This window comes from Nyctibius grandis, chromosome 4 (genome assembly GCF_013368605.1).
Source record: "Nyctibius grandis isolate bNycGra1 chromosome 4, bNycGra1.pri, whole genome shotgun sequence".
Lineage (NCBI taxonomy): Eukaryota > Metazoa > Chordata > Aves > Nyctibiiformes > Nyctibiidae > Nyctibius > Nyctibius grandis.
This window is the reverse complement of record NC_090661.1, coordinates 33,499,084-33,641,573: the sequence shown is the minus strand read 5'-3', so window position 1 is coordinate 33,641,573 and position 142,490 is coordinate 33,499,084. Positions and strand designations below refer to the sequence as shown.

The 142,490-nt window shown below is 45.8% G+C and overlaps 2 protein-coding genes across 3 annotated transcripts; one reads left to right on the top strand and one right to left on the bottom strand.

Annotated features, from left to right (window-relative positions):
- Positions 1-23,274: 23,274 nt before the first annotated feature.
- CCDC177 (coiled-coil domain containing 177) lies at positions 23,275-25,191 on the bottom strand. The gene has a single exon (XM_068400079.1). It carries the CDS (start codon positions 25,189-25,191, stop codon positions 23,275-23,277), a length of 1,917 nt encoding a protein of 638 aa, XP_068256180.1.
- Positions 25,192-54,873: 29,682 nt separating this feature from the next.
- On the top strand, positions 54,874-142,224 carry SUSD6 (sushi domain containing 6). 2 transcript variants are annotated; one of them, XM_068398570.1, is made up of 8 exons: positions 54,874-54,939; positions 62,665-62,751; positions 92,860-93,047; positions 97,562-97,591; positions 129,625-129,822; positions 132,762-132,900; positions 134,073-134,494; positions 136,316-142,224. In XM_068398570.1, the coding sequence occupies exons 3-8, from the start codon at positions 92,927-92,929 to the stop codon at positions 136,339-136,341; spliced, it is 936 nt and encodes a 311-aa protein (XP_068254671.1). In that variant the 5' UTR covers positions 54,874-54,939; positions 62,665-62,751; positions 92,860-92,926; the 3' UTR covers positions 136,342-142,224. The 2 variants fall into 2 exon arrangements, with proteins under 2 accessions (XP_068254671.1, XP_068254673.1); XM_068398572.1 differs by lacking the exon at positions 54,874-54,939 and adding an exon at positions 55,481-55,861.
- Positions 142,225-142,490: the final 266 nt, after the last annotated feature.

Genomic DNA, 142,490 nt, shown 5'->3' with positions numbered 1-142,490 from the left:
ACCTGGACAGGCTGGAGAATTGGGCGGGGAGAAATTTAATGAAATATAACAAGGGCAAGTGTAGAGTCCTGCATCTGGGCAAGAACAACCCCATGTATGAGTACAAGTTGGGGACAGACCTGTTGGAGAACAGCGTAGGGGAAGGGGACCTGGGGGTCCTAGTGGACAGCAGGATGACCATGAGCCAGCAATGTGCCCTTGTGGCCAAGAAGGCCAATGGCATCCTGGGGTGGATTAGAAGGGGTGTGGTTAGTAGGTCAAGAGAGGTTCTCCTCCCCCTCTACTCTGCCCTGGTGAGGCTGCATCTGGAATATTGTGTCCAGTTCTGGGCCCCTGAGTTCAAGAAGGACAGGGAACTGCTAGAGAGAGTCCAGCGCAGAGCCACGAAGATAATTAAGGGAGTGGAACATCTCCCTTATGAGGAGAGGCTGAGGGAGCTGGGTCTCTTTAGCTTAGAGAAGAGGAGACTGAGGGGTGACCTCATTAGTGTTTATAAATGTGTAAAGGGCAAGTGTCATGAGGATGGAGCCAGGCTCTTCTCAGTGACATCCCTTGACAGGACAAGGGGCAATGGGTGCAAGCTGGAACACAGGAGGTTCCACATAAATAAGAGGAAAAACTTCTTTACGGTGAGGGTGACCGAACACTGGAACAGGCTGCCCAGAGAGGTTGTGGAGTCTCCTTCTCTGGAGACATTCAAAACCCACCTGGACGCGTTCCTGTGTGACATGATCTAGGTAATCCTGCTCCGGCAGGGGGATTGGACTAGATGATCTTTCGAGGTCCCTTCCAATCCCTAACATTCTGTGATTCTGTGAAAACCCAGTGACACCGGGGTAGCTGCTTAGCTGTCCCACACAGGCCGTGACACTGTCCAGTCCCAGGCTTTGGCTTCTGGCCATCTAAGTCATTCACAGAATCACACAGAATCAACCAGGTTGGAAGAGACCTCTGGGATCATCGAGTCCAACCGTTGCCCTGACACCACCCTGTCAACTAGACCATGGCACTAAGTGCCATGTCTAGTCTTTTCTTAAACACATCCAGAGATGGTGACTCCACCATCTCCCTGGGCAGCCCATTCCAATGTCTAATGACCCTTTCTGAGACGAAATTCTTCCTAATGCCCAACCTGAACCTCCCCTGGCGAAGCTTGAGGCTATGTCCTCTTGTCCTATCGCTAGTTGCCCGGGAGAAGAGGCCGACTCCCACTTCACTACAAACCTCCCTTCAGGTAGTTGTGGACTGCAATAAGGTCACCTCTGAGCCTCCTCTTCTCCAGGCTAAACAACCCCAGCTCCCTCAGCCGTTCCTCGTAGGTCAGACCCTCCAGACCCTTCATCATCTTGGTTGCCCTCCTCTGGACTCGCTCCAACACTTCAACATCTTTCTTGAAGTGCGGGGCCCAGAACTGGACACATTCCCTACCAATTCAGTGCTGTTTCTAGGGAGAAGTCAGGGATGAGGCTGGGAAGGGAGCCCTGGCTTGCCGGCCAGAGGAGAGGCGTTGATGCTGGGTGGAGGAGTGTACTGGGAGGGTGTGATGCTCCTGGAGGGAGTCATGCCAGTGTGACCAGAGGAAAAGCATTGAAGCACAGCCTGTACTTTCCATTTCAGGCAGTTACTGACCAGTACGCTTCTGCCAGGCAATGGTAGGTTTTGTACTATCAGAGGGTCCAGCACTGAAGGCTGACATGTTTGTGATGACAGATGATGCGACAGGAAAAAAGAATTTGCATCCCTCCTTAGCGTACCTGATCCTTCTGTCTTTTTTCCACTTGTGCTTGCATGCCAGAAAGCCACAAATGAATTCTTACTCCTATAAGGCTGAAGGGCTGTGAGAAAGCAATACAGAGCTGGTTTTCCCCTTTACACTCGTCCTCACATCATCTCTGGCTATTTTCCAGTTACAAGGTCTATATTCTGTGATGCTGGAAGGGACAGAAAAAAGGACAGCCAGGGAGCGTATCTGTAGTTCAGGCAGTTAGGAAAATCACCCTGTGGCTTGTGAATGCAGCACCTCTGATCTATTACCATCAAAAGCCACAATATCAGACTTTACAGAAGTATTGTATCAGGATGTAGCCGCATCAGGTCTTCCTTTACTGTGCATATTGACAGCAATAAATAAACAAAAGTTATGCTGACACTAGAGTGAATTCCTGTCTGTTCTTGATACACTGTCACTGAAATGATGTTAAATTGCCTCTGCAGGAGTTGAGACAAAACATTGTGACATGCCCATTTACTGCCAGTGCACTTTCTCTGCTTCACTGAGTTGTTGTGTTATGTGCTGAACATCACCTCTCAAGAGGACTGGCTGTATGTAAAATGCTTTCACCCTTGCTACCCACTTCCACTTTCAAAATGTGTATAAAGTTAAAGCCAGGATGTATCAAATCTAAAGAAGAAATCTCCCACTTGCTTCCCTGAAGCTGGTGAGTAGCTCTCTGTGTAACCAGCAAGGCATACCCAAAGCCATCTGTGGTGAGGGGCTAGCTATCAGTCATTCCTTGCTGCAGACTCTAGTCCTGTAGAGGAATCTACTACCCTGTAAGCTCCCTGGCAGAGTCAGCACAGAGCTGGGTCTATTCACCATAGCATCTTAATTAAGTGACTGTCTCCTTGTTCCATTTGAAAGAACCTAGAATTACTGATTTAAATCTTACCTGTGTATTTTTAATGCAACGCAGTGACAGGAAGATGGCTTAGGGAGCAACCCACCTCTGTTCAAATAACCTCCACTAGTAGTCCTGGGTCAGATTGCTTTCTCCTACTGGGAAAACTGGGAATGAGATGAGAACTCCCTCCAATGAGGTGAGTTCCCTAAATTGTTCTCTCTTGTCTGAGGATAGGACAAGATATAGGATGGTTTGCACCTCTAAGATTTCTTTTCAGAAGTTGCAAAACAGCTAGACTGGCTCTGAAAACTTGTGGCCATTCTTCCACCACCTCCACCTTCTGGCTATCATCTGGGAACTTCTCTTCCCTCTGAAGACTTTCTCTGTTGTCCCCTTCAGGGACACTTTAAAATATGTTTTCATTTGCAGACACTGCCAAATGTGAAGCCTGCTGATCCTCCTCTGCGTTGTTTTGCCTACTTTTCACAGTGTGAACGGTGGCTCCTGCTAAGGTTAATTCAAGGGTTAATTTCTTCCTCCACATAAGATGCACGGAGCCTCCAGGCTCTTTCAGTCCCTGGTGTAGAAGAGTGGTTCCTGCTGAAGGACAGGGCTTTGGCAGCTCCCCTGGTGCTTGCTGCCCCAAGGCTTTGCTCTTGCCCAGAAGTAAATGACAGAAAGGAAGGCAGCGCCAGCCCCCCTGCCTCCAGTGCGGGCTGCTTCTAAAGCAGAGAAAGTGGACAAGAAATGAAAACTGCCCTTGGGGTCAGAAGTCAATAATAAAGGATAAACGGTTGCTGGTGCGTGTTATGCACTGCAGTGCACAGCACACAAGTGACACAAGCTGGTAGCAATTTTCAGCTACAGAGTATGTTTTGTTTTTTTTTTTTTTAGCTCAAGATGGTAGGCAGGCTTTCTGCTTAGGACATTAGTGTAACATCAGCTTATCTCTGGAAATAAGACAATAGTTTTTCCCAGAAATAGTCTGTTTTGAATGCTTTTCAATGCAATCACTTTTTATGGTTACTAGAGAGACAGAAGATGGCTCACGTTATGTCTAATAAGGAGAATTTTGCTCCCAGGAAGGTGGCCATGCTCTAAAAGTTTTGTCCAAGGCTTAGCTTCAGGCAGGTCCTGGGGCTTGCCTGGACGCTCAGTGCTCCTTTGTGCTGGTGTGACTGCGAAAAATGCTGTTATTTTTAGCGTCTTCCACCTGATGCACTTGGCACAAGGACAATTCTGCAGTTTTTCACCTAGTCCATACACAATTTGTTATCCCCCTAGTTTGAGCATGGCCCTGAATGGGAGAAATGACCAAGCCAGAGGAATTGGCTGTAGTCAGTCACCTGAGAGCTGGCTCTGAGGTGGCTCTTCGGGGTGACAGTCACCATGAGTGGGGCCAGGTGGGACCATAAGCTCAGCAACCACGCAGCATTTGTTGAACAACCTGCAGTGCCTTTCTGCCCACTGAGATAACATCCCTTCTTCTAGATTAAGTAACATTTCCTTCTTACTGCAGGCTTAACTCCAAAGCCAAAATGGAGAAAGATCCAACCAAGTACTCAGTCAGATCTGTGAGTCCTTTCTGCTCCTTTTTGCCACCAGTACTAAGTGCAGGATACACCGTAGTGCTGGAACCAACTACTATTTTTTTTCCCCCCCAATGTTGCAGATCTGGCACTTCAGAGGAAGAAAAATTATAAAGACCATTTTGTGGGGTAGCAAAGGCACCTTTTGCTAACTCAGAGGTGTTGCAATAAATAACCTGGCAGGGTCATGTGTTCTTATTTTGCTGTATGATGAAAAGTGCAAACTTTGCATTGCTTAAAATAATAAGTGAACTCTGCTTACCCTTGAGTTCTTCTTTACTGCACCCCTGCCTCAAACCTGTCTGTGGAAACCATCCAAGAGCAGAGGAACAGATCCTCTCCTAGAGCTGCTGCTCCCATCGGTTTCTTCGTCGTTAATTCTGGGGGCAGGAGAGAGCTCCTGTTTTCCTCCATACATCAGCAGATGCCTGCAGAAGATGCCAGCCCCTGCTCCTCCGGTATCAGGAAAACAAGTTCTGATTTTTGTCGTTTTTTTTTTTTTGTTCTAAGCTCTGCAAAATAGAGGTAAACATTTTTAGCATCTTCATTTTAATAAGGGGTTTTGAAAATGAGCTGTTTATGGTGGGTGTGAGAAAACCAACTCACTGCAACGTGATTAGGCCCTGTTCAAAAAAGGTGCTGGCTCTCTCAACCCTGATGGAAGTATGGCTGGAGGCTTGTGTTAGTTGCTGCTGAAAGCACAGCCACGAACAGGGCAATAGCATGCACAGCAGAGCTCTGTCTTTGTGGGGGGTTCACAAGCACTTAAGGATCCTGGGTGACAGAGGTAGGCTGTGCTCTCAGTTAGGTGCACTCATCTCAGTGGCATGTGAGGCAGTAAGAAGAATTAAAACCACGTAGCAAGAAGATGGGAGTGCTGTGGCCCTTGTAGCAACATAGAGGAGCAGGCTTACTGCAAAGGTTATCAGAGAGAATGGATTGTAACTCATTTGGGAATAGTCACTGCTTTCATTTCTCCTTTCCTTTCCTGATTCTGCCAGAGGCACAACACTCACGCTTGCTGCAGGCGAGAAGAAGGTGAGAAGGCTTCACCAGGAATGAGACTGAAAGGTAGGAGTGCAGCAGATGTGACTAAAAGCTAGAGTACTGCTGATAGCGGGTTGGTGTGTTTAAAAAACAAACAAAAGCATGTGCTATGGCAAGTGCATCTCAACAAGCGAAAGAAGCTGTCCTATTTCTCAGTAAGCAAAAACCACCTCAAGTCCCAACTGCAGTCCAGTCCCAGGTTCTCAGACAAAAGAGGTCTGCAGCTAAAGCCCTGTTTTTCTCTCCCCAACTTACTGCTGCTGAGCAAGATGTGGCGAGAAAACACAGCTGAGCTTGCACTGGCATGGCCCAGCTGGGTTGCGGGGATGTGGATTATGGTTGTTCTCCTTTGCAGGTAGCTGTGTGTATGCAGTGGCTGCTCAGGGGGGCAGAAGTCAGTCTTTTGGTGCTGGAAAGGTTTTGAGTATCTAAACATTGACTGAAAGAGGCTGGAAATCCCTGCAACTCTCAATGGATTTGGGTGTTTAGAAACTCCTCTAGCCTGGAGCAGCAGCCCTCTTGATCCCTCTCTGATCAAGTGTGCAATAGTTCAGACAGGTGCTTCGACCCTTGAAGAGATGTAGGGAACATCAGTGAAGCCAGGCACTCTTTTGCTCCTAAATTTCTCTTGTAGCTTCTCCCTGAACACAAATACAGAGCAGGTATGGTTTAACGTGGAACTTATTTTAGATTAAGATAAACAACATAGGCTCCCTGTGCAGGCAGAGCTGTCTTTCCTCCCTATGTAGGGGGAACGTGGGCTCCAAAATGAGGACAGAAAATTCTCAGCCATTCAAACTACCGTGGATGGGCAAAATAAGTGTGCTTATCCCATGTGCCAAGCTTAGATGAGGAGGAGTAGCAGGACACACCGTATTCAGAGTTTGAAGCCAGCATGCAGTAAGGGCAAAATGAGTTTGGAGAGGGAGATGTTTTTGCCCCTTGCTTTGGATGATGCTGAAGGAGCTAGAAGAAGACGTGTCCACTAAGCCCATATACTCCTTTTAGCTTGTGGCTGGCTCCTGGTGCTGGCAAGGGGTCACGTTTGGTGGCTGCACACTACACAGAAAATCCCTCTAGCTGTGACCACTGCTTGAGCTGCTGCTGCAGCCCAGCCTCACCACTGCCACCGGCCTCTTGGATGCCAGCACGCCAGGGCAGACCTTTGCCACCCAGCTTTCACCCAGCAGCAGCAGCGCGGAAGGAGGGGATTTAATGGACCAGCCTTAGGAAAGGCCATTGGGAGCAGCTGTGGGAGCTATCCCATGCACCCCCCTGAGGGGAGAAGGGCATCTCCATGTCCCTGCCCCTGCCCCTACAGTGCTCTGCTGCACCCTGTTCATCTCCTGCTTGCCGCGCAGGGAGGATCCAGAGGCTGGCTGTCACAGGAGCTGCACCTGGGCTCTGCTCCGGGCCCGGACCAGAGCAGGAGAGATGGGGAAGGGAGAACCATTGCTTTCCAGGTGAATTGAAAGGAAAGAGCATACCTAGAAGGGAAGCAAAGAATAGCTGTTGTGGATAGTGCCCTGCAAAGGAATAAAACGTCCCGATAATCTTTTCCTTGTCCAGATGGGAGGGAGGATGCTTGAAAGATGGCTCTGGGCCTTGGTTCTGGTATGCTCCCTGTAGCAGGAGTTTTGGTCCTGTATGTACTTGAAGAGGGTCCTAAAGTTAGCAAACAAATACTGCTTTACAGGAGGAACATCCTCTCCCTCCCTGCCCACCCAGCTCTGAGGGGGACTGTGAAGGGCAAGCTGGCTTCTCCCCACCTTTCCCTCCAGCCCTCTCCCTCAGCTTTCCATTTGTTCTTCTTTGGCTAATTGTGGCTATCTCCCCAAGGTAGAAATTAGCAACACCCCGGCAGGCTCTGCAGTGCCCAGGAGCTGTGGGAGGATGGTGCTGCCCAGGGGGAGGGGAAGCCCACCCCACCACGGTGGAACTGCGGACCTGCTCCCCTTGGAAAGTGCAAAGGAGGTGAGACATGTCCTGCAGATGATGGTAGCTGCTCATGCCTTTTCCTAATGCTGGCTTTCTGTCTAGAAAATATTATTCATCCTACCCACAAAGTCTTTCAGACTTGAGTGTTTCATGCAAAAAATGTGTGGTCATGGGCAGCAAACACCCCGGGGTGTTAACCGGGCACCTTCCTTCCCTGTTTCACAGCCCCCCTCATGCACGGCTTTGGGCCAAGCCCTGCGGGTGCAGAGGTGGGCAGGGAGGTGCCTGGTCACCCCTCACCTCACACCCCACAGCGTGGGCCCTTTCGGGGTCTGCGTGCCAGGTCCCATCCCGGTATGTTTCACGGGGGGTGAGGGGCAGGCTGAGGAACCGGTGCCTCCACCAAACCAGTCTGAGCCTTTGCTGGGAGCTCGGACGGCCTGTGCTTTAGCGAGTTGGCTGGTGTTGTGTGTCCTTTGCAAGCTGCTGATGAGCACTGAATCCGACCCACCTCTCCCCCATGTATTCACACACATATACTATATGTGCACACGTGTGTGCATATATATATATACACATACACATATATATAAAAAAATGATGTGTATCAAATGCATATCATCTCAAATATCTGTAATCTATCAATAGGAATACTTCAGATTGCAGTTTTAAAATTTGTTTTGTTTTGTTTTGCCTGAAAATAATTTCCCGGAAAATAATTTCTGATTTTTCCTCTGATTTTCTTTCCTCCCGGGAGAGAGCAGACTGGAAAGTTTTACCTTTAGGTGAAACACGGTGTGCTTTATAACTGAACGTCACCCAGGAGGCTGGGTCTCAACCGTAGCTGCCATTGCCAGACCCACAGAGAAAGCCGCATGTGGACAAACAGCCTGTTAATCCTGTATGTAGGGACACTTCTGCTCCTCCACTCTGCAGCAGCAGTGGCCTTGTTTTTTCTTAGTTTTTTAGTGCCCTGCTGAAGACACGCAGCCAAGCATCTTTCCAGCTCCCCTGGATGAGGGTCAGTGGTGGCAGCTCCCTGCCAGTGTGGCTGGGTGTGTGGCTCCCGTGTGCGAAGTGGTGTCAGTGAAGGGGGGCAAGCAGCCTGTCCCAGGGCAGGGGCTGGGGCATGAGGCTCGGGCTAATGCAGGTTTCGAGGTTAGTGTGTGGGAAGCCTGATGTGCCCTTTTTCCTGCTGCTGCCTTTCTCTACATAAATAGACTCAAATAATGAGGGCTATAAAACTAGCACAATTCCTAGAGCTAGCATCATGTAAATACATCGGGTCAGACAGCTGGCATGCTAGAATTTTCCTCAACATTTTCCTATCCGCACGTTTTAGAAAAATACAACTATATTCTAAGAGCCCTGGAAACGCATCCCTCTTACATGTATCGGGGATGTTTTAAGAATCTCTGAGTGTCACGGAAAAGAAGACAAGTAACTTTTTCCCCTTGGAGGAGGTGGTGTGTGTGTCCCAGACAGGGGGCTCGTGGGGAAGATGAAGGGAGGGAGCTGCTGAGTTTCTGTAGCTGCAGCGCAACAAGGAAGAGGAGGTGTTACAAAGCAAAAATTCCTGATTTAAGGCACTGAATACATTTGAATTGTTTTGCAGAATAATTGGCTTGCACTTGTTAGTGCTGTAATGGGATAGCCAGAGAAGCAGAAGCTGTGGCTGCTTCTGCAGCAGGAGACATCAATTATGGAGGAAGGAGGACGTGCTGTATAAAGTCAGGAGACAGTAGGACAGACAGGACTATATTCTGCTTTTTCTCTGCCTGTCCAGGTGGTGTTTGCTGTGGTAGGGTGTGAGCTCCCAAGGTAACATGAAATGAATCCTGTCTCCTTTCTAAGGAGAAATGGGTTGGTATTTGTCATCCCTACAGCCCCAATACCACAGCCTGCCATGCTATGGATGCTAATTACAGGAGCAAGGTCATGACTTCAGCTTGCTTTCTTGAGGCTGTGTGTGAAGAAACATGAATTATACAGAAGCGGGATGTGGGTACTCCTCTTTGGATGGACAGCTGTGCCAAAGACAAATCAGATTTTATTTTATGGAATCTCTTCTCTCCTTAATCTTCAGAGATTTATTGAAAATCTTAAGGTTAGAAAGACCACTTAAGCCTCTAATCTTTTCTCCTGTCTGCCACAGACAAGTACGTTTCAACTACTTATCACTGGGTGAATTTTAGTGTTATTCTAATCTGTGGCAAGAAACGCTTGGGATGAGATCTGTGGCATGTTGTCTCTGGCACTTACTGGGGATTTCCCCACCTGCATTAATGTTGCCTGGACCAACACACACCTAAACGTGCCCCAGCATGGACCCTCCAGGAGGTGTTTGGGAGCAGCAGCTGGCTGGGGAGTGCGTGGGCTGGCAGGCTTCCGCGGCTTGGCTGTGCACAGAGAGGTGGAAGGCAGAGCAGATCCTGGGGCTGCAGGGACAGCAGTCATGGGAGGGATGCTGAGGAGACAGGGGCCCTGGCAGGCTGCAAGCCAGACAGCTCTCAAAACACAATTGCCCCCTGTCTCTGCTCTTGAGAGACACTTAATGGAGAGAGGGATCTTTTTTTTTCCTAATTAAGAACAATATAGAAATACAGGTAATGTCAGATTTTCCCAAAGCCACAGAGAAATGCAGGTGGGAGAGGGACGGGAGCCGAGGAGCAGCAGCCAAGTAGAAAATCTGAAGCTTTATTAGAGCTCAATTTTCCACATGGAGCACTGTGGGGTTTTCTCATCTTTGCCTGACATAAGAGGTGGGAAAAAGGACCTTTATTTGCAGCTAGCTCATCCAGGCCCCTTCCAGGGCAGGCAGGTTACTTATTCCACCTGCCAGTCTTGTCTGTAGTTTGTTTAAATATTTCTGTGTCTCTGCTGTGCTGCTGAAGGTGTGTGTGTGGAAAGGGCACCGACACCTGTGCCCTGCCTCAGGAGGATGAACAGCATGCCTGTAATAACCTCAGTGAGCTCCTCCTTGGGGGACATGTGCTCTTTGGATGCAATGCATTAAGCTCAAAAAGCTTCAGCTTATGAACCTGCCCATCTAGCTTGCTTTCCTAAGAACATGAAGTGTCAGCAGTTGCTCTGTCTTTCTCACCTCCCCATAGTTATGACCTTGGTCCACCAAGCTTAACAGAGACACAGAGATCTCACAGATGATCTGACCCTTCATGTTTCAGAGCTTAAAGTAATAAAAACATTTTTATTTTGATTTATAGCTGAAGAACAGTGGAATTTGCCAAGCAGGCCTTGGGCTAATCTTGTGCCTTGAGGTGGGAGCTGCTTCTCTTGTGTCCCATGCCAGTGCTGCGGGAAGCATCTCTTGGTGGGAAGACGGAGGAGAGCAGTGCCTCTGGCTGCAGGGTGGCCCTTCCTGTTCACAGGTGAGGCACAGGGTGTGGGTATGTCACAGACAAATGATAACTGTGGTCTTTAGGGAGCAGATGGACTGCAAAAGGCGAAACGTATTGAGAGAGGTGGGAAGATGCCCTTTGATTGCTCAGCTGCTTTAGAAAGGTGCAACAGCAAAGATTTAGCACATGTGTAATTTCAACCAAGAGTCCAAGGGGCCTGGGCTCTTGGCTAAAGTGGAGAGATAGGGGTTCCTCTTCTGCAGTTGCTGTCATATACATGACCTCGAAGGAGTCACCTGGGGAGCTATTCATATCACCCAGCTTTGGGTAGAGAGCCTTATCTTCTCAGCCTTTTTCTGCAATCTCAGTTTACACCTTCCCCATCAATGAAACAAGGCCAATCTCAGGCAGCCAGCAGGCAGGGGACTGTGGCTCATCCTGCCTGGATGTGTGCAAAAGGTCCTGAGGTGCTCACAGCAAAGCTGCAGGGGCTGATGCTCTGTGTTACTCCCTAGTAAGAACCTGGTTTTGTAGCTCTCTGTGTCAGGAGTTCTCCTTGCTCTGTTCTGGTGGCGGCAGATCTGGATTCTTTATATTTAAATCTTGATGAAGAGCTTTATCACTGATGCCTTCAGTCGCCCTCTCGCAGCCCAGTGCAGCTGCCCCTGCACGTGCTGAGCTGTGGGGCTGGCAGGCCCCGCAGCTCTGCCCTGACAGGCTGGCTTACATGGGAACGGGACTTCCCGCCTTCCGCAGAAACTAATGCATAGGACCTACACCCTCTGAAACCATATTTCTAGATATATGTGTTTCCCCCAAGGTCGCTTCTTTTCTGACCCAGACTTAGTGCTCAGTTAGTTCTTCACAGTCTATTAAAATCTCTTCCTGCATCATGTTCTCCCTTTAGTACACGGTGCCAAATACATCCAACCATCAAAACCTTTTGCTCTCGGAGGGACAGGTTTTGCATAGGGGGTGTTTATGGGAGGGGACATGTGTGCACAAAGCTGAGTACCATTTTTCCTGTGTTTATCTTCCCCTGCCACCACGAGGCATCCAGGGCAGGTGGGAAAAGTCACACTGCACTTTTGTAGCATCTTAGTGGTGTTACTCTCCCAGAAACGGTAATAAAGCCATGGGCTGTGGGCTTGCAATCACAGTTCAGCTCCTCATTTCGTTCCAAGCCTTGGCTATGTTATCTGTCAGGAAGATAATTCCTTGACCTTGTGGTCAGGGGATGAGCGCTTCGCTTAGTGATTAAGCCACTGCAGTAGATAACACGCCATGTTTAATCCCTTTGGTAGCTGGTCCCGGGGAGGGGGGGCAGGAAGGGCTGCAAAAATGCTTTGGCTTGCAATAGGTCTGGAGACCTCAGAAACAGCAGCAACAGCACAGAAACTGTGGCTGTATATGCCCATCCTCCTAAGTTAATTTGGTGGCAGACTGGAAAACAACCAGCGTATCTAGGGCACTATTTTATCAAGTGATACAGCCATATGGTGCAAAAACCCACAGTCGTCTGAGGGCTTAGGCATGTCAGAAATCAGGGAGTCCCTTTGTGTATTGATCCTGTCTGCTAGCTAGTATATATAAAAAGAAAGTTTATAATTATTTTTCCTCTGCTCTGTCGATGGGGGAAGGGAGTCCTGAATAACCAATTAATCCTGCTGACTCGTGCTGGGGAAGGATGAGATACAGCCTTTTCTGCTGCTTCAAAGTTGTGGCTGGGATATGGCTGTGAAGCACCTGGCTGGCATGCTGGAAAGCCCCACAAGCCTGCCTTAATGTCTGAGCAAGCACAGCAAATGCATCAGAGTGTGGATGCATGACCAGCTTTCAGGGTTGTACAAGTCAGCGAGGGTTGAAGCTGGTGATATCTAGGGTCCTGCCTGCAAGTGAAATCAGAGTGAGAGCTTTGACTGACAAGGTCTGACCTAGGAGGTTTCATCCTCCCAGCCAGCTGTCTGTCCCCCCTTTTCTGCTGAGAGCCTGCTTCTTGCCCCTGACAGAGAAGGAGAAGATGGGGACATGAGCTCACATTCAGCCTGCCAGCAGTGAGACACTGTCTTTCTTGACGGAAACCCATTTTTTTGAGCAAACCTCTCTTCCCACGCTGTCACTGCATATTTGAGGATTATGATTCCCCTTTAATTTGGCTTTTCCCTTTCAGAAGGTCTCTGCCCTCTTTGGAAACAACCCCAGCCTCAGGTTTCCTTTGGCTGTGGTGTCACCTCCACTGGGCACAGGAATGTGCTAGTTGTCACCACGTGCTTGCCTTTGGGCAATTGACCTTACCAGGCATGAACTCAGTCCTGTGGTCTGGTGACTGAATCGAAATGGTTGTTTACAAACAAAGCCATGCATGGATCCAGCCTTTGTGCGAAACTGCCAACCAGCTCTCCACTTTCCTAATGAGAACTGGACTATGGGCATCTTGTGGGTCTCCACCAACCCCTGGCAGTTTGATATTCAGTTTGGTCTTTAAGGAAAAAAAAATAATGAAAAAGCAGAATTAAAACAAGCTTCAGCAGAAATGTGCTTTCTCACCCTGTGCTCTTGAGCTAGATACCTCTCCTGCAGCTCATCCTCCTGATCCTAGCGCTGACATAGGGTAAAATCCTTTTAGTGCCAGCTCACATTCAAACACTAAGAGATATGCTCCTCATCACCCCCTGCTTTGCAGGACCCCACCCAGAAGGGTGTCAGGTTAGCTCAGGCTCCCTCCTAACAGCATGGGGTGCTCCCTGCCAGGCCCCTGGGGCAGTACCTGCATGAGCCTGGGGTGGAGGAAGCCACCGGGCTGGGGTGATCCAGAAGGCATTTCTCTGCTACTGCAAGTGAGAAGCCTTCAACAGGGAGGACACCTTAAGAAAGAAAAAAATTAATCATGACTCCCATGTAGGGTCCCAGTCCTATTTTCATTTTATCATCCACTCGTTTAAGTCCTCCATGCGTTTATCCCAGCCAGCTCCATGGAGCTGGCTTCTCTTTCCCCTCCTTACTCCCACCACGCATTCAGGACATGTTTCTTTGCTGTACTGGTGTGAGAGCCATCATTGTTGGAGGTGCCTAGAACAGCTTTTCTATATTTCTCCACTCCCTCAGCTTTCCAACCACCCCCAACCCTTGTGGAAAAACACCTCTCCTTTCTTACCTGTTGTCCTAAGTATGTTCCACCATTCTTCATTCCCTGAGGGTATCCAAAATGTTGTGTGAAAGGACCTGTTTGGCCATGCACATCTGTTGAATGAGACCTATAAACTGTGTCTCCTATGATTTGAAGGTTATTTAAATCTCCCATCTTGCCATTTCTTTCTTCTCTCTCATGTTCAGCAATTCTTTCCTTTCCTCTGGGGAGACAATTTGTCCCTTTGCATTTGTGCCTCCAACTTCTCCATAGAAAATACTTAGGCTAAAATTATGCTCTATACATCTGATATATTGACTCCCTGGCCAGCCTTGCCTGCTTGCAGGATGCCTCCCTGTACCTGAGGATGTTGCAGTGTGTTGTCATGGAGAGGATTCAGACAGCATTGCTAGGTCAGTGGGTACCATTCAGCATGCGAGTTTATAGAGCGCTGGCATCAGGAGGAACAGAAAGGGCCCCTGTGGATTCCAGGACACTTTGCAGAAATCCCCCTGGTAGCTTACAGTAAATTTTCTGTGCATTTGGGGACTCGCAGGCTGTGACTGAATCACGTGGCATCTGCATTATAATACAGTATCTTTGCAGGGAGGGATCTGCAGGATCCCAGAGACTGCAGGAGCTGCAAGAAATCTATAGAGTAGCACAGTGTAGTCTGATCAGAGACACTTAGAGAGGACAGTAGCTCTGGGTGTGAACATCACTGCTTTCAGGAATCTCTTCTTCCACAATTTTTTGATGGAACCGTAAATAAAATGCATTGAAATACCTGACTGTGCAAAGAGGTGTGTGCAGGTTCTTAGAAACATTGTAGGAATCACAGAAAACTTCTGTTATAAGACAGAGTGCCTTCTGCCTGGAAAATATTAGGACTTGCAGCACCTAAGAGATGTGAGTTGGAGTGACAGCTACCATGCAAAGTGATATGGCGTGTATCCACAGCAAACCTAAGATGTCAGGTGCTCTAACCAGTGTTGCATAAAGCCCTGAAGGATCCCGTGGCCTGCCTAGCATTTTCTGGGAGCAGGTAGGTCAGCTCTGGTTTACTGAAACAATCCTCCCTGGCTTTACTTCCTCCTGCGCAGCAGTAGGTGAAACTGCTGGCAGGAAAAGCAATGCCATGACTCAGAGCTGTTAAGATATGTCTAAAATTCCTGTCATGACAGGTCATGCAGGCCTATATAAGCTAATTAGGAATTTACTGGTAGAGCTCAGGATGGGTTGAAAGCCCATAAGGAGAAACTGGAGAATACTGGACCAGTTAGCCCATCCTACGCACCGCACTGTTAAACTGCTAGTGGTGACTGAGCTAGTCTGTTTAACACTGACTTGGTTATACCCACAGCTCACTGTCAGTCACTGCAGTGGTGATAGGGTGGACAAGACAGGCTGCCAACCCCACCCCAAAGCACAGGCGATGATGACTACAGAAAGGAAAGCTTCCCTCTCATGCAAGAAGGGGCACCACTACCCATGCCAAGCACTGGTCTAAGCATGGGGAGCAAAGACCTAATAATTTCTTCTGGTGCTGCTAGTGCTCACCCCATTCATGTTACACTGTCTGGGAAAGCAATGCAAGGGAAGCAAATTAGCAGTGGTGCTGCTATTTAAAAATCAAACAGTAGCATCCCTTTGCTACACCACAACATCCTAGTTCTTCTGTAGGTTTTCAATCTATACCACCCAAAGGCCCAAAGCTTGGATTCAGACAGTTCTGTAGTTGCTCATGCACAGACATGCCTCAGTTTAAGGAAGAGCAGGGCAAATTAGTTGGCTTGAAGCCTCTACAGACAAGTGGAGACTTGGCTGCATCCTGTGGCCGGCTCCCCAGCTACCAAGCTGCGGGTGTAGGCAAGGGGAACAGGAGCCTCAGGGCCAAACTGGCTAGGAAATAAGGACTACTTGAATCTGGTGGGAGCGGAAAATGGTGTAGAGGCTCTTAGGCAGTGCCTGGGTGAGGGCTGCAGAAATCCCCTAGTAAGAGCGAAGTGTCAGTCCTCCATTGGGTTTCATGTCAGATGTGGGCTGAGTCCACCCAGGACGGCTGTGTAGTAGTCCCTCTATGGTGAAAATACTGCCTTTCTGTTCATGGATCTCCCCTTGTGTTTCTTTGATCTCACTTTTTTCCTTCAAGTCTGACAAAATAGCTGTCACTGGGAGGTAAATGTGAAGCCTGTCTCATTCAGTGTGGACAGGAGACAGGCGCACAAGTAGCAAAGCTTGAGAACAGAGTGGGCCCCCTCCTAGGGTCTAACAAAATGCACGCAGCTTGACACTTAACAAAACCCTCAACTGCTGGCATAATGCTCGGGGCTTTTTTCAGTAGGGAAAGGAAAATGTCTTTCTGCTTTACCTACACATCTGTGTTTTGAGCTCCCTTCCCCATTTGTTTTCCCATCTCTTATAAATCATTAAATAATTGTCAAAAATAGCACAGCTTACTTTGGAGGTGATTAAAAATGAGAAGAAATTATCCCACCACTCTCTTACAAATCAAAACATTCCCAATAGCATCCAACAGACACGGAGCCAAATCTCTTACTCCCTAGTGTTTACCTTGCTGTCTGACAAGGTGCCTCTGTGCCAGCTGCTCTTCCCCTCAGCTGTGCTCTGCCGTTTAAGCAGACATTGCTTTGCAAACACCCAGGAATGCAGCACGGGGTATTGACAAACTCATCGCCATGCCTAAAAACACCAACTGATATGTGACCCTCCCACCCTGTTGCCCAGGTACAGGGCAGACAGGGGGAAATTTCCACCAGGCTCTTGGAAGCATAACCTATCCCAAGGCATTGTGATTTACATAAATAATAAAAAGGTTAATGTCTATGCTGTATTCATTCCTGGAGTAACTCTGCTGGCTCTAGGGAGGTAACTAATGGGATGAACCGGGCCCTGTAACTTTAATGTGCTGAAAGAGTTATTGTATACTGTCATACATATAGATATAAGCAATTTTAGCCAGCCAGGATGGTATAAGGATTCTCAGTCCATGCCTGCTCTTTCATTTAACGTTTCCATCTGTAGCTTTTGCACATTTCTGCTAATGCACCTTCTTCCTGCCCTGCCTCTGTCCCAGGCTCCCAGAGCAGCCTTATCTGTGACGCTCACCTTCAGGCTCTCCATTTAAAAGCCTAAAGAGAAATTTTATGGACCCTTCAAGTGCTTCAAGGTTTGGGGGCAATGCCCAGAAGTGGAGCTCGGCACCTGAAAACCTTCATCCTTCACGAAGCACCAGCTGCAGAGCAAAGCCAGAGGCGCTGCCACAGCAGAGGCACAGAGAGATCCTTCCCTTGCAGCCAGGAGCTGTTAATTAGAGGGCTGCTTGGGAAACAGGGAGGACGTGAGTGAGAGCTCCAGATAGATCATGGAGTGCCAGCACGAACCGGGGCAAGTCACATCAGTTCTTTCTGCTTGAGTTTTCCGTACTTAGGCTGGGGGCGATAACTAGTTTACCTCACAGCTGGGTCCCAAGATTGGATGCAGAGAGCCGTGTAAAGCACGTAAGAACAAAATAGCACTGGCAGTTTGGTTTTGTAATACAGGATAATTCTTACTGCCAGAGTGGTTTTGTAATGCGGGGGATTTCTTGCTAAATGGCAGGGATGTAGGAGATGAGTGCAAACTTGCCAGAGAATTCTTTGGGTCCTTTCAGACTAGAATCTTACAATAACAAGGCTGTGTTTCACAGAGAAGAGCCACGCTCAAAGAATGGGCTAAGGACAAAGAAGTCAGACCTAGAACCGAATTTTTTATGCCCTAGCATTGATAGGCATACAGGCCGTGGGGCATATCCCATTATGAAGGCTCTGAACACTGGCCTTCCCCAGAGTGCTGGTTGCTCTGCATAAACAGAAAATGTGTTTCCAGGTATAATGTACGGAAGAGTTTTGCATTTTCTCCTCTTCCCAGTATTTTCCCTTCAAAACACCATCTAGTAACATCTTACCAAAAAGAAGGGCAGAGCTGCCTTGTGCCTAGAAGCAGAAGCATTGTGATTTTCTTACCATGTCTCAGCACTGGCCCTTCATAGCAGGTGCTACTTGCTTGCCAAGGCCTTGTGGGGCTGCACTCCCACAAGGAGTTGCATTGGGGCCCCATTGGCTCACACTAGAAGGTGCCTGTACTGTGCTGCAAAGTAAATGTCACAGGGCTCATTTCCAGAGGGACTGGGCTAAGCCACTGTCTTCCTTTTCTTTGCCTATCACAGCTTTCTTTTACAACTATGATAGCTAAGTCCAACTCTAAAACCTTAATTCTCTAGGACCTTGACTCAGCAAAGCATTAAACGAGCTTAAACTTGGACACTTCGAAGGGAGCCTGTGTGATCTGAGAGCAGGCAGATCCCTCCCAGAGCACCTCCACTCTCCTGGATGTGGCGGCTGCTCAACTAGACAACAGCACAGTCTCAGGTCTGCAAAGAACTGCGTGTGAAGAGAGCCACAGTCATCACCCATAGTGTGCTGCATCTAAGTTTTGTGTCTCATCCTTATACCTCCCTGCACCTGCTTTAAGAAGAAAACCAAAACAAACAAACAAACAGATTTATGAAATGGCATTCTAACTACCACATTTTTGTCTTCACCACCAGAGGAGGACCACCCCCAACTGAAAGTAAATCTCCAGTTTTGGTGTAACAACTGGTGGCGATGAGAAGCCATCCTCAGGTAGGATGTGTTCAGTCTGGCTCTCTCTGAGGTCAGTAAGGAAGCAGAAAATGTGACTTCCCTGATGACAGCTAGCAGAGGTGGCTCTGGGGCTGTTCTTAGCAGAACTTCTGGAAAACTAGTGGTTGATGGACTTTGTATTGCAAATTCTATGTTTCCCATATCTCCCTGTCCAGGCTTGGCTTAGTAAAGACATGCACACTGAAATAAGTCCCCTCTCAGACCTGTGTGTGCTGCATATTCAGCATTTGTTTAGCAAACAGAATTCCCCTGGCATCAGGAAAAATTTTAGCACAGAATAAGCCTGGAGCTCCATAAGCACATAAAGAGAAACACAGTAGGTAACCAAGGGAAGAAATCCAATCCTCACATCTCTCTTACCCATGCAGTAAAAGAATTTATGATAAACTGGGTTAAAAAATACCTTGTAAAATATTAACTAGTGGTGGTGCAGCTGCTCCTCCTAATAGTTTTTGAATGTGTCTGCCAAATTCAACCTTGACAGAGAGATCGTGTTTTAGTGATGAATTTTGTGTGAAGAGGCAACACGCAGAAGAGATTGCTGGCACTGTCACTGAAGGGCTCCAGCTTTAGCCCAGATAATTTAAAAAATAGACACTCCACATAAACAAGATAGTCTGTAAACACTCAAATTGTGTGAAACATTCATCCAGAGCTCAGGCAAAAGAAACTGCTCTTTAGTCAATGGTTCACCCCCACGTGTGAGTTCTCTGATGTCTAATACAAGATGAACTCATCCTGCATCCTTGTTTTTACTGAAGTGAGAATCACAGGGCACCTGCCCAAGGAAACCAGGCTGTACAGTTCTCGGGCCTCTGAAATTACTTGTCTTATTCTGCCATAGCCAGCAGTGTGACAGACTCTTCCAATACTGTGTGCTTGATCATGTTGTCTCACTGTGCAAAACATTAGTATATGATGATGGGAGTTTTACATGAAAATTAATCCTAGAACTTGGTCCTGTAATTCTTTTTAGAACATTTAAATGATATTGGAGTCTTTCTCCCTAATGTTTCAATACCTCAGCTTCAGAAACCCTGTAAACATTGAGAGAGGTTTCTAGCAGGTCAACTTCTAGCAGTAATCCTAGTCAATGGGCAGTAGTAAGCACTGCAGTGGATTTCAAGTGGGGTTAGAGGTGTGTCCACATGTCAGCATTTGGCATTTCAATATTTAGTGGCATTGGATCTAGATTTTGGGTTGTCCTGTTATATCTATGGGATCCTACGTGAAACCTGGAGCTAGACTCCCAAGTGTTTAGGAACTGAAACCTGTGAATTTGATGCTAGCTGCATCTAAGATGTGTTATCAGTCACAGAAGTTTCCTGGTAATTGTCCTTTTGTTGCTGTAGCTTTTAAAGTGCAGGTATTTCAAGGTCTAGTGGTCATTCTGCAGCATGCATGCAAATGGCCTAGAAGCAAAGTCTTTATAATAAACTTATAATACGGCAACAGCACAAAATGTGTTTTCTAATTCCAGGAGAGGAACAACCTAAGTTATCTTTCTGCAGGACCTAACCAAATGTCATCAGCTGCTCCTCTGCTCTAAATAAGCTATGATCTACTGCTGAGATGTGAGGTTACATGTTGCTTGCTTTGATTTTTAGTTCTCCCTGGCCTGCAGCTCAGTATCAAAACCACCAAATAAGCCTCATCTAAAAGTGCCATACTTTTTACATGTGTCCCAGGGTTTAATTTGTGTTCCCACAGAAATCCAGCAGTAAAACTCAAATAAACAGAAGCATCAGCAGACCCAAGAAATACCTCTCATGCCTCCACTCAAATTTCTGACTTAATTTTCCATGTCACAATTTTAAACAACTTATAAACTCCATTGACTTTCACAGACTTTGGACTGGAACCACTACAGAAATAAAAAATATCCATACACAGATAAATGTCTTTTGAAAAAAAATATTTTTTTCTTAGATTGCACATTCAAAACTTGACTGCACACTGCACGGTGTAGGAACAGTAGTTTGCCAGTCCAATTACCACCATGTAGGTATGTTTTGATTAGTTCGGCTGTAGCCCCAAGGTATCAAACTCCACCAGCAGCAGGAGACGGATGCCAGGTGTAATTACAGTCAGTGGCCAAGACATGTCTCCTGGTCTGTAAAGCATTCTCAGTCTACACTAGAAATGCCCCGTCAGAGGGAGGTTTGGACAAAGCCTTCAGGTAGATAGCAGTAGACCTTTAGGGAAAAACTGCTGTTCCAGTTAGAGACTGTGTCTGCTCATTTGCCAACCATGTTTTGCCTTCTTTCTGCTGTTTCCCAGCTCTCCCCAATTGCCCTCTGTTAAATGGATCAAGCAGTGAACTTCAACCACTTTGCGATGCCGCGGGGAGAAAAAGCCCTCACATCCATGCTGGCAGGCTTTCTCTGCAGCCCCAAAGGCTACAAACAAGATGAAATGTTGGCTATGCTGGAGTCACTGCAGGTTTCATCCCAACTCTAGTGCTGCCAGGGAGCAAGAGAAGTTTTGTGCAGGCTGGATTTCGGCCACTGGGCATCTCTTTTAGTCTTTGCAGCTACAAGGACATATATGGACCAGTGCAGTACGAACAACATGTGAAGACGACTGTTTTTTATCAAGGACCTTGTCTGGTGTTACAGCAGGACTGGTTTCACTGTTCAAACTGATTGCTGTTTTGACAACAAGGGTAAGGGGACAGACTCCTAGCTGGAAATGGTAACACAGCTACTGGTATTTCTAGATTTTGGTGTTAGTGCTTTTCACCAACGGATATGTTTTACTTCAATAACCACTTAAATAAATAAATAAATAATAAAATAGTACTTTGTGCTTTGTTAGCATCATTTGTCCAAAATCTTTGGACCATTTTGCCAAGCCAAGTGTTACTATTTCCTGCAAGTCCCAGCAATCCCAAGAGCCTGACTCTGCTTCCATTTATATCAATAGGAGCAAGCCCAGCCCCTGAGGACTTGCCTGGCGTTACACAGCGAACCAATGACTGATGGAGCAAACATTGCTCAGGTGCCCTAATTCCTACTTTCACGCTGCCTGCCCTCAGCAGCACCAATTGTTCTGTGATTCAAAGAAGAGCAAGTTCCACCAAAATCAAAGAAAATCCCTACTTGCTTCATTTTCAACACTGTTGGTATGTCTCCAGCCTTGGCAGGGCACCAGGGTGTGCTTGGTCTACTGTTGCTGTTGCTGTTCATTTAACACCTTCCTTAAAGCCTTCTAAGAGGTTTTTGACCTGCTGTCACCTCCTGGGAAATTCTGGTAAGCAATCTATGCATGCAGGACTGCATGTCTGTGCCATATGTCAAACTTCTTCTGGTCTTCTACTGTGTTGTATGTCAGAGACACCCGCAAGGAAACAAGATCCTGGCTGTTCTTGCTGTTTCTCCCCCATGCTCCAGGTCTGATGCCATCACCACAGCAACCTAGCACGGTGTCACGGATGGTGGAACAGAGAGCTGGCGCTGCCCAGAGCCATTAAAAAACAGCAGGAAGTGCCTGGTTTGGATGAGTGCTCATAACTGCAACCCAGCAGACAGTAAATGTGGAGACCTGGAGCAGAACACTGTCTTACTTGAATGCTGTGCACAGGGCGCAGGTAGGCTTCTCACATTTCGAGTATGTTAACGACAAAAGGACTCAGTTCCCTCTAAACGGTATTGCATTAGTTATAAAAAAGCCATGATCCTCATCTAAGACAATCTGTAACGTACCTTATTTTGTGCATCTACTCTTTCTTGTGCTCTAATAAGAATACAACTTTTAGCACCAATGGACAGATAAATGCTGCCCTGCTCAGTAGATGATGGTAAGAGCTGGGTGAATGTCTCATTGTGTGCAGCTCATAGAACCATTAGGTTGGAAGGGGCCTCTGGAGGACACCTGGTCCGGCCTCCTGCTCAAGGCAGGCCAAGTTGGATAAAGTTGCTGAGGGTGTCCTCGAGTTTTGAGAACTCCCAAGGGTGGCAATTTCTCTATGCAATCTGTTCACAGATTTCCATTTACACATGATCCATGTTTGCCACAAAGGCCAACTTCCACAGGTTCACTCATTTTAAATCTTTGTGAACAAATGGGTTGTGCGGGTGCCCGTCAGTTTGTGGATTGCCCACAAACTTCTCTCCTTCTCCCCCTCCTCCAAAAGAAAAGAAGAAATTGTACAGACATTTGTAAGAGAAACTTTGAAAGGAGAGGTGAGGATACCTGGGAGGGGCAACAGTTGCAAACAGCAGAAGTGAAGTTGTGTTTGTGAGCACTTCTAATGGCTTCTGCCCAGCTCTGATCATAACATCTACTTACATGGTGTTCCAAAGTCTTGATCTGTGCTTTCTTTTGCTCAGTACCAGCAGTGGGCGAGGGGCACCCAGGGGCATATGGCATTCTGTACTCCAGCCCTCCTCACCTTCGGTGTGGGAGTGCAGCGGCTTTGAAAATGCAGTCCCGTAACTTACACCAAGCTGCCTGTCACTCAAGCCAGAATCAGCTGAGGCGGTTTTGGTTCTTAGTCAGTAGGCTCTAGTAGTCAGTAGTCTCTGTGGTCTGCATTTCCAACTGAAAAGAGTGCAGCTGCAGTCAGCTCCAGTGTAGACAATCAATCCATAACTCACAGGCTTCAAGCAGACGACTTCTGCAGCCCTGAGAAAATGCTTGTGCTTGTGGGGTGGAGGACCAAAAACTCGCTGACTGAGGTCAGTCCTTAAAACACACCCAGAACAAAAACATATTTTAAAATATGTGAAATAGCTGCCATGTTTTTGTGCGGTACCCTGCTCCCCCAAAACAAGAAATTAGGGTGGTTGTTGGTTTTTAAATGTTAAACATTAACGAGGAGGAGCTTTCTGATGCATTATGATGGACAACTGGTGTTGTATCTCCACTCATCCATGACAAGATCTTTCACTTCTTATTCAGGTGGGCGTGCAGTTCTGCTTCCAAGGCCATCTTGTCAAAGGTACGCATGTTTGTCTCCTCCCGCACCTTTTCCCGGACGTGGAAGGATGCCCGAGCAACAGACCTGGCATTTTCTAAGACAGTCTTCTTCTCCTTGAAGATCTGCTCACTCCTCTCCAGCTTCCTCTCTATAGAGAGGAGGATCTCCCTGCGCCGTAAGTCCTCGTACTGTTCCACCTTTTGCTTGTTCATCTTCTGCACTTTCTCCTTCTCCAGACGGCTCAAGACCACTTTACGGGCTTTTTCTTGGACAACCTCTTCGGCTACCTGGGCAGCATGCTGGAGCTTTCTCTCCGTCTCTCTAGCCAGAGCCTCCAAGTGCTCCTTCTGCTCTCTTTCCTTCTTCTCTGCTGCCAGCTTGGCTCTCTGGATCTGCATGTCCTCCCGCCTGGCCTTCTCCCTCAGCTCCCGGTTTCTCTTCTCTACTAGCTGCTCATAGTTCTCCTGAGCTTTGGTCAAACTCATCTCCAGGGAGGCCTTCAGCATTTCCTTCTCTTCTGCTTCTTGCTTGGCCAGTTCCTTGAGCAAGGCTTCATGCTTTAGCTTCTCTGCTTGGCTGAGCAGTTTCTTCTCCTTCTGCAGCTGCAACTCCTTCTTCACCTTCTTCTGTGTGGCTGAGGACAGCTTCTCTTGCAGGAGCTGCTCCTCTCGCTCCCGGTGCTCCTTCTTGCCCTCCTCCTTTGCCTTCAGGTTGTACTCTTGATGGAGCTTCTTCTGCTTGTCCTCCTGGACGGCCCTCTCCAATTTCTCCCTCCGCAGCCGCTCCTGCTTCTCCGCTTGCTCCCGCCACCGCTCCTCGCACACCAGGCGCTGCCTCTGCTTCAGCAGAGCGGTCTCCTCCTGCTCCTGGCTCAGCCTCCCCCGCCGCTTCTCCACCTGGCTCTCCCACATCCGCTGGCCCTGCAGGAGGGCCCTCTGCTTCTCCTTCTCCTCCTGCTCCTTCTGCTGCTCTGCCAGGCGCCGTTGGCTGTCCCACTGCAGGTGGGCCGCCTGCCGCTGCTCCCGCAGGAGGCTGGCCTCTTGGTGCTTGGCAATCATCAGCGCCGCAATCTTCTTGTCCCTCTCCGACACCTCTGACAGGCCCTTCCTCCTCTTCACCTCCCTGACGATCCTCTCCACCCTCTGGGCAGTCTGTGGCGAGTGGCTGAGGTCACCCAGGCTGAAGCTGCGCCCCAGCAGGGAGACATTGGCGACAGCTGTGGCTCCCCTCCGGCCCCGGCCACCTCCCCTGCCCCCGCGCTCCCGCAGGCTCTCCCCACTGTAGGAGGACGAGGCCCCCGACTCGGAGGAGGTCTTGCCCCAGCTGCCCTCACGGCGCTTCTGCAGCGAGTCCAGGGAGTGGCTCTTGGCCTTGGTGCCCCCTGATGCCCCGGCCTTCGCCCTGCCATGGGGCCGGGGCCCGCCGGCGGTGGCGGCGGTGGCCCGGGGTGCGGCGCGGCCGGCAGGTGAGGGTGGCAGGCTGCCGAGGGGCGCGAGGATCCGCCTCTTCTCCTCCCGGATAATCCTCTCCCGCTCCTCCCGGCACTGCTGCAGCTTGCGGCGGCGCTCCCGCTCGTAGGCCTCGTAGAGGCCGGCGGCCACCCGCATGGAGCGCCCGGGCGCCTCCCGCAGCAGCTCCCCCAGCGCCCGCGGCAGCAGCTCCACCGGCCGCACGGCGCAGCGGGCGCAGGCCTCCAGCGACCGCGGGCTGGTCAGCACGTACCGGCTGCCCTCGGCCGCCGCGCAGTCGAAGTTGTAGAGGTCCAGGTGCAGCAGCGGCGACTGCTCCCCGGGCCGGGCAGGCTCTCCCCCCGCTGCTGCCGCCGCTGCGCCCCCGGGCCCCGGGCAGGGCTGCGGGGGAGGCTCAGCCGGCGGCTCCACCATGGCTCAGCCTGCAAGGGAGAGAGCGGAGGAGGGTGAGCGGGGCGGCGGGCGAGCAGGGAGCACGGACCCCTTTTGTCTCCCCGGGAAGGCGCAAAGGCAGGGCGGGCAGGAGGAGCTGGAGAGGGGTCCGCACCGGAGGGGCGCCTGGGCTGGGGGAGTGCGGCTGGGGTGTGTTTGCAGAGGGAGGGGGACAGGTTGCATGGGGTGTTTGTGGGGGACCAGTGTTTGATGTCGGGGTGCCTGGGGTGTTTTTGGGGCAGGGGGATGTGTTTGGGCGGTCAGTGGGGGTGTTGGGAGTATGCGCTTGGGCACTGGGGGTGACGGGGGAGTCTTTAGGGTGCGTGGGTTGTGCATGGGGGTGTGCGTGGGGGCGTTTGGGGCTATGGGGGTGTTTGGGGTGACGTGGGGTGCGTTCAGAGTCCCTGCGGCATGTTTGGGCAGTGGGCGCAGTCTTGTTTGGCGATGAATGGGGGTGCTGGGGGTGCACGGCGTGTGTCTGGGCCAGAGATGGGGGAGTTTGGGGCGGGGGGCAGTCGGGCTATGAACGAGGATGCTCGCAGTACACCGGGCTTGGCAGAGCGGCGGAGGGGGGTGTTCGGGGTGGGTGGCGCCTGAGCTGCGGCCGGGGGTGTCCGGGCTGTGAATGAGAATAGGGGTGCACGGGGTTGTCAGGTAGGGCTGGGCGCAGGACCGGGACCTCCCCCCTGGGCCGGTACCCACGGCGCAGAACGGGGCCCACGGCCCCCCGCGGCACTCACCGGGCGGGCGCGGCGGCAGCCCCGCGCTTTGTCTCGGTGTCGGCAGCCTCGGCGATCAGGCGGGCGGCGGCGGCTCCTCCATGGCACCCCGGGCCCCGCGCGGCGCCCCCACCTCCGGGGCAGCGGGCACGGCGGCCGCCCGCAGGCTGCGGCGGTGCCCGCTGCGGGGGGCGGGCGGAGGCGGGCGCGGGGGGAAAACCCGCCCCGCAGCCCCGCGGCGGGGCCGGGCCGGGGGCAGCGCCGCTGCCGGGCGGGAGTCCCTCCCCCTGTCCCCCCACCGCGAGGGGCCGGGCCTGGCGCCGCTGCGGCGGGAGCAGCGCCGGGGGTGGCTCGGACGGTGGGCAAACGCCCGGCCCGCCGGGTGTGTCCGGTGTCCTTCCCTGCAGGCATCCTCCACCCCGGTGCGCGCATCCCTCCACGCCGGTGCGCGCATCCCTCCACCCCGGTGCGCGCATCCCTCCATCCCGGTGTCCTTTCCTGCACCTGCTCCTCCGTGCACTCATCCCTCCATGCGCTTGCTCCTCTATGCACTCATCCTTCCCTGCAGACCCTCCCCATATGAGCAGCACTTCCAGGGTTGTGTCCCCTGTTTTGCGCTGTGCCTGCACACAAACAAGCCCATCCGTACTTAGAGTTAATATAGGCAAGGATAAAAGGGGTGTAAGAAGGAGGAGGGGATGCCAACCCAGTTTTATAGATGGCAAAGTGAGCCGCAGGGAGATGAATGTGCCTGCCCTGGGCCACCTAGGGAATTCGTGCCAGAGATGGAAAGGAAAGGCACGGCTCTCAAATTTCAGTGCAAAGCAGTTGCCAGCCATGAAACCCTATTCCTTTTAGTGGTGATGCTTGCTGCAGGGACACGTCAGGACTGACAACAGGGGAACTAGAGCGATGTTACAGGCAAAACAGTGCACCTTTGGAGGTACTGACTTTAAACATGCTGGTTGCAGTTACTTAGATAGATCCCCCATTTCTACAGGGATCCTGGGCTCAACAGCCCCAGTGTGGTTGAGGAATGCCCTGCTCTAGAAACACTGTTCAGCAAAAAGGGGATCATCACTGGTTGTGGAGCTGCAGAGCATCTGTGCCACATAGTGGAGCAACTCTGATTTTGTCAGGCAGAGGACAGTAGCAGCAAATGCCACTGTGTTATGACTTCAGTGCTTTTCAGCAATTTCTCATTTAACCTTACAGGTGCAGCTTAGTCTGCTTTGCTTTAATAAGGAAGGACATGGTACTCACCAAAGGACTTCTAAGACGCCCAGGACAAGGATACAGAGCAACAGAGGGACCCAAGAGAGGCCTATGGTGTCCTTGGTAGAAAGCTGAAGAGCTGCAGGTTGTTTGTGGTTTCACCACAAAGAAAGTGTTGCACAGGCAAAGACTTTGAATTGTGCTCATCCCTGTGCTGATGAATGCACACAGTAATGACGCACCCACAGCGAGTGGGCAAACTCCACCAGTAAACCATATTGACTAATCTAATCTCATTCATTCATCATCATCATAGTCTGCAGGGGACGGTTATAAAGCTTGGTAATTAGTTATGTGAAAAATTCTCAGGCCAGGGAACAGCTCTCTGCTGTCGAAGAGTCCAGCTCACTGGCTGAGGGGCTAACCGTCAATACTAGCTGCAGCACCGTAGCTGTCAAGCCATGGCTGTGTTCCCTCCTCATGGAATATATTAAGACAGTAAGCGTATACGCCAGGTAGGGTGTGGGCTTCTTGGGGCATTTGGCAGGTTGCTGTTTCAGCCTGCAGTGGGGCTGTATTTGGGCCTTGATCTTTCAGATTTCCTTGTGGATATTTAGGAGTCCCATAAGCGGTCTCCCAAATGCAATGGGAAGGGGATTTATCAGGAGATTTTAGAAGCAGCTGGATATGATTTTAGGAGACATTAACATACACTATGCAAACATGGAGTCATATCTCTACCTCATCAAGACTAAAGGAAATTTGGGATGGGGCAGGAGGAGATCTCTGGAGGAGTTGAAGAGGATCACTGCTAGTGAGTCATTTTCCCACAGGCAATTATAAACCCTAATTCTCTGTGGGCTAGAAATGTCTAGAAACCTACGCACTTAGGCGGAGCAGTACTATAAGGTTACGGTCCTGCTTTAATAAACATTTTACTTCTTTGCATTGCTGTTAATGATAGCAAGATATGCAGGGCAGTGGAAAATTGGGACTACAGATTGTGGAGGTGGAAATATTTGTATCACATCAACAAATTCTTCTGTATGCTTTTCATTGCACATATATTAATTACTTTCTTCCCATCCAACTTTAAAACTGCCTGTACCTGTTTTCTTCCCTGCTCTCCTCATGACAGCTATTTCACAACCCGCTAGAGCTCATTGGTAAAATGTTCTTAGTTACTATGAGCTTCGGTTTTTCCTCTCTCTGTTTTATCTTCTGTAGTAGGTAATTTGTCCTCCCTCCTGCTTTGGGTTTATGCCTTACAAATGTTTGTAAACTGTTTCCATATCCCCTCAGAGCCAAAGAAAACATACCACTGTTGCTAATCAACGCCCTATAGTTGCACAACAAGCTGTCATCTTTCTTCTGACCTCCTCCCAGTGTGTTAGGCTTTCCCAGTAGCTGCTGCCCTGAACTGAGCAGTGGGCTCCTGCCCAGCGCTTACCTCTGTGCTTCCTGGCACAGGGCAGCTGTGTGCACAGTCCTGGTGCTGGTGCATTGCCTTCCTCCTCTCTAACATCTCCTCATGTCCCCTTCTCTAATTTACTAGCTGTCCTAAGGTTTACTCAACACAGTTTAACTTTTCAGAACTGTCTCCCCCTCTGCCATGGGGAACGTTAGTTGGTGAATTATTTCCTCCTTGCTAAATAGCTTTTGTTTTCCACCTTGAATCTCGTCGCCATGTAGTTTGCAATTTCTACTCTCTCTCTCTCTTTCTCACGCTGTGCTTACACCATTGTTGGGAGGACCCTGACCTAGCTATTTTGTAGCTACTCCAGCTCCCAGCCTACTCACTCCTGTTTAGAAGCTTCCTGGTTTTGCACCAGAATACTGCTCCTTCCTGAGCCCTGGGGATAGGGGGAAGGTGACAGCCTTGGGGAGAGGAGAGTAAGGAGCCCTCTGACACAGTTTTTAGGCTACAGGCTGCTGGTATCTCCCAGGTACAGTGCCCTTCTCTTTCCAGCTGCAGACAGAGCACAGCCATGCAGTGCCTTCCGAGGGGCAGGAGGATGAACGTGTCCCTTCCCTGCCTGGAGGCAGCTCCTGCACCCCGTCCAGACACAGCAGGGCCTCTCCAGCACAGCCTGCCTCTGTCAGCTGGACTGTTTAAGTACTAGTTTAAAACTTCAATGAGACACTCAGTCTAAGGCCTTACTGATCCCCATCCCCATGATACCCTTGGTCCCTTCCCTCTGAAGTGCCACATGCCATAATCCTTCGTTTACAGTCCTGCAACCCCTCCACCTGAGTGATTTTGCAGCCCGCTCTGAGCTAATGCTGAACATAAAGTCCTGTGAGACTTGACACACTGGGCTTGCCTGGTGGCCAAGGACTGAAACCCAGCATGCCACAACGTCAGTGTAACAACCTGACAAAAGCCAAAGTCCTCCTTCGGGACATTTCAGTCTTGGCTCCTTTTATCTACTCCTGTGCTTTGCCTTTGGCTTTTGTCGCTCCCAGCTTCTGCTCTGCCCGCAGCCCTGGTGTGGCCTGCCTTTCCCTTCCTCTGTGGGCAGCAGGATGGGTGTTTGCTTTCCTCCTTCTGTGGCCACAAACTGCCTGCCCAGGAGATGCAGGCAAAGCCTCCCTCCTCCCCTGGGTCGCAGGCAGCCCCCTGCCAGGCTGTTCCAGTGAGTGCGCAGCACCCTGAGCAACTGCAAAGTGACTGCCCAAAGGAGGCACTGTCCCCAGCGCTCACAGCCCAGAGGCTCTGCTAATGTCGTCATCTGTGGCTGGGCCTCAGCCACTTCAGATGAGTCTCTAGAGAAATGGAGCTTCTTGCTGGGGCAGATGCTCAGAACAGGGAAGCAGAGAAGAGACGGGGCATGAGGAGGTAGCTGGAGATGGCAACATATGGTGAGGGACAGTGCAGAGGGCGACTGCCCGAAGCAAAATGTTTGTGAGCCTCTGGGGACAGACTTGCACTACAAATACTATGTCCTTCAGCCTTATATAAAGCTGGAGTTGAAGGCCAGCACATGAACTGTGCCGATGGTGTGTTATTAGTGTTCAGCTTGCTGGGTAACACAATGGTGTGTGCTTTTTGGTGTCTTACCAAAAACACTTGGTCCTCAATAACAAAAGGTTACGTTGGTCCCTGGCTGAAAGGATCTCCAGACAGTTGGCTCTCTATGTATTAAGGACTGGCAGCAGTGTTGCTGCACTGATGCTTTCTTGGGGTCACAATGAACAGCTCTCTACTTGGCTTTGTGCAAGTTTGGCACATCTGCAGTAGTCTTTGTATTTAGGTAAAACCTGTTACAACAGCTGTCTGAAAAAAATATGGTAGGCTGGCAGAGAAAATTTTGAAAATAAGGGAAAAAAGCTTGTCACTACATATTTCCATGGAAACAAGTATAGATGTGAAAGTAGATTTTATTTGCTTTTGGGGATATTCCATTGTCAGTGGTTGTTTTTGGAGAAATTAGAATACTGGCATATTTTGGCCCAAACCAAATCCAAGATGCTGCTGCTGAACCTCATGTAGTCAGGCTTCGCTTCTAACGGAGAGCTCATGGGTTGTGAGGGCATTATGGATCCCTTGCACGTGGTGAATCATGGAGGATAGATTTGGCCCCAGGGTAACAGAGCAAATTTAAGATGGGGTAAACAAATACATGAATCACTCAGAAATTAGTATGAGGAAGTCTTTGTTATATGAGAGGTCAGAGTACACCATTGAAGTGGTCCGTGCAGGACTACAAACTACATCTCCATGAGCTACTATCCGTACAGAAATACCGTAGCTTGCTTTTTTTGTCAAAGAAAAAGCAAACTCTTCTATTGAGTTTTGTGATCATCTTCAGCATTCACCAAAATCCAGCTTGGACAGACCTCATTGTATTGTGTGTAGAAGTATCCTTAATATAGACCAGGCCATAGCCTGACAGTTCATTTTGGGCAGGGAGTGCCTTTGTGATAGCTGCATACTTAGCACAAGGGCGTTCTGATCCATGATCAGGATGCCAACCATTAACCCGTTATTACTAAGATTAGTAGTAAGCATTGACCCAGAATCACCTCTAATAAGCAAATGGCATTGACTCTAAACTCAACAGGCAGATTACATGCTAACACTGGTTACGTTTTCAAGCTGAAGCTGAAAAGCAATTACGTTCCATTCATTTACTTGAAAACTGTTGGTTTTGAGCAAATGATCAGTCTTGCATGCCGCTTCAGTTTCCATGCTGCGCTATTTATTCTAGCACAGCCTGGAAATCACAACGTGAAGGTACTGAAGAACGGTGGGAAATATGACATTACTGGTGATGCTGTTCAGGGGCAGTAAAATGCAAAGTGTAATCAAACAGAATAAACTGTTAGATTAAGACTGGAGATTTTAAATTATTTTAGTTTTGACTAATCTGAGGTGTTTATTAGCTGAATAGTAAGAGATACTTTCTCTTCCTGTATGATTTCTACTTTGACCATGGCATGGATTTTATCAGTCAGTTATTTTTAGGGGAACTGTAAAAATCTCACATTGCTCCTCCTGCCCCTATCAGAAGCCGCACCAAGACATAGTTTTCCAGGGAATAGTATTTAATGTTCCTGTCTAAATATGAGCTACTTTTGCATTCCTAGATTGTACTTGCTCTTGCCTGATGGCACTGTGCCAAGGAGCTTGTAGACAGAAGGAAGAGATTCGCTGTTTGCTTCTGCCGTCATCCGGGAGTAAGTGCAGCAGGGAGCATGAGAGAGGGGTCAGGAGCTGGGAGCTGGACCCTTCCTCACTTTGTTATCTGTACAGCCAAGTGTATGGAGTGTAAAAGAGGTATACAGGGGCTTTACACTCAGCCTGCATTGATGTACATTACGGCCTGAGGAGAAAGGCAAAGCAGCGTTAAGCCCGTGATGCCTGCCTCCAGAATTCAGAACTGAAAGATAAATATCACACTCGTGGAGGCAGAGCGTTCACACACGGGCAGGGTTGCAACATGCACTCACGTGAGGCCAGCGAGGCGGTCGCCCAAGGCTGAGTTGCTCCTGCTGTTTTAACACTGTTTAACAATAACCTGAGCTACCAAGTCTGCCTTAACTACAGCCAAACTCCCTTATGAATAATTCTGCTTAATTACAGGCAAATGTCTGCAGCTGAAGCCTACTACCCATAATGATAGGATTACATTTAAATTCCTCAAAATGACATCTATGTCTGTATGTTTACACTTTGGAAGGGATAAGTTTATTATTCTTCCACAACAAGAGCTGGGATTAGTAATTCCTTAGACATCAGAGAGCATCCATCCTGAACCCCGGAGGCCATACCAGTCCCAGTGCAGTTCTGATCCCGTCATCTGAATCCCATGTCATCCAAACCTCCCTGGGAAGGGAAACCGTTCTACCTGAAGAGTGAGAGGCTGCAGCTGGAGAGAGTGCCAAATAGATTTTTCTTTTCTGTTGGGCTGATATCTGGGAATAAAGCCAGATGGAAGGCTGCTGGAAGGAAATCTTTCTAACTCTGATCATATTTGCAATCAGTTTTTGTGCCAGATGTTGCCTCAGAAAATATGATAGTCAGCAGAGAGTAGTTTTATTATGCAGCTTTGCAACCTGAGAAGGGCTGAGTTTTTATAGAAAGGAAAGAAAATGAACATTTACTGCTTCCTTGAGCTGTACAGAGTCACTATATGTTGCCAAACAATGCAACATCATGTGGAAAAAACAGATGGGCATCCAAGAAGTTAACAAATGTCCCGTAACAAATACCTACTGTGTAATAGAAAGATTTTTACAGCTACCCTTCATTTTGAAGAATAAGTGAAGAGATGCCTGACTTTCTTAATTTCATTTTCAAAACTGACAATGAAAGGAGAAGCTGCGAGTAAATCAGGATGCTTTTCACAGGAGAACCTGGAACGTTAAGTTCTCATTGGAAAGAAAGAAGAGTTGAGGACAATGGGTGTTAGACAGGAACAGGTTCAGTTCTTTGCTTTGTCACTTTTTTACCTAAATAAATGCTATGACTGGGTATCTTTGGGGATCTGGGCCTCCCTCTTCTGTCTGTGAAGAGGAATAATAGCACCTTCCCTAAACGGTGCAGAGCCAATGTGATAATGAAGCCGTATATTAAATATATTAGATAAATTTGGCAGCAGGAGGCTCTCAAGATGCTTGGAAGGTAATTTAAATTAATCACAGGATTTTACAGCAAAGGAGATTTTGTCCTTCAGCCTCTTTTAAACATAATCCCTCAGACAAGCAAGAGGGGGGGTCCCCTGTACCTCCTTATTGTAGCACATAGGCAATGATACAGCTACTGTATCGTTGAACAGATACTAAAAGGGGCAGGATGGGTATTTTCCCATAACGGTTTTGTAGAATTGGTGTTTCATATATATATATGTGTATGTAAGTCAGATTCTGCAGTTTCTCTGCTTAGACCAACAGTTTCACCGGACTCGGTAATTTGGGTTTTGTTGTACCTTTTTTTCCTTCATGTCTCAGGCTTTTTAGCACAGTGTAGGGATGGGATTCATGAGATGGTGCTGGACAAGCTGGTACAGGTCCATGGGACCGCAGAACACCACGCTGAGATATCTGTGCAGGATGGCTGCTGTACAGCGGTGATGTGCCCAGGCTAATCGTTCTGCTGGGGTTTGGGTGCATCTCAAGGGTTAGGTGCCAATGGCAGGGTGGCTCTGAGCTACCCATATGAAGCAAATGCTAAGAAGACCAAGGTGAGCTTCTGGTTTATTGGGCAAAGTGTCTCTGGTAGAGATGAGAGAGTACACCACCGGTTTGTGAGGTACCGAGGAGACCCTGTCCAGAATGCTGCGTGTTATTCCAGTGTTAGGAAATCCTGCAGGCAGGACTCTGGTGTTAAGAAAGATTAGGTGAAGTTTAAGACAGTGGAGCAAGTTAGGATGATCAGTGAACCGGTAAGCTAGCCTTAGGACAGGACACTAAAAATCTTCAATCTTTGAGCCTGTAAAATGAAATTTGAGGCAGGATGTGGCAGATCTTTAAAAATACTGAAGGGACCAGGCAACTTTCTCAGCAAGTGCCTTCAATGTATCCTGCGTTTTGCTGTGCTAAACCAGAGGCATGTCACAGTCAACCTCAGAAACGCAGGCTCTGAAGAAGCTGCTCCTGTGAAAACCAAGGTGGTTTAATCATTGACTTCAACATGAGCAAGACCTACAGGAAACTCCCTTTTCCTTGCTCTGAACATTTAGCCCTTAAGTGAAGTGGAATTAATACCATTGTGCTGTGTGGCTTTAATCTAGCACAACTGGAGCAGAAGTCAATTTGCTGTATTTGAAAGAAAATTAATTAAGGCCTTGTTTGTTTCCCTCAGAGAGAAAAGCTCTGGGTAGTTTCCAGCAGATGATTTTTTTTTTCTGAGCTCCTTTGGTACAGGTCTATATGTACAGAACAAATGTTGTACAGCTTCAAGCCCCAAATCCCTGTAAGCTCCCAGGCTGTGAGCTGGGTCTTCTGGCTCCCACGACGGTGTGACAGCCCCAGCGGCTGCTTCATAACTCCACACTGCATTTCAAGTCACAGAAAGTGAAATTATCTCAATGCAGTCAATACTGGCAGTACACTGAGAAGGGAAATGTCATGGCAGGGATGGATGATGCTCGTAGCCTGATTTAGCCTCACCTGTCTGTCATCAGCAGGCTATGAACTGCACAGAGAGAGGGCTAAAGGGATTTGGAGACGACGGGCTCAGCGTCATCCCCTCTGCTTCTGGAGTGCTTCAGCAAGGTAGGAAGGTGGATGGTGTGCCAAGACTTCTGTTTTACTGTTGTTTTTCCCATGTTGCTTCAGTAGTCTTTTGGAAATGAGCTTCTCTATTTACATCTATTCTGAATATTAATAAATGAGTAATGCCCTGCTAAACACGAAAAATGTGCGTGGGTTCCAGTGTATGATCCTGGAAGTGTAACCGAGGGCTGGCAGAACAGGAGGTGTGTGCAGAAGGAAGTGGGAGAAAACAAAGCAAAACGGGAGAGGTAAACTGTACAGGAGGCTAATGTGCTGTGGGGATTTCAGGAGCACTTAAGAACTGATTTACTGCTGCACAAATCACACTTCAAACACGTTGCCAATGAATAGGTCACATAGGTGTTATCAGCAAGAAGGCAAAGGAGCAAGAGTGTGTGTGGCTGTCATGTACGCCCAAGTGGGAGATGCTGTTTGCTAGAATCATGCCTGGCATGCTGCTAGCTCCAAGGAACAAAAGGCACCTCTGGTGTGATGCCAGCTACCTGCTTTCCCACCGGAATCTGGACATGGGGAGTTGATGGAAGCAGCCAAAGGTGAGTAGCTCTCCTGCATCTTAGTAGTAAGAGTTTTGGAGCTGTCTCACTAAGGAGAAAAGGTTTGTGAGGGAGGCCTGTGAAGCCAAAAAGTCTTTGGCGATTGAGATGGGTGCTGAAGGGTCTCTGTGGCAGTGTGCTCTTGGAGTGAAGCTGTCTCAGTCTTTCAGCTTGCTGGCTGGGCAGCTCTGTGAAGGAGAAAGCAAGTGGCATGAAGCAGGTTAAGGACTCCCGCCTTGTCTGCAGGAGCACATAGCGCTGGGGAGGAGGACGTCACACAGGGTGGTAACATTGCCAGGGGCTCATAAGCAAGGATGGGCTGTGTCACAGCCCAACGTTATCTCTTAGGCTGTTTTTTCTCCTCTGATAGTTCTTAGACTGTCATGAGACCTTTTCCAGATGAGCACTACCATCAGGAATCGTATTTTATCTGTGGCTTCTCTCTGAGAAGGGAAATTAACTTGAAATTGGGGTCATGTTAGATATGTGGTGCCTGGACAGATGTTGATAACCTGTGAAGTCCATCATGGGGTGGAAGGGGTGGGCAAGTGTGTGCGTAAGGGTGAAAGGTACCATTTGTTATCACAAGGTGTCTTGGTTTCACTGGGATTTGGTTTCAGTTTGTGGCCAGCCATGGCCTTCCTTCTAGAAGCTGGTTTTGCCATCAAACGCGGAAAGGTCAAGGGACCTGCAAAACAGATACAGTTTTTGGGGATCAAGTGGCAAGATGGCCACCGTCAGATCCCAATGGATGTGATCAACAAAATAACAGCCATGTCTCCGCCAACTAACAAAGAGGAGACAAGCTTTCCTAGACGTAGTAGGCTTCTGGAGGATGCATGTTCCCCATTACAGTCAGATTGTGAGCCCTCTCTATGAAGTGACTTGGAAGAAGAATGGCTTTAAATGGGGCTCTGAGCAACAACAGGCTTTCGAGCAAATTAAACAAGAGATAGTTCATGCAGTGGCCCTTGGACCAGTCCGGATGGGACCAGAAGTAAAGAACGTCCTCTATACCGCAGCTGGAGAGAACAGTCCTACCTGGAGCCTCTGGCAAAAGGCACCAGGGGAGACTCGAAGTCGACCCCTGGGGTTTTGGAGCCGGGGATACAGATGGTCAGAGGACCGTTACACTCCAACTGAAAAAGAGGTACTGGCAGCCTATGAAGGCGTTCGAGCTGCCTCAGAAGTAATTGGCACTGAGACACAGCTCCTCCTGGTGCCCTGATTGCCAGTGTTGAACTGGATGTTTAAAGGGCAGACCCCCTCTACACATCATGCAACTGATGCCAAGTGGAGTAAGTGGGTTGCACTGATTACTCAGCGGGCCTAAATAGGGAACCTCAATCAGCCAGGAATTCTGGAAGTAATCATGGACTGGCCCGAAGGCAAAGATTTTGGAATGTTGCCAGAGAAGGAGGTCATGCGCGCTGAAGAGGCCCCACCATACAATAGACTATCTGAGAATGAGAAGCATCATGCCTTGTTCACTGATGGATCTTGTTGTATTGTAGGCAAGCAGCAAAAGTGGAAAGCTGCCATGTGGAGTCCCACGTGACGAGTGGCAGAAGCAGCTGAAGGAGACGGTGAGTTGAGTCAGTTTGCAGAAGTAAAAGCCATCCAGCTGGCTCTAGACATTGCCGAGCAAGAAAAATGGCCAGTACTCTACCTGTATACTGACTTGTGGATAGTAGCAAATGCCCTGTGGGGATGGCTGAAGCAATGGAAGAAAAACAACTGGCAGCACAGAGGCAAACGCATCTGGGAAGCCCAATTATGGCAGGATATTGCTACCCAATTAGAGAAGCTGGTTGTGAAGGTATGTGACGTACCAAAGAGCAGAGCCACTGAGGAACAACAAAACAACCAGCAGGTGGATCAAGCTGCTAAGATCAAAGTGGCTCAAGCAGATCTGGACTGGCAGCATAAAGGTGAAACATTTTTAGCTTGGTGGGCCCATAATACATCAGGCCACCAGGGCAGAGATGCTACATACAGATGGGCCCGTGACTGAGGGGTGGTTTTGACCATGGAACCATCGCACAGGTCATCCACGAATGTGAAACATGCGCTGCAATTAAACAAGCCAAACGGCTGAAACCCCTGTGGTACAGAGGACGATGGCTAAAATACAAGTATGGAGAGGCCTGGCAAATTGATTACATCTCGCTTCCACGAACCCACCAAGACAAGCGCTACATGCTCACGATGGTGGAAGAAAGTACCAGCTGATTGGAAACATACCCCATGCCTCACGCCACTGCCGTAACACTATTGTGGGCCTTGAAAAGCAGATTTTGTGGCGACATGGCACTCCGGAAAGAATAGAGTCAGACAACGGGAGTCATTTCCGAAATAGCCTCATAGACACCTGGGCTAAAGAGCGTGGTATTGAATGGATGTATCACATCCCCTACCATGCACCAGCCGCCGGGAAAGTTGAATGATGTAATGGGCTGTTGAAGACTACCCTGAAAGCAATGGGTGATGGGACTTTCAAAAATTGGGATGAGCACTTAGCAAAGGCCACCTGGTTAGTTAATACCAGGGGATGTATCAACCGGGCTGGTCCTGCTCAGTCCGAGCTATTGCACACCGTAGAGGGGGATAAAGTCCCTGTAGTTCATGCGAGAAATATGTTGGGGAAAACAGTTTGGATTACTCCTGCCTCGAGCAAAGGCAAACCTATGCATGGAATTGCTTTTGCTCAAGGACCTGGGTGCACCTGGTGGATGATGCAGGAGGGTGGGGAAGTAAAATGTGTACCCCAAGGAGATTTGATTCTGGGCAAGAATAGGCAATAACTGTATGATGCTAAGTGTCAGTTACTGTAGTAAGAATCACCCCAGACCTTGAACATGGTCTGCAGCAGATACATGCACTGCAAGATCATCATCCTGTGCTGCCCAGCTTCAACAGTCCATAACACCATATGGAGGCCTGGTCCTGAGCTCCTAACTGAGTGGATCCCATACCAACGTGTTTTCCTGCCCTGAGAAATACTATGAGAAATGGAACCCACGTATTTGGACTGCATTGATTCAATGGACTGGAGAGAGTATCTGTGTGAATGTGTATTTATGTTGAGGGATGGGAAAAAATGGTAGTGACTTGATGTAAATGATATAGAATAAGGGGTGAATCCTGTCTTGGTTTCACTGGGATTTGGTTTCAGTTTGTGGCCAGCCATGGTGATCAAGGCCCTCAGCAGTTAAATCTGGCGCAGCTGACCCAGGCTGGCCCACAGACGTATTCTATATTGTTGACATCAAGCTCACTATAAAAGAGAGGGTTTGCTGGGAAAGCTGGGGTTTTTTTCCTGCTCTCTTTGCCTCTCCTCCCTTCTCCCTCTTCCTTGCTGTGATTCCTGGAGCAACCCGCCAGTGATCTGTGGATGAGTATACTGTTGTCTGCTTTGCGTTGTCATTTATATTGATTTTCTGCATTTCATTAAATCTGGTTAACTTCATCCCACGAGTCTCCCTCTCTTTTTCCCAATTCCCTTCCTCATTTGGGGAAGGGATACTGGGTGATAGAAAAACTGCTATTGTTTAGCCCCGGGTGTGGGCTAAACAAAGACACAAGGATGTGAAGGGCTTTCAGCAGGTTGAAGGAGAAAATAAGAAATTCAGGGCTGGGATTAAAAAGATGTTTCTTTTGTTTGAATAATCCAGTGGTGAGTCTGGAGCTGGAAGACAGCAACTGTCCCTGTGGGGGGACTATGAAGGCGTGCAGAACAGTATGTTCGCTGCACTAGGAGAGATGCTTTGTATTTCTGTAAAACAGGGCTTCTCCAGCCTGGCCTCCCCCGCCATCCCACTGCCACGGGTTTGCCAAGGGGACAGGAGCGAAATGCAGTGTGGGGTGCCCCACTGTCCATATGTATGGGCTGCCCTCTTCCCCTGGCCCCCTGCCAGTGAGTCACAGCCTGACCAAGTGACCATCGGCATCTCTGCCAGGAAGGAGTGTATTGATGGACTAAGACCTGTGTGATACTAATATTCCTTCTGAGGAATAAAAGCAGCATCCATAACCACCGAAAAAAAACTTAATTGTTTAATCAGATGGGGTTGCACAAAATAACCGTGCTTTGACCTCCCGGTGAAGTTTGGCAGATTTTATGCTTTAAAATTTCTGCTACCCAAAATGAAATGTTTCAATAAATTATTTCTTTTAATTTCTATTCAGGCAACCTGGAAGCCCTTGAAAATCAGGAAAATTGTGCCAAAATACCTGGGTTGAGACCATAAGCTTTTCGCCCAGGGGAGAGCTGCTCTGGTGGTGGCAGCTCCCAGTCTTCCTTTATTGACACGTGTAATAAAGGGAAAATATTTCACCTCCGTGTTCAGAACCTGGAGCCCAAAAATAATGGAACCAGTAGGTCACAGGCACTGGGCTGTGAAGAGGGAAGTACCTGTTTTGGGGGCAGTTGGTGGCGTTTACTGCCTCTGAAGCATTGGCTGTTGGCTAATGCTGGAGACAGGATATTGGATTAGGCAGATCAGTGGTCTGATGCAGTATGGCAAATCTGATATAAAAGGCATTAGTTAATGTCTGTTAGATACTTTGGATGTATAAGATAGCCTATAAATGCTGATTTCTGTGATTCCATGATAAACAAAAAGCGAAGAACAGTCCCATTAGTGTATCTGAGGCCCCAAAGGAAGAATGTAGTGTATTCTATTACAGTTACAAAGAGAAATATGTATGAATGAGAATTAAGGAAACAAAGTATAGCATAGAAATGAAAAAGTACCTCTAAATATCTAAAAACATTAACTGATTGAACCTGAAAATGTGAACCAGCCTCCAGTGAGAGGCCATTTTAGTGAGGATTTGCCAGGAGTTGCACTGTTCTGGGTGCGTTAATGCTCTGAGGAGATGGAGCAGCGTGGCAGCCTCCTCACCGCTCTTGTCTTTCAGAGGTGTGTGGGTTTCTGAACTTTCCGTCCAGCTCCAGGAGAGCTGCACCAACAGGTCAAACCAGAGCAAAATGCAAAGGTGGAAGGGAAAGAGTGAAAATATTGGCTCCCGCCCAAGATTTCACAAAAAGAGCAGCTGTGTGAATCGGCAGGTTTGTGTGCAGCTCTAGCTCCCACTCTCTTCCTTCCTGCCTTCAGGCATGTTTTCCGGATGACCATGTAGTTTTTTCCTGCTTTTTGGTTTTGAAATGCTTACAAGGGGAGTATTTATAGGGAATGTTTTGTCACGTACCGTATTCATCTCCTACATCCGATCAAGCGATGGTAAGCCATTTCTATAGCCTATTATAGGCTTTTACTATGAACTATCACTGTGCTATGGCAGAAAAATAGGAAAAGTAAACGTAAACTTCCCTCCACCTTTCCAGTAGAGCTACATATGCTTCTTCCCGCCATGTAAGAGGGAGAAAGATCACACTCTGGCAAAATATGAATAATGTAGCAGATCTATAGAGGCTAAGTGTTAATTCAAGGAAGAGAAAGGAAAGCAAAGAAAGAGATCCTTCTTGATTCCCTGCGTGCACTGTTGGATGCAGAAGTGTTGTCTTGGGAGAGGCCGTAAATAGCGAATGAAGAGAGAGGAGGTGACAAGGTGTGGGACTTCCCCCTACATCTGCGAGCACCAAACCCCTGTGACCATGCTCTCCTCCTCCAGCAATGGCTCAGCCTTAGACCTTCCAGCCAACAACCTGTCTCTGCTGGTGCTGCACATCAGGACAGAGCCAGCTGTGGCTTGTGTTTCCACAGGCCTAACCCAGCAGGGGCTGGCTGGGTGGGAAGGCAGAGGGGCTTCCAGCAGGTAAGCAGAGGAGACCGGGCAAGGAACAGGCTGGCAGATGAATCACAGAATCACAGAATGGTTGGGGTTGGAAGGGACCTCTGGAGATTGTCTAGTCCAACCCCCTGCTAAAGCGGGTTCACCTAGAGCACGTTGCACAGGGTCACATCCAGGCGGGTTTTGACAGAATCACGGAACGGTTGGGGTTGGAAGGGACCTCCAACAGCAGCTGCTGAGGGGGGTCCAGCACGGCTTCTGTGCCAGCTGCTGTGGGACATTCACAGCGACGTGCCAGTGGCAGAGCCTCTCGCCTGCCTGAGTTCTGTGTGATTCACAGCCCCAGCAAAGGCCATGGGCACCTCGCGGTGAGACATGAAACAGTTAGGGTCCCCAAGAGCAAGGGATGTTGAAAATACCTTAGACACTCGATTAACATAGATATACAAAACAAAGGGAAGTTTTTACAATTTGAAAAGTGGTAATGACTGTAAGATAAGGAGGCTCCAGGACGGTCTCACTTCAGATGGCTGGGCCATAGGATGGGCGATGCATGAGATAAGGGAATTGCAACAGCTACCTTGAAGGACGTGGCCTACGTGATCCTCAGATGGAGTTTGCGCAGAAGCAGGGGTCAATCAGCGAACACAGTGAGGAAGACTACAAGCTTTCATCTAAAGACCCCCGACGACCACCAGGGAAAACAACTGCGCATGCGAATGGACATTTGCATATCTCATGGCTATGTAAATGACTTCTCGGAAATCCTATGACTATGTATAACGTTATGGTATATATTCTCTGAAAATTTGCCAAACCGGTGGAGCACTCATGGTGGATAATCCCCAGTGCTGCCCAGCGCTGCAATAAAGAATGCCTGCTTAATAACACATTCTGGTGTTATTGAGTTTTCTTTCGGACTCCTTACTCAGCCACACCGAGCTTCCCACTTCAGTGAGGAAAGTTAGAAAGCAAGGGGGTTTGGAGATCTCCGATTTTTGTATCAGTTTTGGTGAGCCAGGCAGGAGACTCTCTGTCCGGTTGCGGGACCCCTGGGTCGGAGACTCCCTTGGCCGGCCCCGGAGACTTCTCTGGAGGGACCCTCCGATTCGGCGGATCCATGCGGGGACAGACAAGGACCACTGGTAAGAAAAGGCATTCTTTCTGTGTTTGTTTTGTTTTGTTTTTGTTTCTGTTTTTGGGACCGGTCATTTGGAGCCACTCATAAGTCGCGGTTTGTGAGAACCCCGCCGGGTGGCCTACATCTGCATGTACGATTTGTATTAATCATCCGGTTAGTGCAATCGTTTGTTTGTGCATTTGTATTTGATTTTGACATTTGCATGTACGATTCGTATTAATCATCCGGTTAGTGCGATCGTTTGTTTGTGCATTTGTATTTGGGGCTACTCATAAGTCGCGGTTCGTGAGAACCCCGCCGGGTGGCATTTGGTTACATATGCGTAGTAATATGTATATGTTTGGTATACGCGTATTTGAAAATCTTTGAATAACCTGTGTCGACATTTGTCATCTGGGGAGTAGCAGCTGCTGTTGTTAACTTTGTAATCTCTGTACCTTTGTTGGTCTCCCCGAGGTTTTGGCGGGGGGGCGAGTGAATATTCGGAGGAAAATTTGTTTATTGTAACTTGACTTTGTATCTGAATTTGTATGATTGTGTGAGTGAGACGTACAAATACGTACGAAGCGAGTGCGGAGTCCAGATCCGTGGTTCTGTTATCCCGCGAGGGAAACAGCCGGAGAAGGACAAAGTGATTGATAAATGTGTGAACCTGAAATACTGTCTATAGTAATTGTTAATCGTTGTCTCTGTGTGTAAGTGTTCGGGCCCCAGTCCCTGTCTTCGTGTGTTATAAATTTTTGAATGGGAAACCAACAGGGTGGAGGTTTGAAAAAGAGCCCTTCGGGCTGCATTCTGACTCACTGGAAAGATATTGGGGGACCACCTGGAGGAAGTGCGAGTTGTAAGACTCTGATAAAATATTGTAATCAGTGGTGGCCTTTATACAAGTTATATGACGGAGAAAAAATGGCCTGTTAACGGAACTTTAGATTACAATACTTTGTTACAACTTATGTTATTTTTAAGAAGGCAAAGAAAATGGGATGAAGCGGGTTATGCAGATATGTTCTTTACTCTGTGGAATCACCCGGAGTGGCAAAAGGAATGTGGAATTAATTTAGCACCCCAGGACCCTATGGTCCTGGTGATAGGGGGGAAAAAAAAAAAAAAAAAAAAAAAAAGCAAAATGGGAGGTTAAAAGGATGTTGCTTGGCTTGTAGTATTGTACAAAAGTGTTTAAGGGTTGGTGCACAGAATGAAAGATTAGATAGAGAAGGAGATGCTGCTGGGAATTATCAGGATGATCCTGAAAAGGTTGCGAAAGGATCTGAACTAATTGTGAAAACCCAGGAGCCTGACTGGGAGGATGTGAATGCAATGTTGGATACTGCAGGGAATGCGGTGTTTGTGAAAGTGGCCAGAGCCCAGGTGCAGGCTCTGATTCTGGCTGGAATTCTGCCGGGAACAGTGGACCTCTGTTTTTGGGACAATCGGCAGATGATATTAGGAGAAAGCTACAGAAAGTGCAAGGAATGGATGTGAGAGATTTAGAGAGGTTGCTGGAGACTGCATGGCAGGCGTATCGGAATAGGGAGACTCGGAGGGGGAGAGTGAGGGCGGAGCGGCTGCCGGTGCTGCAGCGGCTGCTCTGCGCACCGCAGGGGGCCAGAGACCCTCTCGGAACTCACCGGGAAATAACACTAACGCTGTGAGACGAAGTGCAAGTGCCCCACCGAGGGGGAAATCAACCCCTTCTGAAAGATCAATGTGTATGTATTGTAAGCAGATAGGGCATTGGAAAAAGGATTGTCCGAAACCGAAATCGGTAATGGTTTCTGGTATAGGAGCTGACTGATTGGAACCAGGGGAATCTTCCCTAGCAGAACCCTGGGTAAAAATGCATCTTGGGAAAGGAGAGAAAACTGTAGAATTTCTAGTAGATACGGTGCCACCTTTTTCAGTATTGAATCAGACCTTATTGTCAATAAGTAAACAAAATGTTAACATTGTGGGAGCAACTGGGCAGGTTGAGAAAGCTTTCTTTTTGAAACCATTAGAATTCAAAATTGGAAAAAGTGTAGGAATTCATAAATTTCTCTACCTGCCTGATGCTCCTAGACCACTTTTGGGAAGAGACTTGTTAGAACAATTGAATGCTGAAATAAAAATTTAAAAATGGAGAAATTGAGTTTAAAGTACCAGAAAAGAATCACATTGAAATTTTGTTTGGCTCTCACTGAACCCCAAATTAAGGAAGAAATTATACACTAAATAAAGAACCAAGTATATCCAGGAGTGTGGGCCTCAGGAATGCCTGGAAAAGCTAAAAATGCAGAATGGTTTGTTGTTAAACTTAGAGAGAACACGGCCTGTTAGGATAAAACAATATCCCCTGAAACTGGAAGACAGGCGAGGAGTGAAAAGTATTATAGATGACTTGCGTACCTGGCAGGATCCCTTAAAGCGACAGTGTCGCCCTCCAGCCCGCTTTAAACTTCAGCTTGCGCCCTTCACCTGCTTTAACTTTGGCTTGCGCTTCTAGTCTGCTTTAACTTTGCCCCATTTCTCCTGTGTACCCCGGATAGGTCTGATCTGTATCACGTGTCTGTATTATGTGTTCTCCTCTCAGGGATGTACGGGGTGGGAGGTCTTGTGTGTGGAGTTCCGGTTTTCTGTGTGTGCCTCTCAGGGACGATTGGGGTGGGGGTTGTGTGATGAAAATCCCTGTTTAGCCAGAGTCTTGTGAAGATTTACGTGCCGCCTCCCTGAAACGATTACCCCCCCCACCCCCGGCTTGTTGTGTTTGTAGACCAGAACTTCATCAGAACTTTGTGGCTTGTGTGCCTGGATTGTGTAACTGGTGCATCCGAATTCTGTGTGGAAAATTGCTTGGTAACTAGGATCTTGTGTGAAACCTGTTTGTGCATCCTGATTGTCAGGGTCCTATACTTACTTGCAAGTATCCTTGGTGATCAAAATAACATTGCTAGACATAAAATACATATCTAAAGAATATATCTGTTAGATCTCATTGCGCACGTTTTTCCCCAAACCACGCATGCGCCTTCCAGCCCTTGCAGGAGAAGGTGCTGGAACATTCCTTATTGGGTTGGGGGTGTGGAAATCCATTTTCCTACTGCGTATGCAGACCCCAACTCCAGCAGACCAGGGCAGCGTGACCACCAGTCTCTCGGTCGCAACGCAGGCAGCGAACTCATCTGCGAATAGCCAAACGAATCGTAAGAATTAAAAAGGACAGAATGTGGCTGTCACCAGGAGCTGCAATTACACTTCTGGTTGCACTCTTCCTTTCAACTTTTATTTTAATCATTCTTGGAATACTTAATCTTCTGGCTTTTTATGGTTATGATTTATCCTGTAATTGTCATTGGCCTTGTGTTTGCAATTGTGGACAATCACCTCCTTCTTCTGATCCCCCAGAGCCATAAACCTCCAACATGGCCTGAGATACTTTCTATTCTCTTTCAATAGTTGAGATATTGTTAAGTTTCTGTTCTCTTTAAACTGTTGCTCTTTAGATTGTTAAGATATTGTTAAAAATTTGCCAAGATTGTTAAGATATTGTTAAGATAATTACTATGTACATATCAAGACAGTGGATGAAGCTGCCCACCCGGTATGTAAGTGTGTCCTGTTTTATTTGTTATGTGGAACAATATTTTAAGTTTGCTTTATTGTTAAAATACAAATTTCCATATGAGGGCTGCCACATTTTTCAATATAACTTTCATGAGAGAGATAAATAATGTTTGCCTACAACTTTCTGTTTGAAAAAGCAATAAGCAGTATTTTAAACTAAGGTCTGAAGACTAATTTTGTTTGAATTTATTTCTGTCTGACAAATTGTCGATTGATATATTTAAGTTGTTAAACGATGAAACAAAGAGGCATTGCCTTCATGTAGTATTCTTTTCATGACTTCCAAGTGCCCAGTGAATTAAGCACATTCTGTTTTAACATGTTATGTTGTTGTGTAATGTTGTTGTCCTTATTGTGTATTGTCACTGTTAATACTGTACAACTTGTACCTACCTCATCACCGGGTGGCATTGAATACACCAACCAAAGCCATCCGTTGTACAAATTGTTTGAATCTGTTGATTGTTTGCATTTTAGGATTATAGCCAACTGATTGTAAAAAAGTTCAAATGCTCTTTTCCTACTTTACTATCCTTTTCTTCTCCCACCACCACAGGATCCCGAAGACAGCGATCTGGGACAACATAACAAACTTTGAGCCATGGGGTAGTGTGGAGGACCATAAAATGGACTCTTTGGGGCAGACAGCAGGTGCATTTAGTTATTTTGGGATAAGTGCGCATGTTCTATCTGCCAGCGACAAGCTCTGTTACCGAGGCCTGTGGACACGCATCCATTGGAGGAGACCTACATGGAGACACATGCCCACTGGACAACACGACTCCATGGACTAGCCGCAGGATCCTTACAGCCTCCCTGCTTCCCCCCCGCTGCTGCTGCTCCCTGCCACCGCCCGCCTTCTCCTCCGGGCGGTGCCTACTTCTGCTTCTTCGTCTGTATACCCCCCCACCACCGAGGAAAGAGGACCGACGGCACACCCTTGGATCTGTGGTGGTGACTAACCCTGCTGCTCTCTCCACTCTCCTGCTTAGTTTTCTCCTCTCACTTCCTACCTTTCCTATTGCTTTGTTTTCTCTCTGCCCTCACGTTCAATAAAGCGGTCTGAGTGGCAGCATCTGATCTCGTTTATGCCTTAATGTCTTTCTCTCTTCGGAGCATAACAGACCTATTTTACCTGTTAAAAAACCTGATGGCAAAACTTATCGATGGGTGCAGGATTTGCGAGCAATAAATTAGATAGTTAAGGGTTTCTATCCAGTAGTGGAAAACCCATATACTTTGCTGACCAGTTTAAAGGAAACCTATGAATGGTTTATGGTCACCAGTGCATTTGTTTAAGCCTGGGAATTGGGTTTATGTTAAAAATATTTCAGGTAACCCTCTCGAAGAGAAATGGAGCAGTCCTTTTCAAGTTTTGCGGTCAAGCTTGAGAAGCACATTGCCTGGATCCACTACTTGAGAATCAAGAAGGCACCCGAAGGACCATGGAAATCCCAGCTCACAAAACCCACATCCGTAAAGTTAACTCGAGACTGTTAATGATTATATTGTGTTTCTGTTTTTGACACCACCTCTGATATTGTTAGTGTTCAGCTTTAAATTGCCTTTTAAGGTATAAATTGAAGAAATTAGCTGTGAAAACTTGGACCCTACCTAAGATAATGAAATATGAAAACTTGGAACCTTTGTAAAAGAATTTACAAGTAACAAGTAAAGGGGGACATGAAACAGCTGGGGTCCCCAAGAGCAAGGGATGTTGAAAATACCTTAGACACTCGATTAACATAGATATACAAAACAAAGGGAAGTTTTTACAATTTGAAAAGTGGTAATGACTGTAAGATAAGGAGGCTCCAGGACGGTCTCACTTCAGATGGCTGGGCCATAGGATGGGCGATGCATGAGATAAGGGAATTGCAACAGCTACCTTGAAGGACGTGGCCTACGTGATCCTCAGATGGAGTTTGCGCAGAAGCAGGGGTCAATCAGCGAACACAGTGAGGAAGACTACAAGCTTTCATCTAAAGACCCCCGACGACCACCAGGGAAAACAACTGCGCATGCGAATGGACATTTGCATATCTCATGGCTATGTAAATGACTTCTCGGAAATCCTATGACTATGTATAACGTTATGGTATATATTCTCTGAAAATTTGCCAAACCGGTGGAGCACTCATGGTGGATAATCCCCAGTGCTGCCCAGCGCTGCAATAAAGAATGCCTGCTTAATAACACATTCTGGTGTTATTGAGTTTTCTTTCGGACTCCTTACTCAGCCACACCGAGCTTCCCACTTCAGTGAGGAAAGTTAGAAAGCAAGGGGGTTTGGAGATCTCCGATTTTTGTATCAGTTTTGGTGAGCCAGGCAGGAGACTCTCTGTCCGGTTGCGGGACCCCTGGGTCGGAGACTCCCTTGGCCGGCCCCGGAGACTTCTCTGGAGGGACCCTCCGATTCGGCGGATCCATGCGGGGACAGACAAGGACCACTGGTAAGAAAAGGCATTCTTTCTGTGTTTGTTTTGTTTTGTTTTTGTTTCTGTTTTTGGGACCGGTCATTTGGAGCCACTCATAAGTCGCGGTTTGTGAGAACCCCGCCGGTGGCCTACATCTGCATGTACGATTTGTATTAATCATCCGGTTAGTGCAATCGTTTGTTTGTGCATTTGTATTTGATTTTGACATTTGCATGTACGATTCGTATTAATCATCCGGTTAGTGCGATCGTTTGTTTGTGCATTTGTATTTGGGGCTACTCATAAGTCGCGGTTCGTGAGAACCCCGCCGGGTGGCATTTGGTTACATATGCGTAGTAATATGTATATGTTTGGTATACGCGTATTTGAAAATCTTTGAATAACCTGTGTCGACATTTGTCATCTGGGGAGTAGCAGCTGCTGTTGTTAACTTTGTAATCTCTGTACCTTTGTTGGTCTCCCGAGGTTTTGGCGGGGGGGCGAGTGAATATTCGGAGGAAAATTTGTTTATTGTAACTTGACTTTGTATCTGAATTTGTATGATTGTGTGAGTGAGACGTACAAATACGTACGAAGCGAGTGCGGAGTCCAGATCCGTGGTTCTGTTATCCCGCGAGGGAAACAGCCGGAGAAGGACAAAGTGATTGATAAATGTGTGAACCTGAAATACTGTCTATAGTAATTGTTAATCGTTGTCTCTGTGTGTAAGTGTTCGGGCCCCAGTCCCTGTCTTCGTGTGTTATAAATTTTTGAATGGGAAACCAACAGGGTGGAGGTTTGAAAAAGAGCCCTTCGGGCTGCATTCTGACTCACTGGAAAGATATTGGGGGACCACCTGGAGGAAGTGCGAGTTGTAAGACTCTGATAAAATATTGTAATCAGTGGTGGCCTTTATACAAGTTATATGACGGAGAAAAAATGGCCTGTTAACGGAACTTTAGATTACAATACTTTGTTACAACTTATGTTATTTTTAAGAAGGCAAAGAAAATGGGATGAAGCGGGTTATGCAGATATGTTCTTTACTCTGTGGAATCACCCGGAGTGGCAAAAGGAATGTGGAATTAATTTAGCACCCCAGGACCCTATGGTCCTGGTGATAGGGGGGAAAAAAAAAAAAAAAAAAAAAAAAGCAAAATGGGAGGTTAAAAGGATGTTGCTTGGCTTGTAGTATTGTACAAAAGTGTTTAAGGGTTGGTGCACAGAATGAAAGATTAGATAGAGAAGGAGATGCTGCTGGGAATTATCAGGATGATCCTGAAAAGGTTGCGAAAGGATCTGAACTAATTGTGAAAACCCAGGAGCCTGACTGGGAGGATGTGAATGCAATGTTGGATACTGCAGGGAATGCGGTGTTTGTGAAAGTGGCCAGAGCCCAGGTGCAGGCTCTGATTCTGGCTGGAATTCTGCCGGGAACAGTGGACCTCTGTTTTTGGGACAATCGGCAGATGATATTAGGAGAAAGCTACAGAAAGTGCAAGGAATGGATGTGAGAGATTTAGAGAGGTTGCTGGAGACTGCATGACAGGCGTATCGGAATAGGGAGACTCGGAGGGGGAGAGTGAGGGCGGAGCGGCTGCCGGTGCTGCAGCGGCTGCTCTGCGCACCGCAGGGGGCCAGAGACCCTCTCGGAACTCACCGGGAAATAACACTAACGCTGTGAGACGAAGTGCAAGTGCCCCACCGAGGGGGAAATCAACCCCTTCTGAAAGATCAATGTGTATGTATTGTAAGCAGATAGGGCATTGGAAAAAGGATTGTCCGAAACCGAAATCGGTAATGGTTTCTGGTATAGGAGCTGACTGATTGGAACCAGGGGAATCTTCCCTAGCAGAACCCTGGGTAAAAATGCATCTTGGGAAAGGAGAGAAAACTGTAGAATTTCTAGTAGATACGGTGCCACCTTTTTCAGTATTGAATCAGACCTTATTGTCAATAAGTAAACAAAATGTTAACATTGTGGGAGCAACTGGGCAGGTTGAGAAAGCTTTCTTTTTGAAACCATTAGAATTCAAAATTGGAAAAAGTGTAGGAATTCATAAATTTCTCTACCTGCCTGATGCTCCTAGACCACTTTTGGGAAGAGACTTGTTAGAACAATTGAATGCTGAAATAAAAATTTAAAAATGGAGAAATTGAGTTTAAAGTACCAGAAAAGAATCACATTGAAATTTTGTTTGGCTCTCACTGAACCCCAAATTAAGGAAGAAATTATACACTAAATAAAGAACCAAGTATATCCAGGAGTGTGGGCCTCAGGAATGCCTGGAAAAGCTAAAAATGCAGAATGGTTTGTTGTTAAACTTAGAGAGAACACGGCCTGTTAGGATAAAACAATATCCCCTGAAACTGGAAGACAGGCGAGGAGTGAAAAGTATTATAGATGACTTGCGTACCTGGCAGGATCCCTTAAAGCGACAGTGTCGCCCTCCAGCCCGCTTTAAACTTCAGCTTGCGCCCTTCACCTGCTTTAACTTTGGCTTGCGCTTCTAGTCTGCTTTAACTTTGCCCCATTTCTCCTGTGTACCCCGGATAGGTCTGATCTGTATCACGTGTCTGTATTATGTGTTCTCCTCTCAGGGATGTACGGGGTGGGAGGTCTTGTGTGTGGAGTTCCGGTTTTCTGTGTGTGCCTCTCAGGGACGATTGGGGTGGGGGTTGTGTGATGAAAATCCCTGTTTAGCCAGAGTCTTGTGAAGATTTACGTGCCGCCTCCCTGAAACGATTACCCCCCCCACCCCCGGCTTGTTGTGTTTGTAGACCAGAACTTCATCAGAACTTTGTGGCTTGTGTGCCTGGATTGTGTAACTGGTGCATCCGAATTCTGTGTGGAAAATTGCTTGGTAACTAGGATCTTGTGTGAAACCTGTTTGTGCATCCTGATTGTCAGGGTCCTATACTTACTTGCAAGTATCCTTGGTGATCAAAATAACATTGCTAGACATAAAATACATATCTAAAGAATATATCTGTTAGATCTCATTGCGCACGTTTTTCCCCAAACCACGCATGCGCCTTCCAGCCCTTGCAGGAGAAGGTGCTGGAACATTCCTTATTGGGTTGGGGTGTGGAAATCCATTTTCCTACTGCGTATGCAGACCCCAACTCCAGCAGACCAGGGCAGCGTGACCACCAGTCTCTCGGTCGCAACGCAGGCAGCGAACTCATCTGCGAATAGCCAAACGAATCGTAAGAATTAAAAAGGACAGAATGTGGCTGTCACCAGGAGCTGCAATTACACTTCTGGTTGCACTCTTCCTTTCAACTTTTATTTTAATCATTCTTGGAATACTTAATCTTCTGGCTTTTTATGGTTATGATTTATCCTGTAATTGTCATTGGCCTTGTGTTTGCAATTGTGGACAATCACCTCCTTCTTCTGATCCCCCAGAGCCATAAACCTCCAACATGGCCTGAGATACTTTCTATTCTCTTTCAATAGTTGAGATATTGTTAAGTTTCTGTTCTCTTTAAACTGTTGCTCTTTAGATTGTTAAGATATTGTTAAAAATTTGCCAAGATTGTTAAGATATTGTTAAGATAATTACTATGTACATATCAAGACAGTGGATGAAGCTGCCCACCCGGTATGTAAGTGTGTCCTGTTTTATTTGTTATGTGGAACAATATTTTAAGTTTGCTTTATTGTTAAAATACAAATTTCCATATGAGGGCTGCCACATTTTTCAATATAACTTTCATGAGAGAGATAAATAATGTTTGCCTACAACTTTCTGTTTGAAAAAGCAATAAGCAGTATTTTAAACTAAGGTCTGAAGACTAATTTTGTTTGAATTTATTTCTGTCTGACAAATTGTCGATTGATATATTTAAGTTGTTAAACGATGAAACAAGAGGCATTGCCTTCATGTAGTATTCTTTCATGACTTCCAAGTGCCCAGTGAATTAAGCACATTCTGTTTAACATGTTATGTTGTTGTGTAATGTTGTTGTCCTTATTGTGTATTGTCACTGTTAATACTGTACAACTTGTACCTACCTCATCACCGGGTGGCATTGAATACACCAACCAAAGCCATCCGTTGTACAAATTGTTTGAATCTGTTGATTGTTTGCATTTTAGGATTATAGCCAACTGATTGTAAAAAAGTTTCAAATGCTCTTTTCCTACTTTACTATCCTTTTCTTCTCCCACCACCACAGGATCCCGAAGACAGCGATCTGGGACAACATAACAAACTTTGAGCCATGGGGTAGTGTGGAGGACCATAAAATGGACTCTTTGGGGCAGACAGCAGGTGCATTTAGTTATTTTGGGATAAGTGCGCATGTTCTATCTGCCAGCGACAAGCTCTGTTACCGAGGCCTGTGGACACGCATCCATTGGAGGAGACCTACATGGAGACACATGCCCACTGGACAACACGACTCCATGGACTAGCCGCAGGATCCTTACAGCCTCCCTGCTTCCCCCCCGCTGCTGCTGCTCCCTGCCACCGCCCGCCTTCTCCTCCGGGCGGTGCCTACTTCTGCTTCTTCGTCTGTATACCCCCCCACCACCGAGGAAAGAGGACCGACGGCACACCCTTGGATCTGTGGTGGTGACTAACCCTGCTGCTCTCTCCACTCTCCTGCTTAGTTTTCTCCTCTCACTTCCTACCTTTCCTATTGCTTTGTTTTCTCTCTGCCCTCACGTTCAATAAAGCGGTCTGAGTGGCAGCATCTGATCTCGTTTATGCCTTAATGTCTTTCTCTCTTCGGAGCATAACAGACCTATTTTACCTGTTAAAAAACCTGATGGCAAAACTTATCGATGGGTGCAGGATTTGCGAGCAATAAATTAGATAGTTAAGGGTTTCTATCCAGTAGTGGAAAACCCATATACTTTGCTGACCAGTTTAAAGGAAACCTATGAATGGTTTATGGTCACCAGTGCATTTGTTTAAGCCTGGGAATTGGGTTTATGTTAAAAATATTTCAGGTAACCCTCTCGAAGAGAAATGGAGCAGTCCTTTTCAAGTTTTGCGGTCAAGCTTGAGAAGCACATTGCCTGGATCCACTACTTGAGAATCAAGAAGGCACCCGAAGGACCATGGAAATCCCAGCTCACAAAACCCACATCCGTAAAGTTAACTCGAGACTGTTAATGATTATATTGTGTTTCTGTTTTTGACACCACCTCTGATATTGTTAGTGTTCAGCTTTAAATTGCCTTTTAAGGTATAAATTGAAGAAATTAGCTGTGAAAACTTGGACCCTACCTAAGATAATGAAATATGAAAACTTGGAACCTTTGTAAAAGAATTTACAAGTAACAAGTAAAGGGGGGACATGAAACAGCTGGGGTCCCCAAGAGCAAGGGATGTTGAAAATACCTTAGACACTCGATTAACATAGATATACAAAACAAAGGGAAGTTTTTACAATTTGAAAAGTGGTAATGACTGTAAGATAAGGAGGCTCCAGGACGGTCTCACTTCAGATGGCTGGGCCATAGGATGGGCGATGCATGAGATAAGGGAATTGCAACAGCTACCTTGAAGGACGTGGCCTACGTGATCCTCAGATGGAGTTTGCGCAGAAGCAGGGGTCAATCAGCGAACACAGTGAGGAAGACTACAAGCTTTCATCTAAAGACCCCCGACGACCACCAGGGAAAACAACTGCGCATGCGAATGGACATTTGCATATCTCATGGCTATGTAAATGACTTCTCGGAAATCCTATGACTATGTATAACGTTATGGTATATATTCTCTGAAAATTTGCCAAACCGGTGGAGCACTCATGGTGGATAATCCCCAGTGCTGCCCAGCGCTGCAATAAAGAATGCCTGCTTAATAACACATTCTGGTGTTATTGAGTTTTCTTTCGGACTCCTTACTCAGCCACACCGAGCTTCCCACTTCAGTGAGGAAAGTTAGAAAGCAAGGGGGTTTGGAGATCTCCGATTTTTGTATCAGACAAACCCCTCAGCCTGGGAACGAGGGCTTGGATTTTGCAGCGGCGTTCTCCCCTGCTGCCGTTCCTGCTCCGGGAGAAGCGCAGCAGGAGGCCACAGTGGGCTCAGCTCCCTCCGCAGCCGCAGTTCCCAGGCGCTGGGCCGAGAGCGACCGCCACGTGCCCGTGCAGCGGCATACCGCGCCGGGGGAGGGCGGCTGCAGCGTCCCCGCAGGCCCCCAACAGCTCCGGTTGCTGGTTGCTGTGGGGCTCCCACTGCCCAGCTACGGCTGGTAAACCGGCAGCGGCCGGTTACCCGGGCCGGGAGCTGGCGGCGGGCCCCGGACCCCCCTCCCTGACTTCCCATCCCCCGCTGCAGCCGCTCGCAGCGGGCGTGACGGCGACGCACCGCAGCGCCCCCCACCGGCCGCGCCGCACCACCAGCCGCCGCGCGGCCCCTTTAAGGCCCGCCCCGCCCCGCGTGGCCTGGCCGGCGGGGCGGGGCCTGGCGGGAGGTGGCGGCGGCCGGGGCGTTGGGCAGGCGAGACGCCGGGGCGGCCGGGGCGCGCGGCCGCGAACCTTCAGCCCCCACCGCTGCGGCACCGCCGCCCCGCCGCCCCTCACCGCGCCGCCCGCCCACCCGCCCGCCGGCCTCGCCCCGCGACCCGCCGCCGAGCCTCCCGGTGAGCCGCCGCGGGCGAGGGTGCGCAGCCTGCTCCGGGGGCTGCGCCGCGGAGGGGGCGACCGGTGCGCGGGGCGGGGGCAGCGGCCTGGCTCTGGCGGGGCGCGGGGCCTGCGGCCGGCGTGCGGAGGAGCGTGTGCGGCGACGGCGGCGGCGGCAGGCGGCGGATGAGGCAGAAGGACTCGGCGGCAGGCGGCGGATGAGGCAGAAGGACTCGGCGGCGCTTCCCCGGACGCGGGGCGGTGCGGCCCCCGCGGGGAGGGCGGGAGAGACCCGCCTGGCTGCCGGCCCCTGCACGCGTGGCTGGGGGACGGCGTTTGCGTCCCTCGGGGCTGCGGCGGGAGCTCCCGCCCCGGCCGGGAGGTGGGCGCTGGGCTCTCCGGCCGGGCCGGTTACGTAACGGCACCTGTGGTACCGGCCTCTCCCTCCTGTCACAGCGGTGCGTGGCCGGGGATGGCCGCGGAGCGGGCTTGTCTCTGAGCTCTGCGATCTTTAAAGGGAATGTTTAGGGCTGTGGGTCCTTGCTGGTGTGCGCTGGACCTCCAGGGTTTAAAAACCCCGAGAGTAACAGCCGAGAAGTGTTCGTTGTTCTCTTCTGGTTTTCCTTTAGTGGAGCTTATGGGTGGGTGGAGAGACTCGGAGAACAAGTGGTGTCTGAGATGAAGGTATTAGTGAAGGCACTCCTGCAGATGATTTAGTGTGAGAAACTTTGTGTTCATTGGGGCTTCGTCTTTGCTTTCTTGTTTGTGGTGCCTTAGCAGTGCGTAAAGGTCAGAGCTTCCCTGGCAGCTGCCTTTACACGTGTGCAGTGCTCGGGCTGAACCTGTACGTGTGTGTGACAAATCTATCGTGAATCCCCCGGGGGACCTGGAACTCAAGAATAGCCATGCTGGGCTTTTGAGAACTGAAAAGCAAGAACTGTTGTAAGTATCCATAACAATGAGTAAGAGATAAAAAGAATACCATAATAAATAGTTCTTATTTCTAATATATTTACTTAATGCAAGCAGTGACACATTCTTTCATCTTCGTAGTGTTCTTTTAAACAGGTTAATGCAAATACAGTAGTTTCAAGTGGGCTTATTCTCAAGGGGGTTATGTTGTTGTTGGGAGTGGACTTAATTTCATTGTACTTACAGTAACACAGACTTCGTTGGGTGGAAGGAGGTGAGAGGAAGTAAGCATATAAATTAAAAATATCCTGAAATCATCTTTGGAACAGTCGAGAGCTAAATTGAGCTGATGGGCAGAGAGGATTTTGCACTTGTCTGGTTGTGCTTCCTAGTGGCGTTTTGTGCGTGTTCCCATAAATGCAATTATGTAATGGTGCTTGTCTTGGCAGGAGTCTATTGTCACCGCAATTCCTGAGGTTTCTGGAGCAATGCAGCTTGTTCAGGAGAATTGTGGTCAGAACAATGGGAAGAAAAGTTCTTAAGAGGAGGTTTTAACCTCTTTAATTTTTCATGCGGTAGGACTAAGCTCAAGACATCTGGATCTCTTCCAGAGTATCTTTGCAGTCCTCTGTTGTTCAGCTTGTCTTTCTCTTCTCCTAGGCTGCGCTATAGATATCAGGCACCAGCTTGCTGCTTGCATCCTGCAGCAGAGCTGGAAGACATTGCCTCTCTCCTACAATAATAACAATTTTTATACTTCTCTTTTTTGTGTTTTTTTTTCTTTTCCTCTCTGAACAGAAGCAGAAGTGATATAGTTATTTTCAGAGCACTTAACTGTTGCTTAGAAAAAGTACTTGAGATAATGGGGAAAGGGGACTCCCGAGTCTGCATCTCTAGTTAGAACTTGTCTGTATGCATCAAAGGGAGGCAAAACGTCTAAGCAGAGGGAGAATTTGCATATTAAATGCCAGTGCTCTAAGGATCAGTGCTTTTGTGTCTGCAGTTTATCGTTGATTTCATCCGCTGCCTCCTGTTCAGGTGTCTGTTATAAATCTCTTTGCAAGTCTGCCTTCTTTTCTTCTTTTTGTGCCACACTATTTTTGGCGGTATATTTCTATGCAGAGAGAATAATTATTTCCAGTATTGTAATCTGGTGGCCCGTTGTCGCACTGACAGTTTTACAGATCACACTTCTGTCCTTTTGTAACTTACATGTTGTTTCTGGTAGTGCTTCTGTAGCCAAAACTTGGAGAAGAAAATTACTTTTTTTTTTCTTGTTTGGAGTTTCATCTGCCCTCTTAAATTGGCTTGTCCTGTTCTATAAGTGAGTGTTTTATGGATCACTAGAGAAGAGAGTACCGTCTGAAAGTAGGAAGGTATGTTTCTTTAAGGGCCACTGGGATGAGGGAAATGTGCCTGAAAGACCTGCAACCTAATCTGACTAGCTTTTAAAATTGAAGATGATTGTTATCACTTTATGGTGTGCCACCTCATTGTAGAGCAGAGTAGCACATGACAAGGGAGCAATAACCTTCTCTTAGACAAGTCGTCATCAAAACCCAGGTACCCTCATGTTCCTACTTTAAAGGGTTTTTTTTAATACGCAGATGCTTCAGTGAAGTACAGGACTGGGAAAGTACTGATCTGGAGGCTGAAATTTCCCTGCCACAGTATTACTGTAGCAGAGAGTTTGATTCTGTCACCTTCTCTCTGCTTGTCATGCAAATTGACCACCTGTGGTCGTTGAGGAGAGCCCACTGTCCTTGAGTTGTTCAGCGCACCATGTCTCTGCTGAAACAGTTTCCAGTTATCAGCAGAGTTTATATTTAGTTCAGCGTGTGAAGGTGGACTGAAATGGCTGCGTGAGCTCACGAGGTGCGTGGGGAGTCAGCGAGCAGTGGTTACTGAAGTCGCTAAATGCGTGTGCTGCGTGTAGTGTGGTGATTTTGATGGAATTAGTTCTGCCCTGTGTTCATGGTTGTTCTCAGATATACAATTCCTGCCTGGAGAATTGTTTCAGCGCTCAGTAAGAGCAGTCTGCAGTGGCCTTAACCTCAGCTCCTCAGCTGTGCAATCTCTTAGCTGTAGACTTGGGTTTCTGTGTCTGTGGCTGTTCCTGTTGCATCACTTCTGCTTTTTATCGGTGTACTTGCTCACACCACAGCCATCTACGCTGTACCGCCCAAATAAGTCTCTTTGCTTGTTCTGCTTTCCTGAGAAAACAGATGTAAGCTGCTGGCCTCTGTCAGTCCAGGAAGCTTTGACGCTGTACCCAGAGTCTGTGTCAGGCCACTGCTGTCTTTTTTTTCCCTTTTGAAAGTTGCATCTCTTCTTGCTAACCCAAGATCCTCCTGGAGCATCCCGCTGCCTGCCGATACCTGTATGAAAGGTCAGTAGCTTGGAAGCCTTGCTCCAGCATTGCCCAGCCTGCGTCCTGCCGCGCACTCTGCCTGGGACAGGAGCTCCCCGCAGCTCCCCTGCCCTCTGAGCCACTTGTCCGCTGCTGTAACCAGCCGATCCCAGGTGGTCAGGCTTAGCTGGGAGAGAGGAGATCTTTCACTGGCAGGGCTGGGCCCGCTTGTCTGAAAGACTGGGGAGGGAGGTGGCAGGGATTGAATTCTGCTTTAGGAGTATGTAAATAGAAACAGGAAGGTGTTTCCTAGAGCGGGAAAAGGGAAAACTTAACCCATATGTAGCAAAGATGCTTGCTCATAGTGTGGTATTGGTTGCAGTAGATTTCTCTTGCCAGAAATACAGCAGTTTGTAATTATGTTTATTTCGTTGTCGTGACAAGTGTCATGTCTTGAGAAATGCCATCATATATGTTTAATCTCTGTTATGAAGCTCTTCTGGGTACAAATGGAATTACTTCAGATGTAACAATCTAATCCCCAGTGCAGAGTAGTAGTTAGGGACAGGTAGATGACTTTGATGAAGCGCTCTCTGTCTTTGCAAGCCCTTCTGTGTAATTCACCCAGCTTTGCTGTTTGGTAGTTATGCAGACAGTATTTTCCCTGACTCTGCTAGCACGCTGGTTTGCTGAGCAGCTGCAAAAATTGATTAAGTTTAACCAATGGAAATGCTTCCTATAAATTACAGGAAGCGAGCTTTTGTATGTAGCAAGAAATATTTTCACCCACCATTTGCATGCTGTTTGTTTTGTTACTGAGTAGTGGCAGCTAGTGCTCGCTCACAGGAAGCTCAGTGTTCTCGCAGGGCTTGCTTGTGATGCAGTCTCCAAACAGGGTATTTTCAAACTGAGCCTAGTGATGCTAATAAGAGACTGGTCGAAGCCTGGCCTGATGTTTGCTTGCTTATTTATTTATTTTAAATGGATGATATTTGTGTGTGATAATTCAAGACAGTTTATTGAGGAAGCTCACGCTGTTGAAGAGCTGCAGGACCAGAAGTTAGAAGTATAAAACCCCTACCTCTTCCCTGCTGCTTCAGTTGTCCCCTTCCCCCAGCTTCTGGCTTTCTCTGCCCTTGTGTTTCATGGCAGGCAGGCTCCAAAAGCAGAGCATACACTGAGAACCTTCTCCACAGTGCAGAGGGTCGATGTGTCTCATGTCGCTCTGGTGATTCCCCGAGGGGAACTACTGTCCTGGCAACCAGCCCACCCAGCAGTAAGTTTTCTTCCTGGTGTGAGTGTTAAGTGGAATGGGTTGGTCATCACCTCCGCAGGCAAGGTAAAGTACAGCTTTTGGAGCTGGTAGAGCAGGGTAAAGGGAAACTGGCTTCTGGAAGCACTTTTATGTGGAAAATGAAACACTGCATCGTATTTATGCTATAGACTAGAATGGCTTTCAGTCCAGCAGTGTAAACTCACTTGGCGTAGGAATGACTTCCTTGTAGATGCTTGAACTTTGCTAGGCTGAAACGTGCATCGTTTTAATCTCATGCTCAGAAGCGAACCAGTTTCAATACTCTGTCTCTCTGTCCTTAGCTTCCTTAGCTTATACTTTAAAAGCTCCAGAACCATTTTGAAAACTTTAAAGCTGTTTACATTTTCCCTTAACTAATTTTCCTCCTGGTTTGTAATTAAATGTTGCTGTGGTTTGCTGCTGTTCCTGTTTTTTTCCTGCACTGATTTAATGGGGTTTTGTAATAAAATGAGTGGGAATTGAAAGAATCTCTGATCAAAACCAAACTTGCATCTTGTTTGGGAATGAAGATAGATGAAAAGTTATGTTGGAGTATTGGATCTCTTTCTGCAGAAAGGGAGCTTAAGTTTTAAGAGGGAGATCCTGTTGATACATCAGTCTTAAAGAAAAAAACAACCCCACACAAAGCAAAGCAAAACAAATGCCACCCCCCCTTCCCCCCCCCAAAAAAAACCCAACCCAACAACACCCTCCCAAACCTCCAATTTCTGTAAGTGAGCTTCAGAGTGACGTTCTTACACTGTATGAAAATATAGAACTTTCAGTAGCTAGACTTGCAACTTGATTTTCAGCAGTAGCTGTAAAAGCAGCTTGTTTTGAAAGGAGCTATAGTTTGTATATGTAGTTTTAAATATATATATTAGTGAAATACTTGAATGTCTCTGACCTATTTAAGATGTTTGAGTTTTTTTTTCTTCTTGGTAAATAACTTCTGGAAAGTCTTCAAGGAGTAGATACTGAAGCAGCTGACACTAATACAATTATACTGTGGAGTGTGCCAGAATCTCCTTTGGTATTGGAGCCCCTTTGTGCCAATCACTCTCACAAGGCATTTTATTTGTGAGACTTAGTAAGGTGCTCTAATGTTAATTAAAACTCCTTTAAACGAGGGACGGGGGGAAGGTAAAGATGCATACTGGGTATGTGTTGCTCTCTAATGAGCCAAAAGGCAAAAGAAAGCTGATGTGCAGTGAAGAAGACTTAACAGTAATTTATCATCCTCTGCTGTGTGGGGCCATCCCTGGAGGTATTTAAAAGACGAGTAGATGAGCTTAGGGATATTGTTAAGGGATATTGTTTAGTGGTTGACTTGGTAGTGTTGGGTTGATGGTTGGACTCAATGATCTTAAAGGTCCTTTTCAACCAAGATGATTCTGTGATCCATTACACAGGAGGTTCCACTTAAATATGAGGAAAAACTTCTTTACGGTAAGGGTGACTGAACACTGGAACAGGCTGCCCAGAGAGGTTGTGGAGTCTCCTTCTCTGGAGACATTCAAAACCCGCCTGGACGCGTTCCTGTGTGATATGGTCTAGGCAATCCTGCTCCGGCAGGGGGATTGGACTAGATGATCTTTCGAGGTCCCTTCCAATCCCTAACATTCTGTGATTCTGTGATTATACTTGAAAGCTAAGACAGAAACTGCCCCCAGAATACCCTGCGTAGGTTATCCTTTGGTGTTGGTACACAGCCTGAGGAGAATCCCTTCTGTGCCAAAACACCAGCCTGGAAGGGTGATTGGCATCTCTGCTTTTCAAGAGAAGTGTCAAAATTGCAGAGCATTGCTCAGGGTATGAAAGCTTCACTTCTCCATCTGCCGCTGCATGTGCCACTGGCAACCCAGTGGCCATACGTGGGATCATCCTGAAAGCTTTCAACCCAGCTCCTCTCCGAGGGCCCCTCACTCCTTTTGAAAGGCCAAAAAAGGTATGCTGCTTGCTTCAGGAGAGGGAGGCTCCTGTTTTCCCCTTAGGAAAATCTACTAGTATGTCTTTATAAAACTAAAGCGTTATTGCAAAGAGCTGTGTGATCCTGAAATGTGGCGAACTGGTTCTGTGATGTGCCACAAAAATATGCCGGAGACTCATCACAGGCATTTCCCAGGCTTTGTGAGCAGAGACTGTAACACCATACAAGCCTACTGGGAGAGATCCATTAAAAACCGCTTCACGGGTATGGGGAGCGGGGTTGTATGATCAGGGGTTGTGTCTTTTGGTAAGCGTATGATTATTTAAGTTAAATGAGAGACACAAAGAGGAGTTTGCTAGGTTTACTTTTCATTTCATTAGCTGTGAGAAACCTCCATCTCAAGTCTGTTTCTGGTTTGCTGTCTTGCAGGGCTTGCACACTTCTGAGACTCAAAAAGCTGGCATTTAAATGTGACAATGAAATGTTTTAACAACACAGGCGATCTTTAAGCAGGCTAGACAAAAATTCCTTACAGCTGCACAGCTTTTACTTTCACTTTTGGATGACCAGTTTGCCCAGTTCTCAGTTGGTTGCTGTTCTTTCCGGAGTGGGGGAGGTTACCTTGTTAATAACAATCTTTTTAAGTCTTGGAATTTTTAGTGTTAATGCTGAATAAAAAGGGTTTGTGGGGGGATAAGAAGACAATAAAACATACTCGTGTTTTCTTGGCACCATAGAAATAAATTTCCTTTGTCCTGTGCTTGTTTGGGAAGTATTCAGTATTTGTGATCACTAGATTTTTTATTTGTAGAAGTATATATGTGTATCTGATGGCTGGAATTGGTGCAGTTCTAATCTGTGTATTTTGGGTAACTTCTAGAAGTTTCCGTCCCATTGAAAAAAAAATAACAAAGCTTGAGTGCGGCTGAAAAAAGTTTTCAGTAACACTCTGTTATACTTTAAACTGTGATCTGTTCTCTTCTTATACTTGAAATTTTTAAATGGAATGTGTGAGGGTGATTTTGAGTATTTTTTGGTTTTGAGTAACTTGTGCGGTGTATCTCAAACCCAGATCTGAATTTTGCGGGTAATGCCTGTACCTGAGGCATAGTTGTGTGCCTGTGTCCTAAAAACATAATAGAGCTGCTTCTACCCCTCAGCTTCTACCCCTCAGCCTTCCAGCTCTCCTATGTGACAGAGTTGCCCTTCATATCCCCTATGTATTCACAGCTAATACTTACTTTTTTGTGCATTCCTAGGTGTGTGAATCAACCTGTTGTCACTGAATCATCGCTTTAATCACGCTAACTTGACAACCATTGTATGCCAGCTTGTGTCAACACCAGGTAAGATGAAAGCTAATGCTATTACTTTATTTTTCTTGACTCTCTGCTTTTTAAACCTGCATTTTGTCCAAATGCCAGTGACTTTTCTGTAGACTGAAGTCAGAGTGTTCTGCCTTCCATGTTCTCCTGCAGCAAGACAGCCACTTACTGTTAGCATTACTTCCTGTTTCGAAGGCTGGTGTTGTAAAATGTTCTTAGGGTCCAACTCCTTTGTAGCCATGCCTTAGCCTTTTTCCTGACACCTCTGTTAACCTGTTTTTGTGGTGTTCAGATACCACAAGCTGTTTTTTCCCTTGTATTCTTCGCCCCGTACCACTCCCTGGTTTTGCTGTAGAAGCAGTTGAACTCCTGCCTTCCAGAGTTAAGCATGCACGATAAGCCACCTGTACTATCTGACACTTTCACTTGAAAATAAAATGCTTTTCATTATGTTATGATTTTTTTCCGTACCTGCTGCCAAATGTTACCTTTGAAAACCTATTGCAGAAGGATCTTACTTGTGTGTTGTATGTTTTAGTGGTAAGAAACTACCTGGATGTGTCTTTCAGAGAACTAAACATAAAGCTGTTTTTTTGGACCTCAATCTTTTATCCCTGTTTAGAGAAGGGAAGTAGATTGGGGGGGAGGGGTGGGGAGGAAATCCCTATAATGCTTTCAGCAAGGTTATTATCCAGTACTCTAGGGGAGTCCTAGTGCTGACGGAACTAATGTGAGCCTTTGTTCTGATGCTAATCAGAATAGGGATAATTCCTCTGACTACGCCCTCTTCCCCTCAGATCCCTCTAGCAGTGATAAGGCATTAAGCTCCTTTGCTACCACCCTTCTTGCTGTGCTGGCCTGTTCCTGTTTCCTGCAACTGCTACCCTGAGTGCAAAGGCTTGAGTTTTGAGGGGGTCTTACCAGGAGTGCTCATTTAAATATTTTGAGATTTTTTTGGTGCTCCTGAGTGGTACTTGTACACTTCAGTTAAATAGATATCTTGGTGGATATGTGTGTGTGTTTATTTTTTGTATCACTAAATAAGAAAATAACTTTTTGTTGATGCAGGACACATTTGACTTGAATATCGTGGCATCTTTTGTTACATGTTGGGACATGTAGCTGAAACCTAGAAGGTATTTTTCCTTCTGTCTCTTCTTTCCTCCTTCCTTGGCCAGAGCAAAGAAACATTATTTCTCAAATGCTTTGAAATACCCTTAAAGAGACTAACTTCTGATCACTAGTCCAAAGAGGTCTGTAAGCTTTCTAGGATGTATGTGTATGCAACTTCTATATTGTTTTTGTTTATGCCAATGATCTGCTCCCAGTCTAAAGGCGAACTGCACAGCAGTAGAGAGAGGAGCTTGAAGCCTAGGTATATAGTGAAATATGACTTTGTAAGTAATGTAACACCAAAAATAGTCCATTGAAACTGTGTCTTTTCACTAAATCTTATTTGTGGCTGTGGGGAAAGGGCAGGGGGTGGTGGTGAAGATACTGGTTAGGTCTGATGTGAAATGATTGCATCAGACAAAGCTGTTAAAAAAATATCTTGCAGGTCAAGAAGGGAAGGGGAGAAGTGTACTGAGTTAGCCTCTTTAGCCTTTCCTTGGCAGTACGAAGTGATGAGAAGCTCATCCTTGTGCTTCTAAAAGCGGGTCTCCTAGTATAGCCCTTCAGTTTGTGATAGTGGGTTCTCTGAGGATAGTTGGTGGCAATCCTCAGGGGATAATCTGTCTTGAGTGTGGCTGAGCTGGCCTTCTGGTGAATTTGTAAGGAGTTTGCTGTCTTTCACTAGAGGCTGTTCTCTCTGCAGGGTGGTTTGAGACCCTCTTTAGTATCAGTACAGAAGAGAGGGACAGGAGGGATTTAGACAAGTTAAAGAACTTCCCTAGAGGACGGAGACTGTCTGAGTGTGTCTGCACAATTAGCACCTGCATATCAGCGCAGTGCTCTCGTACTGTTTCATTTTGATGGAGGGTGTTTTTTCCTAATGCAGAATTGGAAAACACCTGCAGCGATGATGTAAAAATCTGATCTCTTTGCAAACTGCGCAGTTTTTGGCTATGTAGGCATAATGTCTAGATGAGCTAAGCTCAAAAAATTTGTGTTAAAAGGTATTGGGGAGGATGGAGAAAGGCTCCATCAGAAGATGCCCATCTGGAGGAGACTGATTTAAAGGATTTGGGGCAGGGGGTCCAGAGCTGAAATTTACCTTTTTGCTAGTGACTGTGCACGGGTGGGGAGTGTGTGTTACAAAGGCTGTCCAGTGTGGCTTCCTGATGCGAACGTGCATGGGAGCATTAGCTGTGAGAAGGTTTATGAGCACTTCCAAACAGCGATTGTTTTTTAAGGTTGATTCTGTTGACAGTATCCTGAAGAGACATCGGTAGTAGATGCAGCGTGACACATTTTATGTGGATAAAATTACAGGCTAGGCATAACTGCCTTTGCCTAGCACTATTAACCCAACAGTTGTTAAATCCCAGGAAATGCTCATTTTCAGGGTGGTGATTGCTTTTATGACCTGAAAATGGAAACTGGAAGGCGTATGTGTTGTTGGTTTTCTTTTCTTTATTCTTGACTGACAAATGCAGGGCATTTCCTGCAAATGAGTGCCCTGTACTTAGAGTTATTCATATTCTATCACTTTTCAACATCCTGTTCATCTTTTATGATTTGAAACAATTATCCTGAAATGGTGTGTGTGTGTAAGAGGGAGACTGCAGAGAAATTGCTGTACAGAACACGGGAGTCCTCTCCTCCATTATTTTTATCCTGTGAAGTGAGAACAGAAGGAGGATGGCAGAAACATTTCTGAACAGCTCCTGTGCAAAGCTTCCCAGAAGGCCTTGAATGCTCTCTGACCTGCGCTTTCTTGTCTGTTCCCCCCTTGTCTGCTTGAACCATTTGTAACAGGGAAAGCCTAAAACCCCAGTGCTCGTAACAGTGGTGTCCGCTCTGGGGTCAGCCAGCATTCACCTGCACCCTTCATGCATATCAGGGTTTCCTCTTTGTGTATATTATGACTTTTTTTTTTTTTTTGGTTTGGTTATTTTTTTTGTCCAGGTTAGTATTTCCTTTTCAATTGATGTGCTGTAGCATGGAACTCCAGGGGCATATGGCATTGTTGGTATTAAAAATTAAGGAAACAGTACAGAATATTCATAATTAGTCTGGTTTTCTCCCCAAATATTTTCTTTCTGCTCCACTGATAGGAGGCCAGAGAGGATTTCCTCTGCCCGTTTCTTTATGTATGAACTGAGGGTTTGGATTCTAGATGAGAGTGGGTTGGGTTTTTAGTGGATTTTTTGGTGTTTATTTTAAGGTAACTTGAAGACCAACTTAACCCTTGTGTCTCTCTGGTTTAATCACTGGTAGAGAGGAAGGAAGATGGGTTTTCAGCAGCCACCATATCCTGGAGACAGTATATTGTTCCTTTTAAGCTACGACGATCGCTTCTTCTCACCCCCTCCCCACTTTCCCCCAACATTTTGTGGAACAGACACTTCTTGATTTTTATTTTTCATCTGTATTTATCCCTTATTGTGAAGCTAGAGGTTTTAGTTAGCATAGCTTAGTCATCAACTAACACATTGCAAAAAGGCTCATTGACTTTTGACATTATGAACTTGCTGTATGTGAGACTGGGAAGAAGATTTCCCCCCCCCCCCAGCCTTGTGCTCCCTGGTTGATTCTCCTCCGGCTCTGTTACATGAACAGCCAGTTGTGCTTACGGGTAGAGCTTAGCATCTTGGGGAGCACTTGGGTCAAACTAGCTGGTGGTCAGTTATGTCACCTAGCCTTGGAGGGCAGGTTGGAACCCAGCGTTACCTGTGGGTGCTATTTCCCCTCTGACTGTAGTAGGGGACCAGACTCTGACCATATGCTCCTTAAACAGGAGCTGCAGTGAGGCAAGCTGGGTTCACGTGGGATGTGTAGATTGAGGTACTTCTCCTTTACAAGGATGGCTCCTTCAGATGAAAATGAAGGCATCCTGGGGGAATGGGTGTTGCCAATGTCCTTACTGTGGCTGTTAAGGAAATTGGTTTTATAGCTGGTCTACCATCTGACTTGCTGAAACCCTCTCTTCACCTTGCCTTTCCAACAGGAAGGGCTCTGCAGTTTGTGACAGAAAGCAGTCTCCTCTAGTTCAGCAGATCTGTTGTAAGAGTCCCAAGAAAAGACAGCTATTTGTAATGGGCATCAGAGCTCTTGATACGTAACTTGTTATTGGGGCAGGGACTTGCCTCTGTGGTGGTAGAATGGCAGTTTTATGGCAGTGAGAGCCTGGGATAAACTCATTAATATGAAATCCTCATCTGAAAAACAACTTGCTACAGGAAATCTCCTGTTTGAGAGGTATGTCACCTGAAGATAGGCCTGTTGCAGAACAGGTTGAAATCTGTCAGTGCCTCTGTTTTTTGTTAAGTGATTCACAGGAAACACCTGGATTCTTCAGAACAACTTCGGTATTTGTTGTGTGGTGGTTGTTGTTTTTTTGGGGGGTTTGTTTGTTTGTTTTTTTTTTTAACTGAAACCAGACTGCCCTGGATAAAGTGTGAGGCAGAACAGGGAAGTGGGAAAGGAGATGTATATTGTACTTGCAAGACTTTTTGAAAAGGCCTGAACACTGAAGTTGGAAGGAGTTGAAGCATTTGAGCCACTGAATGTTAACAGTTGGCACTAATATGCTTCTGACCTCTGGCAACATGGCTGGGAAAATAGTCCTGGTTGATCCTTGTAAGCCAATCTCTATTGCTTTGTTTGATCTGTGTACCTGTGCCCAGTCTTTTCCAATACGTCCAACAGTGTACTAGTGCGTTGGTCGGTGCTGACTAAAGAGGAGGACTTGAGTCAGAAATACTGCTTCTTATAGAATGATGCACATGCTGCAGCCTCTCCAAGTGTTGTTCCAGACAAGTATTACTGAGTTTCAGATACATGATATTTTTTTTTTCTCTGAGATACTTGGTGGCAAGCAACCGTGTTTGCTAAAGCAAGCTAGTATATTATAGTCCTCCTGAGTTGTGCATTTAATTGCTATATAACTGATTCCTGCTGTCTCAAGTGTACATTGATATTTTTTTTTTTCTTATGCCAACTGTTTAACAGGCTCCCAGTACACTGGGGAATTTTGCACCCTCTTTCTACTTAAAGTAGTACTTGGAGCTGTTGAGAGACATTATTCAGCTTAGACAATACAGTACTGTCTCTTAACAAGGACATGTGCGTGTCCTAAATTCTGTGAAGATATAGCTGGGCACTGTCTAGCTGCTCAGACAAGTTCAAGGCAACGCTTTCTTCCCTTTCGGCACCCCACACTGGGTGCTCAATTTGTTTAATCCCCACAAGTAGTGAATTGTATAGGATAGATGCTCTAAACAGTGCAGAGGGTTTTTTTGTCTTCCAGGCCATGAAGATCAATATTAAATGTAAAATCAGTGAATTCTATCTAGATGGTGTTTTTTGTTTTGTTGTTTTTTTTTCCTCTGAGGACTCAACGATTATCTTAGCCTTTCTTGTCTTTGAGGTCTCCTCTTGTCTCCTGTTTGGCTATGGAGCCAAAGATGATGTACGTGATGATGGTAGAATTTGCTATAAGTGTAGAAGGCAGCCTGTTTTTCAAGTTGAAGCAAATTTTTGGAGGTAGGTGATGTTAAGGAGGAGCCAATAAGATATTTTAAGCAGGCTTTTTGAAGCTGGCTTAGCTCATTAGTTATACTGGGATGAGCCCATGAATTCAGTAGAGTTATTTCAGGCTTGCACTGTGAGAGTGATTGTTGTTACACCCTCTGTACCTGATGTTTGAAAGACTACTGCAGAGACCCTTTCCTCTTTTTGGAGAAGGGAAGGAAAATAAGAATATTGCAAACACAGTATATGGAATCTTTTAGCAAATGTGATACTGTGCCTGCTACCTGGAAGTTGGATGCTGAGAAAGGTATTTGACTTAGACTGCCTGTGAGAACAGAGGCTGACAGCTCTGGAGGCTGAGGCTCTATTAACCTCTAAGAAAAAAAAGCAAGGGAGTTTAAGAAAGGTGATTAGCATAGGCAGCATTAATGCAAGCTTTGTATGGTGCCAGGAACGTTGTGTAGTTGTTGCCTGAGCTTCTCTATATGCTTCCTGCCTATCAAAGCCTCTAGCATCTGCAGGAGCAGATGAGCTAGATGAACTCGTTTTGATCACGTGCACGCCAGTATGTGTGTTAATTTTTGAAAGTAGATCAGTTTCCTTAGCTTTGTATCTGTCTGTAATTGAGACGTAATGTACAGTGTGGTAGGTGGTGCTCTCAGGAGGGGACACACATCACAGCTGAATGCCAATATTTAGAATGTTGAGCTTGCTTCCCAGCTAGCGAAATCACTGCTGCTAGCCAGAGAGCAGGAGGCTCAGAAGAGGATTGCAAAGGCTTCTCTGTTCAAATCCACATGTTTAGGTGATATTCAGCTGACTGCTGGGGCCTGGGCCTTGAGACCCTTTGTTATTTTTTCTGTCTTTGGAAAATCTAGATCTGGGAAGAAGTGGTAAGAGGTTGTAGTGTCCTCTCAAGAGAAATCGTTGCATTTGTTTAACATAGCGGGAAGGAAGATTCCTTGCCTTGAGTTCTTTTCTTGTATGAAGTAAAAACATATTTGCCTGCCCAGATGTGACAACCTCTCTCCCTCCCTTCCCACCCTCCTTCACCCTCTGATGAAAGCATATATTTCAGGACATACATGTCTTAGAATAGATAAAACACTTACAAACATGATGTTTTCAAATACCACTGCAGCTTCTCATGCTGTCAGTGGTACACCCTGGGGGTATGGGTGTTATTATTTGGCCATAGGTTTTTGCCTTTAGGCTGTATTTGGCAAAAGAAGTTTTAAGTACATTCAATCCCGTTTACTTTGTATTGGTATTAAAAGCTTAAAACCCATTATTTTTCCTTGATGTTTCTGTGGAGAAGACATTGCTGGAGTGAGACTTGCACTTGGCTAACTTGGCTGTGTTTTATAGGTAGCCCTACAACACAGGATGAGTTTCTCTGATGTCTTCTGGAATAAGAGGGGCTAAAATACAGGAGCAAAAACTCATCAAGTAAAAATTATACATGGATTTACTTCCACAGTAATGACCAATTCCAGTGTAATAGGGCGTAATGCATGGCTCCTGCATGCCTTGCACTGTGGTGTGCGACTTCATTATGTTGTGGTTTTCCCAACGTGTGGCTGTAAGGTTGCCAAGCTTTCAGCTGGTGGTGTAGGTTTGTGCCAGCCATGCCTGGCACACGAGGAGGTGGTGACCTTGTACGTGTGCGGGGCACGGGTGGCCGCGGGGAGGACGAGAGTTTATGTACTGCACGGGGCGGGGTGGCAGGTGTTGGCATTACTGTATCCGGACACAGAAGCCTTTATTCGTTTAGTCATTCGGTCTCAGGTTAAGTGCCAAACTTGTGAATGTGGGGCTGCTACCTGGCCTGGAAAGAAAAACAAAGTCTTAATGCGGCAATGCTGTTCTTGGGTGGAAAGTATTAAGGTAGAAAGAAGCAGAGTGGGGTCTCTGCTGCTGGGCCAGTGGTGGCCTCTGGAGTGCCTTTCTCTGCGTTTGGTGGTGTTGCAGGCTGTGGAGGTGCATATTTTGCTGTAGTGGGCATTAAATAAACCACTTGATTTACCTAGAATGCAAACATGCAGGGATAGCTGTACCATAGAAGAAGATTTGTATGAATCTCTGTTGAACAAAAGCGCAAGATACTTTGTCCTGGTTTTTTGGCTTGAAATACTAAATGCCTGAGTTTGAGGGTGTGCTTGTCTTTGTTCTAGGGGTGGGTGAATTTGGGGATCTCTTCCCACAGTAGCACTGAGCTAGACCTTATCTCCTTTTGCATCAAATGGAAGTACTTCATTGCCAGGCTTCATTGGGCAGGAGAGCTGAAATACTTGGTGTTCAGAAAACAAAAAAAATCCTCTTGCTCTGGGATTTCTGAATGCCTAATGAGCAGTGACTACTTAAAGTGACTTGGTCAACTGGGTAATATTACTTTTGTCTGAAAAATTTCTCTACGTCTGTTCATGTAAGATTATGAAAAAGTTTAGAGAGTGAAGTGTTACTTTCTCCTTTCAGATCATAGTGTGCCCATTGACATAGGTATGGTCATTTTGACATCCCACAGAATAAATCCACTCCTCCCAGGGCTGAAGGCTTGCTATGCTTCTGTTTTTCTTCTCTGCACTGCGTGAGGTAATGAGCAACAGAGCTGTCATGAGTCTAAAGTTAAGACCATGGCAGAGCAGCTTGGGGGCATTTATAATACCTGAAGCTCCTTTTAATTTATAGAGAAAAATCCTTTAATTACTGGATAGATGACAAATATGAGGATCCAAGTGAGACTTTTGAGGCAAAGCTTAACTGCTTATAAGCTGGAAGTAATCGTGGCTCTCCTTGCTAATGAGGTTTAACATTGGGACTACAGAGCTGAGAAGGCAGACTTGGGAAAAGACAACGTGAAAGACTTATTTTTTGTCTGCCCTGTGAAATACCAGCCTTTCCCTCTTGGCCTCCTTACCCTTGGCAGAGGACAGGTGCCATGTGCTGAGTTATTTTGGCCACTGCCACTTCGTGCAGCCCTGTGTGCTTGTGTTGTGGTCATCTACATAACTGCTGGTCTGCTCTGACCTTTTCTTCTCAGACTTTCACTGCTTCATGCTTCAGAGTGTGAAGGGGGTGCCATGTCCAGCTCTGGATTCAGGTGATATAAATGGATAGGCTGTCCCAGTTCCATGCAGGAAAAAAATGGATTTTATTTGTCTCCACAAAGTCTGCCTTTTCTGAAAACGGTAACAAGGTTGCTGTGGTTTGATCACTGTTAAGCACAAGCAGAGTTAATTATACTAGACAAAAAAAAGAGCTTAGAAATGTTGTTATGGAAGTCCATATTTAATCTCTCCCAGTGGCCCTTTACTTGCTTAAAGCTGTGCTACAACCTTTCTGATTTCCAAGACTATTGATTGCCTCCTGTGTCTGAAAATGCATTTAATTCTGTGATGCTTTTGCTGACAATAGGTCTTCCTTTTCACATGGAAGAAATGTAGACTATAGATATTGCTAGAAATTGATTGGGAGTAACTTCTGGTGGCTTGGAAAATCTTAGGTAAGAATAACATAAGCTGTGTGCGAAAGTCTGAGTTGCGGAAGGCTTTAGAGTCCAGCAGCCTGCATCCAGCTTTCAGCTTCCATAGAAGGTTGCTACCCCACACGAGTGCATTGTTTTTTCTGCTCTCTTGTGCAAAGAGTATCCTTTTCTAGTAGGACCATCAGTTAATGAAATACGTAAGGAGAGCAAAACATGGAAGAAAATGACACTTCATTCTACAAACTTATCATCAAAAGCTGGCTTTTATAAGCATAAAGATGAAGTTGCTGAACCCAGGATAAGGCTGCTAGCCACCTCTCTCAGTAATTACTTAGACTGGCAATAGCTAAAATTCAGATATTGCATCTCTTTTTCCCTCTGGCACTTTCTGTCTGTGAGGCTATTAACCAGACAGTTGCTCTCTGTGTCTCTTCTGTACTGCATTGCTTTCCCCTGTACTGCTTGTGGGGAGGCTGAAAAAGCCTTGCCGTCTCAGCAGCGGACTTGAAGTCCACATATACACAGCATATACACCAGACACCTGGGAGACTGCCTTTTTGTCTTCCTGCATAAGCAAATGCTCGGCGCTGCTGGAGGCCCTTGTGGATTGCTCTTTACGTAGGTGTGTTCATCTCTGGGTTTCTTGTCTGAATTCCCTTCCACGGGCAGAGAGCGAATACAAAGTGAGTTGTGTGGTTCAGGGAAGCAATACACCTGGACTCAGACTGGAGTGTTTTAAAGGGATGGAGTGGGGAGACTGGGATATTTTGTGACCTGGATGGATCTGGGAAGTAATGCTGGCACTAGTTAATCTGGCTTGTCATTTTCCATTTTATTTACTCCTGACACTTGATTGTCCGAGCAGGCTTTTATACTGCGTTCTCTTTGTGGCTTAGGCTGCTCAGCAATGCTGCAAAATCCTTCTAATCCTTTTTGCCATCCATCTCTTGCAATGAAAACTCAATTGACAAATTGAATACTTGAATTTCAGAGAGCAAGTGGGGATTCGGGTTTGAGAAGAAGGAAGAATCAGCAAATATGGCAAGACCTTTTTGGGACTGAGGGACTCTTACAATAGGTGAATTAACTTGTGTGCTGTATCTTGACAGCTGTTGAGGGACTTTGCTAGTACCAGGGATCTTGTCTCCTTGCACAAGACTTCTGCAACTACCTGCCAACAGGTGCTCAAATAGAAAAAGACCTTAATGATCTTTTTTTCAAGAGATAATGAGGATGCATTAAAATTGTCTGTCTTGACTTCTGTGTTATAACTTTGCTGCATGGCAGAGCCCTATGTGGCATAGCACTGAAGTAGAAGCTTTCTCAGCTAGTGTGCCTGGGTTCTGCAAGTACTAGAAAGCATTGCTGCCATGTGTCTGGCCTCACGTGTGTTGAAGAAGGATGTGTTCTTGGGTGCTCTGATCTGAACCAACTGTGCTGGTTGCAGTTCTGGGCAGCGCCTTCAGGAATTGAAAATGGCTTCAGGATAGTGGTTGAGATTTACTATGCTAACCATGCTTACTGCTGCCAAATGCCTCACAGCTCCAGAGCATTACTGTAATTACCATGGGCCCTGATGGGATGCACCCACGGGTGCTGAGAGAGCTGGCAGAAGTCATTGCTAGGCCACTCTCCATCATCTTTGCTAAGTCGTGGGCAATGGGAGAGGTGCCTGAGGACTGGAGGAAAGCAAATGTCACTCCAGTCTTCAAAAAGGGCAAGAAGGAGGACCCGGGTAACTATAGAGCGGTCAGCCTCACCTCCATGCCTGGAAAGGTAGTGGAACAACTTGTCCTTGGTGCTGTCTCTAGGCACATAAAGGATAGGGGGATCATTAGGGGAACTCAGCATGGCTTCACCAAGGGGAAGTCATGCTCAACCAACTTGATAGCCTTTTATGAGGACATAACCCAGTGGATAGATGGTGGTAAAGCTGTGGATGTGGTCTATCTCGATTTCAGTAAAGCATTTGACACGGTCTCCCACAGCATCCTCGCAGCTAAACTGAGGAAGTGTGGTCTGGATGATCGGGTAGTGAGGTGGATTGTGAACTGGCTGAAGGAAAGAAGCCAGAGAGTGGTGGTCAATGGGACAGAGTCCAGTTGGAGGCCTGTGTCTAGCGGAGTCCCTCAAGGGTCGGTACTGGGACCAGTACTATTCAATATATTCATTAATGACTTGGATGAGGGAATAGAGTGCACTGTCAGCAAGTTCGCTGATGACACAAAACTGGGAGGAGTGGCTGACACAACGGAAGGCTGCGCAGCCATTCAGAGAGACTTGGACAGGCTGGAGAATTAGGCGGGGAGAAATTTAATGAAATATAACAAGGGCAAGTGTAGAGTCCTGCATCTGGGCAAGAACAACCCCATGTACCAGTATAAGTTGGGGACAGACCTGTTGGAGAGCAGTGGAGGGGAAAGGGACCTGGGGGTCCTAGTGGACAGCAGGAAGACCATGAGCCAGCAATGTGCCCTTGTGGCCAAGAAGGCCAATGGCATCCTGGGGTGTATTAGAAGGGGTGTGGTTAGCAGGTCAAGAGAGGTTCTCCTCCCCCTCTACTCTGCCCTGGTGAGGCCGCATCTGCAATATTGTGTCCAGTTCTGGGCCCCTCAGTTCAAGAAGGACAGGGAACTGCTAGAGAGAGTCCAGCGCAGAGCCACGAAGATGATTAAGGGGGTGGAACATCTCCCTTATGAGGAGAGGCTGAGGGAGCTGGGTCTCTTTAGCTTAGAGAAGAGGAGACTGAGGGGTGACCTCATTAATGTTTATAAATATGTAAAGGGCAAGTGTCATGAGGATGGAGCCAGGCTCTTCTCAGTGACATCCCTTGACAGGACAAAGGGCAACGGGTGCAAGCTGGAACACAGGAGGTTCCATATAAATATGAGGAAAAACTTCTTTACAGTGAGGGTAACTGAACACTGGACCAGGCTGCCCAGAGAGGTTGTGGAGTCTCCTTCTCTGGAGTCCTTCAAAACCCGCCTGGACGCGTTGCTGTGTGATATGATCTAGGTAATCCTGCTCCGGCAGGGGGATTGGACTAGATGATCTTTCGAGGTCCCTTCCAATCCCTAACATTCTGTGATTCTGTAATCTGCTAGTGAGAACTGATCTTTCAGTGTTGCAGCTCTGACTGGGCTGTGGATAAACCAGTCTCCTGTTAGGGCTAAGCAGAACTCCTACAGGAGCGTTCTCATTCTCCTAGTTCTGGTGTCCTGTCAAGAAAAGTGATCTGAGCTTGACTGTCCAGGACAGAATACTGGCAGCACAGGTTCTTCAGAAAGCCACATCTGGACTGCGAATGATGGGGCTGGAACAGTAGAAGGAGAACAGGCATTTTCTCTCTTATCTTGGAAGGAGTGACCTATTACTCTTGCTTTTAAATATGAATGAACTCATTCTCTGTACCTCAGTTACTGACCATATGGTACTCCTGGTAAAAGTAGCAGATGTTCCTCTCTTGCTGTGTTTTGCTTTGTTACACAAATTCTTTGTTTTCTTTCTACCCTGTCTGCAATGGGCTGTAATAGTGTTCAGCTCCAGTGTATGGGTTTATTGCCCTGAATTTCTAAATGTGCACTGACAAATAAGGCGGGGGCTGCATTAAAATATTGCTTGGGTCGTGGATCTGATGCACATGTGTATGTAGGTGGTAACTGAACCCTGCGTTCTGGGTCAGTATGCTCAGCTGAATAGTTTCTCCTTCTGTTTCGCTGTTACTTATGGCCTCTGCACTTTGTTCTTCAACATAAAATGGAATGTTCCACTGCACCTTCTTTGTGGTAGTTTGGTTTGGTTTTGCTAGTGAATGCAATTTCTTTGCAAATCTGCATCACTTTGTATCCCAGAGCAGTGTTGTTATAGTGAGAGAATGGGGATGTTTTTTGCACATAAGTGGTTGTTTTCTATATTCTCCCTGCCAGTATAGTTGTTTGTCCTCTTGTGTACTCATGAACTGCTGTTCCAGTTTAGTAAGGGAGAGTAGGCATGTGGTTGTCGACTGCAGCAGACAAATGTCTATGAGTGCCAGATAGACCATGGCATCCCCCAGTCTGGATGCAGGAATTAAAGGGTTGCACACACAAGGAGTTGTTCCCTGTTGTGTGTTTATTTGCATGGGGTATGAAGCACTTGACACAATACTAAGAAACTTTAGTCCTTGCTGGTGAGAATGACTCAGCTCTTCGTGAATCTCATTTCATGTATTCTTAGGAATCCTCATGTGGGAAGGGGCACATTGCTTTGCTGCTGGAAATCTGTTGCTCTAAGGCAGTGTCAAAGGCTGGCTGAGCCTGTGCTGCCAGGCTGACCTGTGTGTCCTCTATCACACATGCAGCTAGAACAGGTGGGGTTGTGAACCGAGCCCTTTGGTGCGCTTCTTGTCTGGGCATAGATAGACAGCTTCTTCTCCTTTCCCTGTAAATCTAGCAGTGGTCAAAATTTCGTTCTTTCCAGTGTCCAGGTACCCTGCCTACTAGTCTTCTGTATAAAGATACTTATCTTTACACAGATGTGTGTCAGTTTTGATGTATTTACTAAGAAGGGTGTCAGACAAAGAAGAATGTGGTGGTACATTATTTTAAAGAACTCTGGAATGGGGAGGAGGATTTGCTGTTAATATCAAGGAAGCTGCCATGGTTTAATAAGAAAAAACTTCCACAGTTCAGTGAGGTATACAGTGATGGGCTTGCTTAAGGTGAAACAAATACTAGTTTTATCTTTCCTTTTTGAGAGAATGCAACTACCAGCTTTCTCCATATATAAATGACTGGAACAGTTCAAATTGTGTGTGCGTGTGTTTGGTCACTGAATAATGTGATACTGAGAAGAGGCACTAGCACAGATTTTGTGACCAGTCTGTTGATGTCTTGTCTCTTGCTTTGCTTTGGAAGGCTTATGGCAGTGGCGTGGGTCAGTTCCCCTTCGGTGACAGCATGAGCCTCTAGAGGAGGGATTCTTTCTTTCTGGTAAAGGAAGCAGAGGGGGGGAGGTGATTATTTCAGGGCCCAAGGGGTTTGCCTCAGACCACGCACTAAAGAAAGATGCAGTACAGAACTGCCCTTCTTGTCCGTGCTCAGAAACCATTAGTCCTTTCTGGGAGACTTGTCTCTGGGTGCTCTTGGGCTGGCTGTTTTCTGTTTGGGCTATAAGTCACCTGTGATGGTGCATTTGTACAGTGCTGCTTAGCATGTGAGGGCTTGTAGTTGCTACGTTTGGTGAGACAAGGTGATCTTGAGACAAGGTGGTCTTGCAGGCAGCTTTAACTGCAAAATGCGGTAACTTGCAGGTAGTTCTGAACTTAGTGTGGCCTCTTGGAAGAGCCAGTCAATGGGCCACGCTGTTTTAAGCATCTGCTTGCATAGAAGACTGAAACCTATAGGACTGTTTGAGGGAGGAAGGGTGCGTTTGAGGATGTTGGGATTAATGGTAGAGTTATTCAGTTATGATAGATTGCTCTAAAATTTTAATACTTCTCTTAGTAGAAGACAAAACCACAGGAGTGAAACCTGCTGATGGCTGTGTTTGGGAGCGAGCTCAGGTTCCCTGAGAATCCCACTGGGGATTCTGGGCCAGTTACAAGGATGGGCCAGTAACTGGGCCAGTTAGAAGGATGCAAGGAGGCAGCGATTTCATCTTTGTCCTTAATCAGAAGAGGAACAGCTGCACTGAGGGTGGTGAAATGCAAGGAAAGGCCAGATAAATGCTAAGACATCAAGAACAGACAGAGATCTCTTCTTAATATTCTTGTTTGTGTTACAAAAGTTACCACAGTTTTCGAGGTGTTGCCAGAATGTACACCCTTTGAACAACAACAACAAAAAAGCTTAAAACTCTGGACAAGATCAGTGGTCAAGATGACTGGAGATGTCGCGTAATGAACCTGTGTTCTCTGTCCCACAGCTCTCAGTAGTTTACTCCCCACTGCCTTTGCAGCACCCCATTGTCCGTGCTGCAGGCATGGTTTGACTTACTATCAAGCTTTGAAAGATATGTTCAGCAGTGGCTCTTGATCCGAGCCAAGAAGGGGGTGTACACTCATGCATAGGTTCTGTCTCTTAAGGAGGCATGACTAAACTGGGGAACAGTTTAAAAAAAAAAAAAAAAAAAAATCAAAAAAACACTACCTGCTCCCATCCCCCCCCCAAAAAAACAAACCAAAACCTTCACCACAAAACCTACACGCTTTCTGAAAGTACATCTGGCATGGGAGAGGAGCCAGTTTGCTCCTTTTTCCCTGGAGAAGGAGATTCCCATGTTCCCAGTTGTAGTTATTTAGAGAAACCTGATGCAGGTGTCTGTATGGTGCTGAGAACCCCTTGCATGAAGGAACATAGCCTCCACTACCAGCATGCAGCTCATCTCTGCACTGAGCTCCAAAAAGTGAGAGCACAGCTCAGCCCTTGTTGAGGGGGTGGTGTGCCCACACAAGTCTCACTAGATTACTAATGCTGCAGCCACACAGGACCTTTGCAAAATGCACAAAGTAACTGCCCTCAAAACCTTACAAACTCATTCCTCTATGCCCAGGGGCGATTTTTTTCAGTCACGGGAAGTCCTGGAGACATTGTTAATGAGTTCAGCTGAGGAAATAGCACACGGAACTGTGGGAGAGGGAAGGCTCACTCTTGCGTGCAAAGCATGAACTGGAGCGTGTGCAGAGAGGGTAAGGAGGTGAGGTAGTAATATTAAGAAGGAATGAAAGGGAAATGAAAGCAGAGGTGAGGCTGTATTAAGACTTGAAGATGAGGGGAAGGACCTGGGAACTGGAGAGGGAGAGCCATTGGCAAGGAAAGTCTTAGTCTTTACCCATTTCATAAATCTGGTTTTATAAATTAATAAGTATCAAGCTCATGTCAGTGACTGTAGCTACAAAAATGAAAAGGGAGTTAAATATTTACTGATGGGAATTTGAGGGAAGCCTGTTTCCAAGCAGTCTTGCTGTTTGGTTTTTGCTTCTGAGCCAAATTATTGGCATGTTCTGGGACAGAAATATCTCATGTATCTGAGTGACCTTTTAATTTCCTTTTCAATCTTCTGAATCCACTGTAATGAACAAAGAAAGCATTAAGAACAGGTGTGGTGCAGATTTTATTGAGTGTTTGCAGTAGACCAAATAGCTCGGGATTTCTCTGGGTGTTACATAGCAAGAACCTGCTCTGAGAGTAAGGTCACAGGGAACCAGTCATGGTTCAGATGAAAGAGATGGTTTCTCTCAATGTGATGATAGCTCATGATATCTTTGTAGCAGTGATCTTTTTTGTTCCATGTTTATACAGCACCTAGCACAGGCTCCGGTTTCTGCCTTCCTTTGGCCTGCAAATGCTAATGAGGCAAGAAGTGCTTGTGAAGGGCTTTTTTTGCCTAGTCACATACCTGTTTGAAGCAAAAGTTTATCCTTTGTCACGTGCCCCAGACTTCCTGCATGCATCTCTTCCCTTGCAGTAACTTCCGCAGTGAGTCATAACAACTAGCTGTAATGTATAAAAAAAGTATGTCAAAAAGCATGTGCTAAAGCGAATAAGGAATGATGTTTCAGCCAAGAGGCTTTCATTGGGTGAGGGGGTGAGGGAGGTGCACGCAGCGGAGGAAGAAGCAGCATGAGATCAGTGGGCTTTTTATTGCACAGCATGAAAAGATCCCACAACTAAAATCTGATCTAATGTTTTCTTCCTGTGTGTCTTACCAGGAATGTTTTTCATGTAAGGCACAGGAAAGCCTGCTATAAGGAAGCATGTGGCTGTCAGTTATTTCAGAAAATGTGCCTCAGCATTCAAACATAAGATAACAGACCAGATAGACCTGTGTAGCTGCAGCCTTTATTGCCTACGTTTATGCTATTTAAAGACTAGTCTTCTCCAGCTTGATTCTAGTGAAATAACAGGCTTGCCGTAAGTCTGTTGGCTACTTGTAGGTGTAGAGAATAAGCCAAGCGTTGCTGGGGATAAGCCTGACATTTCTCAAGTCAACATAATTGCATTATGCAGCTGATGGTAAGCCAAAACCCTTCCGTAAGGCCTCTGGAACTCTGGTTTGACTATTGGTAAACAATTTCTCATGCAAGTCACCTATACAAAGCAGCCCACAGTTCAGGTGTGCTTTTAAAAAGAAGCGTTGATTATGTTAATCACTTCTCTGAAGTTCAAGACTGGTTCATTCCCCTGATACTCTTTTTCCCTCATACTTTTTTCCTGGTGGAAAAAAATTTATGTCTAGGAAATTGGGATTTAAGCATTTCTTGTCTAAAGAAGCAGAGGATTCCTTTTTGCCTCTTGAAACGAAGGTGTTTGCGGACCTTGGGTTAATCTTCTTAAACTCTGAAAATAATTCCAGCTCTTAACATTGGCTAATTCTGTGAACCAGACCCTCCCAATATTGATGATATTAAGGCAGTAACATGCATGTCCCCTGTTCTAGTCGCCTCAGGTTTTTTTAGGCTTCTGCAAGGTCTGAGAGTCTCATTGTACGTTTTGCATCTTTCTTTTGTTGCAGTCTTTCACATTACCAGTATAGGTCTTAATTCACCAGTCTCAAACCTTTTGCATTTTATGTGTAGGCCTGGGTGAACACTTGTGAACTGGGATCCCTCTGCATATCATCATCTGTTGATGATTGGTTTGTAGGTGAGCTCTGAAGCCTGCTCTCAGGAATGCACAATGGGCCTTGAGCATTACCGTGCTCTGAAATGGCATGGCTCTCACAAGGCTGGCCCTTTCCTCTTTTTGCATTTCTTCATTCTCATCAGATCAGGAGTCTTTCCTGTGGTTAGGACTCTGATGGTCAAGCTTATTTCCCCAGAAAAGAAAGAAAGCAAAACTTTCAGGTTGAGCGTGTTGCAACTGCTGACACTGCAGACCATCACCTGCTCTGCTTTTCTCCTTGCAGGTGGAAGTACCTGCAGTGTTTGCAAGGGATAGTTTAGTGTTCCCTTGATGATGGTGGTGTTGAGGGTGTACCTGTCCACTCTACAGAGGCCTCCCTCCTGAGAGCCTTTGCCTCTTGAGAAGAGTGACTTTTTGTCATGTGAAGCAGAGTTCTGAGATTGAAACTGTCTGTTGGTCTAGTGACAAAACCCAACAGCTTTCTTTGGTCAGAAATAAAGATTTCTGAATGGGAATGCTTTTTCAAAGAACTGGAACTCCTGCCCTATTACATCTGTTTCATAGCAAATGTAACCTAAATATAATTAGCTGCTTCAGATTTGGTTTGTTTGCAAGGAACTAGTGAAGACCAGATGTCTTTGATGTAAATAAAGCATGGCCGTGCTTGGCAGAGAAGATGAAACTTAACCTTGGTCTCTCAAAAGTAAGTTGTTGGGCTCTGTCCTCACCAGCAAGTGGTCCTACCTTTCAAAAGGGCATTAACAGTGTTTCAGTCGGATTTCTTTCCATTTGCAGGGGTGGTGTGAAGCAGCCTTTGCAGTGATTCCCAGCCGCTATACTCGAGTGCCTCTGAGAAGCGTGATTTGGAGATGGTGGGGGGTCTGGAGAAGGGAGGTGGAGGTTTGGCTGTTGCTAGAGGCCAGGAAAAGGGATGTGGCTGTTGGAGAAAGGGCTTCTGATAGCCGTTGTGCTCTGTAGCATGCTGTAAGGAGGTGGTTTCCTCAAAATGTGCCTTAATGGAGCTATTTATTTTCCACAATGCAGGCTTCTTTTCATCCTCCCCCCACTTCCCTCTGCATGTGAAGCAGTGACTCTGCTTCATGAGGAGCCTAGATCTTAAAATGCAGAGGGAGACAAAGAAGATAGTTTGCTGTCCAGAGCCAGTTGTTGCTTGCGTCTGTTAAATGCCAAGTTCAGCATTTTCACAAAATGAAGCTTGTAAGTGGCCTCTTAAAAGACACTGGTGGAAGCCCGGACAGTTGCAAATGACAGACCACCAACTCTCCTGGATACTGCTGCTGTACATGACATTCACAATACAATATTTCCCTGAACTTTGTAGGTGGAGCTACAGATGACACGTTTGTGTTTTTTTTTTTTTTTTTTTCAACAATTGTTTCTCCATGCATTTAGTGAAGAGAAGTGAGGCTAGCTTAAAAAAATTTTTTTTGCGTATTAATTTTGCTGTCCTGTAAGCTCTTGTAGCTGATCTCTTTGTGCTGCTGCTTGGAGCACTATGTTGCAGGTGAAAACATGAAGAGGATGACTTTTAAACTAGCTTGCTTTATACTAATTCTAATAACCTTTATTTAATCAATTCACTCTGAGGGAACCTTGTCTCCAGAGACAGGAAATTGCTTGAGCATTACTGGCTGTGGCAGGACCTTCATATTTATTTGCAAAACGTCTGGGAGGGAAAAAAAAAAAAAAAATCAGTCTTCCTTTAAAGGCAGTTGAAGCTGGAGTTGCTGTGCTTTGCCCGGGAGGCTGAGTAGAGTTCACTGGGAATTCTGTACTAGAATGCTTTTTCTTGACAAATGGTTTGATGGCTTGAGTGTACTTGCACAGGATGCTTGCTGGTGCATCAAAACCCCAAGCAAAGCAGAGTGACCTATTTCGCAAGTGGATGTACTACTCACTTAGCTGCTAGTGGCTTGGCAGAGTTGTTTCCTACCCTGCAGATAGCAGAGTTAAATGTGCCTGCTCTAAAATGCCCTTTTTAGGGGTAATGGGGAAGGATCTCCACTTCTCAGCTCTGTGTGTGCAAGAGAAGTGTGGGGAAGAGGTGTCTGGGGCAGCGTGTGTGGTATCCTTGATGTTCATGTGCCTAGCCTGTTGATAATGAATATAAGCATGCTGGAGAAGTAACAAAATGCAGAAATCCAATGAGGACTATACTTTCTTCTTGCTTGTTTTTCATGGAAGCTTGCCTGGTAGCTGGCCCATTCAGGGAATGGAGGACTATGACTAGAGCCAGGAGGGAGGCAGCACCTGGGAGCGGTGTGCTTGGCTGAGGGACAGCAGGCAGTATGTGTTGCTCTCAGGGAGGCAGCTGCTCAGGTTACTGGCAGGATGCTTTACCTCTAGCTTCTGGTCCCAGTGGTAAAGAGGCATTGCCTGTGGCTTTATCTGGGATTTGTCTTTGCACGTGTGAGTATCAGGAGGGAATCTGATCTTTGGGAGGATTTTCCCTGGAGTTTTGAGGCAGACTGGACAAAGCCTGGCTGTGCTTTTGCAGTCCTGGGTAGTCTAGTGAAAAAGTCAAGGTGTGAGGCAGAAGGTAAATAACCTGTATCCTCAAACTTTTGTGTGTATCTCCTTCTGACCTGGCATTGGCACATGTGTGATTCTTGCCTCCATGCAGCAGCACTTCATAGCCTTTCTCACTGTTGCACGAAACTAAGATTTACTGCCAGAGCAAGTTGCTGACTCTTGCTGTCCTGCTTTGTACAACTTTTTACCTCTCTCAGCTTTGATTTCATTTGACTTCCTCTAACTAGACAAGCCTGTGTTGCCTTTGGCTATCATCGAGCACTTTCACCAAGCTTTCTGGCTTTTAATCTGCATGGAAACCAGGATGCTCAGAGCCCTGATTTAGGGGGAGGGTTTAGATCTAGAGCATCTTTATGCTTAGTAAATTATTTCTGCCACACTTTAGTGTGGGTTGAAAATGAAGCTGGTTCGAGGAGCAAGAAGCCCGTGAGTGTTGTACAGGCTGCTCACTGAAGTCAGAGAGTGGTTCCACACACTATAGGCTTTGGCAGCAAAGCTGAGGTGGGAGTTTCTTACCTCTCTGCAGCTGCTGCTTCCAGTGGCCCCAGAGCTGTGCCGGTGCAAGGACTCAGTTTTCCCAAAAAGCTCCTGAAAGTTGCATCAGCATTGTGGAGAGGACAGTTAGCTGGGAAGTGGGTGCGGGAGCAGCAGCATGGGGATGTCTAGGCACCAGGAGCAAGGAGTCATCCTTCAGCCAAGGTAGCCCCGCAAGCCTGTAAACACTCGGATGGTGGAGGGACAGGCCTCAACCCCAGCTGGCTCTGCAAAGGGGCAGCGCTGATGTGCAAGGGGCAGACTAGGCTACGGGTCAGTAAAGGCTGAGGAACCATTGCTGCTATATAAACAAGGTGCTGAGAGCTGCTGAATGAAGAGTTACTACCAGGCAGTGTTCCTTGGCTGCCTCAAGACCCTTTGCTTAACATTTTCTTTGAGTTTCTGTTTGGTAGCAGCTGGGCAGAGGCCCCTCCTCAGGGAGCTGACAAGTGGCGATCCCTGTGACACTTGCAGGGTGGGTGCTGTGGGATGGGTGCAGGAGGCTGTGGGTGTGCTCCCCCTCCTACTGCAGGTCAGAGCATCCTGGGTCCCACCTCTGGGCTGTCCTAGTTCCAGCAAACAGTGTCCACATAGTTTGTTTGGTTTTTTTTTAAAATATTTTTTTCACCAATAGCTATGCTTTGTAAAGTGTAAATGTCACTGAGTCAAGTAAGAGAAAAGTTGAAGCTTCAAATTGACCTTCTATTGAGATGCAAATTGCAGGTTTTATTTATGACAGGTTTTATTCTGCGGACTCTTACTTCTCTTTTCTAGCATGCTTCTTTTCTCTCCCACCCCAGTTTCATGGTGGAAATCTTTAATGCACAGCCTTTGAATGGTGGTTGTAGGTCTCAGGAAGCCAGTTTGCCAGGGAAAGGGACCTGTCCTGGGGATTCTACTTGGAGTGCTTGGTCTCCTTGTGGTGTATGTGTATGTCCCCTGATGACAAGTAATGAGCAGCCATCCTTCTTGGAGTGCCTCTCTGGCTTGATGCTCCTAGCTTGTGCTGCTCAAATCAGAATATAATTACAACTGATCCCTTGTTAGAAAATCAAATTAAGCATAGCCTGTTGAGGGAAGCCAGTTAGAAAGAAAAGGCTGTGGGGGTCTTCTGCATAGTGATGTGTGCTCTCTGTGAGCTGGTAATTGCAAGAGTGATTTAAAAGAAAGGAAGGACTCCTATTTCCCACCCCCTCTTCTCTCAGCCCTTGAGTATTGACTTTTGAGTCAATATGGCACCTTGCTTAGAGTCTGAAAGCCTTAGGGTGAGTATTGGGATGGATGCTGGTGTGCCTGCTGCTGGTGAGGGTGCCCAGCTGGGGAGCCTGCCAAGGCCACCTTCTGCAGCCACCCTTGACTGTGGCCTCACGGGAGTGGGACTGCGTGCAGGCGGTGTGCTCGTCGTCCTGCACTTGTAGTTGCAAGGGGTTTGAATGGCAACACAAAATTGGAATTTTCCTTTTTCAGTTGTACGCTGGCAAGAGTGATGTGGCTGGGCTCTGCAGAGTGAAACGTGCCCAATGCCACTGTGATAGGTCTCTGCCACAGTGAGGGTTTGGGGCAGTACATGTGCATCTGTGACATTAGCACACTACATCCTAAATAGGAAAAGCAATAGGAAACATGTAAGGACTTTATTGCTACTAAAAAAGAAAAGGGGAATAGTGAGCTAATAGGTACAAAACTGAGCTGTGGTGCTGAGACAATTTGAAGGCCTGCTTTCCCCCCCTGCCCCTTATTGAGATGTATTGAAGCAGTTCTCTGCTGTGTTAGAATCCCAAATGCAGTCTTAAAGTCAGAACCAGAATTTGAAACCATGCTTTTTAACTTTCTCATTTTGGTCAATGATACTAGGCTGTTGGAAGATGAAGTTTTCAGAGGACTTAAGGGGCAGTCTTTATTTCTCAGAGCTTTTATGTGTGTGTGTTTATCTTTGAAAACACCTTTGTGCTGACAGACATCTAAACATCAAGGATTTGTTAGCCTGGAACATTCTGATATTACAACATGTATATTGCAGAGAACTTTCTATATAAACTGTGATACAAATAATAAGCACTGCACAGCAATTGTCATCATCCCTTGGAAGTGGGTGAGTAGATGGTTTCATATCTGGGATGGCAGCTTCTAAACTTGAGTTGTGTCTCACAGCTGTGCTTTTGGGAGTAAACCTAAGAGTGCCTCCATCTTCTAGTATAGTTCCTTATTTAAATGTCAGACTGGTTCACTGAAGTTTATAGAGAGAGAGCTTTGATAGGAAAAAGATTTCCCAAATGGATGTCCTCTTCAAATGGCTGTGCTGCCTGGTGGTATTGCAGCTGTGTGTATAGCAGACTGATGCTTTTAGCCACATCAGTTGAAATGAAAGCACAAGTGGTAAGGATGGGGAGAAGAACGTTCTAGTAGTGAGGGATTATAAAATAAGCCTTTACTGTACGTGGGCCTTGTGGTGCATTCCCTGAAACAGATTAACACAGCTGCATAAAAGAGAAAAGCATCCTGGATGTACAAGTGACCGTACCAATCCAGTGCTGCTTCGAGAACCATGTTCTTACCGAAAGTAACATTTCAAGCTTGCATGTGGTTTTGAGAGGTTCTGCCTTTGCACAGCTTTTCTTTATTCTCCTTCCCTGAAGCCATTTCAGTTTACTGAGTTTTCTTTTTTAGGAATTATTATTTTTGGAAGGCATTCTGGAACATTTTGTGCATATGGTCCTCTGTAACTGCTGTTGTACTGATTAAAGCTGAAAGTATGAAACCTAGCTTTTCTGATGCAGTGCAGCAGGGGAAAAATGCTGGAACAATAGTTTCCGAAGGGAATGCTTTTCCAAATAAAGACATTTTTTTTTTAAAAAAAAGAAACAAAAAAACCAAACAAAAAAAACCCCAAACAACCAAAAAACTGGGAAAGGTTGCGTGTGAGATGTGTTCTCCACTATTGCTCAGTCTCTGCTTTTTCCCATAGATTGCATAGATGCCAGTATGCTTAAGAAAAAAGAAAATCCCTTAAAGCAGATCCAGCACTTCCTTTTTGAATAACTCGTTTCTTTTCATTCGCTGGTGCCGTGACCACATTGCTATAAGCATTTTTGTAACAGCACAGAACTCTGCCATGCATTGGAGTTGTGTGCATTAACCTGTCTAGCTCTCCACCCTGCCTCTCCACAGCTCTGCTTTTCCTTGCTACTGGTGCCTGGAAGTTCACAGCCTTCCCCTAACTAGCTTGTCCTTCCTTATTTGGAAGGGCAATAAGATTTTGATCTCTTATCTTCCTCCTCCCAAGTCAAACAGAAAAAATTTCCAGTGAAATTCTGTGACTTTCAAGGAAACTTCTTAAAATTTGAGGAGCTAATGATATCTAGGGCTTTCTCTTGGACTTACCAAGGCAAGGAAAATTGGTTTGTTTTTTTTTTTCAGTCATAAAATTAAAGTCTTCTGTGACTGTGTCAGACCTGGCATGACAGCCACAGTACTGGGAAATGGGGAAGGATCTTCACAAGACTTGAGACTGTTTCTAACAATTTGTCTCTGACTCTGTTTCTAAAAGTATGGGAGCGGTATTTACAATAATGAAAACCAGGTCCTAGAGCAAGCCCTGCTGTGGTGTCCTCTTTACACTTTAGCTATGCAAATTGATGAGTCTTGCAGGTTTATTCACTTGGGGTAGGAGTGTTGGTGTGCCTTTCTCAGTTGTAAGGGACTGGCTATCCAGTAGTGAAAACTCAGTTTCGTGGCTTAAAGCTTAAGTGTGCCTTAGTGGGGCTGTGGGGGGTTAGGCCCATGATGTTTGTCTGAGATTAAAATGGAATTTCAGAATTTAGCCTGTCCAGCAAGCTTCTTTCTGAGCAAACTAATGTTCACTCTTGAAAATGTGAGTTTTGCATCACCAGCAATTGTGCTGGTGTTTTAGAAACCTTCATGAGAGAGAGGAGGTGAAAGCTAAACCAAGATATTTATGTGAAAGAAACAGCTGAATTTGCAGGTCATAGGCCAAACCCTGCGGCACAGTTGGGGAATGAGGAAGGAAACCCAACAATTCAAGTTGCACTACAGGCTGCAATCAGGTCTTGGTTTGCAGGAGGATGTGCGCAGATTCCAGTGTCTGGAACAAGCAGCTCAGTCTCCCCTAGTGATTCCCTCCTGTAGCAGGGGATGTGTGCACTTCAGCCCTCTGCTCTATGCTGTGCCAGTGCTATGCAGAAATCTGCCTTTTTGTAATTCAAAGATGAAGGTGTAAAATGAAGCTGCCAAACACAAATGTTCTAAATCATCTGGTTACACTGAGGCAGCGGGGAGGAGCAGCGTTGCATGGGTTGTCTGTTTTTTTCTTATTTCCTCTTCTACCTTTTCCAATTATCCTGGATAACTGAGAATTGGCTGCGCTAAAAAGTCCGATAATTAAGATTTCTCTAAACTGCCTGCAGGTAACTTTGAATGCTTTGTTTTTTTCTTTGTGTCTAGTTTAACTGAACGGTTTAATTGAATGGTGAAGTTATCCCAAAATGTTGAAAATATAATTCTGTTTATAAAAACTTTCAATTAAACTGGTTTAGCTACAGAAAGTAAATAGATTTAGGGATTTGTTTCCTCTGCTGGCTCTTGGACCTTATTTTTCTGTAATTTCTCTTATTAAGCAGCAAGAGGATGACTTTTTTGTTTTAAAGCTTGACTGCTCATTGAAAGCAGACAAAATAAGGATACAACAAAAGCAGCAACTAAGGGCAAAGGTTAAATCCTCTGAACCACACTGCTCACGTTAGGTTCCACCTGCAGCGTGACCATGAGGCAAGAACAATCCTTGTGCTTAGCCTTTCAAAAGGTATGCTGTGCGCACCCATCACTCATCCCACTGCCAAGACCTTTGTCGTGTGCGTTCAAGAGATAGTTTTCCGCTCACACAATAAGACTCAAATTGTTTGCTATGTGGATAAAATAGCGATTTCTGATGTGTGTGAGGATAAGTGATTTTCTTTTCGCAAGTTTCAAGTATGGTATTTAAAATCCAGCCAGTAGCATTCCAAACATACTGAACGCTTCCTTAAACAAACTGAAGAATACAGGTTGGAGACCTGTTTTCATGCAATGGTGACACAGGACATAGCTGTGCCAGGCATCCTGAGCCACTGGAGAGCCTCAGACTGTCCCATCCACCCCCCTGACATCCCATGTCCTTGGTGCACCAGAACTACCCAAATCTGGTTCTTTTTCATGTCCTGAGCATATGACCTTCCAAAGAACACTTTTCAGTGGGGACCTAGGAGTCCTGCTGTGACGAAATGGGGAAAAATCAGAAAATTAGTTGTAATCCTGGGAGAATGTACGCGTGCTTATGAAGGGATCTTGGAACAAGGGACATGAGTTGGCAGCTTCTGAAGGTCTGGAAGATAAATGACAGAGGTCCCCGAATGGCTTGGCTTAGAAAAAGCTCCTGCCATGTGCGAGTACGTCATCTTTGGAAATGACTGATTGTGGTTTACGAGTGAGCAGAAAGTCTGGCCTGCATGGTTTCAGTGGAAGCTGAGGCCTGCTTGAGGGAGTTCATGTAGAAGCTAACTACTGCTGCTTGTATGAGCAGGGCTGGCCATGAAGCAAGGGGGACTATTGCTGAAGCATTGCTAGGAAGGTTGCCTGATGACAAGACTTCAAGAAGAGGAAGAGCCAGGGATGGCTTTAACCCGTGAGCAATGAGTGCTTTTTCCCTTGTTCATAGCATTCACTGAGAGGGTGTGTGGCTATTGACTTTGTGGCCATAGAGGACGGTTTATTTTCCTGTCTGTATTTAGTAGGTGTTTTTCAAAGCGCATATGGAAAAGAAAGCAAAAAAAAAAAAAAAACCAACAACCCCTCTATCGACTGACGTACTGTTAACAGAGAAGAATCTCGTCTCCTCACTGTATTTATGGGATCTGCTGGCTATACTAAATATTATCTTTGAAAACATCTCTGTTTAAACTTAATTCTCCCATAACCCTTCAGCCTAGGCTGTGGCATGTGAAACGGATCTGAAGTGTCCTCACTCCAAATATTTGTGCTACTGGCAGCTTCTGCCTCATTGTTTCTAGGATCCCTTAAAGAAACCAGCCTGTTCCTTAATGCTGTGTGTAAACAGGGAATCACTTTGATTGAACCCATGAATTGCTAAGCTGTCTCCCGGAGAGTATGTCTCTGACAAATGTGTGTGCTCTACAGTGCACTGCAGTTAACTTCTGGAGGTGGAGGCCTGAAGAGTTGTTGTGGAAGCTGCTTCTCCCTGAGCTGTAGGTATAAGGAATGTACTAAAACAACAGTCAACTTCCAGAGAATTGAAAGTCTGTCTAAATAGCTTCCCAACCACCAGCTCCCCTCTGTGAAGAAAGGATACCTTCTTATCTAGCCAGAAGCTCTTTCATCTTCTAATTTTGCCAAGGAAAAGTCAAGTCTAGAAACAAGTAACTTGGCTGAAGCCCGAGGGAGGATCCTCACAGGTGGTACCTATGCTCATTGTCTCCTAACAATTCTGAGGAGTTTATCTTCCACTAAATGGTTTTGCTGCCTTTGTGTCTCCTTCAAATCCCACACTGAACTGAATCAGCTTAGTGGGATGTTACTGTAGGCATAGCAGCGGCAATTTACAGCATTCCTTGTGGGGCAGTCCCATGCCTCTGACGGACAGGATCCCTGATAACCTGGGGCTCAAGTAACTTGGTAGCTGAAAAGAGATGGGGAAACCGTGCCTGGCTTTAGAAGAAAGAAGAGAAACAGCGCTGTGCTTTGGAGCAATCTATTAGTGAATCGAGACTAAGCAATAACTGATTCCCCCAGAAGATATTCTTGTTTTAGGTGTCTCTAACTTGGTTGTTGTTCAGATGCCAGAATTGGACTGCTGACTCCCACGTGCAATCTTAGGGAGAGGAAAATGCTCTGGGGCAAGGTAGCACACCTCAGGCGGCTCAGCAAATTCTGTGATAATTGCATGCCCTCTTCCCTACCTCTCCTTCTGACCCCTGATATGTCACCTGACAAGCACTGTTCTAAGGGCAGGGAATGCCGCCTTTTAAAGATACCTTGGCAAGACTTGCAGAGTTCGTTATACTAATGAGGCTTCATTAAATTTGAATGGGGAGGACAGACCTGTCTTGATCTAATCAAAAGGACTATTTGCTGAAGATGGTGCACTGCTTTGTCACAGCTGTAATTCAGTGTAGAGCAATGGCTCTTAAAGAAAGCGGCCAGCTGTTGGCCTGGAGTATAGGCCAGCTGCTGGCCTCTTCCAATTGAATTTGAACTTAAAATCCATGTGGGAGATCTGACTTGAGAGGAGGGGGCAGATGTACAAACTAGCTGGCTTGTCTTTCTTCAGAGGAATATTTTTTCATTCCATGGTATGAATATTCCATGGTATGAATATTTTTTTCATTCCATGGTTGCTGAAGGCATTCCAGCAGGTGAGTGGCAGCATCCCTGCTCCTTTCTGCATGATAGGAATTTGTTGAATAAAGCATTGGCTCTTCATCTGTGAAAGACATGAGAAATCTATAGGCTGTGCTACAGGCATAGAGTTGGGATAGCTTCCCTTCTCTCTCTCCCCCTCCAAATGAGGCAAGAAACAAAAGGGGCAGACACAGAGTTTATTGTCACATCAGCTCCAGACTTGCCACATGGCAGTTTAAATGTCATCTTGAAATGACATTTGGAGGCGGGGGTGTATGCAGACAAAGAATTCTTTTTCAGTGGAGACTAATGGACTTGAAAGATCCAAATTTTAAAGATAGCCCTTTTGAGAAGTAAATTTGAGCAAAGTAGTGACATGGAACTAAGGAAACCCTTGTCAGTAGGATGACTTCCAGGTTCAATGACAAATCTACATATTCCCTCCCATAATGCAGCTTCTTTTTTGCCAGAGTAATTGGAAATGTGAGTTGTGGCAGTTTGAGTTGTGTGTTTCTCTGGTCAGTGCTGGCGTGTTGACTTCATCTTGGAAGTATTTAAGGATATGAAAGTCATACTGCATTTCCTAGGAGTGGGAGCGCTAACCCAGGTCTCCCATCTGTTCTCACAGGGTACGAAAGAGTACAGATACCCACATCTGCACCTCTCAAATTTGTTTGGAGTTATCCAGCAGTTCTGAATTTCTACAGGAAACTTGGCCAAAAAAAAAATAATCCCCCTTCAGTATGAATATCCATTTAACTGAAGAAGCTGTGGCTGAATGGGGTTTCCCTCAAAATTAAAAGTATTCCCGAGGTCAACTGCAAAGAAACATTAATTTCTACAATTTTTTTTTCCCCTGAGAACTTTAGATGTTTGTGTAAGGAATAGCGTGATAGAAGTATTGAAATGTGGGGGTTTTTGAGTGGTTTTGGTTTTTTGGGTTTTGTTTTTTTTCACTCCATCACTCACACAGTTGTCTTTATCCCAGTTTTCTCCTTCCTCCTTTGTAAAACCAGTACACACAGATTTTTAGTCCCAACTTTCTTCCATGAGCATTGCAGTTACGTATGATGTTTTTATTCATCCAGATCCAAAAGTTAGCATTAGAGGTCTTGCAGATTAAAGCCATACTAGGTTGGTGGGACATGTATTCTGCTGGGTCTTTTTCCTTCATTAAAAATAGGGGCTCAACTTTGTGCTTTCTTGATTTCCCAACTGCATTTTGTGTGTTTGTGTACAAGTCTGTTTTTGCTGCGACAGTGCCTGATAGGCTATGGCTGAATCCCTCAGGCATGAGCAGTGTCACATCCTGCAATTTTAATTGCTATGCTCTGTGCTGTCAGAACATTATACCTGAGGTTTGCAAGCTGTTTTACATTCCTCCTCAGAAGTGTGTGTTTGCCTGCCTGCTGGCTGGCTGGCTGTCAGGTTTGCTGTGCCTCTCCAGGTGGCTGAAGAGGCATTTGATTTATTTTTCCTAGCTGTCTAGTACAGTCTGCTGTATCTTGGAGACCTTCTGAAAGGTGGTGGGGGTGTACAAAGGCTGGCTCTCTTGAAATTATTTTGAAACGAATTCTCCAGATGCTATATCCTCTGGGGTTGTCTTGAAAGGAAAAGCTAAATTTAATTGTAAGCTAGACGCTCTTCACACCTGAAATATTAGGGGGTGAGTGAAAAGTTCTGGTCTCTCTCTAATGCAGCTACTTTTAGTATTTCCTGTGTGGAAGATTGTCTTTTCTGCTCCTGTAACCTTGTGAACTGTGAATACTTGGTAAGATTCCCAAATACTAGAACATGCAAAAGGTAGCTCTTGTTTGATTCTGAATTTCCCCTTTTCTTCCCCTCCCCAGGTGTTGTAGGTGTTTGGCTCAATACTTAGTGTTTCTTTCTTTGTCTTTGTTTTTGTAGACCAAGGTGCTCCTGATCAACCAGATCTTTCAGGATTTTTTTAAAAAGAAACTTTGGTGGGTAAAAGATGTGCCATGGAATGGTAGCACCAAAGAGCAACACAGGATCGTCTCTTGCCTTGACTAGCCATGGGTTATTTCTTCTGCTAGTTTTCTTTGGTACCTTTATTTTGGAAGCACAGGCCACAGGTAAGTGAAAACTTTGCATGTGCTGCAGGGATGGGGAGATGTATAAGTATGGAGGTGGCCTTATGTTTTTATGGGGAAGCTGGTGATGGTTGATGCATTTGTCCACACCTTTCAGTGTGGAATTTTCCCTGTGAGAAATTGTTACTTGTTAAGCAGAGGGCAGTGTCTGAACTGAACGAGTCTTGCATATTAGTAAATAATGCTTGTCCTTTACCCTGTCGTTTTGATTCCCCCAGCTTCTTTCTGCTCCATTCTCATCCCTTCACTGCAGCTGGGGGCACTTGGCCTGTCTCAAGAGCATGGACCACATTTTGGTTGAGTGAGATTCTCACATAGACACTCTTATCTGTATGCCCCGTAGCAACTGCTCATGTGAAGTAGTTTTGGAAGCACATGCTGTCTTCAGCTCTTTGTATGGCTGATAAATCTGTTCAGTGTTTCCTTGTGTGCTGTCTTCTGACACCTCAGCACCTGCTAACTGTACCCCTCTATTAGATCTTCTTTGCAGCTTGAGTTTTTCCCTCTCCCCTAACTTCTTGGTGTTTATCTGATGGACAAGTGTTGTGAATAATGTAAATAGCAGTGCAGTGGGATGATAATGTAAAATGTCAGCAGAGATAAAAGGATCTGCCTCTTTGAAATGAGTGGAAGAAGAGAATATACTGGATACTCACAAGGTAGTACATGATGTGAAGTACGTGCTTGTTTACCTGGTATACCGGGTAAAAAATATGTCTTTTCTGTCAGACCAGCCATGATGTAGTTTTTGTCTGTAGAGAGATGCCTGATCATAAGTGGCATGAGATGGAAGGAATAACTTTGTGTGCTCTTGCACGGAACCTTGAAGGAGAGTAGTCACAAAAAAGCATGTAGATTTGACTTCAGCAGCTGTTACAATGTAGAACCGTAGCTTGCCTTTGCAAACAAAACCTTAGCTTTCAATGTAACTCTTAAGTCCTATTTATTTGACCTATCATGGCACCTGAAAATGTCCCAGGACCAACACTCCTCAGCACCAGTGAAGCTTGAATTGGCATCTGTGTGGTAGAGCAGAATAAATGTTAGTTGCCAGAAGCACTCAAATCTGAGGTGATCCTATGTGGAAAAGTCTGCTGGTGCTGGAAACTGCTGGAGAAGGAGTTGATCTCCTTTTAGTATTTCTGGCTCTTCGAGTTGGAAGGGAGAGGCTGCTGAAATCAGATCTACCAGACTTGTATGTCTTGTTGGCCTGATTTTGGCTTTGTAGGTAATGAGGGGTTGGGGGACACACATGAGAGAATGACAAATTGGCAAGAACAGATAGTGAGAATGGGAAAGGGACGAGGTCTTTTTGGATCTGGTCTATCGTTTTTTCCACTCTTGCTGTTATTGGTGATAATGTCGCTGCCTCATTTCAGATGTAGGCCTGTCAGATATGCCTGCCAGCCTGGGGCTGGAGTGCACCATCCCCATCTGAAACTCCCATTACACACTGCAACACCTTCAATTGAGTCTGTAGTCAGTATGCAAATGCCTTGTGCTGCACCGGGCTGCTGGATGGGGAAATGCAGACACAATACTGGCAAGCCTTTTTAGTATCATTTTTGAGGCATCCAGTCACGTTAACGAAAGCACTAGTTAAACATGTCAGAAGACATGAGAGTGGTTCTGCATTGTTTCCCTTTCTGTGTTCCTTTTGCTTCAGGACCTGAAACCAGCTGTGGTAAACTGATCAAGGCAGATCATGAGCTAAATCGGATTATAGTGGCTAGGCATGAACCATTTCCTGCAGGGGAAGTGAGAAAGTGAGTGCATGGGGAGGGGCGCCCAAGATTGTAGCAGAGGGGGAAAAAATCCTGGAGGGAGGGGAAGAGCTCGCTGAGGAGCGCTTCCATGTACAGGTTTTCGGAGACTGGGAGGCAGCAACCCAACTGCCAATTGCTGGGAGGGATGGGGGTGCTCAGCATTGCGTCATGGCCCTGGAGAGCTGCACCTGCAGCAGCATGCCAGCCATGAGTAACATCAATGAGCAAGTCAGCTGAGGAGCGGAGAGCCAGATGGAGAAACAAAGAATGCTGGCGAGGTGCTTGGAAAATCGTCTTTCCCTAGTCTTTGTCCCCCAACCACCCCACCATTCTTATTTTTATTATGTTACATAGCAAAATCATTCAGAGCAGGCAGAGCAAAGCGATGTTAACATGAAGCAAGAGATTGTATTAAATCTCTTGGTGGTAATGCTTATCTTGAGTGTGGGGTCAATGTGACGTGCTCACAATTGCTACAAAAGCTGAAGAATGTTCTCATAAAAAGACAGACAAGCATGGAGACAATGGCTGGCTCAGCTCTGAGTGAGAACGCAGAGCTTGTGATTAATATGTTTAAAGCCATACGATGTATATTGTATTGCAATAATTTTGCTGTTTAGAAATTCTATTGCTTGAGTTCCATGAGGCTTAGAGCTATATTCATGTTCTGGGTAGGAATGTGTTCTCTTTGCCACATGGTTAATGCAGAGGGCAGACTCATTTCCAGTCAGCAAGTGTCTGGTCTGTCCTCTGGTAATAAATTGATTTTATTTACGCATGGATTTTTAAGAAAAATCTTCAGCACTTTGTCTCAAGCAATCTCTCCAAATATCCTGGAGTGCTCTGAGATGAGTATGATAAGTTGCTTAGTCACTAAGCACACTGCAGAATTAGTGGAAACTGCTCCCTTTTCACAGGAAGATATCCGTGAATATAAAAATAATCGCTGCACATAATTTTAATACAAAACAAATGCAGCATTTGATGATGGGCAAACAATGAAGCTATGTCAGAAGAGGAGGACTTATGGAAACTCCAGTGCTGTTCAGAAATATTTTTTGAGCTTTATCACTGTTGTGCCTTTTTTCCCCATCTAGCGAGTTCTCAAGATTAGTTGGGGGAAATAATGAAGGAATGAGCAAGTGAGGAGACTTGGAAAGCAAGGACCTGAAATGCTGAGGCTTAGTTTTTACTGTCTCTTCTGTTTTCTTTGAGGGTTCATCTGGAATATAGCTAAGAGCCAGGGTGCTTAGTAGACAGAGATGGAGAATTTTTGAAGTGTTGGAGAGGAGCAATAACAATGATTTTGTCTGCTTTTCTACAGATAATGCTTCTCCATTCTTTCTTTTTTGCTGTGATTTTTTTTTTTTTTTTTCTTCTCCTCCCTCCCCTCTCTGGCCCTTAAGATTATTCCCAGGCTCTCAAAGGCGTTGTGTTTATCTCATTCACAATGGTCCTCCTGTCTGGCCAGGCCATTTTTGGAAGGAGGGCAGTGGATCAGAATAAGTTATTAATTAAATTTTAACACATAGTCTCTAAAATACTCTTGAAAGCTTCCTATCATTTATGTTCCAAATGGTGTAATCTCTCTTGGATTCATAACCAGCTCTGTCAGAAACCTATCAAAACATAGGTTGGGCCTTTCATTATTGATAATAGCATCACCTGGTCCTGGGAAATGCAAGTAAAGGTGTTGGTGAAGATATTAAATGCCCCGAATTAAGCAAATATCAATACCTATAAAGGAGACAGTTTAAATATTAACCTTTAAAAATTAATAATAATGCAAGTTTGGTGAATCTAAGTCCATTTAGATTTAGACACAGCCTGTTTTCTGTTGACTGATCACGTGTGAAATGCTATAAAGCTAGCTCTTTAATTTTTAGGATTGCCATTAAAGGGATAAATTGAGCTTGAATAAACTGAAACTACTTCATTCCTGTGTGTTGTCTCTGACGCAAACACAGCCAATCTGCTGCTTGCAGTTCTAAGGTCTTTTCAGTGCCAAGGTTATTCTGCACAGAAGCTCTTGGATACTGCTGGTATTTGTTTGTGTTGCGTAGAACAGCTTGTTAGAGCGCACCAGTCATTGAGCAGATTCAGACTTGTTCCTATTCATTGGGAATCTGTGCAAAGCAGAGGTTTCCTTTGTCTCCAATTATGCAGCTGAAAGGAAGGTGTTTATACAGCTATATACAGCTAGGGATGAATTCAATGATCATGAAAACAAGGACACTGTAACATTGGATGGCCAGACACAGATGTGGGGAGGTGTTGTGCATGAACAGAGAATCTTGTTTCTAACCTGCATGCTTCACGTAAGTGTGGGTTTGGAGAAATTACAGGGTCAGCCCAAAGAAGTGTGTAGTTCTCTATGGAGAGAGAGGGGAGCAGTTTCAGGTGCAATTCCTCTTTCCAGTCCCTTTGGAGAGCTTAGTAAGGACAGAGTGGTATGGAAGAGCATGGTGAGGAGCTGCAGAATAATGGCCAGGCTGCAAAGGTGGCTAGCAAGCAGATGCAGATGGGCCCAGAATTAGACTATTCAAATTATAATATTCACACTGTTACTACACTGATCCAAGCAGTGCTATGTAAGCAACTCGCTTGAAGGGAGTAATAGATATCTCAAGAGGCCACACAACTTGTTTAATTTTAACCAGTTCTAATAGTTGAAGGATTAATTAAAGCAAGCATAATAGTAATCCTGAATTTTCCTTTTGTCTGTCCTAGGTTGGCTCAGCAAATCCAAAGGACCTGCATGTGAGTAGACTTATGTTCACAGCTGTACTGTGAGAAATGAATGTGATGTTTTACTGGTTAATATAAGTGGCTGTGAGCTAGGATTCCCATTATACTTCTGTTGTGTTGGATAGGCTGAGATCCATCTCTATGCCCCATTTCCATTTTTGTTCCTTGTATTTGGGAAAGATGACTGCCCTTAGTTTGAGAGAGGGAGATCAACTTCGTATGTTTCACTGTGCTTGAAGGGATCCCTGTACCTTCTATAGCATTTAACTTCAAATGACTTGAAAAAACAGAATAAATATTTAATTAAAACAGAGAGAGAGATGCTGCTTGTGAGAGTTTTGAGAGGCTGCCAGAGAGGATTGAGAGGACAGAGAGGGCAAGCTGAGGCAAAAAACTCTGTTTCCTTTAATCACAAAAGGTGAACATCTCATCACAGAGCATGACTCTGGATATATTCCATTGAATACTCCTGCTTTTCATTTCCTGTGCTCAGAAAACTTCTAAAATCTTTCCTGTGTGCATGTTATGGATGTACATAACTTTGGGAGGAATTGGGAAGCGTATTTGGCTTCTGTATATCTTCTAAATATATAAAATTTTGTGTAAATCTTTGTTGAACTCTGAAATTTGATCTGTTTAGTGTGATCTTTCCTCTCTCCTCCAAAAAAAATGGAATCCAGGAACAGAGTCTGAGGGGAATGGATTCATAATGAAGTATTTAAAGATACGGGAGGGGAATTTTACCACCTACCAAATTTTGGTCTTCAGAGAGTGGGAGATGAGCTAACAGAATCCTATGAATCCTGGATTTTTATCCAATGCCTCAATTTTACTCCTGGCAAGACTGGTATTACACACACCTAGTATTAAGGGGCTTTCAATTCTTGGTCATGGTTGGTAGCAGGAAAATAAGCTGCCTTAGGAAATAACTCAAGAGTTGTCTGGTCCAATTCACCTTAGCTTCTTGAGCTTGAATGAGAAAGCTGGAAACTGGGAGGAGCTTCATTGTAGAGGGAAGCAGGAGGGGCACTGAATGGTATGGTGTGTTCTTCAAGAGAAAGCATTTGTGAACTTGAGTCCAGGTTCTGGCGCATCACCGTCCTGGTGTCCCTTGATGACTGCTGCCTGCTAGGTTGAAGATACAGACTTGTCTGTCTTCTTATGCAGCTTCCTTCTATCACTGAGACCTTCCTCTTTATCTGTTTGAGCCAATCATTTGGGAAGAGTTTGGGTTTGTTTGAAGTCTTATGGGAAACGCCCTGACAGCAGGACTGAAAAAAGTTTGTTTGCTATCACCTTCTGTCATTTGACAATTCCTTTGCTGCTTCTGTCCCTTTTGAGTCCTAAACTAGTTGCCATTGTAGCTGAGATGTTATGTTTTTAGATTACGTTGAATGTTTTTCATCTGTGCAACCCACGTCTGCCATTGTTTCTCCAGCCCTTATGTTTAACTGTGGCAGCACAAGGAGTTACCACCTCTTGTTTATGCTGCCAGCTGTTATTGACTCTGCAGCGGGGATGGCACAACAAGAAGTAAATGTCCTCTGGAACTGTGGCAAACTTCAGACTGGGCTGTTACTGCAAATACTGCTTGAATAGCTGGTGTGTGGTATGTAAAGCTGTAGAGTAGATATGTCCTCAGTGTGCTTACATGAGTGATAAGGAGGAAACAAGTGGTAGGGCAAGGTGGGTAGCTGTAGGCTGTTGGGTCTTCAGCTTTTGTGGCTGAATCTGTAAAGGCCTTGTGTTAAACACACCAATCTGTGTCTGGTAACAACCTGCTGATAGTCAAGAGTGAAGGTAGGGCACTGAAGGCACTTGAACAGCAAGCTGAAAAGTGCTTGTAGCTTTGCGAGAGTAATTGGAACCCAGTGACAGGATTATGGCATTGTCTCAAGAGGTTGTACCTGCTTTTTCTGTGTGCACTGATCTGCATCTAAAAAAACATTTTCCTTTTAATGAACTGAAACCTCTGAGGGGTGTTCATCTTCCTCTGCAAGCAGGAATTCCTCTGAGGCTCTGCTTCTGCAAAATGTTGTACTGGAGTTAGAGGACTGGCGAATTGCTTGCTTCCAGATGATGTTGAAGGGATTTGAAGTAACCCCTTAGGTATGGGGTTGCTTAGATGAGTTATAGGATGTGCTAGGTGGATCGGGCTAGAAGGGGCTTGTTGCTAAACTGTTGGAAGAATAAAATGAGCTCTTCAGCTCAGCCTAGTATAGTGATCCTTTTATTATGGAAGGGGGAGGGCAACTTTTGGAGTTCCTGTGCTGAGAAGACTGCCTAATCTTAAGAGGTTGTGGGGATCCTCTCTCACTGCTTGTGTACCTTGGCTTGGCTGGTGCTGGATGGAGATGCCTCCTATGTTCCTTCTCTAGAGGGCCAATGCTGTGAATGCGAGGATAAGTGCATTTATGTGCTTGTCTTGGTAAGAAGCATTTTCAGGGGAAGCAGAAGCCAAAGAATTGAACAGTAGGGTAATAAAAGAGCATCCTTAAATCCTGCAGGCTCAGCATTTTAGGGGAAATCTTAATGGGGAAAATCTTTCTTGTTCAAGAGCAGAAAGAAACGTTACTGCTGCTTTTGAGAGGTATCTTCTACTTTGTCAGTAAAGGGAGAAGCATGTCTGATTTGAAAAATGTTGCCTTGCTGTAAAGTGAGGTAAGCACCTCAGATGGACGTTGTCTTCAGTTTTCAACCCACAGGCAGGGAAGAAACATGGTAGACTTGACACATGGAGAGTCATAACTAGAAAGCCAGAGGTTGCTGCTGCTTTTTTGGCTTGAAGGAACATTTTCTATGTTCTGAGAAAAAGACCAACGTGATGTATAATGAGTTTTGCATGAGGCATACCCTTAGGCACCCATAAAACTATCCATCAGGAAGAGAATAAATCTGTTTTGTGGTCTTACCAGTTTTGTTGTTTAGGCAACTTTGCATTTTCTTTTTCTTCTTTTTCAGCAGACAGGTCAGCTGCTGAGACAACAGGTGAAATTTTTGTTTTAGGTAGAACTAGAATATTTTGAAGGGAGTGGAGCTATCTGAAGACTCTTCAGGCATCGAAAGGGACTGGAAGTGAATGGAGGTTTGTAGGAAGGTGGTAGAATAGATTGAAGGTGAATGAGGATCAGGGGAGAATAAGATTCTAGGAAGGAGAGGAGGAGGACAGAGGAGTGCAGCAAAACAGGAAGATGAAGGTTTCCACAGGTGGAGTTGTGAAAAAGATTCTGGTGGTTTAAAAAGCCAATTAGTGGCTTGGTGGTTAAGTAGTGTAAGTCCTGAAAGAAGGTAGTGTTTTAGTTATGCAAGCACATTAGAATGGTTGTGAATAGTATGGCCTTGGGAGGGAGGACTCTAGTACAAATATATATATGTGTGTTTATTTTTTTAATGGTTAGGTAAGACTGTCTTAATGCAGGAGGATGGCAGGATATGCCTTTACAACATCAGGCTTTTGAGGATTTTCTATATGCAACAGGACTGACTAATGAGACACTGACAGAGTTTAAGAACTGGAGGGTTAGAAAGTATGTGTACCCTTCAGGACTGAAGCTTCAAGGCAGGAATATCCTCAAGGCAGGAGCAGAGCAGGGTGAAGGTACCAGTTACTGGAGCACTGGCTGTGTCTACCTACAAGTGCTCTAACGTCATGGCTGGGGATCTGAGGGAGGAGGAGAGAAACTGCAAAAGACCATATAGCAGGTGTGTGTGAAACAAGACATAGGGAGGAATTTAAAGTGGAAGTTGCTGCCATGTTTAGAGAAATATCTGTGACTTTCTCAGAAAGTTCTGCTTTTTTTAGTTTGCATTCAATTTCATAGTTTAAAGCTGCTTTGCTCTTCTCCCCCATCCTGCATTTGTTTGGCTGCTGCACCCACTGTAGAGGAATCCTGCCGGTAAACAAGATAAACCTATTAAAGCTGCTAGAGCCTGGACCCTTGTCAACAGAAAGGTATCACTCCTTGCTGATGGTGATGCTTTCCAGGTGGGGTCTGTGTGTCACTGTGTGTGTGGAATGAAGTCATATCAAAGTGGGTTAGGAACTTCTGGTGCTGCCTTTATTCTGGATCACCAGCATTCTGGAGACTTATCTCCAGGAAACTTACCTGATGCTGCAGAGGCCTTTAGGAATGTGCTTCTGGTGTGTCATGCAAAACCCACAGCTGTTGATTTATCCCTGGCTGGGAGGGGAGAAGTGGGGGTTTTTAACATTGCTTTCTCTGGCCCATTCCACCTTCAGAGCAGCTAACTTTGAAACTCAGAGTCCTGGGGATGCACCTGCTGTGTAATTGTCTCCAGTTTTTCAAGTTTTAGGCCTGCTGGTGTGCTTCTTGAAAAGGACCAGTACTATCAGAGTTGTGCTGAGCCACATGTTATGCTGCAGCACATCTTTACTTCTCTTTAGCACAGGCAAAGGACCTGTAATGCTCTGTATTATCCTAAAGCTAGTACTTTCTATTTTGTTGCTGGTTTTGCTTTCCCTAGCGAAAGTAACCTTTGAATGCCCCTGGGGAACCTTCAGGTTTCATTGTAAACACTTTCTTGGGCATAATTGACTTAGATTATAAGATACTAAGAAAAGATAAAGGCTTTATCATTTGAGTGTTTAGGTTCAGCTGTCACTTTTCTCCCAACTGAGAAAATTACTTATTTTTAATATGTAAGCTGAAAAATCTGAACATAGTCACAAGCTGCAATGAGTTTACCTTTGAGCGCAAGTCTTAGTGAAATCTATGAAGATGGGAATTTTGTTTTTCCAGTTATATTCTTTTAGTCCTCCATTTCTTTGTCTTTCCCAATAAGCTAGTGTTGTTGTAAATGTTATTGCCAGTAGCCCAAAGCAGAAATGAGTCTTGCTGTGATGTAAAAATGTGATGTCCTTGAGCTAGCATAACTTTAACCTTCGGGCCTTCCCACTTTGAATCTCTATATTTGCATTTACTTCTCAAATACTTAAATGTTATCTTTAAGTTGACAGTTTGTGCTTTGATGGTGACTGTTTATCCCATGGCATTTAGTAAGCTAGACTCCACTTTTGGAATAGTTGGGAGAGACGTACAGTGCTGGGAGAGCTGAGCTCTCTGTTGGTACAGGATCCTTGTTCAGTTTTGTGTCACAGAAGTGGTAGTGGAACAGCTGGCAGGTTTGGTCTGAGGCAGATCACAAGACGGGCAGTTAGGCACTGTTAGCACGCTTCTGCTGTGTGGGAGGGGAGCTGCATGCAATGGTGGCCAGATCACTGCTGGCGTAAGGCAATGCCTCCGGTGAGTGAACACACTTGAAGTGCGGTGTGGATGCTGTGATGGAAGAGGTTAGCTCCTGTGAGAAGTTCTGCTTCCTCTTAGCACCCTGAAGAGCTGACTGCCTCTTGGCATGTGCCTCCAGCTGTGGAGGCTCCTGGAGCACCTTTTCAGAGCACTGTTTCGTTTTTGTTCTGCCTGCCCCATGCCCCTTATTTTTCGTGTCAGTGTTGTCTTGGTCATGTTTGGTCCCACTTTGGCCAGCTCTTTCCAGTCATGAGCTGATCCCATGTAAGAGTTGAGTCCTTGGGTGGGCAGTGGTGTGACTGCATGGGGGAAAGAGGACATTGCAGCCTGTCATCCAGTACGCAGGTAGGGCTGCTTTTAGCGTCCTTGATTCTTGCTGTCAGTAAAACCAAGAGAGGCTGGTAGAAGCTGCTAATTAGGGGTGTTGTGAGGAGATTCATTCTCTGACTACAGTCAGAGTGAGCAAAAACTTCGCTATCTTACTGCATACCTCTGGCCACCTGCCACTTGTCTGAGGCAGGTCGGGAGTATTTCATACTTGGCCATGTCAAGTGCCGTGGAGTGATTTGAGAGGATGAAAATGGATGTCTCTTCTGCATGCTCTGACAGTGGGGAAGCATCTATCACTAAGTCTGTTTCCAACTGCTGAACTCTTAACTTAATTAGCTGCTTTAAACGGAGGAAATTTTTCTCCTGACATTGGTTAGTTAGTAGCGCCAAGGGAGGGTATCTCCAGAACCAAAGCTTTTGTGGTTTTCATTTAAAAATGATTTGGGTTTGATGGCAGCTGCTTGCCAGTGTGCACTCTGCACTGATGAAACCAAACACACCTCCCTTTCCAGAGGGGTCTGTCACCTTCCTTCTTTCTGTGGCAATAGAGGCTGACCTCCTCATTACGTGCAGGTACTTCTCTATAGGTAGGAGTTCAAACACCTAAGCAGCAGGTGGATGATTGAGCTTTTCAAGGTGAAATCGTTCCTGTTTCTTTTCCGGCAGAGGGATTTGGGGCTCTTATGTATTATTTCTGTGGTGTGTTAGAGTAGCTTCACCTAATCTCATAGCAAAGTGGAAATCATTGTGAACACAGCAGTGTTTGTGACTGGCAAATATTGTTTCAGTCTGTAGGCTGTCTGGGAGATGGTAGGATATGGTAAGTTGTATGAAACATTTTTTTGCAGCAAATTCTATAGCATTTAAAACAATTATTACTTGAAGTTAGTTTTCCCTGGTCATTCCCTGACTGGTATCGGAGGCAATGAAAATTGAACACTAAATTGAAAACAAAACTAAAAAGCCCCCTGGTAACCATCTGTCAGTTGTTACATATCGCATGGTGGCAGGATGAAACTTGTGGTGCCCGGTCTGGTCTCTCATCTCCCCATAACAACTAGTTGCAGTTGCCTTTGCCTTTGCAGGAAAATTGACAGCTCTCTATCCCTTTAGGGTAGCTTTCTCCATGGGAGGGATTCCTTCCCCGAGGCTGAGCTGGTTCCTGGGGTTGTGAGGATAGATGTATTTATGTTGATTAGTTTATTTGAACTGTGCTCTCCTATACCAGTATCTGTTGTGCCAAGTCTAATGACCAGCTGTAACGATTTTTACTGTTGTGCAACTGTCTAGCAGTAGCAAGACAGCAGCTGGGGACCTTTTGCTTTTCCTTTTTTCAAGTCTTCCCCCAGCCCATCTTTGTCCTCATGTGCGCGTTTGGAGAACACAAGGCTGTGGCGTTCGGCTACTGTGCCCCCGGCCCCTGCCCCGCACGCATGAATTCATCAGCTTGATCTTTCCACCCCTGCCCCTCGGGAGGGTCGAACAGCAGCTGCAGCTACTGTCAAGCATGATGCCGGGCAGCGAGCTTTGGGGAGGAGAGTTACAAAAGGCTCAGCTTAAATCATCTGTGTAAGGGTATAGCAGAGGCTCTGTCACCCAGGCCCAACCGCTTGTCTGCTGGTGCTATGGTTGTAATGACATTAGCATTTCAAAAAGAGGATTACCACAGCCCCCAGGTTCTGAGGGGAGGGTATTTTGGCTGTTACTTGACAAGCTGCTTTCCCCTTCGTGTGGATCCGAAAGGGTTGATGAATGTGGCCACACCGTGTTAAAAGTGGGTTGTTGCTGTTGAGAGGAAGCTGATTGTTTATTGGCCTCAGTGTGGACTGGTAGATGTAAAGTTGTCCCTCATAGCATTCGTTCTTGCTAATTTGGAGTGACTGAGAATTTCCTAATGGAAAAGTTAAGTTAAAGGAACTGTGTTGGGTTCACAGCTGTATGCTAGGGAAGCATCCTGAAGTTATGCTCACAGGAAGACGTTAAGATACTAGTTTCTCATGTATTTCAACGAAAGGAAATGGGCAGCACACACAGCCTGTTGATTGTCTGCCTTCTAGGCCTCTCATGGTACCAAAAATGCTTCCTGTGCCCAGGCACAGGATTTCAGGGCAGTTCCTTGGAGAAATGGTTGTATTTTTTTTAATAAGGTGGTGTTTAAAAACAAAAACTCCTCTAGTGAAACTTAATTCCTGACTCTTGCAACTCTGTTGCATTATCTTCACTTTGGACCAATACTCATCCGGTCTTCATTTTTCACAAAGTTCCCTTTCCAATGTTGTTTGTGTTGGACACTTGTGTTAAGGCCCTACATAAACTGGGCTCTAATGGAAAATCCCCACAGTTGCTATCTCTTTTCCAGTTCTGTTAGCTGTAGAAGTGACAGGTCAGGCCAGGCAGGTTGGTCATCTGCTCCCTGGGACAAGAGAGCAAAGGGAATTGTCTTGTTTGCCTACCAGAGAGAGGCAAAAGTACTTTGTGCAACCTTTTCAACCATGTGTGGGCCCTAAAATTAGTAGCTGACCAACAGTGTCCAAAATAGGAGCCCCTTGGCTTGACCGTGTGAGCACGGTTGGAGGGCACGTAGCAGAAGATGCTGGTGGCTGCCTGGAACCTTGTCCTGGGCAGTATTGCTAGTGCTGTGTGTATTGAAGTGTTTAATGAGAAGGGAAAGGTGTGTTTTGAAGAGACATTATTATATGTGTAGGTTGAAGTATTCACAGGCCTTAATCTTTGTATGTGCCCATAAGGACTTCTCTTGCGTGTTCACGTAGGGCATAGCTCACCAAGTGGTTTTGCAAAGCAGTGCTGGCTTGAGTCACAGCTGCCCCCTTGCTCTGGAGGGAGCAGCAGTGCTGGGACCAGCCATGAGCTGGGCCTCCTGCCATGAGTCATGGCTCCTGCCAGAGACTGCCTGGAAGACCTATGTAGCTCTTCCTGAGAGAGATAGTGGGCCTGGGCTCTAGATAAGCTGTCCCTCAGGGCATTAAGGAGGAGCAGAAATAGTTTCCTCTGTAAACACAGCACAAGGTACTTGGTGTGCTGAGGAAGGGAGGCATTTAATTTCTCTGTGTGAAAACAGGAACTGTTGGAAGGCCTTCCAGGAGTGTGGTGCTGCTGACAAGGTGTGTGTGCTTATTCAGTGTATTTCTAACTCTACCAATCTCCAGGCCTGTTCTAATCTGCTTATTTCTGTAGAGCACACATCTGTCTATAAACTTCAACAAGGGTGGAGTGTCTTAAACATTAGATGCTCAACTGAACCTGCATTGAGTGAAGGTGGAGCTTTTGGGTGGCCTGTGCCTCAGGTGAGCTGGACAGAAAGCACAGGGTGGCAGAGCCACAAGTTGCTATGGTCACACTGTCTTGTCCTCTCCTTTTTTCCGTTTCTGCAAATGTGCCAGCAGACACAGCTATGCAAATCTGACAGCTGTCTCCTTGGGAAGTTAGTCACTGAGTTGCTGTGCAACCAGCTCTGGAGTAGGCTTTTGAATTTGCAGTTAAACTTAGCTACCATGCATCTTTGTGTGGCTGGTTTTGGCATATGTGCGTTTCTGCGTCCTCTTTTCCAAACACCTTTTCCGGTAGTGATGATAGAAATGAAATATTCAGTATTATGGTGGAAGCAGGCTGTAAACCTGGATGCTGTGAACTAAAACCCTAGGAACTAAAGAATGCAGGAAACAACAAACAGCCTGGTTTCTGAGCGGCTGATTAAATTTTAGTTTTCCTGGGGAGGGAACCCTCTGTCATTCTTTCCCATTTCAGGGCAATTACTGTTTTAAGAGAACTGAACTAATACACCTCTGATGTACTGGGAGGGGAGAAGAGTGCTTGAGGTGGGAGAAAGGAGATGGGGCAGAATGCCAGAAACAAGGGTCTTTGTATAATAAAGCTTGTGTCAGAAGTTCTTCCCTTCTTGATGGTATAGTTTAGTTTCCACTAAATTGTTTGCTCTTTTGTCAGCTTAAACTGATCTTTATAAAGTGATATGGCAGCTAAGCATGTAAATAGCAAAGAAAAATAGCATCACATCTTCTTTAAATTAGGGAAGATATCTGGTGGGATGGCTCTGATGTCGGATACATTTACCATCAAATGAAATTTTCCAAAGTGCTTGTGTCACACTGGTAATCAGTTGGGAGAGGATGTCTCAAGTTGTGCAAGCACTGCTGAAAATTTTGCCCAGTGTGTTTAACAATCTGAAAGGAGGAGTTAGTATCCTGCTGCTTAAATTTGCAGGCAATGCAGTACTGAAGGAGAGCTGCAAAATTCCCATAAAGACTGAATAACATGAAATTACTCTGAGTAACAGAGCAACTGAGTAACATCTGGAAACTCATGAAGAGAGACTGAAGCTGGCTTTCTCCAAAGGTGACTTGACTAGTAAGCAGATTGAGGCAGCATTTGGAAGAAGGCACAAATCTATTCCCTTAAACAATTTGTGGTGGTAGCAGCCTGTTCTGAGTTGTTTCAGGAAGGCTAGGTAGAGCCATACTCCTTTTTGCTTCCTCTTGGTGGGTATGTACCCCCAGACAATACTAATTATCTGTACTAAAAGTCTACTGGCAGTACAAGAGAGCTTCATATTTCCAGCTTACCCAGCTCTGTGATGAGAACAGACACGTTGCTAGAGCTGCCTGGGCCCTGAATAATGATGGAGGGAAGCTTAATTCTCTAGCTGCAATTCTAGCTGGAAAGATGCTTCTGTGTTCCCAGTTTGCCCAGGAGCAACAGGCCCTTCTATTATCTTCAGCATCAGTTTGAGCCCCAGTGTGAGGGCTCCCCAGGCATGATTTATTAGAAAATAGTATGCTGAGTGACGCAGTTTTATTCAGCAATGGTGAGGCAGTTTCTTGTGGTTTTCTTGGAGACTCTTTTTGTCAAGTCATCAAGAGGCGTGTTTGAAAGCAACATGCTATGTTTTGGTCAGTCTCATCAGGTGCTCGACCATGGAACAAGCATGCCCCCTGACTGGAGCCACTACAGATGCTCTAGGACAAGAGTAGTTGTTCATTCTTGTCCTAGGAGCACCTCTTGCAAAACCATCCTTCCTGGTCCTGTGGGCTACTGCAGCCCTGGAGATCTTGACTACAACATGGTTCTGTCTGTGGAGGTATTTTGCACTTCTAGACAGGAACTCATTTCAGTCTAGTAGCCTGTGATTGCTCAAGAGAATTTCTACATTATGTTCCCACTGCCGTGAACCTTGTTTTTGAATGTGTTAAACGTTTTTACTGGGGAGTGCCAGATCCCTTAATACGTCCTAATTTTGTACCTGCGAGTCGCATGACCTCCTCTCAGAATGGAGCATTATGGAAAAACTACTTTAATGGAAGCTTTTTGCAGAGTCTAGACCGGAAATCTCTTGCCCATAAATGTGCCAGATTGGGATTAGGAGTTTCCAAGCAGTGGTCTTCAGAACACATAATAGTCCATGTAGTTCTGCCTGCCCCTTGATGACAGCTTCTTACTTTCAAACTGCTTTAGCTGTCTTTTTGCTTTCCAGTGCAAGCAGTTTCTGTAATTGGCAGAGGTATGTGCCCCTGAATAAGAAGGTATATGATCACAAACCGCCTCTGTTATGGAGGAATGCTCTTGTTCGAGTGTGTTTTACACACTGGGGTGACCTTCATTGCTGATGAAGAGTTTTAGGAAGAGCAGGAAGGGATAACTTCAAAAAACCACAGCTATTAAGAGAAAACATAGATGTAGTTGGGTAGCTCACTCTTCCCTGTGGAGCTACTGCAGAATGGACGCTACGCCTGGCACTGTGGTTGTTGCAAGGTGGTGTGGGACCAGTGTCTTTCTGGAACAGCGGAAGAGATATTGTGACTTGGTTTCTGTTTACCCTGTCAGCTAGAGAGTAAATGTCAACTGTCTGATTGTCTCTTCCACCCTGAGAATAAGAGTGACAGTGACAGCTTTGATGTGCAATAACTAGGTTGCTGTGATTTGGGTTCATGGCTTTTAAGTTCTGATGCTGTGGGGGCAGGGCTATGAAAGTAGATCATGGCATTTAATATAAGACAGACAGCTCCACTCACCTCGTTAATGAAGGGAATTTTCCCTTTTCTCCTCGGCCATACTGACTAGGAAGAAGAATGGAGAGAAAAGAAAAATCCAGTGTCATAATTCAGGTGACCTTTCCTAGAGCTTGGGAGGCCTTTGCCCTCTTCGTCCTCAGGCAAGATACCAAGAAAAAGAGGGTGGAGAAGAGCAGTGGGTCTGTCTTTTGAGGAGCACCCTCCTTTTCTAGACACTAACTGCTTCTTGGGAAGTCACCTTTACTTCTGGTGGGAGTTGACACAGTATAATAGTGTGTTTAGCCACAAAATGGCCTTTTGCACACTTGCAGCATCCGTTTAAGAACTGGGAACCTATTTTAAGGTTTGTCATCGGGTAACCCTTTGGGAGAATGAAAAATCTATTTCTTGGCAGTGCTGGGTCTTGAACATGTATTTTAGCAACAGTAACTTTGAAATCCCTAGGTGCTTGGTGAAAAGATCTAATCCAGAGGTTTTGGAAAAGGGCTGTTTGTACTTTGATCCTGACATAAGATCCTCTTGTGAGGTTTTAGAAGGCTCTTCAATGTACATACAGAGGGAATGTGGTGGTAGCAGGAGGACATGTGGTCAAACTCCAGTTGAGTACTCTGACTTGGGAGGAGGAGAGGACACAGAGAAACTCTGAGTTTAGATTGGGCTGTTCACTGTTTCATTAATACCCTGATGAAAGGTACAAATTATGAGGAAGTCCCATTGGGAAGTAGATACTTTTAACACTTCTGCCTCCTTTCCCAAACTTGAGCTACTTTCCACTGAGACTGAGCTGTCTCCTAGGCGTATTGTTCTCTGCTCTCCATGTCAACTGCCAGAATATAGCTGTTCTTATGAGTAGCATCCTAGGTCCTAAGTGTGGCTAAAGTAGCCTTTTCTAAAAAGTGAATAGGACCAGGGGGAGAATAAAGGATGGCACTGCAGGCTGTCTAACATGATCAGCACTGTGAAATTGAATGCAACAGCCTTTGGACAGTCTTTTGACTATAATTGTGTTGGCAAAGGGAAGAAAGTTCTGACTGTCTGGGCTTGATGGGATGTATCTGGTGAGAGGGAGTAACTCCCGTCTGCTGAGCAAATTGTGCAAGGGTGGAGGAGATTGGAAGAAAGGAAAATTACCAGAAGTTTGAAAGAAAAGAAGGAGCTGTGGAATTGTTATACCATCTCTTGTCCTGGTAGCTCCCTGCTGCCTGCTAAACATGGCTCTGCAGTGCCTGTTGCCTTACTGTAAGACAGTGGGTTTTCTGTTATTTCCTTCCCCTAAAATACTTCAAATCCCATTTTCCCAAATCATATGGAGATGGGGAAACAAACGAACAAAACCAGGAAAGCTCTGGGTAAAGGAGATACTGTTTCTGTCTTTAGTATCAGAATGGCTTTGTAATACCTGCTGTTGATCCGTAGGCTTCCTAGATGGTATATGTTCAAGACGCCACATGTTCCTAGCAAACTTGACCTGAGTGATCAAGTTTGGGTTTGGGGCTTCCTGATTTCTGTTTACATTGTTAGCCCTATAATGCTTATTCTTCCTGATTAAATGCATGTGCTGTTCTCTGAAATTCTCTATATGGGTGTAAAAAAAAGATCAGTTACAGAACAGTAACTGATAGGTTTAGTAAGTGGACTCCTGTTTTTTCTCTGGAACTCTGTTTTATGGTCTGGACACTAATTTATCAGCATCAAAATAGCCTCCCTCCCTGCTGGTTTTTCCCACTAGTTCGCAGGCATAAGACATCCTTATCTCTTGTTTAACTGTTCTCAAGGAGTCTGCATACGCAGTTGGGAAACTTTCCAAGTGTGTCTCTCTGGGGGGCAGCATTTCTGCTATTTTTAGCATTATTTCTTTGGGGCTTCCATTTCCTTCGTGTGAGAAACTTCACTAGCTGGCAAGAAATTGAAACATACAAAGCTACATGAGAAGCTTTCACTCCACTACCAAGAAACCTATAAGTGCTGTCTGGGCATTTTCATCAAACATTCTGGTAGACTGAACTTCCCTGAGCAGCTGAAGAGACACCACGGTGTAGCCTGACATAGAATTATTACATCTTGGAAACAGTTGGTGCAGGGGCACTATCTGTGTACTGTTTATTTTCACTCTGTCTGGGGTCTTCATTTGCGTCAACTAGTAAACTCCGTCTGGCCATAATGCTCGGTGGTTTATTGCCTCTCTACTAAACTATAATCCAGAGGGTGCAATGGGAGAAATTTGAACATCTGCTGCAGGGAGAAAGAAAAAATGCATTAACTTGTGAATCATCTTTTTGAATGAGGAGGAGAGACTTCGCAGTTCAGGGAATTCATAGAGTGTAGAGAGACCCTGAGTTCTATAGGGGACACGGAGGTAAGGCTGGATGACAGTCTAGAAATGGCAGTAGGGATGTTGAAGTTAGTTATCATGGGGTTCAGTGGCCTGCACATCTGGCCTGCCCTTCAGTTGCCTCTCTGGAAGGGCACAGGTCTCCTGAAGGCCCTGTGCCATATCTGCCAGCCCTGTGTGGGTGTTACAGTGACTCAGAACTAACTGAGCCTGAACAGAACCCTCTGTCTGAGGAGCCCCATGCAACAGATGCTTTCTTCAGCTCCCTGAAAAAGTGACTTGGGAACATGCATGGGGTCAGCTTTAGGACATGGGTGCCCTAGGTGTTGAGGGATCTTGTGGTTTTCTTGAAAGTGTCAGATGATGTGCTTGTGAGCTGCCTCTTCACAGAAATGGGGCTTGCCAAGTCAGTGTCCAGGGCCCATAGATGTCTAGTCGAAACCAGGCTTGATGGGCAGAAGCCTAGTGAGGCCTGGGAAGGTGTGTGTAAGGCAGGTTCAGCAGCTGGATCTGTAGAGGAAAGGAAATCTAGCTGCAGAAACTTTACCTCCACAGTGGTAGTAACACTGAGGACTCTGGGGAGAGAACACAGAGAAGAAGAATAGCATATCCTCTGCCCTCCCCTGGTTTAAGCTTTTGATAGTATAAGCACTCTTACTGGAAAAAACAGATGCTGCTTTTTTTTTTTTTTTTATTGCTAGATTGCAGGGGTATTAGATGGGAGCACTGATACTGGGGAAGAGCTGGGATTTGGATACTCGCTTCCTACCACACACGCATTCATGTGATGATGTGAGAGGCAGATCTGGGTCCAGCTGTGTGAGTGTGAGGGCTCCCCAGGGTGTTCTCACCATTCCTCTGAGCTCTGGCTCCAGCTCTGCAGAAGCTGGGAACGCTCATGACTTTTCCTCTGTTTGTGCTCAGTGGAGCACTTCCTGTGGCATTCAGGCATGCTGCAACAGCTTCCTCTGCTGCATTCTTCCCTGGGGAGCATCTGAAATGCTCTTTTTCTTCTTAAGGAACTTCCTGAAACTGCTTTGTTCTTGCATGGTTTGGGAAAGATTACGTTGTTGTTTTTAGCTGATGGGCTATAACTTCTCCTACTGTCTTGGTTGCTCTTGCTTAATGTTTGCCTTCCAGAGCCTGAGTCAGAAGAAGGTGGTTGTGAAATCTGTCTGCTACATTAGTGTCTGTAGATATGAGATGTATTCTGTGTTGACCAGACTGCTGGAAGGAATTTTTATGTTCTAGGGAATTATGAACCTAAAAAAAAATAAAATCTTGAAACAATTATTCGTCTTTTGGAAAAATCTGGCCCTCCCACCTCACCCTGTTTCTCAGAATATCATAGAATTGAGCTATTATAATGACATTTTGTAATGTAAAGTTAGCATTTCATTCTCATAAGTCTTCTGTCTCTCCCAGTGAAGATAAGATGGTTCTGCACCTCTTGAAACCAAATTTGAAATGTTGTCCTGCTGGATTGGCAATTTAGATAGAAAGGAGCAAGTAGTAATGTAGTTGATACTGTTAGTAACATATCCACTAACATTTTTACTTAAATGTCACTGAAACGTACAAAAACTGTCCTTGCAGGTAAATGCTTAAAAAAAAAAAAACCAACCCAAAACAAACAACAAAACCCAAACAAAAACAACACAGCGCAAAACCCCAGCTAACCACACCATCTCTTTTTTTGGAGCTAGGTAGTTGAAACAGGAGTTTAAATTATTGTCTGATTTGAGGGAATGCTTGAGCTAAGCAGAAATTTTCTCATGCGTGTTTGATGGAATATGGCTGTGAGGACAAGCAGTAGGACTTTAGGAAGGAGAAGGCAAAGCTGTAAGAAGCTGAAGAGGGACTTGAAATTTCTCCAACTTGACGCTGTAAATGCTGGCTGGAAAATGCATAGGATAACAAGCAATGAAAATGGTTTCATGTTGGTTTGGTTCTTGTGGTATTCAAGGAAACAGAGTTTTGTAACAGCATCTGCAATCAACTGAGTTGTCTGGAAGAACCTGACCTGCAGCAGTCTCTTTTCCATAAGGCAGTGTCTTAGACCCCAAGGTCTGGCTGGCAAGAAATGATAGTAGTATAATTCAGTCTTGGCCTGTCGAAGTCAAGAGTGATCCAGGTAAAATGCTATCATCGAGGTGTGATTCTGGGTACTTTATGCAGCCAAAACTTAATCAAGCACTTTCGCACTGTCGTTGTCCTGTTAACTGCACGTTGCCCTGAGAAATACTCTTGCTGGTTTAGCAAGAGCTGCTCTGACATGAATGATGATACTGCATGGATAAGATATAGGTGAAGGAAGCCACTTGAGAGAGCTGAGCAAATAAGTGCCTCAAAACAATAAATTAAACTTAATGAAATGTCACAAATAACATAAAAAAACAGCTGGCACAAAAGGAGCCTTGTCGAGTTAAAACCAGATGACAGTAAGACTGGAACATGGTTGTACAGCATATGTGTCCCTAGCCATGTGTTAGTCCTGTTTATGGCAATAAAGGTTGAAGTAAATTCCTGGCTAGAGAGACCTGTGTGGAAGAACTACTGAACTGTGAAATCCTGCATCTGGGTTGGCTTTCTTTGTATAGAAAAAGAAGAAACAAATATTAAAGCAGTCAAATTAATCTGTAAATCTTTGTCATTGAAACGAATTACATTGGTGACAAGGGCCCTTAAGTTGTCTCATTGGCCTCTCCAGACTTCCTGAAACCATATATTCACAAAGGCAGGCAGAAAAGTGCTCTGACGAGGAACGCTGAGGCAGGGAGGCAAAGCCTCAGGTGAGCTAGTGGTGGAGCATGTCTGTAGGCCTAGGTCTCTTGTGCCTAGGCCTTAGTTCCAGCCACTAAGCTGCGGTGTCTCCTGCTTTGAAATTTCAGCCTCTGCTGTAAGGTTCCATAAACCCCTAAGTTAGTGATGGGATGTGTTTTGGCTGGCTTTGTGGCAGTAGGTAGGAGCTGGAGTTGTGTCTCTCCAAGGCTCTTGAGCATCTGTCAGGCCAGCTGTGCTCCAGAAAAACCAGGAAAGGAGCAAAAGCAACCCTATAATAAACCATTATGAGAGTGTTTGCTTTCTTTTTTTTTTAAGCTTTAACTTGATATTTTAGTTGTTACAGAACAAAGAACCTGTCTAGGTTACCAGGGAATACAAATAAGAAGCAAAGAATATGTACAGTCTTGTATTTGTTGTTGCTCAAAAGCAGTGAAGTGCAGAAAGGCAGGACTGAAGTTTATCAGTCCTTGAGGAGATCTGGTCTCTTTCCTGAAGATTAGCTATACTGTGGGTTTTGGGGTTGTATGTTTTATAATCTCTTTTTATGTCAAATGGAGGAATGGTATTTCATCTCTTAGGTTTTTGTTAGGTATCTGGGGCTACAAATGGGCCCCGTCTTGGCAGTTGCTACCTCTAACCTTTTTTTATTACGTGCTTTTTCAGCTGGATATTTTGACTTGCCTGTGCTTTGATTCCAGTGGCTATAGTGAAAGCGTCAAAGGGCAAGTAGTATTTCAAAGGGTGAAAACTCCTTCTGCACATCTTTTCTGAACACTTTTCTCACCAGCTGTGAAAGGAGCTTGTTTTTTGAATGGTTTCCCAATCCTGGCTTGTTTCAGTTCAGCTTTGCCTACCCTGTGGGTGTTTGGGATGAGGAGCTAGAAAGACAGAAAGGAAGATTTCATGTTTGCTGCTAGGTATGCTTTTGACAATTTGCTAGTACATCTTATTAGGCAGTTTGCTAATTTATATCCATTGAGTTGCTTAGAGCTGTTGGTAGGTATACTGGGAAAATGGGGATATAAAAACAAACACTTTGAAGCAATTACATCTGTATAACGAGACAGTCTTCTCAAAGGAGGTGGCTTAAAATCTGAATTCTTTTATACACTGCATTTGTAAGGATTATGCTAAGTTACCATTTACTTTCCATGTGCCATTTGATCCCCAGCAGAATCTGAGTGGGTGGAATGTGTGGGACTCTGCCTGTTCTGCCAGAACTGATGGTGTCTTCTGAGACTGGTAAATCAAAGTAGCAGAAGCATCCCACCAAACCTTGATGCCTCTTGCTAGTTATGCTCCAGTTACGAAGCAAGCTTACTGATAGCTTCACTGGGTTACCTCCTTTCTGTCCAAAAAACACTCTCCAGTTACTTGCTTTGCCAGTAAATAGAGAAGACCACATACCGAGTAGCTGTTAAGTTTTAGTGCAGGTTATACAGGGTCTGACACCAGCTTTCCTACTGCCACCTCGCTAGGTCTTAAATTGTCCAACACTGTTAAAGTGTTAGGCAATTTAGAAAGGTGTATTGTAGCTAGCTCTTCTTAGTAGAAGAAACTTATTACTTTGCTTTCAAGCTTAGTTCTTCAACTTCACTCTGTGTGTCTTTGAGCTTTTGAATTATTAGTCTGGATTGAATCTGTATCAGCTAATCAGTTCAAGAAAATGCAGCTGAGAATGTTTGAACTTGTAGCATGACTGGGAGGTTCTAAGACTTTGTGGTCTCTGGGAAAACTAGGTTTGCCATGTGAGTACTGCTGTCACTGTGTAGTCTGAGGTGCCTTCCACTTTGAACAGGGTGACTTGAGGAGTGTTGAAGTGGGGCTATTTTTGTTTTCCAGCCAGACTCTGCAGAGAAGTTGCTTGTGATGCTGAGCTCCTGTAAAGCCAGCAGAAAAGATGAGTTAATATTTACAGCTAACCTAACCACATCTAGAGTGAAACTATGAAGTGTGCTTAAGAGAGGCTTTCCAGTGAGACAGGACTAATAACTCTTTGCAATTCTGCCCAGCCAGTCGTAAATTATTTGAGTGCTTGTTCTGACAAGTGCCATGACGGAGATGAGTCATTCTTGAAGGATAAACAAATTGCCCAGATATTACCCTGATATGTCCAATGGTCCTGAACAGAGCCCCAAAGGTCAAAAGAGAAAGGGCATGGCAGGATGAAAAGGTATTCTCCAGTGTGTGTTGATGTGTATCAGATTGAGGTTTCAGGATTGCTGTCCTTACCCACCTTTCCCTAGCAAAGCTGTCCATAGATGTACTGCAGAGGGAAGCTTCAGTAACCTAGGGCTTTGAGCTTCCCAGTTTGGTTTCCACACGGATGAAAGCGGAACAGTGCTTAGCACAAAGCGATCTCCTGTGTGCATGCCGTTACTAGATCAGCCAAATGTCCAAATTAGTACTTTTTGGATAGGCTGAGTCAGAGGCAACAGCTGCTGCTGCTGCTGAAAGGATGAAAAATGAATCAGCTGCAAAAGGCTCACTAGTGAATGAAAGAGATCTACCAGGGCAGAGCTTTAAGATGAGGTGGCTAGTATAGGGATCATTCCATGCACACATAAGAAGATAGGGTTCCTTTCTAAACTCTTAAAATTCTTACTTCAGAGATTCCCACGTCCCCTCGGAGTTTAGGACTGCTTCTTGAGCGGATTCATGACTGTGCAATGACCTTTGTCAGGTCTTGGTATAAACCATAGCAGAACTGGGGTTAGAAGGTAGGCATGAGCTGGCCTATTGGGTAAGGGGGAGCTGAGTGTTGTGTAGGTCGGTGGTGACTGCCAGGGTTCCACCTCCCAGTAGAAGGAGAGCAATGGACTCCTACTGCTGTTAGTGTTACCAGCCAGGTGACATGTCATCCAGAACTTGAGTGGCCGTGCTGGAGCCTACAACAGAGACATATTTTGAGAAACTGCCATAGCAAGAATTTTTAAAGCCTTATTGGAGAAAGGAACCCAATTACCATACTAGGCTGAAGTTTAGGGAGTGGAAGTGTTTTATAGTCATATGGAAATGCACAAGCAAGTCAATAAGCCTCCTGAGGCACTGCTAAATTGCAGGCCGCTTATCACTTGCTGGTAGAGATGAGTTTTGCTCTGCTGTATCTTGGAGGCATGTTTCCCCTATGTTCTCACCTAGCGTCAACAGAGGGACTGTGTGTGTTTCAATCAGGACTTACAGACCAGTCAGCGCAAATCAGTCATCTCTGTCCTATCAAAAGCCAGTGTCCAAAATCAGTGTGAACATCTGACAGTTAGACTTTTTCCTATCATGTCTTATTGGTTTTGCTGAAGAGCCAGATGGTTTTCCTAAGACCAGAGCCCATAGTGTGCGTCAGGCTTTTATCCTAAAAAGACAGCCTTGGGGTTTTACTATATCCAAATTGAAAACCCACAAAGCAACAGCCAAGGAAACAGCAGGGTAAATGTGCAGGTTACCTCTGAATTGAGACCAATTTTTAGTGTTGTAGGTTTCTGGAAAGAGGCAAGCAGGGACAAGATGAGAAATCAAAGCTGTGTGAAGAGCAAAGTTGAAGTTTAAAATTAGTACCAGTAATCGAGGACACTGGATGTTGTTTGAGTTCAATTGCCATGCTAGTACCTTTTCTACTAACCTGCCTCTACACAGTGGGTACTGTAAGTTCCTGTGCAGCTGCCTGTTCCTTTTCTGAAAGAATATAAAATTATTTTGACAGTTCTTTGTTATCTTTTTAAATAACCTTCTCCTTGTTGCAATATAAAGTAAGATTTAGAATTGGATAAGCTGCCAGTGAGAGGAAGAGAGGCCCCTGATGAGTGTTAGCTGCCTCTGCCCAGTGCGGCAAACACTTTTGGACTCTTTACATTCCTTAATAATCAGAATTTCAAACTAAAACCCATATGCAACTTTCTTAGGGGGACCCTCTTAATCAAACTTTTGAAGGGGGGTAGAAACCCACAAAACTATCTAGGTGCTACTTATGACGGTGGGTTTGGGTTTCAGAAGCAGAATCCGGGACCCTGCCAATTATACAAAGTGTTGCTACAGCTCTTGCTTCATTTCCTTCTCCGAACACGTGGAAGTAATTATGGGGTGGTTGGAAGAAAGCACAGGGAGGCCGGAAGCAGCCTTGGAAAACAAAAGCAAATGAAACATGTGCCACTTGGAAAGCTGTGCTGTGCCCATGGAGGAGAGCAGTTTTCAGTGTTAAACTGGCTGTTCTGGAGCCACTGTACCGCTGGCTCCAGCTGCAGCCCAGATGCAAATTGTTTGTGCTGTCCTGGCAGTATGGGATGCTGCAGAGTACCGGTCAGCTGGTCTGCGAACTTACTGGACCTGAGCAAGCTGCATGAGCTTCCACAGACATCACCAACGGCAATTTATTTATTTATTTGTCTGTGTGTGTGCAACAATAAGATTGCTTTATCAGAAGATCTTAAAAGTACTTCTACAGTTGTTCCCGGTTTGTTTCCCCCTCCTTGTTAATGTTTCTGGAATTAATTTATCAATCCTGGCTTTGTTTAGAAGCACCAGGTTTTTGTCTTACGAGTTGGTGTTATCCTGATGTCCAGAACGCCTTGTGCGGATGAGAGCCACGCTGCAGCCGGCCCTGTGGAAACATAATGCAGAGCCAAGTCTGAAAAACTTGGCAGTGTTTCACCCAAGTGAATCACTTGTGAATGTATCTGAGGGGAGTGCGTTACAGGTGGGCCTATTATGGGGAAAATAACACAGTTGTCATAGTGAGTAGCACTCTTGTAGGGGGGGTAGATCTGCTGCTGGAGTGCAGTTGTGTTTTGGTTGCTGCTTTCCATCACAGAAATCTTCCTTTACAGATGTGGTTCTTTTGTTAGTCCTGGATTTTGTGTCTTCCCTGCCTAGCATACAGCAAAGCCTGTGCTCCTGTTTTGGAGGGGGAAAGGAACTTGAAAGGCAGAAAATATTTTTCTGCTGAAATTTCAGCGCGAGAGGGAGTTGTCTAACTGAAGCAAAGCTTTCTAACGGGCAAACAGAGAAAAGTACATTTTATATCAGGACAGTCTATAGCACTCTAGAAGCACCAGTGGCAGCTTCATATAGCCTAAACATTTTGACTCTTGTAGAATGTAAATAAAATTTGTGTGTTAGAGCAAGCTTTGATGCTAATGGTTTTCTTTTTAGGAGAGAGATAAGCCACTAGAAAAAAAAATCATATTCCTAATAGAAAGACAGACAAGACCCATAATTAATGTTGCACTAGCAGGCTTCCTCCATGGCTGGCTAATCACAGCTGAATGTTAATAAGCATAGAGTTTTTTTAAATACTGTTGTAACATGTTAATTAAGATAATTCGTCTCCATGTGTCTCTTGAGTTACCAGATGGTGACTGCATTGGTGGAAGGCTGCAATTAGAGTCTTTTCTTTCTTCCTTTTTCTTCCCCTGCCCTAAAAAAAAAAAAAAAGAAAGAAAAAAAGAAAAGATAAAAAGAAAAAAGGCAGCTTTGGTGTGGATGGGATGGCTGTGTGAGGGGTGCCTGTTACTGTACACAGTGTAAGTGCTTGTGTCTAATTATATAAATGCACAGCTATATGATTATATATACAAATCTCTTTGCTTTGGTTTCTTCTTATTTACCCCCATTGTGACATAAAGAAAAATAAGCCTCCTCTTCAGAGTATGTACTTGCTAGGGAAACTGTAAATTTCCCCGTAAAGGCTTCAGTCCTGCTCGGTTTGCTCTTCTGTCATTGACTTCAGAGTAAGCAGCATCTGGAGCCAGTAAAGACAGAGAGCTTATTTTTCAGTGGATTTTGGCCTGTGCTTAATACACAGAGCCCGAAACAGGGTTATGTTTTGCAGTGTGTTTTTAGGAAGGCTTAAAATATTTTAGGGGCAGGGTCGGTGAGAAGTGTGTGCGCTCACAATGGAGGCCTTTTATTGACTTCTGCCTCCTGTAAGTAAAATATAAAGAGGTCTTTTACCCTCTGCTGCTGTGACTGGGCCCCAGCAGCAGCTGCCGTCTTGGGTTTGTCCCTCTGGGAAATGACCCATCTGCTCATGTGCTAGAGAAAGTCAGAGTGCTGAAAAGGAGAAGGTTCAAAATCTGTTCTCTTGGTTCCAGTCCCCATCTCCACCCCAGAAATTACAGACCAGTGGAAAACCTGGGCATCTGGTAATCTGTCTTTTGTGGTGTGAATGCTATCTGTGGCTAGAAACAGACTGAGTTCTCAACTGTTTCCAGGTGGCAGAGGGTAGCTTCAGTCTGGGTCCCTTTTCAGATGTTGTATCTGCAGCTACTATATTTGTATAGTTAAAACACACAGGTTAGCACACTTGTGGGCAATAAGCAAAAAAACCTACTTACACCCCGATCTACCTGAAAGGGGGAGCAGAGCATACTTCACCTCCACTGGGAAGGACCCACCTGTCCTCTAGGGAGTAGGCTTTCTAATGCCTGCAGAAGGCATTGGTGTTGGAATTTAATTATGTGGGCTAAAAAATGTCCCCCCAAATGTCCCCAAGATGTTGGATGTTGGGAGAGGGTAGAATCTCAAATATGATTCCCAGAGCAGGTCATTGCTATGCTTCTTGGAGCCAGCCTGCCAAGAGAAACCGCAGTCTAAAGCATGTGGCTCTTCGTGTTCAGCACAGATCTGCTGTTACAAGCAGTGACCTTTATTCGTTGAATACTTGATGAGCCATTTCCTAGCCTAATATTGGTATTAATCCAAACGCTCGGACTGGAGAGGACAATGCATGACCAGAGGGTGCATAGTGGGAAGCTGCTGTGCTGAAAGCTTTTGACAGCATCCAGGCAAACATCACTGGCTGGAAACCTGAAGGTATTTAGCACTCAGAAATGGAGCTGGCACTCTTGACTAGCTGGAGCATGTGGGTGGAGGTGACTGCTTTTGTATCTACCACTAAAGCACATCCCTGTGTCATTGTTTTCTCAACAGGAAGGAAGGTGTAGATGGGGAGGATGCAGTACTGTTCATCAAAGCCTACGCAGGTGCTTTTTCTCTGCAGACCAGCTGCCTGGGAACTGGTTTTTGCTTTGGTAAAAGATGGCATTTAGTTGACGTAGCTAGTCTAAAAAGGATGTGAAATGATAGACTTGCTTCTTACTAAAACCAAACTGCTGCTGAGGGAAGGGCTTCCAAAAGTGGCTTCTGCTGTTTATAGGCTGGTTTGTGTGCACAAGGGAAGAGAGGAAAAAGAAGGATGTTGCCTGTCTGGATTTCACGCTGAAAGCAAAGCTGGCAGGTCCTCTCTGTCCTGCCTCAGGCAGAAGGAGATGTTATGTGTGACTAAAAGCCCTGGTTTAAGAGGAAAAAGTCCTGACCCAAAGAGAAGCTTGTGGAAGTTTTTCTGTTCTGCACTCAGGGTGTCACTGCAGCCATGCTGGTCTTCCCTGCTCCCCTAGAGACCGATGCAGCAGGAGGCTTGGGTTAGAGGGGCCTGATAGGTAGCTGTGCTCTTCGAATCAAATAGGTGCATATATATATTTTTTTTTTTCTCCTCGATGCAGCAAACCACCTCAGTGAAGTTCTTGTGAGAAAAGCAGCTAACTTGGACAGTGAATTTCCTGTCTGCTGGTTGGGATGGGCTTATAAAATAAAAACGCTTGCTGTTGAAAATGGCATGTGTGCCAGTTACATGTATGCCCTTAGTTTTGGTGCTGCTTTTCTAGGTTTTTCTCTCCATAGGTATATAGTGGGGTTTGAGTTCATCATATGCTAGGTGGGGATCTCTCCAGGACAAAGAGCTAAATTTAAAAATGAAAAAGTTTGAGTTGCGTGAAAACTTGGACAGTGTGTTCTGTTAGGTGTAAGCTGAGGGTCTGTCTGCAGGCACTGGGAGGCTGATGTGTTGCCGTTGTTGTTGCTCAAGGAGCTGCTAAGTGAGCTTGGCAACTCTGGCTGGTTACCCTGCCACTGTGGCTAAGGATGGTAGTGACACTATTGTGTGGTTGGGTCACATTCATGCTTCTCTGAGTAGTGGTGACAGAGGTTGGGAGTATATCCAATAAATAGAAGAGGTCCAAGAACTGGGCTCCAAGAGGCATAAATTGTTTCCTTACTGACTTACTAAAGAACCAGGAGATGAGTGGAGAGGTCAGGTAGTGCCCGGCTGGCAAGAACTGAAACTCTGCAAAGAGAGAAAACAATGTCTCTTCTCCTGTTAGCAAATGTATCCAGAGCTTTTGCTAGCAAATTCATTCAGTCACTTCCTAAGGCAAAACTGATGTTCAGTGTCACCCCTGAGTGGGATCCATGGGCAGCACTCTGTTAGAATTGCCAGACCCTTTAGAAGCCCAAATGAGCTGCATCAGGCTGTCGTACTTTTATTGTGAAAAAGCATTGTGTAACAAAGATTAAGGCCTGTGTATGAATTTACAAACAAATAGCAACTAAAAAAACCCAGCCTATTGCTGCAAGCCTGTTCTGGGCACTAACTGGAGAGAAGCAGTGAACCTGGCTCTGTTATTTTCAGCATTAAACCTGAACCTCAGGTCTGAGATGCTGAAAATGCACAGTCTCTGCAGAAGGCTTCAGATGCAGCTGGTGGTTCAGACCACCCATTTAGCTGTGGTAGGACCCAGGTTGAAGAGGGGAGTAGACAGGGAGGATTACTCTCAAGGGTGCCTTAGAGAGTTTGGGGCTTTTTGAAGGTCCTTGCCAGAAGTTAGTAATAGCTTTTGCAGTTCCCTCTGTTGTATTGAAGTGATGCAGACACACAAATTATCAGAGTTGAGAATCAGAGGCCTCCATATCAGGGACAAGTAACTGGGGTATCTTTGTTTATTCTGGATGCTTTTCTAGATGTGCTGTTTCTGTGGCTAGTGGCAAGTCCTGGCTGAGAGAATAAAGGTGGTGGTGTTTCAGAGAACCAGAGACTTGGACAGAGAAGTGCTCCTTGCTGCTGTGGAGTGAGCTGGAGCACAACTTGGAAGAGAGTAAATAGGCAAAGGCAGTGATTGCGACCAGGAGGGAACCCTTCTGTGTGACAGGAGATAAGAAAAGAGACAAAAAGATGTACTTTAAGGGAAGACAGCCTTTTTTTTAAGCTACTCCACTTGACTCCTTCCTACTGTAGGGGAGTCAAGGTAGCACAAGAAGGTTAGGATGAGGCTTCTGAGGGAACTGATCCCAGCATGAAGGAAATCGTATGTCCTTTAGTACAGGGACAATTTAACTGAGTGCTTCTGTGTTCTGCTTCACAAAGATATTTTCTCACATGGCTGGACATGCTGGCATGAGACCGTCGTGACAGGTTTAACCAGACTAGCCAGGGGAATGTTCGTCTTGTTAGATCAGGAGGGTGGTTTTTGTTTGTAGGTTGTTTTTCTTCTGTGAGTCTTGATAATATCAGTTAAATAGAGTAACTCTTGTAGTGCTTAGAATCTTCCATTTCCAGTCTTCATATCCCACAAAAGTTGCAGTATGTCTGAAAGGCCAGGAGGTGTTAACATATCCAAACAGAGCACATGTTCAGGGGATCCAGCTGAGCAGTCATTATCTGCCCAAATTGCTTCCAAAATGCTTCAGCACTGGCATGTAAGCTTTATCTGACACTGCTCTGAGGACAGTCAAACACGCTAGAGCACTTGTATAGTCAGTGAGGAATTAACCTGAGGCTCAGTCCAGCTTCCTCTTAAAGTTGCTGGGGTTTGGGCCTGACTCATATAAACACTGATGTTAATTTGTCAAAACTGTTCCTGTCTTAGCTTTAGTGACTTTTGTACCTTGCTGTGGAGAAGTAGAAGAAATGTTACTGGATGTTCAGTGCAAAACATCCCTTTCTTAAGCAGTGTTATACCCATCTATCCACCCACATAAGGTGAGCAATGCAATGGTTAATTCTCCCTCAGTTACAAACCTACAGTTATGCACTCGAGCAGGTGATGATGAATAGTTGTCTTGTTCTGGTTTTTATTTTTCTTATAAGAATGCATTCAGTTAAGGAGGATTTGGCTTTCATCTCTCTGTGGTCAGACTGCCCAGCAAAAGAGGTGAGTGACTGAAATACAGTTCAGGTGCCTGGTGCAGAAAAAAAGTGGTGTAAGACCCCTGCTAGGATCCAAGAGTCTTACTAGCTGAAAAAAGAAACGTACAGTGCCAAGCAACCAAGACTGTCACGAGGTGCCTCTTGGTCACCCCTTGTACAGTGTTGTGCCTGTGTGAAGAAGGTCACTACTGGGGAGCTGTTACAATTCTGTGGCAATTATCCAGTCAGATTGAAGTGTGTTTTAATCTTACATTGTATGTGTAAGTGCAATGTATTGTACTTGATCCTCGCCACAACAGGCTCATCCTGCTTGGGCTTTGGAAATCTTCTGCTTATCTGTGAATTTCACTCACAGAGATCACGGCTTAACTGTGCGTCTCCTGTGGTTTGTGTTCTGAGTACGTCAAGTCCTCACTTTTATGTCAGCACACAAAACACCACATACTTCCATCTGTGGTGTTATCTGTGACAATGGCTTGGTTTTGTGTCGTTTTTACATTGTTAGAAATGCTTTGTAGCTGTATCGGATTGGAGTTCAGGACCATGGCTCAGCTTCAGCTCAGCCAAGACATGGAGGATCAATTTCATCCTTTGGTGATTAGGTTAATCAGTTTGGCCAACTGACATCTCTTATTGTCTCCAAAAGAAGCCATGTTGCAACCCCTCACAGCTGTCTGTGAATTTGGTAGAAGAGAAAGCAAAGGGAGCTTGCCGCTACTAGCGGAGCCATGGGAAAGGGACCTGGTGAAGGTACAATGTGATAACACCGTGGTTGCAACAGAAAAGAGGTTCGTTAGTGTTGTGCTGCTTGTTGTCAAGTTGCTAACAGCTATTCAAAGAACCTAAGAGCAGTTAGCCCTCCTTGAAGGAGAACAGTATTTTCTCGTGTGACCTAGACAGAAAAATACAGTGCTTACAGATGATTTGATGGGAAACTGAGTGGAGGTGCATACTGGCTTAATATTTTTTTTAATTTGTTTGTAAAAAATTGTCTATGTATGAAATACCTAGTATTTTGTAATGGCATTTGCAGAATCTCCAGTGCATAACTTTATTTCTGCCTGTCAGTCGGAAATGGCAGTTTCTTTACTTGTGAGCAGAGTTCAGTGATGTTCAAAACGTTTGGACTTCTCATCAGTTGTTATCTCCTTCCTGTTTTCCAGCAGCGTATGCTGGCAGAGAACCAGCGCTCTCGGGAGCTGTCATAAACTTCAGTACCTCTTAGAAATGAGGCCTTTGGGAGTAGAGCTCTGCCCCCTTCGCAGCACTGCTGCAATGTTCAGCACCACTGTTTCTGCGCGTCCTTAAAGCTTGATGAATCAAGATGCTGGGAATAGCTTTGCAAGCCTAGGATGTCAGTAACCCCCTAGGAAGTTGATAACTTCTGTAACTTGGCTCTCTTTCTCTTCCCTGCCTGGCGCGAACGTTTGTTTTAGGATGTCTCATAAGCTCTGGGATACTTCCAAGAACATATGTTTCAGGGAGGGAGTTGATGAAATTCCTGCATGTTTCTTTGTATTTCAAATATCACCCAGTGCCATTGTGAGTCTAGGCTGATGCTGTTGGGAAGGGGGTTGATCGTTACAATATATGTACTTGAAGTGTCCCACAAATTTAAAGGAATTTTTGTAACTTTAGGAAGCTTCAGTGTATCCACTATGTGCCACGCACCTTTGAAACTTGGAAGGAGTAAATTTGGGGGTCATGGTTTTGCTGTGTCCCTTGAAATCTGCCCGGCTTTAGTTGGGGCTGAAATACTGAAAAAATCTCCTCCATGGTTTAGTTCACATGCCTCAAAAAGCATCAGCGTGCCAAAGTAATATCCAAACAGCAACGCTCTGGCCTGAGGCTGGGCCACACAGCAGCATGCAGACGCTGCTGAGGGTTAAACGCAAGCAGCCCGCTTGGGAAGCGTGAGCTGGAAGGAGAGGTGGGTCAGGCTGCTCCCAAACCCGGTACCGAACCATCACGACACAGCCACGCTCTGGAGTGCTGAACAACAGTTCATGCAGGCAGCTATTCCCATCCGTCTGCACCTTCTGGCTACAAAGCGTCGCCAGGAGCGGGCTGCTCTGGACACGCATCCCAGCAGCAGTTGGCACCCAGCTCTTTTCACCCCTGGTGTGTCAGTGGTTTACTCTGTCAGAAGTGGTAAATGGGCTGCTCTCCTGGTTCTGTATCACCGTGGGTGTACCAGGGCTGCAATCTCAAGGCGTAAGCTTTGCTGCTCTTTGGTGAGATAAAGGGTTGTGCAGAATCAGACTCTACCTTTTCTTTTGTTAGCCCCAGTTTAGAGCACGCATATGGAGGCAATTGAAGAAACCCGTCATGGAGCGTGTGAAAGCTGAGATTACGGAAAACTTACAAACAGGGCGCTGTAGTGGAAAGCTGCATTGTCTGTCCCAAGCTTTCTGGGTACCTGTGTTATTCTGGGCCGGGCCCTGGTTTGCAGAGGTGCTGAGGTCTGTCAGAGATGCCAGGGAAAGGGAGCTGGTCCAGCAGGGAGCAGAGGTGTTTGACTTGCTCAGTTTTTCAGGCACCACCAGTCCTTCATCTTACCCAACCCTCGCCTGGGCCACCTCCAGCAATCTCTAAAGCCGTCAGCACTGTCTGTAGCCCTCTCCAAAGCTACAGGCCCTGGGATGCTCTGTTCCCCTGAGGCTGCCTTGCAAAGGACAGTTCAGGTGATCTTCCAGGGGAGATGAGGTTGCCCAGAGATGCTTAGTCAGGTTGAGGGTGTTGATGTTCTGTCTGCCTCATCCAGATCTTTTTTATCTATTTCCCCAGCATATAAACAGTGTTGTTCTGTCACAGTGAAGGTGACATTTTAAAATACTTGTGACGCTCTTGGATGCTGTGATGACAAATGACCTAAGGAGGTGGGGATAAAAAGGGGAGGTGATTAATTCTGCAATCTCTTCCCTGTGTGAAGAGGACAAGTCAGGGACAACTGACTGAACACACTTATCAGTTGCTTCTCTCCTTTTGTGCCAAGTGGCCTGTGGAGGTGAGGAGGAAACCAATCTGCAGTTGCGTAGCTGTGTATCTCCAGAAGCCCTTGCGCGAGGAGGCCAAGTGAGGGTTCTGTAGGTGAATGATGCAGTGGTATTTCCAAGCCTTTGAGAGCACTACTGCAATGTAAATGAGTGCTTGTTTCTTGTTGGCTGGCTGATTTTTGTGCATAACTCAGAAACCTCATCAGTGTAGGTGACACTTGATGGTAGAAGGGGAACCAAACAGTGAGCTGCTGCCTGGTCCAAAACGGTTTCTGGTGCAATAGCCACACGTGGGTACGGCTCAGGGGAAGGGGGAACAGAGGGAATGAGCTCTGTTTGCTGCAGTCAGTTTGAGGAGAGATGCCGTGTGTGGCTCCCAAGCAATTCCAGGTACCTCCTGTGCAGATATAAAAAGGTGTAGGGAAGGTGTCCTCTCTGCTCCTGAGTTTTGGCAATTGCTGTGGCAACAGTAGCTTTCCCTCGTAACTCTCTACCATTGCCTAGAGAGGTATGTGTTAAACTGCTGAGAACGTTTCTGGCACTCAAATGGATCCTTCCAATTTAGCAAGAAACCCCTCTCCTGGGCTGAAGATGAAGCAGGGCATTTGTCTGTGTGTCTGAATGTGAAATGTGCCATGAATCTGTAACTTCAGCTGATCCCAGTGGACCCTAAGTGTTGGACAGGCTTAAAGTGAAAGCAGGTTTTAGCCTCATAAGGGAAAGGGCTAAAACCTTGGTTACAAAATGGGACATTATTGCAGAAAGGAAAAATAAACACAGAAGAGGCAACAGGTAATACTAATGAGGCATGGGACAGTGGCTTCTCTGAAGCTTATTTAAGAATAAGTCTCCTCAAGAACAAAGTCTTCTTGAAAAGCTGTTGCTTAGACCCCTGTTAACCTTTTCTATCAAGAAGTAAATTGAATTGCAGTTATAAAGCTGGCAGAACTTATACCAGAGGTTTTTTGGCTTTGCTCAGCTCTTCATCTCGGGGTTTACTGGCATTTACAAGGCACTACCTATGATGCATTCACACATGTGATCAGGTTCAAGGGTCGCTTGCACTCCAGCAATGTAGCAAATTTTTCCACAGTGAAATGTATCTCTAAAATTTTCTTTTGCTTCTTAAGTCTTGCCCAAAATCCAGTTACTTGGAACTTTGCCCGGCTGTTTCTCGCTGTTTGTCCCACAATAAGTGGGACACTTAGAGGCAGAACCTGGGAATGCGTGCTCCAGAGGTTAAGGGCAGGCCTGCATCATCATGCTGTGATGGATTAGGGTGGGTGGGATGATTGGTTTTCCATGCCCCAAAATATCTCAGGAGGGATCTTTGACAGATTTTCTTTTGTGATGTGTGGGAAGCTGATGTGGATTTAAAAGGAAAAATGTGGATTTCTCCCTTTTTCAGCCAGGCAGATATGTGGTGTCAGCAGGGGGTGTAGGGGCATTTCTGCAGGGTCACCCTGACCTTCCAGAGGAGAGGAAATTCGAAGCAAACAAATATCCCGTTTTCAGTGCTGTTTCCTCATTTGTGCTTTTTTGTTTTTATTTGAATAGCTATTGAAAATTCTACAGGAAAATTTCTGGCGTGTCCTATGTGTATACCCATTAGTCAGGATAGGGCAGATGCAAGGAGAAACGTAAAGTGCATTCAGCACTCCAGACTTCACATAGGTAAACAGGGTTTTTTAGAAAGATCTTTGTAATATAAATAATTCCTTTTTAAAAATAGGCTAGAATATTTGGTCCTACTGTAGCAAAGCTCTATTCCCCATACCATTGATGGTGTATCTGTGTAAAATAGTTAAAATCAGTGTGCTCTTACAGGCTTCCAGGGAGCTTATGGGGCAGCTCTGTACCTTGACATTGTACCCACAGTACAGTGACATGTTTGCATTCTTCACTTGTTTCAGTAGGAGGTCTCATGCCTTTTCTGTATCAGGTTAATAGGAGAGCCTGGCTGTTAGGTTCCTCCCAGTCTCTAGTGAAACAGCTGTGGGGAAAAGATAGCACCAAGGATTTTCTGGGCTCCTCTTGTGTGGAACCTCGGTTGTGACAAATTTATATGTCACTTTCAAAAATATCACCAGTTTGATGCCTGCCACCTAGGTTGTACTACTGGGATAACAAGCAGTATTTAGCAATCACAGAAGACATATCAGAGTTCTCTGCTGTTGTGTAACAGTCCGTCTTCTCGGTTTTGGTAGTTTCTTAATTTAGTGGGTGTTCGTAGGTGGAAGTCTGCCTATGTGCCGTATCTGTTGTGTAACAGATATCTTTCTCTGAGATATCCTCCATGATGCTTTCTCTTTTTTCCAGATTGTCCCCAGCCACCACAGATTGAGAATGGAGGCTATAAATGCCACCCTAGCCCCTGCAACAACCCTCTGACTTCGGGCAGTGTCATAGAGTATCTGTGCATCGAAGGCTACATGCTGAAAGGAGATTATAAATACTTGACCTGCAAGAATGGGGAGTGGAACCCAGCCATGGAAGTCAGCTGCAGGCTCAGCCCGGGTGAGTGCTCCCTGACTCCAGTGGGACAGTCAGAATTGCCCTTGCATTGGCTTTTCAGATCATCCTTGAACACTGAGTCAGTGTGATGCTGAGGAAGTCCATACAGCTGCCTCTCATTGTTCCAGGAATTTCATAAATGCGGCTCACAATCACAGCTCTTTATTAAAAACATCTCTTCTGTAACAGCCCATCAGATGCAAGCTCAGAGTCCCTCATGCAAGGAGGCAACCCATGGAAAGGAGTATAAAGGAGGCAACTTGTTACTTATGTGGAGCCTCTTACTTTAACAGCTCTCATCCTAGAAATAGGGGGGGCCCTAACTGAAGCATTTTCCGTGCTGTTTTTGCTCCTGATGGGTTTGACAGTACATCTCCCTCAGTGGTGTACCCATCTGTCCACACATGCATGTGTCTGTGTGAGTATATAGAGCTGATCTTCCTTGCAAACAGGTTAACAAACTGTTGGCCTCCTGTGGCAAAGAGCTCGATGGTGCTGCTTTTCACTGTACTGTCAGGAAAGGACATTGCTGACAGATGATTTCTGCTTCTCTCCAAATGGAAGTGGACAGCTTTTGTTTTGTGGCTCTCTCCCAGTTGAACAGGAATTCCTCCATCAAAGCAGGAAAGTAAAAAGGTTTGCAGGAAAATGTTCATCATACGGCTCTTAGTTTGCCTATGGCTTTTCTGGTTGTAAAAGCATGCATACTGGATAAAGGGAGAACTCCTTCCCCTCTTCAAGTTTGGCTTGTTGATAGAGTCTTACTGCTCAGTCGTCCTGAGTCAGCAAGATGTACACTCCAGGATTAAGTCTCATAATCCATAAAGCAAAAATGTGTTAGCTTAATCAGAAGGAAACAGAAAAGCACCTTTTTCAAGCTCTTTATGGAGCTCATTGCATATCTATGATCTCTGGAACATCTTGTCCTGTCCCAAAGACTATCTTCTCAGTGTCTCTGTCACAGCCAATCCAATAGCCCCTTCCTATATAAGGAAGAGAACTGGGAGTTTACTTGGCAGCAACTAGATCCTGAAGAGGCTTTTCAAATTCAGCATAAGCTTCCTTTCCACGGTGGTCCCCTTTCCTCTTGCTGCACCCAGTCTGGAGAACAAAGCTGTTCTATTTCAGGTAGCATTCCCTGGGTGGCATTCCTGCATGGTGGCACTTGGTCTACATCAGAGCTGAAGGCATTGTGTTGTGATGAGCAGCAATCCCTCAGATTTCTTTAGCATCCTGAAAGCTCAGTGGCCTTATCAAAAATAAGGGGCCTCAAAGTCTGACCCAGGCTTTGAAAGAACTGCTCAGGGTCAGAGACAGCTGAGGTTTAACTAGTAGGTCTCTCTCACAGGGCTAAAAGGAGGAGAAGGTGGGAGACTGTAGAGAGAAAGCAAATAGGTCTTAAAATGATTGGTAATGGGTAAGATCCCACCTGCTCCATGTAGAGTAAATGAAATCCCTAGTGTAGCTCTGAGCCTGTCAGCCCTGTAGACTTTTGACAGTATGAGTTAGCATCTTGTTGGAATATGAGATGGTGAATATGCTGGAGTGTACCCTGGGTAGTGAGCAGTTTTACAGCATCTCTTTTTGCATACCCTCTTCCCTGTCAGTATACTCAGTGCCCTGAGTAACGTTGACAAGGGAAATCCTTACTCAACCCTATTTGCCATAGGGAAAAATATATCAGACATTGTTTTTCCCTGGGGAGAGGTCAAGCTACTTTGGAAAAATTTCAGGAAAACAAGTTCAAAACAACTAAACCAGTAGGTTTGACTCCAAGAGAAGATGTGGAAAATGCAAAGTGGCTTTCCAGCTTACATGCCTGTATTGGGCATAGGTTTCAGGCTATAGGCTTAAAAACAGTGGTCCTCCAGCTTTTTTCTTCTGTTTGCATGCTCTTCTTCCCCTCATCCCTGCCTTCAGGTGTGTACTGCATCACCCTGCAGTTTGAGACCTGTACTCCTGAAGAATGCATTGAATGTAGCAAAAAGGAATTGAGAAATTTCATACATGGGAATGCCCTGAATGTGAAATGCACGATAGTATTTGCCAATGGGGAAGTGAAGTTCTTCAGATCTCTATGAAAGACATAAATTAGGGACAGAGGCAACCCATATACAGGCAGTTATTTGCTCTAGGGAGGTGAAAAGACTGGTGTAGCATTCTAGGCATGATATGCAGTGCTCAGCAATACCAAGTCCAGGCCATTCTCTCTCCACTCCCAATTTATTCCTGTCTTGCAAGGGATGTTTAAAAGCCAAATTGGTTCCCATACAGTCATATGGTGCAGCTGAGGAAGGGTAGGAAGGAGTAATGTGAACAGCACACATGTATCTAACACTGAAAACTCAGCATCCTGAAGCACCATCTGCCTTCCCTCTCTGTTCACTGGCATATGTTTGTGTGAAAGAGAAACAGAATACTTGCTGTGTCTTAAATATACCCAGCCAGGTGACTTCCACCCTTCCTTTGGGAGACCGTTCCATTAGAAAGAAAACCCATTATTTGGAACTTCTCCTATTGTTTGGCCTAAAATATCCTGCTTATTGTGCTAGGCAATTATTGGCCTTGCTGGTGACATCAGGACATTTTTTAGCTTCTGCTCAGCCAGATCTATATATAACATGAGCGTTACCACCATCTATCAGTTCCCATGGCCTACTTTCACTGCTTTTGTGTCTGCCTTGTGTTTTTCCAAAGGACCCTTGTATGTGCATGTTTTGTTCTAGGTTCCCTTACAGCTGATGGAGAGCTGTCAGCTAGAGCTCTGAATTGTCCTCTATAAGAGATAGCTGGTGTGCCTTGAGTGTCTAGGAAGCTTGGGCTCCTCACGTGTGCACTCAAGTATAACTCCCGAGAGCAGGCAATGTGGGTGTTTTTCCTTCCCTATGGCAGTGATTTAAGGGAGCGGATTATTTTACCTTGTGTTCCTCTTGGTTTTGTAGAAAAGGACTCTCCTCCAACAATTGGAGTACCCACGCTGTCCATAGTAGCCTCCACAGCAAGCTCTGTCGCCCTGATTCTGCTCTTAGTTGTGCTGTTTGTTTTGCTGCAGCCAAAGCTGAAGTCGTTCCATCATAGCAGGTAAGTGTAGCTGGGGTTTGGAGGGGCTCAGAGGCATCCTGTTTCTTTGCAGCAGAAACCCATTAAGGTATTTGGTTTAGGCCATCATTTTGGAGCAACTTACCTCCTCGCTTCTCTGCTCCTGTTCTTATCACCTTAGTGGCACCTCTGCCCTGTGGTCCAGCAGTAGTCTGAAATGGTGGTCTGCAATACCCAGCTGCAGTCCCCGTTCTAACGTGCCATCTGATGAGTGGTTTCCTTGCCCTTTTTCCTTGGCCGTGAATATGAAAAGTTATGATCCCTGCTAGTCTGGCTATAGATTGATCTCCTGCCTCTTTTAGCATTGGATAGCTGCCAAAGTATGTATCTAGGTATGTATCTATATATACGTATCTCCGCAAATCTGTCATCAAATCTGCTGTGGGAGAAGCCTCCTGGCCTGGGTTTGTAGATGAGAGAAGGGACCCAGCCATAACACTGTTGCTAGCTGAGGTCAACAAAGTCACTGTGGACTCTTCTCTTCCAAACCAGCTACTAGTACTCCTTAAATAAGAGCAGAGACGTGCCTGTCCAGCAGCAGGGAGGTTGAGAGGTGGGGCCCTGGAGTCTGCCCTTTTCTGAACAAGTCCAAACCACTGGAAAAGAAAAATTCAATCTTGGGACTCTGACTCATGAGCCTAGGTGATTCACACTGTGCCCATTTAAGAGCTGTCTGCCCCACCCCACCAGAGGTTATCTCTCCAGCAGCAAAGGTGGCAGAACAGGCAGCGCTGGGTGTTGCAGAATATAGCAGTGTAACAAGCTGGAATCAGCGGTGGTCAGAGCTCTTTTTTATTTGCCAGCTGTGACAGCAGAGGGCTCTGAGTCATGATCTTTGTCAGATTTAGCTGTGGAGGCAGGTTAGGTGGGAAGCACTGTAGCCTTTTCAGCTCTTGCTGCTAAATCCATCAGGCACTGTGAATTACAGCCCCCTGTTCATGTTTATGGCAACTCACAGTAGGGCTGCAAGGCTACGCTTGCTTGACTTTGTTAAACCACCATTCATGTTTCTGCCTGTTCTACCCGAAATAAGTCAATGGTGAGCATTAGAGTTTACTGTGGGAGGTTACTGGAGTCCTTGGTAACATATATATAAAAATATAAATGCTCAAATTGATTTCCCCCACCTTCTCCTCTTTGTTTCTGTTTTTGAGGCGAGACCAAGGTGTGTCTGGAGATCAGGTTTCAATCATGGTGGATGGTATTCAAGTGGCCTTGCCATCCTACGAAGAAGCGGTGTACGGCAGCACAGGGAACTGCATTCCACCCTCAGATTCCCGAGTGCAGATCGTGCTCTCAGAGGGAGCTGGGCAGAACGGAGCCAGAGAGATGCAGCAGCAGGACCAAGGGGCTTGCAATGGCTTTGAAAGAGAAGATGAAGCCCCTGGACATTCTGGACTGTGTGAAGCCAGTGGCTCTCAGCGCTCTGAAACTGTTCTTGTGCATCAGGCTGCTACCTCTTCCTGGGTAGCTGGCATGGCTAGCAGTAGACTTGTACACAAAGAGGTCCAAGATTCAGAAAGCAGTGACATACAGAGCCTTTTATCCCTCACTTCCTCCGAGGAATACACAGATGGTACGTGACTTGGGCAAGGAACACTGAATGACACCCTTACAAGAGTAGGTTCTGCAGTTGACTACATAGGATGAAAAGGGCAAGGAATGCTCCTATGTATGTCAGGCACCAGAGGAGCTTTTGGAAAGAGCTGTCCCAGTCTCCATGGCATGTTTCACAACTGAGATGTGCAAGCAGTATTTAATACCTCCTTCTGAAGTATGCAGCGTACTCAGACTGGGAGCCTAGGGCAGTCCGGAAAGACTGTTGGGGTTCTGCTGCTTACTCTTGTTGTCTTAGAAAAGAATTTGCAGAGAAGTGCCAGCCTCCAGCATCATAGTGCAAATGCAGTAAAATAGCTATGTTTGTGGAAACCAAGTTGGTGGGAGTAGGAGGATATGCTTGGAATACAAACCCTTTGTGATGTTTGGGCTTCTTCATTTTTTGATTGTTTTAGTAAGCAGCTTTCTGCCACACTGCATGCAGTGCTGCAGCCTGGGCGTACGGGACCTAAAAGGGGTGTGCTTGAACTTAACTGTACTGGGCAGAGGGGCAAGTCTGTTAAACGCTCAGTGCATCTTGCACTCTTCACTTCTGCCCTGCCGTGAAGGAGTGGCTTTACAATGCCACCGCTGATGTGAAGCTGCAGCTTAAGGTTGCTTCTGCAGACACTGCTGTGTCTTAAGTGTAACTGGCTTGTAGATAGCTGAGGGCAGAACTTCTCCTTTCCATGGTGTCAGGCCCTAGAGCCACAGTAATGCCACCCAGAACCCTTGCAGTAAAAATAGTTAAAGGAGATTTACACTGAAGGACGGAAATGGCAACGCATCCTGAGATGGCCATTAAACCTCAAGTGCGTAAACAGCAGAAACCCAGAAGTGAAGCTTAACAAAAAATGTCTGCAGTGTAGAAATTAGAGGATGTTGTCTCTGCACTGTGCCATTTTTCTCACTGCCTGGAAACATGTATTGCCTCTAAGGCTTGTTGCACAGTAGCAGATTGCCCCTTGCAGCGGGAGACTGTAAACCTTGTGCTTATGGCTCAAAGATGAGGAAGCTGCAGCTACGGGAGGAGGTTGCATTTCTTCGAGTTAGGTAAGGGCAAGTGTGATCCTTGTATTTCCAACCATCCCTGTCACGGTAAGAAACATGTCTTGGACATTTTGAGGAACTAAAAGTTTGATGAGGTCATGGGAAAGGAAACTGTCATTCTTAACGGAAGTTATTACTTTCCTCTAAACAGCATCAGTGAGGCTTTACTGGGAATACTGTATCTTCTTGTGGGACCGCCAGTTCAAAAGAGATGTGGAGAAACTGGACAGGCTCTGTTGGAGGCCTACCAGGATAGCCAGGGGCTTGTGGGGAGTGACTGAAGGAGCTGGGCTTCTTTAATCTGGTGAAGAAACAGATGAGGGCCAAGCCCGCAATTGACGAAAATTACTTTACAGGGAGTTGGAAAGACTATGGAGCCAAAGTCTTCTCAGCCAGATAGTATAACATGGAGCAATGGCCACCAGCTGTAGCTTGACTGATTCAGATTGGGCATTAGGAAAATATTTTGTGCTAGGAGGGTAGTGCAGGACTAGATGGGCACCTGGAGAGGTGATGGAGTCTCTGTCCTTGAAGATTTTCAAGGCTGGAGCTGTTGATGGTCCTGCTCACAGGGGCAGGTTGGAGCAGAGTCCTCCAGAGGTCCCTTCTGCTATGTTGTGATGTCAGGAATACCACTGCATTATCACGTTATGGAAGTAGGAGCCTGTCTTGCTTTAGCGGTGTTTTTTCAGGTGTGCGTTGAACTGCAAAAGTTTGACTACTTTCTCTTCTTTCTCTCCCTCCCATTCAGATATTCCCTTATTGAAGGAAGCATGAGGCCTGCTGTGTTTGTCTAGCCTTCTCCCTCTTGGATTTCTTCTTCCTCCCCTCCCCCTGCCTTCGGGACAGAAGCACTCTGTGCAGCCTTCCCTGTCCTCGTGAGCTGTGCCCTGGATACCTCCAAGCAGAGACGCCCTCAGCTGAAGATCCAAAGGATGTCGCCAGGTTGCCTCCTGGATGCACCAGTGGAGTTGGTGCAGTGCTGGCTTCCCCATTCCATCTGCATCAGGGGCTCAAGGAACAGAGTGGATTTGAGCTCTCCTCCCCTCTTCCCCAGCCAGATGTTTGACAGCAGTCTCTGAAGAGCTGCTCTTTTTTCGTGCCTTTCTACTCCTCACACCGTCTTGTTGCAGCTTATCAGCCTCTCTAGCCCTTCTGCTGCCCAGAGAGCAGGGGCTAAAACCGCTTGCTCACTGGGAGCAGACACAGTTTATATATACGTATATATGTTATATAGGCTCTTCTTCCAGCATCCTCTTTGTGATAGGGCAGGACAAAACGCCTCACTGGGAATGAAGCTGGGCTTGGGAGGGATCCTGGTTAAGGAGCAGCTTGTGATGTCTAAAAGCACCTCAGATGAGATGGGCTGTGTGACAACTTAGCTGTGCAGTAACAGTTCATTGAGAATTGCTAGAGCGCTGAAGGCTGAGAAGTCCAACGTGTAGGAATGCCCTCTTCCCCCTTCTCAAAACCCACCTCTGCAGGAGTCTATTCCTGAAAATCACTTTTGTCTCTTCCTTCCTTCTCTACCTGTGCAGCCCACTTGGTTATGCTGTGTTTCTAGAAGCTGGGACTGGGACTGTACTGCAAATAAAACAACCATTTCAGCTTTGGTCTGGTGCCAGAGCAGTTCCTGTGTTAGGCTGTAGAAGAGCCTTGGAGAATGGCCAGTGGTTAGTGGGGTCTGGAAGGCTTGGAGGATGTGACTTTTGGTTAACCAGCCCTGTGTTCACTATGAGTTAGCCCCATTCACTGAGACTTCAGGACTGGAACCAAATTTGTGGCCCTGCTCTTCTGAATAAGCTGTGTGTCTCAAAGGTTTTTCAATTAAGGTAGTTCTGCACTAAAGCTTAGGTTCCTTTTGGTCAGATCTTCAGGCGGAGGTAACACTTTTCAGATGTAATCTGGAAATGGTTCAGGTGTTTGAAAATGTCAAGAGAAAAAAATGCCTGTAGGTAGTGAATGCCTAGTGCCATTAATACAATCCCAAATTACCCTTCCAGCCACACTAGGTACCTTGGTACTTGAATCCTGAGTAGCTACCATCTCAGACGCTAGTGTATCTTCCTAGCTTCATACAGCAAGAGTCTGCTGTTTTATCGTACTGGGCTTCAGTCGGCCTGCAGAGATGGGCTTCTGCCTTGTGGCTGGCCATAAGCAGCATTTATAAAGTCTCTCCTAAATACAATGCAGTTGCCTATTGCTGTGGGGGAAGGTTGGCTACATTGACAGCAGTGCCAGAGGACACCATAGCTTATTCCTGAACCTAAGTTTTGAAGATTGTTTCAAGTTCTGGTAGCAGGGAAAATAAAATCGAAAAATATGTATACTTCTGCCCCCCCCAGTTCTGTAGCAGGTCAGAATATCCTAGTTGCTGTTAACAGGACTCTCTTTTTGCAGGAAGCTGCATTCATCTGGGGCTTTGTGGTGGTTGTAAGGTTCTTCACCAGGGAGGTCTGGAGGCTGTGTGGGATTGGTTTCAGCAAGAAGAGTTGGCTTCTTAGATGCATGTACCTTGTCATAACTGTCTTGAAGTAACTAGGGGAGTGTTTGCCCTGTGAGAAGCTGCTGAATTTTTGAGTTGAAGGAGCAAAAATATCATGGCCTTACACATCATGTGGTAATGTACGGGGAAATAGAGATGCTGTCTTTGCTGCTTTGCTTTTGGTTTATGATCCTCACCATCCTCATCCTTGTTATTTCAGGAACATACCATCACAGCACTTGATAAAAATGACACAACACCTTTTAAATATAAAAATCACTGTGGCTTAGCTCCAGTTCCTGGAAATGAGGATTGGCCACAGTATCGAGCCATGCACCCACTGCTCCTCTTCCTGATTAGCTATTTGTTAAATCCCAGGACACCTGGGACAGCACGTGCCTGTGGATGGAAGAATCCTATTTTCCCTATCCTTGTTTTAGAGGGATGTTATTAATTTAAAAATACAGTATTTTAAACTTCCTTCCCTATTGATTGTTACCTTGCATTAACACAAGGATTTGATAAATCCCGTTTTGGTGGTTTGGGTATTTTTTGTTCATTTTGAATGATGAAAATCCCATGTCATTTTACAGTGGGCTGCCGTGTCTCAGCTTCAAGCACTGTAGAGGGTGAATGTTGTTTACACATCTGCTATTGGAATTTTAGAAAATAAGTGTGGGAACATTTATATTTAGCAAGGCTGAGGGAGTGTGGAGGGAAGAACACATGACTTCTGTCCTGCTACCTAACCAGCTCCAAGCAGGAGGAGTTGCTCTTTATGCATTTGAGGTCCTGTCTAATCAAACTGACCCTCAGCAATCAAGGTGTAGAAGTCAGGTACGTGCTGTCTTCCTTCAAGGGAGAGTCCTTTAACTTAGTTTTAGCACCAGGCTGGTGGGAGAATCCTGTAATGAAGCTGGAAGCTGAGCCCAAGGCCTGACCTTGCTCTGGACGAGCGCCTGCTCCGCCAGCAGAAAGCACGTACCATGTGGCCCTGCCTCATCTCTCTGCTATTGTAAAGCAAGCAGCTGCCAGTTTGGGAGAGAAAATTCAGTTTGGGTGGGGAAGAGAAGGAAGCAAGCTGCACAGAAGAGAGAGTGCTTTAATTTTGTTTCATTTATAGAAATTGTGGGAAATGGCTTTATTAAGGAAGGGGGGAAATGCGGAGGTGGAGGGAAATATGCAAGTGTGGATCTTGTGATCAGGCATAAACAGGCAGCTTCTGTTGGCTTACTGAGAAGGTAAACCAGCAGCTCCCAGGCCAGTCTCTGCTGTGCTGGCTGGTAACCCCAGCTGATGCTTCCAGTACTTGCAGAAGAGCCTGTTCCCTGCAGCAACACCTGTGGGAAAGGGCCCCAAGGACCCGTGCAAGCCAGAACATGAAAAACAGTTTTGGGGCATCACATTGCTCTTGCCCAGTCCTCACCTTCAGAGTTTATTTTCATATAAAATGAGGTAGAATGGCTGGGGAGGAGCCTGAGAGATGTCTGCCTGACAATTTTTTTCAAGGGGGAGGGGGAGCAAGGCCTCACTTTACTGATTATTAAGTGATTGTTATTCATTTGTGTTTGTTTAATTCTGCAGAGGCTGAAGGATTGGGAAGTCTCTTGGGCAGAGATTTAGGAAAAACTAAATTGCACAGTCCTGTCTTTACTTACGGGAGCAAGGGCTGAGGCTTAAAGATCCCTCAGTCGTGAGCTCTGCTCTATCTCGGGAGCGTTCATTACCTCTGAGCAAAGAGCGAGTCCTCTTTGGCTGTTGCCATAGGTAGGTGCAGCCTGGATCTCAGTGTGGTGGATGGGGAGAACACAGGCTCAGCCTTGCAAGACGTAACACGGTAAATGATTTTTTTCTTTTGTTTTATTTTTTTTTCTGATGGCGTCACGACCTCCTTACCTTTTTTCCCACCTATGTCTGGCAAAAGAATTCCAAGGGAGGCATTTTTTCTTAGTTAACACTCCTGACATAATCATCTCATGTTCTGTCATATGTGCTGGATCCTGTGCTATTCAAGAACATTAAAATGATTTAATTACATTGGAAATTACATTGGAAAAATAAAAACAGCACTTATTTTAAAGGTTTCTGTTATTTTTGGAGTCTGATAGGTGAAAAAATTAAAAGGGCATTTCAGAAATTCAGAGTACTGTGTGCAATAGAAAAACCTCCTTGCTCCCTTTCAGTTGCGTGGTTTTTTAAAAAAATAAATACAGTGCAGCCTACTGCAGCGTGTACAGCATGAGTGTTGCAGAACTTGGACCAGTCTGAGAGAACCAGAAAGCGAAGCTGACAGTAACCCACGGGGAAGCGGGCAGTGTCCTGTCGGGATCTGCCTCATGAAGCGCAGCTCAAAGGATTTTGTCAGAACCTCCTGCCACCTTGAGGGGGGCCAGCGGCACTGGTGAGAGAGATGGTTGTGTGTGTTCTGGTTTTAAACAGCTTGTGTCTCCCCATCGGTAACTGCAGAGGAGGTGAAAAATTAAGTTGGGAGGAGAGACGTGCTGCAGCATGTGAGCCTGTGGAGTTGTTGCTGAGTTAAAACTTGATGAGCTTGGGAGGGAGAAGAGCTTAATGCGTTTTTATCCTTTTCCTTAACCACCAGGGAACTTTCTGTGTAGAAGAATGCTTACTCAGCAAGCATGCTGCTTGTTGTTCACCCCTTGGATGTCTCCCCTGAGGTTTCTCCTTAGCCTTTCTGCTCCGGTGTGGTGATTCTTTTAATGCATCTGGAGCCTTTATTTGGTCTTTCTGCACATAGAGTAGTCAGGTGTGTTAGGAAGAAGTCTGTTCCACTTGTTTTGACAGGAAACATCCTGAGATGCTCCCAGAGGTGGATGCCTTGGGTCAATACTGAGGAGTGCGGCTAAGAGAGCAACAGGCTCAGCCATTGGAAGTAATCTGGGATTGTGAAGTCATTTGCAGCACAGAACAGGGAACACAAGCCGAGGGGTAGGGAAGAGCTGTGACTGAAAGCAGAGGTACGCTGCATGCTGGTGGGCTAATGCATTCATGACCAGCTTGTATGGAAGCTTTGTTTAGATGATTTAGCAGACACCAGCAGGCTTGCTGTATGAAAAAATATTAACGTACAACTGGTTGGACACACCAAGATTTCCTTGTTGACCTTTTTAGAACATATTTGCAAAACCTGGTTTTACTGTTCTGATAGCAGTTGTTGAAAAAAAAAAAAAAAAATCTGCCTTATTAATCTATCCAGATAACTAATTAAATCAATTTCGCTTTCTGGTTTCTGTACGTAAATGCAATAAATCCCACCCATTTTGCACATCCTGCCTCCCCCATCCTCACCCTTCAGTCCTTACCAGGGAACTGCAGGTTGAACTTGCTCTTTGTGAACACCTTTGTTTGCAGAACTTCATTAGAAGACATTTGTTCTCTATGATACGCTTTGAAAGCGCAGAGAGGTTTCCTAGAGCAGGCTTCATTTTAAGGCATATTTTTATACAGGAAATAAGCCCCCTTGTAATCCTTCATCCCCTCCTCCTGCCCTTCTACACCAGGACGGAGCACGCCACTTCCCACACTCCTCTTCAGGGCCCTGTGTCCAGCACTGCTTCCAAACTCAGCCCTCTGCAGATGATGCACAGATACATGTACCCACCAGAAGGGTTCTACTGATGCTCTGCATATGCTTTCCATAAGCTGTGCTTTTGCTTCTGTCCTGAGGTCTGCAAAGACAAGAGGCAACTGAGTTCTGCTGGAAAACGTTTTAGCTCCGATTCTCAAATTTGCTTCCTCCCAAAAGGGAACAAAGCGAAGCTGTCTGTGAAGCGGATGTCCTGTGCTGCGGTGGGTAGGCTGCTGGTAGTCGCTGATGCAAATGCAAGGGGAGCTTGATTGCCTTTGTGCATTAATCTTTTCTTTCCTGTATGTGTTTTCTTTTTTATCTGAATTGCACCACTATGGAATTATTTGCAGAATGGTACTCCATATATATGTGGGATTTAAAAACAAAACCATAATTGACGCTGTGCAGGATGTCACTCAATCGGTTTTATTTTGCTTTATTTTATATATATTTTCTGGTATCCTGTACATTGCAGTGGGTGTGAAGATAGTATTTTAATATTTGTACAAAGTTTAATTTAATTGCTCTATGTATATAACTGCATTTCTAAATTAAAAAAAAAAGTTCTTTTGAAGTGAATCTATAATCTCTTGTGTATTTTTTTTTTTTTTTTTTTTTTTTTAATGCTCAGGCCTTATGGGCTGGAGATGTAGCAGATCATTAGGGAATACGTTGCAGTGGTGCGATGCCTTCCATGTGAAGTCCCTTGATGTAATGTGCAGGCTTGCTGCATGAGGCTGAGCAAGGTATTTGTTTGCCTTTGCTTTCTATAGCACTGTATGCAGGCACAGCAATTCACTAAGGTGGTGGGGAAAGACCTCTGCATATGCTCTGTCCCTTCCTCTGCTCCCC

Bases quoted from the DNA above. Each gene is read 5' to 3' on its own strand.
- CCDC177 (XM_068400079.1), bottom strand. From the start codon at position 25,191: ATGGTGGAGCCGCCGGCTGAGCCTCCCCCGCAGCCCTGCCCGGGGCCC.
- SUSD6 (XM_068398570.1), top strand. From the start codon at position 92,927: ATGTGCCATGGAATGGTAGCACCAAAGAGCAACACAGGATCGTCTCTT. The intron at 132,901-134,072 runs GTAAGTGTAGCT...TCTGTTTTTGAG, and splicing joins AAGTCGTTCCATCATAGCAG to GCGAGACCAAGGTGTGTCTG. The intron at 134,495-136,315 runs GTACGTGACTTG...CCTCCCATTCAG, and splicing joins CTCCGAGGAATACACAGATG to ATATTCCCTTATTGAAGGAA.